This window comes from Megalobrama amblycephala, linkage group LG21 (assembly GCF_018812025.1).
Source record: "Megalobrama amblycephala isolate DHTTF-2021 linkage group LG21, ASM1881202v1, whole genome shotgun sequence".
In the NCBI taxonomy this organism is placed as follows: domain Eukaryota; kingdom Metazoa; phylum Chordata; class Actinopteri; order Cypriniformes; family Xenocyprididae; genus Megalobrama; species Megalobrama amblycephala.
In genome coordinates, this window is record NC_063064.1 from 25469149 (window position 1) to 25613327 (window position 144179).

The window sequence follows — 144179 nt, forward strand, 5'->3', positions numbered from 1 at the left end:
ATCAAAATGAACACGTTTACCTTACTCCACATAGTGTGCTAATGAAAGACAAAACACTAAAACTGTAAAGGGCAACAAAAATTAAACCACTGTTTTGAATGTATGCAATAACTTGCATACATTCAAACATATAAAAACTTGCCCCAACCTTTATGGAAATGACCAGTTAAATTACTTTTTGTTCGTTTCTGTTTCATTCAACAGCTATTACAAAAATATTATACTGGAATTTACATTTAAGGAGGTATAAATGCTAGTGAAAACACATTTGTATAATTTTGACTCAAAGCCTACCTTCTATCTATATATTACATTCAGTTATATTATGTATTATCAATTCAGCCACAACAAGAATTAAGTGTCATAGAAATGCCAGGGCAGGCCTTAAAATAGAGGCGATAGTTGTTTTAATAATCATATACACCGTATTGCCAAAAGTTTTGGGACGCCTGTCTTTACGTGCACATTAACTTTAATGACATCCCATTCTTAATCCGTAGGGTTTAATATGGCGTTGGCCCACGCTTTGCAGCTATAACAGCCTCAACTCTTCTGGGAAGGCTTTCCACAAGGTTTAGGAGTGTGTTTATGGGAATTTTTGACCATTCTTCTAGAAGCGCATTTGTGAGGTCAGGAAATGATGTTGGCGAGAAGGCCTGGCTCGCAGTCTCCGCTCTAATTCATCCCAAAGGTGTGGGATGAATTAGGCACAATGCAGTCAGCCAAGTCCCAATCTCCTGGCAACTACCAAACCCAGACTCGTCTATCAGATTCCCAGACAGAGAAGTGTGATTTGTCACTCCAGAGAACACGTCTCCACTGCTCTAGAGTCCAGTGGCGGTGTGCTTTACACCACTGCATCCGACGCATTGCACTTGGTGATGTAAGGCTTGGATGCAGCTGCTCGGCCATGGAAACCCATTCCATGAAGCTCTCTACACACTGTTCTTGAGCTAATCTGAAGGCCACACGATGTTTGGAGGTCTGTAGCTATTGACTCTGCAGAAAGTTGGCGACTTCTGCGCACTGTGCGCCTCAGCATGCGCTGACCCCGCTCTGTGATTTTACGTGGCCTACCACTTCGTGGCTGAGTTGCTGTTGTTCCCAATTGCTTCCACTTTGTTATGATACCACTAACAGTTGACCATGGAATATTTAGTAGTGAGGAAATTTCACGAACGGAACCACTGTATCACACTTGAATTCACTGAGCTCCTGAGAGTGACCCATTCTTTCACAAATGTTTGTAGAAGCAAAGATTTGGAGGGGTGTCCCAATACTTTTGGCAATATAGTATATAGTATATCAAACCAAAATTCATTCAGACAGCTTGAACATTTCATTCATTAATAGTTTTATTCACAATAGTTTCAAAAAATGGTAATAAAATGTCAAGATCTTAGAGTTAAACTGTGTCAGAAAAAAATTATCTTAATTATGACAAAAAAACACTTAAGCAAAACATGGTCAGGTCAAAGTGTCTGAATAATTTTTGGTCCCAATTTTTTTTTTTATCAGTTTTATTGGTAGTCCACTGTATGAAGAATTTTTGGGATTTTTTTTACTTTATTTTGCTATCCTCACTTACATAAATGAACTATAGTGTCCTGCACCCACTAGTAAAGAAATATAAAAAAATATATTCAGTGTCTGAATAATTTTTGGTTTGACTGTATATATAGTGTATATATAAAGGACATGCATTCATTTAAAACTACTGTGTGATAAAACAGTTTTGGTTGATTCACAAATAGAGAAATTAGAAGTCCTGCAACTCATGTTAGATTTCAAAACATTTTGTTTGGTCAATGTGATAAGTGTATTTGTCACATTGAAAAAATGTGAAGTCATATGTTGTAACAACTAAAATGGTTCAAGAAACTAAAATGGGGAAAAAAGGGGGGGGGGAAAGCCCAGAGAATGCACATATGCACGTTTGTTTGGAAACAGCTCCGCTCTGTGGTTATTTCGGAAACTGCAGTTCAAGCCACCTTGGAGTTAACAGCACAGAGAAACAGATGTGTTAATGCAAGATTTATTAACTCATGCAAATGCCAATGTTAGAACACAAATAAAGGAGCAATACAATAAATACCAGCAGATTTTTTTTTCAGAGATCAGATCTATTAATTAAAAGTAACAGAGGAAACAAATCTTGATAGCAGCGATGCATGTCTCTTCAATTAAAACAACTAACAGAACTAATTGCAAAACTCCCATTGACGCTTATTTGCAGGGCTCCTTAATAATCTGGTTCTGTTTTTTCACCAGTGTGGCTAACATAGACATGAAGTTTGTCTTCTGTACGGCAGGTTTTGTATCACCAGAGGCAGAGACTTTCTTCTTGTTCCCTCGTTTAATCTTAGGCTTCACGCTGAAGAGATCTGTGGGTGTCCTGAACCCATCCAAATCCTCAGACAACTTTTCCTGCTGCTCATTCTGGAAACCTTTCTGGGCTTCACAAATCTCTCCATGTTCATGCTGCTGCCGAGGGCTTTTCCTTTGTTCCGCAGTTTCCACAGCAACAGTTTCAGTCGTATCATCAAACTTCAGCACCCGCCGCGTTCCGTCTATGCCATCAGACACTTCCTGCTCGTTCAATTTGCCCCGGACATTAGTCCTCCTCTGTTTGCTGGAGGCATCTGAGTTTTGCTTGAGATCTGCATTTAATCCTGAAATCTTCTCATCTACAAGCAGTCTGTCCTCCTGTGTCACACTGACACTGAGGTTGAGTGGAGAAAGCTGCTGAGATAATGTGTCGTTTATGGAAGAAGACTTTCTTTTCACCGAAGAGTTCCACCCTCCAACGGGTGGCCAGACCACAGCTCGTGGCCTCTTACGATGCCGTGGCTTTGCTTTGGTAATAGACAGGTCAGTCTGAATGGAGTTTAGATACTTGCAGCGACGCAAACTCCTAAACATATGCACACAAAATGACTTTATTTACCACTGTTATCATGGTACTTGGGTATTTACATCTTCTTTGAATATTATCATTTTAAGTTACATTGTGCTCACATAAAAACAGAAAAAGTTCACTGTTTTTACTGTATGTTTGATCAAATAAATGCAATCTTGGTGAGTATAAGAGAAAAATAAAAATTAATTTTTATTAAAATTACAAAAAATAAATTAAATTACTTTTAATAAAAAATTCTAAATAATACTAATAATAATAAACAAAATCAACAACCATATATTATAAATATAATATTACAATAATATTTAAGCAGGCTGGGTTAGAAAAACACAAAATGAATGGAAAATAGTCCACCATCACTGAAGTGGACCACAATAGCTGGGTTTCTGTAAAGCGTAAAGCGAATCTTTTCAAAATTAAAAAAACAAAAACAAAAAAACAACAAACAAATGCGAATTAGGTGCGTTTCCATCAAGTTGTTTGAGTGGATGAGGGTAACATTGGTAACCTAGTAACCAACAGTAATTAAAACACCATCAGCAGAAACAGCCGATTAGTCACATGGGTTTAATGTTCGCTACGTCGGGATTTATTCGGCAAATGGATTTCCATCTTCCATTATTTGCATCAAGTTTTTTGCACAAGTCAAAAACCACCTCAAGCGAGCCTAAACTATTTTGCAAATTAAGGGATTTTTTTCTTTCAAAATATGGCGTTTCCATCCCTCGTTTCTGATCCGATACTTCAAAATGCGCATAACAACAGGGTGATGGAAACAGCTAAGGATATCTTAGCCCATTTTTAAAGGTGCCCAAGAATGCTTTTTCACAAGATGTAATATAAGTCTAAGGTGTCTTCTGAATGTGTCTGTGAAGTTTAAGCTCAAAATACCCCATAGATTTTTTTAAATTAATTTTTTTAATTTTGGGGCATCATTAACTATACACTGATTTTTTCAGTCGCCGCCCCTTTAAATCGCGTGCCCCCTGCCTCACGAGCTCTCGACTATATTACAGCGCATTTACAAAGTTCACACAGCTAATATAACCCTCAAATGAATCTTTACAAGATGTTCGTCATGCATGCTGTGTGCATACATCGAATCATGTGAGTAAAGTATTTATTTTGATGTTCACATTTGATTCTCTCTGAGTTTGAGGCTATGCTCTGTGGCTAAAGCTAACATTACACACTGTTGAAGAGATTTATAAAGAATGAAGTTGTGTTTATGAATTATACAGACTGCAAGTGTTTAAAAATGAAAATAGCGACGCTCTCTCGTCTCCGTGAATACAGTAATAAACGATGGTAACTTTAACCACATTTAACAGTACATTAGCAGCATGTTAACGAAACATTTAGAAAGACAGTTTACAAATATCACTAAAAATATCATGTTATCATGGATCATGTCAGTTATTATTGCTCCATCTGCCATTTTTCGCTATTGTTCTTGCTTGCTTACCTTGTCTGTGCACAGATCCAGACGTTAATACTGCCTTTCCTTGTCTAATGCTTGAACATGGGCTGGCATATATGCAAATATTGGGGGCGTACACCCCGACTGTTACGTAACAGTCGGTGTTATGTTGAGATCCGAGTGTTTTCCGGAAGTCTTTTAAACAAATGAGATTTACATAAGAAAGAGGAAGCAATGGGGTTTGAAACTCAATGTATGTCTTTTCCATGTACTGAACTCTTGTTATTCAACTATGCCAAGATAAATTCAATTTTTCATTCGAGGGCACCTTTAAGATCGGGGCAGTTTGTGTAAAGAAAAGTTTGGGTCTGAGTTTGTTTCTTTACAGGTTCCTGTTTGGAAGTGTGCTAATCTTGCAACACTTATCAGTTGATTCTGATAATAAATGACATATTGACTCACCTCTGCTGAAACACATGAGGTCTGGAGCAGTTCACTTGATTTCTGTTGATGGCTGCAGAATCTGAGCCTTGCGCTGACAGCTTCCTGATGCGAGTCAGGCTTGTCCACAATAATCTGAAGGTCAACATTCACACAATTCACATTCAATCTAATCAACTTAAACTTAACTTATTAAAAGGGGTAATTCACCACTGGCAAGATGGGCTTTTAATAAAACCTGGCTGTCTATGCAGCAGAAAGACGATCGATATGACTAGAGAAAACAGAAAAGGTGCTGTGGTGTTCTGCTTAGCCAAAAAGGTAGGGACACATCAACGATTTCGTCTTGTATGACAATGAATGACTTAGGACATTTCTCATCTATTCTTTATAATGTAAAGTCTTTAAAGGATTAGTTCACTTCAAAATTAAAGTTTCCTGATAATTTACTCACACCCATGTCATCCAAAATGTTCATGTCTTTCTTTCTTCAGTCAAAAAGAAATTAAAGTTTGAGGAAAACATTCAAGGATTTTTCTCCATATAGTGGACTTCAACAGTTACCAACGGGTTGAAGGTCGAAATTGCAGTTTCAATGCATGATCCCAGCCGAGAAGTAAGGGTCTTATCTAGCAACACGATCGGTCATTTTCGAAAAAATATATACATATACTTTTTAACCACAAATGCTCATCTTGCACTTATCTGCAATGCCCCACGCATTACGTAATCAGGAAAGGTCACACGTGACGTAGGCGGAAGTACCTAGCAAGTGTTTCAAAGTGAACATGCAAACACTAAGTCAAACGACCTTTACAAAAAAAAAAAAAGAAGGTAAAACAATGATATCGGACAATTTTGAAGTTGGAGGAGAAAATGAGATGGAGTTTTTCTAACTAATACGGTACTTCCGCCTACGTCACGCATGACATTTCCAATGTGATTACGTAATGTGTGGCACATTGCAGAGCTAGTGTAAAATGAGCATTCGTGGTTAAAACGTATATATATATATTTTTTTAGAAAATGACCAATTGTTCCGCTAGAAAAGACCCTTATTCCTCGTCTGGGATCGTGTAGAGCTCTTTGAAGCTGCATTGAAACTGCAATTTGGACCTTCAGCCCGTTGGTAACTGCTGAAGTCCACTATATGGAGAAAAATCCTGTAATGTTTTCCTCAAAAACCTTAATTTCTTTTCGACTGAAAAAAGAAAGACAAACATCTTGGAAGACATGGGGGTGAGTAAATAAGGAAATTTAAATTCTGAAGTGAACTAATCCTTTAACTGTCTGCTTGTTGAGTCTTTTAGATGTTAAAATCCCATAGACATTGTTGTGGGAAAATCCAAAACCGGGCTTTTTATAATAATAAACATTCCAATGTGATATTCATTTAAAACATAACATACCCCTTCTCCCGATGACGGCGTCTCTGAGGGTGCCACTTCTTAAGCAGAATCCACTCATCACAAGATAAAGATGCTGGATCTAACATACCAATAAAAAGCATTTTTTGGTAACACGATAACAGGCACTTTATATTACACAATCTAATTTCTATAAACGACACATCCGAAATGCTTACTCCTATCTCTGCTCTTTTTTTGGGGGGTTGGCTGTCTTCTCATCTTGGCGAAAAGACTCTCGCATTCTTTGCATCTTACGGTAACAACAGGACCACAGGGCGAGCTGGGACCCGATTCCACCATGAGATCAGTACTGGATTCATCCAATACAGACTCACCTCGAGACTCAACAGGGCTTCTAGGCCTCGGCTCGGAGTCAGAGGTGTTAGCCATCAACCTGAGTTTACCAAGAGTGTCCTCAGCCATTGCACCTGGAGCCAGGGAGATCTTCTGAACCGTTCCATATTGTGGTTCCACAATGGAAAGCAGCCTCTCATCTTCTTTACTCAATCGGCATGATGCACCAGTTCTACACTTCTTTATTGGACGCTTCATATCACGAAGAACAGACACATGGTCTTTTATGTCTTCAACACTGTCTGATTGGCTAGAGTCAGTGTCACTCAACACCACAGAGATGTTTTCGGAGACCTTATGTTCTCCCTGTTGCTGTCGACCTCTCTGGACTGTTTTGCCCCGCAGTATCATAGAGTCATCTTTACTCAATCGGCATGATGCACCAGCTCTACTCTTCTGTATTGGACGCTTCATATCATGAATAACAGATGCATGGTCTTTTATTTCTTCAACACTGTCTGACTGGCTAGAGTCAGTGTCACTCAACACCACAGAGATGCTCTTGGAGACCTTCACAGGTTCTCGCTGTTGCGGTCGAGCTCTCTGGACTGATTTGCGCCGCAGTTTCATAGAGACAGATTTGACAGTGACCTCACTGAGACCCAAGATATTCACCTGTGATATTAAAAAGTAAAATCAAATAACAGTTTAACAAACAACAACATATACTGGCATAATATACAAGTTACTAATATTAAACCTCTTCTAGATAATAGTTTCAGACTGGTTAGGGTGATTTCTACCTCACTGTAGCATCCTGACTCTTGTCTTTGAGGAAAGTTAGTGAGGTAGTAGTAGCATGCCCTGAAAACAATACTCATCAGTGACTAAAATACAATTTGTTTTATGACTAGTCACCAAAGTTCTGGCTGACTACAAATCCAGACAACATAAAAGTAGCACGTTTGATTGACTTTTGGATGGCCCTGTAGATTGTTGGGAAGCATCTTACTACACTGTGTACTGTACATACAGTAAAATGTGCTTAAAATATCTTAATTTACGTAATAATTTTAAGTGTAATCTTTAAATAAATCACAAAATCACCAGAGTCACCTCACAAATAAAATATTTACGCGGATCCACCCACCAAACTCTCAATAAAACATTTTATTTGTACTCTGTGTGTTCACGTTTTGGTTGACTTGATTGTCTCGTGAAGCTTTGGTGCTAGTTTAATAACGATAAGAATTACAATAAAAATCTAACATATTTCTTACTCTCTCTCGAAATGTTGATATTCCTTTTGTTCTAACATGTCCATCGCTTTAAAACCGAGTTCTGAGAGGATCCATCCGAAGCGAAAACGCAGTTTTTGTGTTTACCTCAGAACTGCAGGGCTGCCGCTGTTCGCGCGCGATCAGTTTTGAGCCTCGCGCGACCTGTCATCATCAACCGGAAACTGCAGTTCAACTAGTTTGGTCATAAGAGGGCGCTGCAGTCTATATTTAAATGATGTTGGCTTGCAAAATAAGGTATACTGCTTAGCTTTTTAACCCCTTCAGACCTGAATTATGTTCCACTGAGCACAATTTTTTTTATCCACTTGATATTTGCTCTTCTTTAATGTATTAATGAGTCTAAAAAAAAAAAAAAATTGTGCAAACTCATTTTTTTATTAGTTTTTTTTTTTTCATGTCCACTGGACATCAGGGCTCAAGCAACAAAAAAATTGTCATATTTTAACCATACAGTTCTTATGAGCTAGAGTTCAAACATAATATGTGAACTATAGCATTGAATATTTTGAAAAGAACACACACTGTAACAAAGAGCAATGCAATAAGAATGTAGAGAAAATGTAAGATGATAAGATGAATTCTCAAAAAAACTTGTTTTATTATTTTTGTTGTTTGCAGTGGGTGAATGGGAATATGTATGTATATGTCTGTGTGTGCTGTGTGTATTTGGTGTTTTTGATACATATATGATTGTGTGCATATAACATCAGGGCATCAGTGTGTGTGTGCGCGTATGTGTGTGTGTGTGTGTGTGTTGCAGTGTATGCACTCATTTCACATTTGCCATTTCTGTTTTTACTAATGAAAAACTGAATGACAGCTTATGATCACAACATAGAAGACAAAATGTTTGCAAAATCAGAAAAAAAAATTTAAAAAATTATTTGATTAAGGCCCAATGTCCATTGTGATGGACATCAAACTTCAAAAAAATCCTGTGTTCTTCAGCTCTGAAAGATTTTCAAATTAACTTTGAATATTATCACTTGATATTATTAATAGGTGCAAGCTGATGATGCCATGAACATAAATCTTCATATAAAGGTAAAAAAGGAGCTCCTCCTCCTCCTCCTGTCTAGTTGGTTAGCCATGCCTGTTTTTTGTGATGCCTGAAGCACAATCAGATTAAGTTCTGGGTCATTCTTTCATTGTGATTGGTAGATCAGGGACTAATCAGTGACCAGGCAGTACTTATATTATAAAAACATAAAATCTTATTGGTTTAAACCAAAATCCATGTGATGTCCATTCCAATGGACGCAGGGTCTGAAGGGGTTACGATAAGATTTTTAAAATAACTGTAAACGTTTACTCTTAACTTCGTAAATTCCTAATTACTTTAAAAAGTGTCCCACGATTCATTAGCATATACTTAAACATTATAACCAGAAAATCCACAACATACAGCCAGGAAAAGCCATGGTTAATTAGAAACAATTAGATTTTATTTGTCTGTGGTTATACAAATTCTTAATGGGGGTTAAAATACAGTACTTCCCTTCAAAAGTAGTAATTATACGTAAAGAGAAACAAAACAAAATGTAAAAATCAATTGGTCAAACACAAATATCTCAACTGTCAATATCCATGAAGAAGAATGCCCTTTTGCTTTTCAAATGTCACAGATCGGAACATACTACAAAACCTAAAACATTTTTCCATAATGTAATTGCTAAATCCATCATATTTATCTTAATTTTCTCTGTTAACTGCCCCCGATAAAATGAATGAAAATACATTTCTGATATCAACCTATGTATTAACCTGTTTTCTGCTCACTAAATAATAATTCAAATACCTTATTTGGCCGGTTACCTGTACAAAAAAAAAAAAAAAAAAAATCACAGCTTTGAATTGCACATGCTAGGCTTTACCATGAGTTATAAAAATGTTGCATTTTTCATGCAAAGTACAGACTATGATTTCATTTTTTCACAAGATTCTCAGAGGCATTACATTTTGTATTGCCTGTATGTTTACTGTATGTTTCTTTGAATAAGAAGCACCTGTTAAATAACACATTGCAGAGTAATTTTATAATGTAATAACAAGCTATAAGATATTGTTCATAGGAAAACACAAGTCTCAAAGCTTACAGTAATGCAACACAATGTTCTCTTTAACTAGAGTAAAGATCACCGGACCTTTAAGTGGCCTATATAGACATACAATTTAAGCTCCAATTTAAATAAAATAAAACACATTTCTACGAACATAAAATGATAAAATATTTAAAATGAGTTAGCCAACCAACCAACCCCCCCCCAAAAAAACTTAAAATAACATAAATTTTAAACCATCGGTTTAAATTAATTATTATTAATTATTTGCATTTTACAGTTTTTAAACAGAATTGTATACTTCAAACACAGAACAGCACAGTGGTCCATTAGCCGCAGTCTGTAAGCTTCACAACATATCCTGTGGCATTTTAGTGGCTTCCCTGTTGATGCTTGTCCTTTGCTACTGAACTGAGGTCAACTGTATTTTTTCACTGTTAGATTTAATGAAACTGGTCATAGATCAGTCCTGAAGGTCACAAATTTTCTGGGAACTGCAGTCGTTACTGCATTAGACAGCTGCTGCTTGGCAGGAAGTCTTGAACATATGTGACCACAGCCTTGGAAAGATAAGTCATCGTACCATAGCTGCCGCTAGGAGCACTGTCATAAAAGAAGTTGCAGATTCCTGTGGCAGGATCTTTCTCCAAGAAATACTCATTGGCCCCGTTGGATCTCTGCAATGAAAACACATATGCAACAGTGTCCAGACTGTGCAAAGCTGGAATCTAGACAAAAGAAGGCCACTTTGACCAAGCTAAATATAAGAGTTTTGATCTGTTTAATGTTTTTCATCAGTAAATAATTGCCATAATTCCATTTGGGTTATTTCACAGTTTTGATGACATTAAGTGACATTTTATTATTATTATTATTATTATTATTATTATTATTATTATTATTATATGCCCTTTTTTGAAGTCTTGATTTTGTTTTTGGGGTCTACTAGAATAGGTTTTTCATGCTTGAATGTTCCAAGCATATGAGCGGATATCCGTATATGAGTGACCAACGGTGAGAGGTTTAGATAAAGGTTTGAGTGGCTAATAATCAGTTTAACCTGATAAAAAATATTTATTTAATGTTATCCGTGCTATATTTCATCTGCAGTAACAATGTGGACTTTTATAAAGATCAATTTGGCCAACTTTTAAATGCATCACTATGCAATTAATATGAGGAGAGTTCTCTGCATGAAAGACCTGCAACTGCAGAACAACGTGCTACTGCAATCTCTCCGATACGGTAGGAAATTAAATGAAATGTGGAGGACTTAGTATGATTGACAGGCCAGTTTACAGTGACAGGATGCGACAGGGAGCAAAGACGCAATTGTATGACGTGATAGTATGTCCCAAAATTTGTCTACTCTTTTGCTACACACTCAACAGTATGTGCTTTTTCTTCACAAAAAGAGTACATACTTTTAGGGCGTAGTATAAGTAGGCGAACTGGGATGCAGTGCAAGAGTTTCAACACACTTCCAACTCAAACTGGCCTCGCCCCCTTTTTTTGCACATGCTTTGGGCGGGAATTATTTAAATGAGGAATATTGTGGCATGTACGTTCCCGGAAGATAACTCAAGACTCCTTTTGGAGTGACTTTATGCTTTGTAACTTTGCAGACCTTTTTCATGCACAAACAGCAACATTACACATACACACTAAAAAAGCCTAATAGGACCCCTTTAATATTTGCTATATTATAGAAAATAGTAATAATAAAGAACAGGCAGGTGTGTACATACATGTGAACACGTAATGAGCAACACGTAACAGCATATAAAAAAGCACGATAATACCTGATCCTGCTGAAAGAGATCATTGGCCATGTGGACAATGCGGTCGATGTGAATAATTCCACCAATACTGGGAATCTCCATGTCGGCCACAAGCATCAGCACCATAATGGCCTCCACCAGCAGCTGTCTGTACTCCGGCTGTGGGACATGATTCAGTACAGACTCCACATGCACTGCAAATTTAATCTCTCCCTCTGTCATCTACAATAATGCACACAGACAATGTACACGTTTATGGGTATTTAAATGAAAATTGCAGGTTCACCTTTCAATATAATATAGTACAGCAATATAAAACATAATACTTCAATATATAAATACCTTTCAAAGGTTTGGGGTTGGTTAGATTTTTTAATGTTTATGAAAGAAGTCTCTTACACTTACCAAATCTGCATTTATTTGATCACGTAAAAACGGTACATTATAGTGTGTATGTGTGCAGGAGGCGGATGTACCTCACTGGTGGTGGAGGAAGGCAAGACGTATCCGGCAATGGAGAGGCCGTGACATTTCTGGAGAATCTTCCAGACTTTCTGGTAGAAGCCCATGGGCACCCTGTTTATGGCCCCGTCTAATCTGCGTCTCCTCAGCCACTGGCCCTGGCGCTCCTCCCACTGCAGGTGTGAGTCGCCTGTACCGGTCGGAGACAGGATCCCACTGGGAGTGGAGGGACTGCTGCATCGCTACAGACATTCATACATTTGCATTGTCAGTATATCAAAAGATACAAAGGCAGAGCTAACATTGTGGGACGTCGGCTTTAAAGTGACAGCTCAAGTCAGCACATAAAACAGTTAAAAGCATGCTTCAGGTTTAGTAAGCAAGATCTAGGATAAACATAGCTAAAGATGTCATTATGTCAGCCCATGCTAAGTGAGTGAAATGAGCACAAGACAAGACTGAATTGTGACACATATTACAAATGTTATGGCTGCAAGTTTGTCCCATTTCAACTCAGAAAAATAATCTGAAGCACTGAAAAAAACTAAACTGAAAATTTGAGCAGAACACACCCCTCCAAGTTGGATTAACCTTTAGTCTTTTAAAATGACTGATGTAAAAAAAATAGTATTTGACATAGTGGAGAGCAGGGGTTAACTATGGAAGCTTGTTTTCACCACTGAATAAAAAATAAAAAAGGTAATTGTGACTTTTTATCTCACAATTCTGACCTTTTCTCGCTAATTGCGAGTTTACATCATACACATCTGACTTTTTTCTCAGAATTGCGTGATATAAAGTAGCAAATGTGAGATATAAAGGCAGAATTGTGAGATATAAATTCACAATTACGAGTTATAAAGTCAAAATTGCATGATATATAAATCACAATTGCGTTTTTCTCAGAATTGTGTTTATATCTCGCAATTCTGACTTTATAACTCGTGATTGCGACTATATCACACAATTCTGACTTTATAATGCAATTGAAACCTTATATCATGCAATTTTGACTTTATAACTCGCAATTGCCTGTTATAAAGTCAGAATTGTGAGGTATAAATTCGGACTTTATTTCTTGCAAATGCGAGTTTATATCACGCAATTCTTAGAAAAGAAGTAAGAACTCTGAGATAAAAAGTCGCAATTACCTTTTTAATTTTTTTATTCAGTGGCGGAAACAAGCTTCCATAGATAACAGAGGGTTTTGGTAGGTTTTTTGCGAGTTACCGTGGAACGAGGGGATGTGAAATTACTGCTGATGGAATGACTGCTGGTAAAGATCTATGAGGATAAAAGCAGAACATACAAACATTTAAAATGAACATAAGAATGGAAAGTATTTCAGACGAATGAACATTTGAGGCATCATACAGAGAGGCTTACAATCAAAAAGATGCTTCAAGATGTGTATGATACGGGCAAACTGAATATTACTCAGAAGTTTCATGATTCGACAAATGTGTTGTGACATCAAGCTACTCTAAAATATTAGCACAGCATGCCTGAAAAAAAAACAATTTTACAAACTCAACCCACGCTTATGGGTCTGGAGTCATCGAGCTGAAAACAAAATAATATAAATGTTATTTAATGTACACTAGTAAAGAAATCTGTTTATAACATCTTAAATGACACGGTAAATATATAATAATATATGAAATATAAAAACTCCACCTGTTTGATTTCAGTCTTGAGTTTTCTGATGCCTGTGCGCTCGGTCTTGGTGGCCCCCGTGTGTCCGAGCTCATGGATGGAGATGGCAGGACTGGTAGCTGAAGACTGAATCGGACGCACTTTCACACAACACAGGGAAATGATTAAAGACCATAACAGACCAGCAGAAACATTTGCTGGAGTAAATAGCATGAAAATTACAGTGGATTATTACTCACTGCTCCTCTCTACACCAAACTCTTTCCCGCTCAGGATGTGATGTAAGAGATTCTTCATGTCAAATGGACTGAGGCTCATCAGGCTCTCTGACGCCTCCTCACCTGTAGAGATCACACGGACAGATTCTTTGCAGTGAATGTAAGCGGATGAAAAGATTTGCATCGCCTGATTGGCTGTACCTGAGCAGTGTAGACTGCGAGCAAGTTCTGTAGCCATCACTTGCATGATGAGCCCGATGCGCAGACGCAGCATATCTCCGAATAGAGATGGCTGAGAGCGCACATACATGGCCAGATACACCATGATCTCCTGAATTCAGACGTTTAATAAGTGAATTGAGTAGATAAAGTTTACCAAATGTTGAGTGGAAAAAATAGGAAGATCACTTTAATGCTTAAAATTAGGACTACCTGTGTGAGCACTGCAATGCTGATGTCTTGTCCGCTGGCTTCATAGATCAGGCTAATCAGTTCCTCGGGTGGAAGAGGACTACAAATAAGAGAATTGGTTAAGTAATATGATAATATTAAAATTATTTAAAAAGGAACATCTAAAATGACTAGAGGCAACTAAAGTCACTCACACTGTGATGACCTTCTCTCTGGGCTCAGGAGGAAGACCCACTGTTAGCTGTTTATGATGGGAGATCAGATCTGTGCAGGCCTGTGTGTATACAAACAAACAAACAAACAAAATTATTAGAGGCAAAATTGTTGGTCATGGAAATAATGCAATTGATGGTCAAACTGATATGAAATATTTTTGGTTTTATTTATGTTTTATAATTCTAATAATTTATATTTTATGATGGATTTTCATAGTTTAGGATTAAAATTTGAGTCTGGAAAATGATTAATAAATGAAGGGAAAAGTTTCCAAGACAGTTTTAAAATCTGACATTCACATTCATTACTGTTCAAAAGTTTGGAATTAATATGATTTTTTTTAAAGGTGCCATCGAATGTTTTTTACAAGATGTAATATAAGTCTAAGGTGTTCCCTGAATGTGTCTGTGAAGTTTCAGCTCCAAATACCCCATAGATTTTTTTTATTAATTTTTTTAACTGCCTATTTTGAGGCATAATTAGAAATGCGCTGATTCAGGTTGCGGCCCCTTTAAATGCTCACGCTCCACGCCCACGGAGCTCGCGCTTGCCTTAAACAGTGCATAAACAAAGTTTACACAGCTAATATAACCCTCAAAATGGATCTTTACAAAGTGTTCGTCATGCAGACTGCATGCATGCGTCGGATTATGTGAGTATAGTATTTATTTGGATGTTTACATTTGATTCTGAATGAATTTGAGGCTGTGCTCCATGGCTAACGGCTAATGCTACACTGTTGGAGAGATTTATAAAGAATGAAGATGTGTTTATGCATTATACAGACTGCATGTGTTTAAAAAATGAAAATAACGACGGCTCTTGTCTCCGTGAATACAGTAAGAAACGATGGTAACTTTAACCACATTCAACAGTACATTAGCAACATGCTAACGAAACATTTAGAAAGACAGTTTACAAATAAAACTAAAAATATCATGTTATCATGGATCATGTCAGTTATTATTGCTCCATCTGCCATTTTTCGCTGTTGTCCTTGCTTGCTTACCTAGTCTGATGATTCAGCTGTGCACAGATCCAGACGTTAATACTGGCTTGTCTAATGCCTTGAACATGGGCTGGCATATGCAAATATTGGGGCGTACATATTAATAATTACGTAACAGTCGGTGTTATGTTGAAATTCGCCTGTTCTTCAGAGGTCTTTTAAACAAATGAGATTTATATAAGAAGGAGGAAACAATGGAGTTTGAGACTCATTGTATGTCATTTCCATGTACTGAACTCTTGTTATTTAACTATGCCATATATAAATTCAATTTTTCATTCTAGGGCATCTTTAAAGCAACAAAGTAATTAATACTTTCAACAAATTGTTCGAAAATGACAGTAAAGAAATTTATAATGTAATAAAAGATTTCTATTTCAATAAATGTAGTTCTTTTGAACTTTCTATTTATCAAATAAATAAATAAATTATATCATGATAATAAATATCATGCTTTCCAAAATTTTAAGCAGCACAACCATTTTCAACATTGATAATAATAAGAAATGTATCTTGAGCACCAAATCAGCATATTAGAATGATTTCTGAAGGATCATGTGACACTGAAGATTGGAGTAATGATGCTGAAAATTCAGCTTTGCCATAACAGGAATAAATCATATATAGTTGTAATAGTTGTAATAGTTAAAATAGTTGTAATAATATTTCAAAGTATTACTGTTTTTACTGTATTTTTTATCAGTTTTTACTGTATTTTTTATTTTTTTATAATTTTATTTATTTATTTATTTATTTTTATCAACCCGTGAAACATAATGTGATTGTAACTGATAAAAACGTATTAATTGACATGAGGTCTCACTTCAGCAAGGACTTCCACCCTCTTCTTCAGGATGCCTGAGATGTAGCGGATGAGGCCCCATTCCTTACACGCTCCCGCCCGAACATAAAGCTCCTCAAGAAGAGAGCGAACCGTCGCCTCACCTTGTCCTGACAGATTTACCACCCAATCCGGACCTCTAAACACACAAAAAAGACCAGGAAGAGAGCGCTTTAATGATTGATTTCAGTTAAAATGGCTGTGTTAAATAACAAAATATTAGAATGGATATGCGCAGATTATTTGTATGGATGGTCTCACTTCATAGCATAGAGGACATAGAGGATATCTGCCTGGTCCTGAAGGGTTGGACAATGCTTTAGCTGATCGACCAGATAAGCAAAGTCTGTGTTCCCATGAGAATCATGTGGCAAGTGCAGGTTAACACTATCAGCCTAGAGTTTTTGCAGACAAAACCGTTACCACACATATATCATACAAATGCATTCATTTTATTCTCCTCACTTTATGTTTGCTGGAGTGTGTGTACTTGCCTTGGTGTGATGAGTAACATTGTGCTGAGCAACATCCAGCAGGTTCAGAGACTTCCTGTGTTTGCTCATGATGGGGGCAACAGGCAAATACATGGAAGACTCTGAAAAGCACATCATATAATGAGATAGCCAGCCGTCCTCTAAAAGAAAGCATGAAATTAACTTAATAATTAAAGATCGACCTTGAAGGCTTACTGGGCATGTTGTGGCCCTGAACCTGGGCCATGAAAGAAAGGATGTCCCTGGTGGTGTGTTCAGCACTGAACACGTGGTGCTGCCCCCTCTGGATGGGAGGTAGATGGCATTTTGTGGCAGTGCTGTGCAACAGATCTGTGAGATACTGGTCAAACATGTCTCCTGAACCTCCTGCAAGAAATAAATTATAAATAAATTAATTAAATACTAAAAAATAAAAAAGTGCATTTAGCCATCACAACATTACAATGTACAGTATGGAAAATGGATATTCACTTTGAGATTTGCTAAAGATTACATTTATCAGTGTTAAATTCTTAAATTATTGTTAAATGTATTTATTTTTTTTAAAGATTAACTTTTGAGCTAACTTCTGATTATCTAAGTGAGCTTATGGGTAAACTGTAAAAATACATGTTTTAAAATGCTCTAAAGTCAGTAGATAACCAATATACAGTGTATTATTTAAATACTATTATAGTATTTATTGATATTTTGAATTAGCTTTTATTTAATAGTTTTATTTTAATTTTAGTTTATTTTTTTGTCATTTTTGTTATGTGCTTTTGTCATTTTTATTATTTTTTTTAATTTTAATAAAATATTAAAATATTAATATTTAATTTTAATTTTCTATTTAGCTTTTATTTATATTTATTAAAGTTGACATTTTATTCATTTAATTTGCCAAAGCAATAATTCAGATTTTTTAGAATTTTTTTAAGTTTAGGTTTTTCATGTAATATTATATTTTATTTTAGGTTACACTTTATTTTTAAGGTGAAGTAGTTACATTGTACTTACTCAGTTAAGCACTGGGCAAATGTAATTAACTACATGTACTTACTATAGCATAACAATTAGGAGTAGTGTTTGGTTTAGGTTAAGTTACTTGTAATTGTGCATAATTTAATGTTATTACTATAGTATATACATGTAGTAATGTGTAACTATGTGACCTTATGAAAGACCCAATGAAAGACCATCAGTTTGACCAGCACTAACCAGCAAAATCCAACCTTGATCCAACATCAATTAACTAATCTGGTCTTTTCAGCAAAGTACTGATATATTTTTGGGGGACAGACTATTTCCAAAGCAGCTGTGTGTGAGTCAGTAGGGATACCTGAGGGCCCAAAACTCTCTTCTTCCTCTTCCTCCTCATCCTCCTCTAGCAGATTCTCTTCAGAGTCTGCATCCAAGAAGCTGAGTTGGGTGTGGAAGGAGGTGGTGAGGAACGAGGAGAGGTTTGCCATCTGCACCCTAAACAGTAAAGGTATTTTGAAATTAACCACATTTGTGCCTTAAACATCATACAATACATATTTCTTTTTATTATTATTGTCACAAATTGTCTGACCTTGCACCCGCAAAGTAGCCATCTTGAAGCTTCCGCAAGGTGGACAGAATACAGGGGTCAATACTGTCACCATCTTCAACTGGACCAATAACAGAAACAAAGAGACTGTTAATATTATTTTTTGCAGATTGCCTCAATATGTTCTGAGGAGAAGCAAGAAGATGTTTTACCCAGCATGCTCTGCGTAATAGGGAACGTGAGGGTAGGTCTTCCAGTCATCCGCCAGCAGGAAGACAGGTAAGCAAGCTCTGTCCGCAACATCTCAACAATCATCTGGTTATCCAAGGCCAAATAGAAGTGATGCTGGTCAATGAACTATGAGAGGAAAAAAAACATAGTTATAATGATTTTATTAGACTTTACAGTATATGCATATATTTGCAGTCTAACTTCCTGCCATGTGAGATCATTTTTATTTACCTGTGGAGTGAATGTGTAAGTACCATTTCTGAGCTCATAAAACTTGGAAGTCCCCAGGACACCGATGTGCCTGTATGGTCGCCCGCTCAGATTCAGTTTTTTATAGTTACCTGTGCAATGGAGAAAGGAATTTAATTTTGTATCCTAGAACCTTAAAGACCTTCTTCTTAATGCAATTTTGCAGATGTAGCCATTTACTCCATCTAGCTTTGTCCTGTTAGTCAAATTTAGATCTGAACACTTACCTAATTTCACATAAATGTGGCTCAGGATGCGAGCTGGCATGACCCGGATGGGCAAAACATCAGAGACCGTCTGAACCTCAATCCCATGATCCCTCAGCAGCTGCTGGATCTGCACTGACTCAGCCACTACACTCACTAAACACAACAAATAGAGCTGCTAGCAAAAGGTCAATTTTCTCTGTTCAGCAAATTATAGTGTCAAGATTCAAATTCAAAATTGAGTTTCAAGTAATGAACTGAATCTACTTCAGCCCAAAGCAACCAGGTGGGTCCTTCCTACTATGTGGCAGATTCTCATATCCCCTAATATAAAATATTAAATATTAAGAAAATATTAAGCTCACATATTTTACTGATAGAAATCATATGATCATAACCATATTAGTGTATATTATATATGTTTAACATGAAAATCAACAGGCTAAACATATGTATTAGCAATGAGTTCGATGATAATTGTTTTGTCTCACTTAAACACAGTGATCATTGCTCAATTTGTTAGATATCATAGAAATCGGTATGATAATATCATCATTTAAAAAGTTAATTCATTCTCATATGAGCCGTCACTTCCTTACTGAGCAACTTTTGCCCTTTATCTCTTTATTTCCTTTATATCCTGTATCACTATATATCTTGTTAATTTTGTTGTAAAACTATTGTGTAATTAATCAAACTATACTGCAATTAAAAAAGCAAAAGTGCCTGAGCTTAACCAAAATATATTTCTAAAAACCTTGCATATACCATTCCCCTGAATTACAGATCAGATTAAAAGGTAATAACAGGTACAAAATTTAAGATATTGTACAAATAGGCCTGTGTCTTGCATTACTGTCTATATTCCTTATAAAATAGGAAATAATATTCACAAACCTTGCACAACAACATCTGGCTTGAATTCTTTAGAAAATCGCCTATTAAGAGGATCAATCTCTCCAGGGGCCAGAAATCCCTGATAAAAAGGAGTCATTTGTCAAATAATAGTAAAAGGAGCAGAACAGATAAAACATAAAGGACTGCACAAGAAACACTGAGATAAATATCTAGATGGCATAGACTGATAGATCCTTTACATGCAATCTGCAAGCTATCACACCACTACCACATGGCAAGCTGATTGACCTCTACTGATTCTGCAGCCAAATGAGATTGCTTGCTCAACATTCAAATAGTCTGGTTCAGTGTTTGATGTAAGCTGGTCCTGCAGCACGCTATCAGAGTTCCTCTGAAACCCTCCACCTCCCCCAGCTCCACCTGTCTAGATCTGCCTGGGAATTACATATGTCTATTCATGCAGCAGCATCATATCTTACATGCTCACAGCAGTGTATCTAATGTCAGTAGCAAGTCCATTATTGCTCTGCAGCAGCGGCATGCATAGCAGGTCTAGTCCGCAGAGACCAAATACATTAACATTGCCAAAACTGTCTCAGAGAGTTGTAATGACTGAACTCTATTTTGGCATTTCACATGTGCACTTAATCAACAAAGATACCAAAGGTAGCCCTTCAACATTTGACATGATATAACATTAATTTTCAGATTACATATAACGTGTTTAAGAAAGTAGATCCTGTCTTTCCAGGCTTCAGTACCTCAACCAGCAGACTGCCCAGGATATACAGTGACTGGCCCCACATATGCGGGAGCTGACCAGCGGCCACACGCTCCACAGAGCGAGGATTCCTGTACTCCTCCTCAACCTGAACAAGAAACAAACACACAGATGAGCAACAGATTAAAACATTTCACCCACAATTGCGTGTTGTCACAGTAACTGACCAAAGTGCAAACACTCATTCAACCTGAATTACTTCTCAGAACTGGCATACTTTGGTATAGATTTAATGTACAATTGCATCAGTATTTGACATAATAAATGTGTATGACAGCTCAGTATGATAAATGATAAATTGTTGCAGATGAAAATCAGACATTTATGAAATGTTCATGGTCCCGATCTGAGTAACTAAACTAGTTCTAAACAGTTTAAACTCACTTTATCAGCAGGTACAGCGTAGAGTTCAGGCACCAGACGAATCCCGTGTTTGCCCCTGATCAAAACTCCATCAAGAGCCTCTCTATATTCCTGCACCTATGAAGAATCACAAAGCCGTCAATCATTACTACATGCAGCCTCCATACTTCTCATTTGTTAGATTTACTACAGCTGCTTTCAGAATACAGGTGAGTATTACAGGATAGCCTGTTCATACCTGCTCATGGTCCTCATTGAAGATGCCATCAAGTATAAGGTATGTCCAAAACACTGGCCACTCACATTCAATGTTTTCAAAGAGCTTCAGCTCAGCTGGATCATAGTGAAGTCGAGTGGGGTCCTATAACAACCATAAAAATATAGAATGCATGCAGTCACATTATTAGAGAACTAGCCACAAAATACTTATTTTGTGAAAAATCTGCTTACCTCTTTTGGGGTCCTGTATCCATCTCGGATAAATCGACAACAGCCGTAACGTCCCTAAAATGATTAAAACATGCTTAAACTTGTAATAAATAAATAGCAACCACAGTTGAAAACTACAGAGCCAGAAACGTTTGTGTTCTCTCACAAAAGTATTGCGTTTTTTTTAATAATATGTGTGTGTGTCATGGGTAATTCCATCTCAAGTGGTCCTAAAATTGAAAAGTTGGTTGCTTGACCATTTTTAAAGGGATAGTTCACCCAAAAATGAAAATTTGATGTTTATCTGCTTACCCCCAGCGCATCCAAGATGTAGGTGACTTTGTTTCTTCAGTAGAACACAAATGATGATTTTTAACTCTTTTAACCATTGCCGTCTGTCAGTCTTATAATGTGAGTCAATGGTAACACAATTTATAAGAGTCAATAAACATGCACAGACAAATCCAAATTAAACCCTGCGGCTCGTGACGACGCATTGATGTCCTAAGACACGAAACGATCGGTTTGTGCGAGTAAACAAACAGTATTTATATTATTTTTACCTCTAATACGCCACTATGTCCAACTGCGTTCAGCACTCGGTTAGTGAGGTCTGATCGCGCTCTGACAATGGCAGTGATGTCTCGCGCATATACTTCAATGAGTGCTAGACATCACTGCCGTTGCCAGAGCGCAAAATCGATCGTTTCGTGTCTTAGGACATCAGTGTGTTGTCACGAGCCGCAGGGTTTAATTTGGTTTTGTCTGTGCATGTTTATTGACTCTTATAAATTGTGTTACCATTGACTCGCATTATAAGACTGACAGACGGCAACGGTTGGAGTTAAAAATCATCATTTGTGTTCTACTGAAGAAACAAAGTCACCTACATCTTGGATGCCCTGGGGGTAAGCAGATAAACATCAAATTTTCATTTTTGGGTGAACTATCCCTTTAAGTTTAAAGAATTCCCTCACACATTCTCGCCCCCATTAAAAAAATGAAGATATGTTTCAAATGTACAGGTAAAATGTTCTACATGTACATTATACTAACTAAGGTACCCCCCAGAAAAATCCTTAAATCCTTCCCATTATAAACTGAGCCTAAATGTGGAACCCTGAGCAATCTTCGATAAAAACTGTCCATTAGATCACTTAAGATGGATTGACCCGCATAGCCTTTTCCCTGACGCCACAGTACCTGCAGCTTGGTGATGATTTCACCCTTGGTGATGTTGGCCAGATCTGCATCCTCCACTGCAAATGCAGGAAAGGAGATCACAGAGAGCAGACCAGCATCTATCTCTTTAGAGGTGGAAGCTCGAGGCAGCATGGAGCACAAGATAGACTTGAAACACAATGAAAAACAAGATGTTTGACTTGGGAAATCTTATTGATTGGAGAAACAATTTTAAATGTGAATCATTCACTTAAATACTTAAGCATAAACCTGGGCTGCATCATAAACCTAAGTTGATCATAGGGTGTGTTCACACTTGTCATGTTTGGTGCGATTAAAAGGAACCCTGGTGCAATTGCTCTGTTAGTGCGGTTCATTTGAACATATGTGTGTCAGGGATCTGTGAGGGAGGACTCAAACGCAGGATGAGTTTTACAGGTTTATTGACAAACTGGGAATATAGAGGGTGTGGAGGTGAACACAGTCCATACAATAGGAAGGGGGTGCGACACAAAGACGAGCACGCTGAGGGAACGGCCACTGAGAACAGCCCAGGTAGTAAGCAGGCCGGTGAGCATTGGCAGGTGTGCAGTATGAGGCCCAAAGATGTAGTGGGAGCCAGACAGGATCAAACAGCTTAAGCAGTTAGAACCATCAGAAACGATCAGGCACTGAACCGGTCTTGCTGCTTGTCGGGGAGAAGGAGCAGCCACAGGGATCCTCAGTCTGTAGGACAGGACAGGGGGAGACCAGAGACACTACGAGGACTAGACGAGACAGGTGGTTAGATGGTCTGGAACAGGGAAGACAACAATGGCAAAAAGGGATACGAGAAACTCCAACACAAAACGCTAAGAGCTTAGGAGAACAAAAGACTAGAACACAGGCACGAAGCTTAACGAACTGGCAAAGACATGAGGGAAAGAGTGCACAATATAAATGAGGCAAAGAACATGAGGAACAGGTGACAACACTTAGACAAACGAGGACTCAACAAGAAAGGGAGCAGGGAACAGGTGAAAACACTAATAACAAACAAGGACTGAACAATGACTAGAACAGAGGGCGTGGTGACAAACAAGGAGGAGGGAACAGAGGAGCACATGGCAGACACAAACACAGACAAAGCCATGTGCTCAGACATAACATAAACATGGAGACATTAAACAAAGACAAAACAGACAGGGCTGTCAGGGCAGAACCCTGACAGTACCCCCCCTCCAATGGACGCCTCCAGGCGTCCACACAGGGCGAAGGGGTCCAAGGAGGTACCAACTGGGAGGGTGGGTGGGGAACAAAACTGGAGGATCCTAACTGGCCAGGGAACACAGAGGGTGGAAAGGGGCGGGTGGGAACGGAACTGGGCATAAAGTTCTTGGCTGACCAGGGTGGTGCTGGCTTAGGAGAGCCATAACAACCAGCAAATACAGAGGGAGGGGAGGGAGGGGTGAAAACTTGACTGGGAGCACTCTTGGAAACAGGGACTGGTCTCACTGGTCTGGACCTCCAACTGGGCTTGGAGACACTGGCAGGATCAGGGGCAATGGCTGAAGTGACAGGGAAGGTGAGCGTCTTGGAAATGGGTTTGGAAACAGACCTTAGGGTACCCTTAGAACTAGACTTAAAATTATCCTCAGGGGCAGGAGCCAAAATTGGATCAAGCTCAGGAGCTAGAGAAATCTCTGTGACCGTTCTCTCTGGAGCTGTAACGGGCACTGTGATCGCTCTCTCTGGAGCTGGGGCAGGCTCGGTGAACGCTCTCTCTTGAGTGGTCTGGGTGAACGCTCTCTCTGGGGCTGGAGCGGTCTGGGTGAACGCTCTCTCTGGGGCTGGAGCGGGCTCGGAGAATGCTCTTTCTGGAGCGAGAGCGGGCTCGGTGAACGCTCTCTCTGGAGCGGGCTCGGTGAACGCTCTCTCTGGAGCTGTAATGGGTACTGTGATTGCTCTCTCTGGAGCTGAAATGGGCACTGTGATTGCTCTCTCTGGAGCTGAAGCGGGCTCGGTGAATGCTCTCTCTGGAGCGGGCTCGGTGAATGCTCTCTCTGGAGCGGGCTCGGTGAACGCTCTCTCTGGAGCGGGCTCGGTGAACGCTCTCTCTGGAGCGGGCAACGCAGCGGGCTCAGGAACTGCTCTCATCTGAGCGGGCTCTGGGGCTGCTCTTTCTGGAGTGGGCTCTGGGACTGAATCTCCCTTGGGAGCGGACTCGTGAACAGCTTTCTCAGCACTGGGCTCAGGGACAGCCCTCTCTGCAGCGGGCTCAGGAACTGCTCTCATCTGAGCGGACTCTGGGGCTGCTCCTTCTGGAGTGGGCTCTGGGACTGAATCTCCCTTGGGAGCGGACTCGGGAACAGCTTTCTTAGCAGCGAGCTCAGGAAAAACCTCATCTGAAGCAGGCTGAGGAATTGCTCTCAACAGAGCGGGCGTTGGGACTGCTCTCTCAGGAGCAGACTCAGGAATTCCTCCTGGAATTTCATCCTTTGTGGATACAACAGGAATCTTTACTGTGGACACAACAGGAATCTTTACTGTGGACACAACAGGAATCTTTACTGTGGACACAACAGGAATCTTTACTGTGGACACAACAGGAATCTTTACTGTGGACACAACAGGAATCTTTACTGTGGACACAACAGGAATCTTTACTGTGGACACAACAGGAATCTTTACTGTGGACACAACAGGAATCTTTACTGTGGACACAACAGGAATCTTTACTGTGGACACAACAGGAATCTTTACTGTGGACACAACAGGAATCTTTACTGTGGACACAACAGGAATCTTTACTGTGGACACAACAGGAATCTTTACTGTGGACACAACAGGAATCTTTACTATGGACATGAGACTTGTAAGACATTCAGAAAAAGCCTCTGCAGCAATGACTACAGGCAATTTGGGAATGGCTTCCTTGGACATAATAGCAGACATTGACTGACAAGGGACCTCTGTTAACATGACTGCACTGGTAGAAACGGTCTTGGAGGGCATGAATTGACTGACAGGTGGCTTAGAAAAAGTCACTGGACCTGATACCTCAGGGACCACCGGATCTGAGACCATCATAATAGGGTCCTCCAGGACCTCACGGTTCTGGGCACTCAGACTTGGGTATTCTCGGACCACTGGACTTGAGGCTTGAGATTGGGGGATAGTAGACTGCCTTGCATGGGTCTTTCTCTTCCGTTTGCGACGGGTCGATGGTGTGTGCCTGATCGCCTCTGTAGTATCTGCAGTTAACTTGGCTACCTCAGGCAAAACAGCAGTGACCTCTGTAGACTCAGCAGTGAATGAAGCTGACTCAGCAAACTCAGTAAGAGCAGGCTTAATTGACTGAGGGACAACACTTGATTTGACAGGCTCAGGAAAAACAGAAAAACTCTTGGCAGATACAGGGAAATCAGTGGTTAGTTCGGCAGATTCAGGAGTGGCTGATTTAGTACCCTGAGAAAAGACAGTTGATTTGACTGGCTTTGGAGTCACACAAGGGAAGTTCCTGGACAGGTCATGTCTGGCTAGAACACCCACTTCCGGTGTGACAGGAATGCCAAGCGGTCTTGAAATTGATTCCACTGGACTAGATGCTTCAGAAACTGCTGTGTTTGGGGCTTTAGAAGGAAGGGTATTAGACTGAATAACTATGGCCTCTCCGCTCCTCAGCTCTTGAGGGGTCAATGTTATGTGCTTGACCGCCTCTGTAGTATCTGTAACTGACTCGGCCAACACAGACGGCATAGTAGTTAACCCCATAGACTCAGCAATGACAAAAGCGGGTACAGCAGGATCAGAAATGACAGAAACAAATCTTGACTGATAGATGGCAGTGGTAGACTTCTCTGGCTCTTGGGCAGCAGAAGTAGACATTACAGTTTCTTGAATAGGGGTTGACTCAGATTGGGGAGATACTGGAACTGACCTGATGTATTGAGAGATGACGGTGCTTGTCTTGACTGGCTCCTGAATAACGGAAGCGGATGTGACTGATTCAGGAATGGTAGAATCGGATCTAGTTAACTCAGAAATGACTGGAACAGACTTGATTGCTTGGGGGATGACAGTGGTAGACTTGACTGGCCCTTGGGCAGCAGAAGTAGACGTTACCGTTTCTTGAACAGGGGTTGACTCAGATTGGGGAGATACTGGAACTGACCTGATGTATTGAGAGATGACGGTGCTTGTCTTGACTGGCTCCTGAATAACAGAAGCGGATGTGACTGATTCAGGAATGGTAGAATCGGATCTAGTTAACTCAGAAATGACTGGAACAGACTTGATTGCTTGAGGAAAGACTGTGGTAGACTTGACTGGCTCAGAGGTTATTGGAAGTGTCTCTGAGGTGGATGTGGTGGACTCAGTCACCCTCTTTCTGAACCTTAGCTTCTTGGTAGAAGTCAGAGGAGGATCAAAGACTTGACGTGACAGACGAGGAAGGGCAGGAGAATTGCTGCAGGCAGATACTAAACGACTAGACACTCTCCGTGGGCTGCGATGACGAAGATAGTTGATGAAACCCCAGAAATCTAGAACTCTGAGAGAATCCATCTCCCACGCAGGTAGGGGATCATCTAAGCAGGCGTTAAAGATGTCTTTGAGAGCCGCGTCATTGTAATCTAGCCCCCTAGACATAGTCCAGAATGTCTGGGCGAAGCATCCTATCTCCCAACCTTGTTGGCGAAGACGAGTCAAACCTTGATGACGAGCCACTCTCTCCCGGGCGTTAGCAGGTGGTCGGACTCTGATGCTCATCCTGCTGAGTCTTATACTGGCCAGTTCGTTCTGTCAGGGATCTGTGAGGGAGGACTCAAACGCAGGATGAGTTTTACAGGTTTATTGACAAACTGGGAATATAGAGGGTGTGGAGGTGAACACAGTCCATACAATAGGAAGGGGGTGCGACACAAAGACGAGCACGCTGAGGGAACGGCCACTGAGAACAGCCCAGGTAGTAAGCAGGCCGGTGAGCATTGGCAGGTGTGCAGTATGAGGCCCAAAGATGTAGTGGGAGCCAGACAGGATCAAACAGCTTAAGCAGTTAGAACCATCAGAAACGATCAGGCACTGAACCGGTCTTGCTGCTTGTCGGGGAGAAGGAGCAGCCACAGGGATCCTCAGTCTGTAGGACAGGACAGGGGGAGACCAGAGACACTACGAGGACTAGACGAGACAGGTGGTTAGATGGTCTGGAACAGGGAAGACAACAATGGCAAAAAGGGATACGAGAAACTCCAACACAAAACGCTAAGAGCTTAGGAGAACAAAAGACTAGAACACAGGCACGAAGCTTAACGAACTGGCAAAGACATGAGGGAAAGAGTGCACAATATAAAGGAGGCAAAGAACATGAGGAACAGGTGACAACACTTAGACAAACGAGGACTCAACAAGAAAGGGAGCAGGGAACAGGTGAAAACACTAATAACAAACAAGGACTGAACAATGACTAGAACAGAGGGCGTGGTGACAAACAAGGAGGAGGGAACAGAGGAGCACATGGCAGACACAAACACAGACAAAGCCATGTGCTCAGACATAACATAAACATGGAGACATTAAACAAAGACAAAACAGACAGGGCTGTCAGGGCAGAACCCTGACAATGTGAATGCTGTCATCCAAACCCTGGTGCGCACCAATCAAGCGGGCCAAGACTGCTGAAAAGATGGGTCTTGGTCAGCTTCCAAAACGAACTCTGGTGCGATTCGAATGATATATAAACACAACACAGACCAAAGACATGTAAATGAACCAAAAACAGAAAGATGAGACCCTAAAAAGACAGAATCCTCACGCATATCAGTTTTTCTCATCATAGTTGCGAGTTTGCCCATCACAGGCATAAAATCTGACCAATCAGGTTGTGAAAGTATCCCTATGCCTTTTGGTTCGGTATCTTTTGGTTCAATGATAAAATTGCCAATCTGAAAGCTAATCGGACCAGGACTAAATGTTTTTTTGTTTTCTTTTTTGGTCCGGACTAAGCGAACTGAACTACAAGTGTGAAAGCACCCATAGAGATCATTAGTGCCAATGGTTTCTATGATCTACTTAGACATAACGGCGCTCTTGGGAGACGCAGCCCTGGTCTGTACAAACTCTGATTAATTTACCTGACAATGTTCTACTTCATCTGGGAGAACATGAATGACTGATTTTGGGCCTCCGTGAGCTCCGAACAAGTCAAGCTCATCAATAGCCTCCAAAGCTGCCTAAAAACATGAATATCAAAATCAACTTCTGAAAGAGCAGACAGACTAAACGAGAACAGATAGCTCTCCTACCTTAGCCATTCCAACAGAGCTGCCGTTTAGTTCAGGAATTCCCTGATTCGTCTTGTCTCCTCTCTCCCACATCCCATAATCCTGCAGGGGAAAAAATGAACAGGACTGTGATGCCAGTTTGGCTCTGGTATATAACCTCTTGATAAACCAATGAGAACTCACAGCCACTTTGTAAGCTGCCTCAATGTAGAACACCAGGTTCTGGATAAACGCCACCTCGTCCAAGTTAGATATGATACGTAGACCTGCGATATGATTTCAACAACAATGAAATAAGAAATCCTACAGCACAACAAAAAGTACAACCATCAAAAGCTAAATTTAAGTCCCCATGGAATCAAAGCATTTTGTGCATGTGTGTTAGCTTTTAGGCATTTCTATACAGAATCTGTGGACTAGTTTTACATTTTCTGCTTTAGTTTTGGGGGAAATCTGCAGAATTCTGTGGAATGGATTTGCTAATCTCTGCTAACTGTGCTTTGCAGCTTAAAACATTTTAAATGTACCAAAGTAATTACTAATATTAATTATTTTGGTACATTTAAAAGTGTTTTCAGCTGCAAAGCATAGGTAGCACAGATTAATAAACAAAGGTGTAAAAGATGTGGAAAATTTGTCATTTCTGCACGTACAGATTCTTTGAGGGCCTAGCTACTCCTAAAAGTGTACAAAATTAGTATTTACCACTTTTACAAGTTTAACATTTACAGCCATTTCTCAAGAAAATTGACAATTTGATTACTATACAGTACATATTTTTGTCAAATCAAATGTTCTCTAGAAAGAAAATGCCTCTAAATATATGCATGTGACATGCAAAACCAAGTAGCAAATACAGTGATACATTTCATCTGGATGTCAACACAGGAAAGGCTGGTTTAAAAGCATTGTCCATCTAAAAATGAAAATTCTGTCATCATTTACTCACCCATGTCGTTCCAAACCTCAATGTCAAGAAAGAACATATTTTGAGGAATATTGGAAACCAAGCAGTTTTGGTGACTATTGACTTCCATTGTATTGACAAAAAAACCCACAAAACATCTTCTTTTATGTTCCACAGATGAAAGAAAATTATACAGGTTTGGAATGAGGGTGAGTAAATGTTTGAATGAATGAATATTCATTTTTGAGTGAACTATCTTTTTAAGGATCAATTGTTCTTCTCACCTGAAGCGGTCATCTGAGCCAGGATGAGCAGGTACAGAGATGTGGCATCGACTTGAAGGTGCCCCCACTGATCATCTCCAACCACAGTGGCACAGGTGGGTGTGTGATATTTGGCATGCAGGCAGTCCTTTGTGCTCTGTGTGTGTTTGAACTTCTCTACCTTTTCCACCTGCAGTAATATGAACATGCTTAGAGAGCTGATCGGATGTGTGCAGACATGAGCTCAATAAAGAATCAATGAACTAATGTATAAAATAAAGAATAAAAACTTTTATAGTTCAAATGGACAGGTTAAGTTAAATGCCGTACCTGTCTCATCATACACTGCAGCAGCCCCTGCATTAGCTTAACCACGCTCTGAAAAAACAAAATGTTATTAATAATGCGAGTAGTGATTTTATCGAGAAGGAGTGAGCAGCACAATATTTTGGATTTATTTATATTTACATATTTTACACAATATATTATTACAAATGAATACTTTTATTCAGCAAGGGAATATTAAATTGATAAAAAAGACAGTAAAACTATTTACAAAATGTTGCAAATTATTTCTATGCCAAATAAATGCTGTTCTTTTATCCTTTCTATTCATCAAAAAATTCTGAAAAATGTATCTTGGTTCCCACAAGCATACAGGTGCTGGTCATATAATTAGAATATCATCAAAAAGTTAATTTTTTTATTGTAAATTATTTTTAAAAATTGATTCCCTACATGTAAAGTAAAACATTTCAAAAACATTTTTTTTTTTTAATTTTGATGATTAGAGTGTACAGCTCATGAAAGTCCAAAATCCAGTATCTCAAAATATTAGAATATTTCCTAAGATCAATCAAAAAATGGATTTTCAAAACAGAAAAGTTCAAGCTCTTTAAAGTATGTTCATTTGTGCACTCAATACTTGGTCGGCAGCACATATTACAGCAAATGACTTGCTCCTAGCACAAATTACAGCATCATTGAAGTGTGGCATGGAAGTGATCAGCCTGTGGCACTGCTGAGGCACTATTGAGCCTTCAGATCATCTGTATATTGTTGGATCGACTGTTTCTCATCTTTCTCTTGATAATATCCCATAGATTCAGGTCAGGCATGTTGGCTGGCCAATAAAGCACAGTAATATCATGGTCAGCAAACCACTTGGAAGTGCTTTTTGCACTGTGGGCAGGTGCTAAAGTCCTGCTGGAAAAGGAAATCAGCATCTCCATAAAGCTTGTCAGCAGATGGAAGCATAAAGTGCTCCAAAATCTCCTGGAAGATGGCTGCATTGACTTTGCACTTGATAAAACACAATGGACCAACACCAGCAGACGTCACGGCCCCCCCCAAATCATTACTGACTTCAGAAACTTCCCACTAGACTTCAAGCAGCTTGGATTCTGTGCCTCTCCAGTCTTCCTTCAGACTCTGGGACCATGATTTCAACATGAAATGCAAAATTTACTTTTATCTGAAAAGAGGATTTTCGACCACTGTTCACTGTCCAGTTCTTTTTCTCCTTAGCCCAGGTAAGATGCTTCTGACGTTGTTTCTGTTTCAGAAGTGGCTTGGTAGCCCTTTTCCTGAAGATGTCCGAGTGTGGTGACTCTTGATGCGCTGACTCCGGCTTCATTTGACTCATTGTGAAGCTCTCCCAAGTGTTTGAATCGGCTTTACTTGACAGTATTCTCAAGCTTGCGGTCATCCCTGTTGCTTGTGCACCTTTGCCTACCCAATTTCTTCCTTCTAGTCAACTTTGCATTCAATATGCTTTGATACATCACCTTCTGTCACTTACTCTCTTTGGGGAGGGTGTCAATGATTGTCTCCTGGACCATTGCCAAGTCAGCAGTCTTCCCCATTAGTGTGGTTTCAAAGAACAAGAGATACCCGGAATTTATACTGTAGGGATGGTCATTTAATGAAACTCAAATGTAAATATTCTAATATTTTGAGATACTGGATTTTGGACTTTCATTAGCTGTACGCTCTAATCAACAAATTAAAAAAAAAAAAAAAAAAAAACTTTTGAAATGTTTTACTTTACATGTAGGGAATCTAGAATATATGAAAGTTTCATTTTTAAAAATAATTTACAATAAAAAAGTTTTTACGATATTCTAATTATATGACCAGCACCTGTATTAAGCAGCACATCTGTTTTCAAAATTGATAATAAGAATAAATGTTTCTTGAGCAATTCCTTGATGTTTTTAGAAATCAGCATATTAGAATGACTTCTGAAGGATCGTGTGACTGGAGTAATTGCATCACAGAAATAAATTACATTTTAAAATATATTAAAATAGAACACATTTATCTAAAATAGTAATAATATTTATCTGTTTTACTTCTTTGGAAAACATTGAACAAATGTTTGGCTTCCTTGTAAACATTAAAAAATCTTACCAACCCCAAACTTTTGAACATGAGTCAATCATAAGACTTTAAGACCACATAATAAGGTGTTACAGTGTTTGGTATGTGGAAGCAATCATCCAACAACATGTTATACACCACTCAACGACAATCTACTATTAAACAATGATGCAACAGATGGTCATGTATTGAAGTTCTAGTCACCTGTTCGAGCTCGTAGGCTTTGGCTTTGTCCTCATCGCGGTCTGCATTCTTGCGATAAGCCATGCCAAGGCCCCACACTGCCAAGATGCTGTAAACATTATCTCTGACCCAGGCATCCTTCTGCTGCTCACTAGCTGGCAGTAGACCAGTCACTGGATTCTATATGGAGAGGTAAAACCCATCTTTATTAGTTCAAATATATAATAGTTCAAATAATGAAATACTAGCTTGATCTGTTTGTTATGCTAATTCTTGGAGCATTGTATATATTATACTGAACAAAATTATAATATAAATTATAAACGCAACACTTTTGTTTTTGCCCCCATTTTTCATGAGCTGAACTCAAAGATCTAAGACTTTTTCTATGTACACAAAAGGCCTATTTCTCTCAAATATTGTTCATAAATCTGTCTAAATCCGTGTTCGTGAGCACTTCTTCTTTGCCGAGATAATCTATCCACCTCACAGGTGTGGCATATCAAGATGCTGATTAGACAGCATGAATATTGCACAGGTGTGCCTTAGGCTGGCCACAATAAAAGGCCACTTTAAAATGTGCAGTTTTACTGTATTGGGGGAGGTTCGAAAACCAGTCAGTATCTGGTGTGACCACCATTTGCCTCACGCAATGCAATACATCTCCTTCGCATAGAGTTGATCAGGTTGTTGATTGTGGCCTGTGCAATGTTGGTCCACTCCTCTTCAATGGCTGTGCGAAGTTGCTGGATATTGGCAGGAACTGGAACACACTGTCGTATACGCCGATCCAGAGCATCCCAAACATGCTCAATGGGTGACATGTCCGGTGAGTATGCTGGCCATGCAAGAACTGGGATGTTTTCAGCTTCCAGGAATTGTGTACAGATCCTTGCAACATGGGGCCGTGCATTATCATGCTGCAACGTGAGGTGATGTTCGTGGATGAATGGCACAACAATGGGCCTCATGATCTCGTCACGGTATCTCTGTGCATTCAAAATGCCATCAATAAAATGCACCTGTGTTCGTTGTCCATAACATACGCCTGCCCATACCATAACCCCACCGCCACCACGGGCCACTCGATCCACAACGCTGACATCAGCAAACTGCTCACTCACACAAAGCCATACACGCTGTCTGCCATCTGCCCTGTACAGTGAAAACCGGGATTCATCCGTGAAGAGAACACCAGATGCCACTGAATCTGAGTATTTGCCCACTCAAGTCGGTTACGACAACGAACTGCAATCGGGTCAAGACCCCGATGAGGACGACAAGCATGCAGATGAGCTTCCCTGAGACAGTTTCTGACAGTTTGTTCAGAAATTCTTTGGTTATGCAAACTGATTGTTGCAGCAGCTGTCCGGGTGGCTGGTCTCAGATGATCTTGGAGGTGAAGATGCTGGATGTGGAGGTCCTGGGCTGGTGTGGTTACACGTGGTCTGTGGTTGTGAGGCCGGTTGGATGTACTGCCAAATTCTCTGAAACGCCTTTGGAGACGGCTTATGTTAGAAAAATGAACATTAAATTCACGGGCAACAGCTCTGGTGGACATTCCTGCAGTCAGCATGCCAATTGCATGCTACCTCAAAATGTGCGACATCTGTGGCGTTGTGCTGTGTGATAAAACTGCACATTTTAGAGTGCCCTTTTATTGTGGCCAGCCTAAGGCACACCTGTGCAATAATCATGCTGTCTAATCAGCATCTTGATATGCCACACCTGTGAGGTGGATGGATTATCTCGGCAAAGGAGAAGTGCTCACTAACACAGATTTAGACAGATTTGTGAACAATATTTGAGAGAAATATGCCTTTTGTGTACATAGAAAAAGTCTTAGATCTTTGAGTTCAGCTCATGAAAAATGGGGGCGAAAACAAAAGTGTTGCATTTATAATTTTGTTCAGTGTATAGTGTTTTAAATATTAGATACCTCCTGAGAAAATGTAAAATCATATAATATATAATAAAAATAATCCAATATAGTTATGGTGATGACTTATTACTACTACTATTGATCCTACTACTACAGTTTCTTGTGTTGTGCATAAATCATCAGCTCTGCTTTTAACAGAATTCACATGCTGCAGATAATACAAATATTTCCCTCACTCACAGGTTATTTAAAGGTGACCTTTGTTCAAGCCTTATTTATTTTTAGATTCCTCCAAACAAAATGGCCCCAATGGTATAGAAGAATCTCAACCAGAAGATACTAGAAAGGCCTATGTTTTTATTTGAGCTGGATTTTTATTTTCACAATAAAGTGTTTCACCAGTCTCTTTTAATAATTCAGGTTAACATAACAAACAATATAGATCAGAGTACTGCAGAATAGAATATAATAAATATGCATAATATAGATTAGAACAGTAAAGTCAAACAGAATAGTACAGAATATAGCAAAATAATACAAAACAGAATAGAACAGCATGATATAATACACTACAGTAAAACAGAATAAGATGCAGACGAATAGAATAGAATAGAATAGAATAGAATAGAATAGAATAGAATAGAATAGAATTCTCAATCATGTTTTGAACAAACCTGGTGACATAATATTGTTTCGTGGACAAGTCTGGCAAATCCATCCAACCTCACTCCTGAATTACTGCGGCTCCTCATGCTGTCATCTATTTATGATCTTGACATGGAATTTAAGAAGATATGAAAGAGAAAACCTTCCGCTTCCCAGTCGATTACAGGAGGAGGAGAGCATGCAACCAGATCTTGTTACTGTATTAGTGATTCATGACTAGCCAAGTCATGTCCGCAATGTTGTCCATCCATTTACTTCACAATAAAAACGATTAAAATAATCAGGTTCACCACATGAACAGGCTTTTCAAAGTCATTAAACGCCCTTTTACCATTTTTAAGGATGTGTATTAAAGCTCTGTATGTTTGTTAAGTATTGTGCATCCCGCATGAATGTTGACAGCAAACCTGAGCCCGCCCACATGATGACGTACGGCAGTTTGAGTGACAGGAAAACAGGGAAGTTTAATACTCCTCTCGCCAGCATCCAGTGACGGACGGAAGATTTATAGTTATTTAAAACAAACATTCCAGTTCGTAAGAGCCTGTTTAAATTGTCAGTGTCATTTCTAATCATCCACACCTATTCCTCGTGATAAGCGCTACCAAACCGTTAATTAAAATCGTCATGTTTTGGGGTTTATAACGGTACAGTCCGTTTAGGTTCTCCTTTTGACATTGAGCTCTGGCTACGGTATGCGCTCTGGACCAAACGCGATTTGTTTTCATGAAGCTCGTCTTCTGATTGGTTCGCGATGAGTGAACGAAAATACATCGAGTGCATTGACACTGAAAGCCAACAATAGTTTCACTCTAGTTTTGCGAGTGTGATCTTATGCTGTGCCATACTATAGTAATTTAACCATACTTTGTTTTTTAACCATACTATAGTAAAGTACTTGAATTAATTTGTTGTGGTAATTACTTTACCCAATACTGTACTAAGTTTTCTACAACTTTAGTAGGGTATATCATACTACAATATACTACAGTTTCCTGTAGTAAAAACTAAAGTATACTACAGTATTTATTACAGTTTATCAGTTCACTATAGTTAATATTACAGTATGCTGTAGCATTCATTATCAAAGTGTTGTAAATACTATAATATATACAGTATACTACAAGTCACTATAATATGGTTCAAAAACACTATAGTATTTACTATAGTATTTTTTTTCATGATGGACATTTCAGATCTGTATATTTTCTCCAACTTTCAGAGACTTTGTAAACCAATGAACAGATTGACCTTAAATTGAATTATTACTTGGACAAATCCAAAGTCCAAAAAACGAAGTGTTTTTAGTGACGATAAGTCCCTCAGCTCGATTTCTCAATCTGTTGTTCAGTAAAAACAAAAACTACAGAATGCTGCTTCTACAGGTGCTGGTCATATAATTAGAATATCGTGAAAAAGTTCATTTTTTTATTGTAAATTATTTTAAAAAATGAAACTTTCATTTATACTAGATTCCCTACATGTAAAGTAAAACATTTCAAAAGTTTTTTTTTTTTTAATTTGTTGATTAGAGAGTACAGCTAATGAAAGTCCAAAATCCAGTATCTCAAAATATTAGAATATTTACATTTGAGTTTCATTAAATGACCATCCCTACAGTATAAATTCCGGGTATCTCTTGTTCTTTGAAACCACACTAATGGGGAAGACTGCTGACTTGGCAATGGTCCAGGAGACAATCATTGACACCCTCCACAAAGAGAGTAAGTCACAGAAGGTCATTACTGAATGGGGTGGCTGTTTACAGAGTGTGTATCAAAGCATATTAAATGCAAAGTTGACTAGAAGGAAGAAATTGGGTAGGCAAAGGTGCACAAGCAACAGGGATGACCGCAAGCTTGAGAATACTGTCAAGTAAAGCCGATTCAGACACTTGGGAGAGCTTCACAATGAGTCAAATGAAGCCGGAGTCAGCGCATCAAGAGTCACCACACTCAGACATCTTCAGGAAAAGGACTACCAAGCATCTTACCTGGGCTAAGGAGAAAAAGAACTGGACAGTGAACAGTGGTCGAAAGTCCTCTTTTCAGATAAAAGTAAATTTTGCATTTCATGTTGAAATCATGGTCCCAGAGTCTGAAGGAAGACTGGAGAGGCACAGAATCCAAGCTGCTTGAAGTCTAGTGTGAAGTTTCTGAAGTCAGTAATGATTTGGGGGGCCATGACATCTGCTGGTGTTGGTCCATTGTGTTTTATCAAGTGCAAAGTCAATGCAGCCGTCTTCCAGGAGATTTTGGAGCACTTTATGCTTCCATCTGCTGACAAGCTTTATGGAGATGCTGATTTCCTTTTCCAGCAGGACTTTAGCACCTGCCCACAGTGCAAAAACCACTTCCAAGTGGTTTGCTGACCATGATATTACTGTGTTTTATTGGACAGCCAACATGCCTGACAAAGCCTCATGCCTGAGAAAGATGAGAAACAGTCGATCCAACAATATACAGATGATCTGAAGGCTCAATAGTGCCTCAGCAGTGCCACAGGCTGATCACTTCCATGCCACACTTCACTGATGCTGTAATTTGTGCTAGGAGCAAGTCATTTGCTGTAATATGTGCTGCCGACCAAGTATTGAGTGCACAAATGAACATACTTTAAAGAACTTGAACTTTTCTGTCTTGAAAATCAATTTTTTGATTGATCTTTGGAAATATTCTAATATTTTGAGATACTGGATTTTGGACTTTCATGAGCTGTACGCTCTAATCATCAAAATTTTAAAAAAAAAACAAACTTTTGAAATGTTTTACTTTACATGTAGGGAATCTACAATATATGAAAGTTTCATTTTTAAAAATAATTTACAATAAAAAAAAATGATCATGATATTCTAATTATATGACCAGCACTTGTATATTACATAATATAGAACATATAATAGAACAGACATTGAAATAATTTTGTATCTTGAACAAAAACCACAGAGACCTCAGTTGTGTTACCACAGCTTGATTTATTGTACTAAAATTTAAGTTTGACAGCAACAATGGAAATAATCATTTAAGTGTTCAACAGCATGTCAAATATTCAGATGTTCCTTTATGGTTCTTCGAATTAAATGACTGTTTGCAGTGCTAATAATAGTCTAATAATTATTCTTTGCATTAAAATGTAGGTGAAGAAACCTATATTTCACTATAAGTAAATGTTTAATCTGAAACACTGGACTCCTAAGCATGTGTTGGATCAAGATTGCATGTGCTGTGGAAGGTGAAATAGATTTATTTTAGCTACTGCAAGCCCTTTTTAAGTCAATGGCTTAAACAATGTTTTTAGATATAAAGGTATCCTAAGTGACACAGAATGAATGTGGCAAGTGTATTTGTCGAATTCTTGTACCCCTGAATTAGTGCACTTTTTTACCAATGTGCATCTGATAATGATATGCAGGAAAAACTCCAGTCTTACTCTGGTTTAGCACCTTGTGTAGAAGAATATATAAAACACAAATTCAGTTAGAGGCCTTTCAGCAAAAAAAAAAATAAAAAAAATACAGAAATAAAAAACTACAATTGCAACTTTGTCAAAATACACATTCAGTACATATTATTTGGAGTGTTACTAGTTACTTGACTTCTTGGTTTTAATGCAGTGTCTTCCTGTACCCACAACCCATTTCCACTGGTGCATCATTGAGTTCAGGCTAATGACAGAGTTGCATTCTTTCTAAGGTCTTCCTAAGTTGTCATTTCAGTTATGATATGCATAACAAACCATTTTTACCTCTTTTGCCACAATATAAGTGCTTGAATTGCATAAATTTAGATCCATTCTACTCTAACCATTATACTGAACCCAATCCCCCTCTTTACTAAAAACCCACCCAACCCCTCAGCAGATCCACTGAACAAATCGATCAAAGAAGCTGTCTTTGTTTAAATGGGCAAAATCCTGACCCCTGAAAATGGCCGTCTGGTCTCCTAGCGAAAGCTTCGCCAGGATTTCCTTGTCGACGTCGCTGCCCATGGCAATCACTGTGGGAACGCCCTCTGCCCTGCGCATCGCGCTAATGCCTTCCTCCAGGTTCTTGTTGCTGGTGACACCATCAGTGATGAAGACAATCGACAGCTCTGCATTTCGTCTGGCCAGTCGGGTGCCTCTGGCAGTGACAATGTTGTCGATGGCGTAGATGATACCACTTCCCACATTGGAAGTAGAATCCAAGTACCTCATCCTGGCCAGGCCGTCAGAGATGACGGTGGAGTTGCTGGTAAGTGCGAAAGCCAGTTGGTGTTGGTTTTCATCGCCATACTGCAGAAGAGCCATCCTGGCATTACGTTCATCATCATTTCCCTGGCCTAGGGTCAGATTCTTAGCGACTTTCTCCACGAACTCGCGTGCATAGCGGAAATTCTCCTGACCCATGCGCTCCGAGCCATCCAGCATAAAGATGACATCAACAGGCCTCTGGATGCAGTTGGCTACGGCTGGCTCTATAAAATACAAAAACAACAATGATTAATGGTTGCCATGCTTTGGATTTAGATGGTACTTCGAGCTTGAATTGAACCAATAAAAAATTCCTAAGGCATCCGAAATCGAATACTTCCCTATTATACACTATGTGAAAAACAGTACGGCGAAAAGTACCCAGATGACCTACTACTTCGGCTGAGATTGTGAAGTACACATTCGATCGATGGACACTTTACTATCCCATGAGGCCACGGGAGAGGATTTATGAATTGCAGTGAAGCGACGCAACTGACGCTGGTAGGTCATGTGACAATAACAAAATGGCGGATGTAATTTCATTCATACTATCCATATTTATACTATAGAATGTACTTTAAATAGAATGTAGTAATGGTTGCAAAGTAAATTCAAATGTAGTACGAACTCAGTATGCAATTTCGGATGCACCGATTTTTTTATTATTATTATTACTAATTGTACAAAATAAAATGTGTTAAATTGAGATGATAAAGTTAATTTAAGAGTAAGTAAACCTAACAAGAATTTCATTGCTAAAGATATTTATTTGTTACAAATAATTCAAGTTGCATTTCTTGCAGTCCGAGAGCTTGCCATTTTTTCATTGCACATTTCTGATATACAGTGTCATATATATATAATACTTGCTACTAAATATACATAATTTTGTATCACCAAGAAAAATCTCATTATTTACCATAATGGCAGACTGAAAAAAAATATTCTCACTGAATTGTGCATAGTCCATATATCTCAGACATCTTTTTTTTTTTTTCACTCACAGATGACTAATTCACATTCATATGCATTTCACAAAAAAAAAAAATAACTGAGATAATCATCAATCATGCAATATATGTCACATAAATGGCCATTAACATTTATATAAGGAGCCTACAAAAAAGTATGACTGAACTGCCATTGCACATACATGCTTTAAGAATTATATACTCTCTAAAGTTACCTGTTGCCTAAAAATCAGATTAATTCTAGGGGCAATTATTTAGGAAATATACTTAATAAATTTAAAAATAAACATTGTTGAAATACTTTTTGAAACCTGAATGCTATAACAGTGGTAAAGCAATTTTCTCAATTGATTCATCATACAAATTATTTGTCTAAAATGTAATGGGCATTTGAAGGTCGACAATGGTAAAGCAGCACTAAAAATCTTCCAACCTATGAGAATCTACATGGCTTGAAAACTCAGTCTTATTGTGCAAAGTGCAAAACTGATATGAATATTATCAAAATTAATTGTACAGATGCTTTAAAGGAATAGATCAACCAAAAATGAACATTCTGTCATCATTGCATGTTATTCCAAACCTGTATGACTTTCTTTCCATGTACTAATTTTAAGACACTTTTACGGAGTTATTTTCCTTTCAGGAGCTTGACAGCCCTTGGTCACTATATGTTTTTATTGTATTGAAAAGCTTACTTTTTAATTCATTTCCTTTTGTTTTCCATAGTAGAAAGTAATTCATATAGGTTTGGAACAACAAGAGGATGAGTAAATTATTTTTTCCACATTTTTTTGTGTTAAAAATCATTCAAAAAATCTCTTCAAATCCTAGAAACCCTGAGGATTCAAATTTCAAATTAGGGTAAGCTAATGATAGCATGCTATGCAAGCAAAGTGTTGAAAAATTCTCTTCATTTGCAGATTTGAATGCAAACAATTAATACAGAGCAGCAGGCGTCGATGTCAAGAGGCAAAGTTTGCCATTTCACATTTTTGTAGCAGGGAATTGCTTTTAGCAGAGGTTAGCAAAGAATTATAAGTGGTTGTTAACTAGCCATGACGCTAACATGCTAGTTTCGTGCAAATTGCATCTTTAAGAGAGGTATTAGCAACTGCATTCGATTATTATTAACGCAAAAACTACATTCATGCATAGACCAGCTAGCTTTTTACTTAACTGTCCTTATTAAGCACAATTCTACAGCGAGGCCAAGTGCTTCCTACTATATCCTTTTAGTCAAGCTATCAATTACATTTTTTTGGAAATGCCCAATCCCATGCTTTCTAACACAAGCCAAGAGCTTTGTTTGGATCTCCCATCTCAGAATAGATTAATCTAAATGAGTCAATGAACAGATCAGTCCATCTCTGTTTGTCAGGTTCAGGGGACAGTTTAGCCATCTGAGCTGCGTAAGCCAATGTAGCTACAGCCTTGGTGTAGATATCAGGGTGTTTGGCCTCTTGTAGATTGTTCATTAAGTCTGAGATGCTTAGTACAGTGGTTGGGATGGGACTGTCCTTCCACTCCTCTGCAAGGGCATCATCTGCAAGTGAGTGTTGAAACAATAGTTTTAGGGGCCTCCTAGCAACTGGCTCCCTTTAGATGCTGTTTTGATTGATTTGAGATTTTATTTTGATCACTTTTGCGCTGATTATTGTGCGATTAGCTGGCATGCTCAAAAGGAAATGTCACTCAATGACTGTTTACACTCCACTAAAATCTTCAGATGACTTTTTTCCCTCAGTTCGGTGGATTCCTGCAGCCTCTGTTATCCTTTAATGTATTTTCACATGATTTGTTGATGTTTTCCATAAGAAATTATTTTAATATTGATTTCATATATGATTTTAGTAGCTTGGTAGTAGTTTGATACTGTACAAATGTGTATGCCATTCATAGAATACATAACTGTAGAATCCAAAAAAAAAAAAAAAAAAATCCAAATTAACTGGTCAAACTGCTTATTTACTATACAGTAAATGAATCTGGCTATAGTAGGTATTGAACATTTGTACTTGTAATATATTACGTAATATAAAGTACATAATATATTATGTACTTTTAATATATTTTAAAATGTAACTTATTCCTGTGATGACAAAGCATCATTAATCCAGTCTTCAGTGTCACATGATCCTTCAGAAATCATTCTAATATGATGATTTGCGGCTCAAGAAACATTTCTTACTGTTATCAGTGTTGAAAACATTTGTGTGTTTAATATTTTTGTGAAAACCATGATTTCTGAGGATTCTTTGATTAACAGAACGTTAAAAAAGAACAGCATTTATTTGAAATAGAAATCTTTTGTAACTTTATAAATGTCTTTACTGTCACTTTTGATCAATTTAATGCACCCTTACTGAATAAAAGTACTTTTTTTAAAAAAAGAAAAGAAAAAAGAACTTTATAACCACAAATTTTTGAGCATTTGTACAACAGCAACTTTGTACTTAACATTCTTTATAGAATCGAAAGAAGGTGAAAAAGTTTCCAATGCAATTTTTAGTTTCTGCAAACGGCGCTACAGTGACATTTCCCTTGTGAGACTGGGCTGGTCATCACACATAACAAATGTATGCTTAACATTCATTACATATACATTTGAGATGCATAACCTAACAAATGTATAACATTTGTTATGTGCACTAAATTGTTAATGTATAAAAATGACCTTCATGAATATGATGATCATTTACTCTGCAAATCTGGACAGTTCTGTGCATTTTATTATTTTGCAGAGAAAACGTCATTAATATGGCTTCAATTTTATATATATATATATATATATATATATATATATATATATATATATAATGGCTGACACAGAACCTATTAATGTCATCCAATAATTGGCCATGAATAATATTGTATGCAGTGTTGTTATTGGTAACTAAAACTATTAATTGTTTTTTGGTAAATATAAAATTTATAAAATAAAATAAAATAAAATAAAATAAAATAAAATAAAATAAAATAAAATAAAATAAAATAAAATATTAGATGACAAAATTATATAAATAAATATAAATAAAATAATAAATGTTATAAAATATTAGATGACAAACTGAAACAAATACATTTTTTAAAGTACTAAAAAATACAAAATCTGAAACTGAAAAAAAAATTAAATCTAAATAGAAATATTTAAAAAACTAATAAAAATGGTGATAGCACAACAAAATTAAAAAAAAAAACTAATAAAAATGGTGATAGCACAACAAAATTACTAAAACTGAAATAAAACCTGAAAATATAAAAACAAAAACTAATTTAAAATATGAATAAATACTATAACAGTACAATAATACTAAAATAACACTGATTGTATGCATAGAGTGCATAGCTTCTATTTAAACCCATTCAAACCCTGTGAAAAAGGAAATTTAAAAACAAGAAGGTAAAGAAGAAAATAATAAGATGTAGGTATATTTGGGCTACACTGACTTGGCTGAAACAAAAACATTTAGAATGTATTTTTTAAGAATTAGGAACCTTAATCTTTTGTGTACGGACCACTGATCTATTTGAAAGACTGGATTGCCCCATTGCGTTCATTTATATATATATCAGTGGTAAGGACAGATTAGGAAAGAACACTCACCACTTTTACATGGAAGATCTGGGCAAACGATCACTGGATCTAAAACATATAAACAAAAGTAATGAAAAGAAAGCTCTATTTTTATCATTTTGGATATCAAGACAGCATGCTAAAAACATTGTAAAGTCAGGCCAGGTCACATGACTCACCTGGGCAGAGTACGGTCTCAATCCTATCGATGAAATCCTCTGCAACCAGGTCGGCGAAACGCCTCATGCCCATGACCCTTCCATCTTTTCTGCAAGCGATGGACTTCAGGCTTTCATTCTCTTCCGGCTGGTCGAACATGTCACCAATACCGATGGCATTCACGTCAATGCTGGTGTCCGTGCAGAGGTAATTGAGCAGTTTGTCGTCATCACGGGGGTCATACCGGCCGTCTGTGATCACAACCACCGTGACGTTAGCCTTCGCACGACGGCTGTCACGAATCAGGTTATCGTAGGCGAACTTCAGGGCAGAAGGTGTCCACGTTCCTCCAGCGATCCACTCGAGCTTCTTCACAGCATCTTTGAAGGCGGACAGAGAGTCGATCTTGGAGTCGTTGAGGCGAATTGCCTGGAATGTTCCGTTGTGACTGTACTGGACAACGCCGACTCGAGTTCCTGAGAAATTTAGCAAATACAGATTTTGTTAGATTAAATTAAACCACCTCTACATTGCTGCTAAGTGTATTTAAAAGCTAATTTTACCTGTTTCAGAACTGGGATCTTTTGCTAGTGAGCCCAGTCTGTTGATGGTATTGATCACGAAGTTCTTCTCCAGGGTGAAGTTGGTCAACCCTACACTCTCAGAGCTGTCAATCACAAACACAATATCCAGGGCACCGCATCTCTTTTCACAATCTGAAACGAACAAGAAAATTGTGTAACAAAAGCAAATATACTGTAGCAATCAATTAATTTCTTCTGAAAAGTTATAAGAATCTTACCACAGCATCCACAGGTCTCTCTGATGTAGTTCATGACATCACATTCCTGAAAAAATGTATTCAACATTCATCCCTGATGTAGTTATGTGCTATTTAATTACAAAAACTGAATTTTAATGCTTACAGTAAGGCCAGGGTCTCCCTCTGGTCCAGGCTCACCCTGTTAAGGACAAAATTTAAAATCATTTAATACTAAGTTCACATAAATTGCACTGATGTTGCCATTTACTGTTGTTTAAGCTCTTTTCTGTGACTGAAAAGATAAAATATCCCATCCTTTATATGCACTAAAAATTAAGCCTACATCTCTTCCTTTATCTCCTATAGTCCCCCTTCGTCCAGGCTCTCCTGGGGGTCCGGGCTCTCCCTGAAACACAATGAAGAAATATTATATATATATATATATATATATATATGATGGAAGTAAAATGGTATTTCATGTTGACTTTAAAGTCACCATGAAAACAAAATTGACATTTTTTTTTTATTAATGGAATATTGCAGTTTTTATTATAAAGGATTTATCTAATCTTTAATCAAAATAACTTCTCTTCTCTGATGACGTTTATACTGGAGTGAGGTGGGACAACCTGTCACTCACTTCAAATCGACCAATAGCAAACCACAACCATCCAATCATCTAATCAATTCTCGATGGACGAAACAAAAATCAAGTCCCGTCCTACATTTTGTCTTGTTCGGGAAGTAGTTTAAAGGATTAGTTCACTTTAAAAATGAAAATTACCCCAAGATTTACTCACTCTCAAGCCATCCTATGTGTACATGACTTTCTTCATTCGGATGAACACAATCTGAGTTATATTAATAAATATCCTGACGCGTCCAGAGTTTATAATGCTAGTGAACGGGACCAACAAGTATGAATCTCAAGAAAGTGCATCCATCCATCATAAACGTACTCCACACGGCTCAGGGGGCTAATAACGGCCTTCTGAAGTGAAGTGATGCGTTTGTGTAAGAAAAACATCCATATTTAACAAGTTATGAAGTAAAATATCTAGCTTCCGTATTCGACTTACAAAGAAAGTGTAACGCCTCTCGCAGTTCAAAAAGCTTATGCTATGCCTTACGCCTTCCGTATTCAAAAAGCTTGGGGTTATTTTCATTTTAAAGTGAACTAATCCTTTAACTCGCATATACATCACAATAGAGAATAAAAGACTATCACAACTTCTGTTTCATGCTGACTTTTGAGAAAATTTCTGAATAGCTAACGTGCAGCTAAAATGAGTCAATTTGCTCACCGGCTCTCCTGAAGTTCCCTTTAGACCTGGGTCGCCCTTTGGTCCGCAGTCTCCTCTACTTCCTCTCGGTCCAGGTGTACCTTTATCACCCCTGTCACCCTGTAGAACAAATACATATTATATAATACATAAACATATGGCAGAAATAATTAGATATTTTGTAAATGGCTTTTGAGGGACAATATTTGCCCCCTAAATTGATTTTCCAGTGCATACTTTTACCTTTATGAATTGTGTTTTATGTTGAATATGTTTTAAATAAAAATGTTAAATAGAGAAATATGCAATGTTGGTAAAATTAAGTAAAACGTTTAAATATTAAACTAAAACCGCCAGTAGGTGGCACCAAGTCACTGTTTTTATGAGTGAGTCATCGAGTCATTCATTCAGTAACAAAGCAAGTGGCTGTGAATGAATCATTGAATCATTGACTCTCTCGATTCGTTCAAAGCCGCAGAATTGTTCGTGAAACACAGACGTATGTTGTAGTTCTGCTGTGGTTTTCGTTAGAACTATTATTTCATTTCAAAATAGAGTAAATATGACAGTAGCCTACTGTGTTTAAAATGTACGTTTTATTTTTTGACCTGTTGTATAATGTCACGTTTGCAGTCATGTGGATATTTGGGAACAATTGCGTTCTTGCTCCTTATCATCATTAAATACAAGAACTCACACAAGGTATGTTTTTGTATCGGAGAAAGTTTGAGTCGAAATTAATCCATTGTCTGTGTCTGTATTTGCGAGTAAGTGCTAAATTCCCCACTTTTACAAAGGTGCATTGTCGAGAACGACAGTAATTTAGCGCGATTTAAGGCAGCGTGCAGTCTATTTTTGACTGCAAATGATGAGGTAATCTGATTAAATGTACTAGATTTACGACATTTTGGCAGTTAGATATACATGCTCGATTTTAATATTATTTTAAGGTAAAATTAGATGAACTACTCATTTTGTTCGCGTACCCCCTTTTGTCACGTCACGTACCCCAGTTTGGGAACCACTGCCCCATACTAAAGTGCTACCACAAATTTAACTAATTACAGTACCGTAGGTCCTCTTGGTCCAGGATAGCTGAACCCAGGTCTGCCAGAATCACCCTATGGCAAGAGAAACAACATCTTGTTTTTATAATAGACAAGCATTGTAAAATCAAAATTAAAAAACCATTAGATTTTTTTTGTGTGTGTGATGTACCTTTGGTCCTGGGGGACCGGGATCACCTCTAGGGCCAGAATCACCTGGGTCACCTTGGGAACCCTATAATGGAGATAATACGTTCATTACCATTTCTAGCTAAATAAGTTCATCATATGACTGGGCAATGATACAAGAAGGCAGCTGCCTTTGGTTTTCGGTCACTTTCAGCCAATGTGTACTGTGAGACAGCTGGCAAATATGACTTGACATTTTTTTTATTTAACAAGAGAAAATTATGTATTTTTTTACATTTCTGCCTGGTTCTCCAGGAGCTCCTGGTGGGCCTCTTGGTCCTGGAAGTCCGTTATCACCCTAAAAGTTAAAAACAACAGCCACAATGTTTTTTGTTTTTTTTTAACTACGTCCACCTTAAAATCAATAAAAATTCATATTTTTTCAGTTTTTAAGCAACCAGATCACAAAATCACCAAATTACCTTGGTTCCTTTGCTGCCAACTTCTCCTGCAAGACCCCTGGGTCCCTCAGGACCTGGTTCACCCTGTGAAACATTATAAATATTTCAATTAATCATCTAGGACATCCAGGACTTTAATATTTATAACATTAAAGTCTCCCCTCATGCAATCTGAGTTTACAAAAGAAAAAGAGCTATTTAACACCTTTTTTAATAATTTTCAGTGAACCAAAACACTGACCTTGTCTCCTTTTGGCCCATTAGGTCCAGTGCTGCCTTTAGGTCCAAAGTCTCCTCTTCTTCCCTAAAAATGCAATGGTAAATATTACAAGTCTGACACAGGTCAACCTATTATAGTTTTACATGTCCAAAAACTATTCCTCACAGGGTCGCCTTTAGGTCCAAGTCCTCCAGCTGTCCCCTATAAAATAAAGCAAAATTTTCTATAACATCAAATCAAAACTGATTTAGAGTGTTAAAATGAAAATAACAACATTACAGTAAGGCCAAGACAAATACATACAGGAGATCCTTTCTGGCCAGGAAGTCCAGGAGATCCAGGGCTTCCTCTCTCTCCCTGTAGGGGGTGTCAGTGCTACATTACAATACATTACAAAATGATGGATAGGCAATATTAATGTAATCTCTGTGGTTGTGAGATCTTACTTTGGGTCCAGGATCTCCAGCTGGGCCGAGTGGACCTGGTCTTCCTGGACGACCTGGATCACCCTGAGAACAAAGTGAGAAACCATGACACCTGAAACTAATATGCTTAATTAATGGCTTTTAAAGGTAGGGTAGGCAATTTGTTATACTGGTTGAAACCCTCTTCACATCCTGATAGCAATCAATAATAGAAGTGGTCTAAATATTAAAATATGTACATATATCTTCTGTGGAAGTCACAGGACCAAAAAAAATTTTCATCCAATCACTGAATTCGGTCCGAATGCAATGATAGGATGCATAGGCGCCGATCCCGTGAGTGCTCGGGGGCTGGAGCACCCACGGAAATGGTCGAGCACCCACGGAAAAATACGAGATATTCTCCATTGATTTTAACCAATAGAAAATCAATTGTAGCTTTCAGACACGATCTTCACCCTTTTTATAGTTTATTTAAGGCCGTTTCTATGGCGATATTTTAACGGCAAACGTCGAGAGCGCATCCAAGTGATGCGCGAGCACAAATGGCTCTGCTCTCGATCAGATACATGCGCGCGCTCCAACTCAAACTTTCCTTGCATCAGATGTCAGCGAGAGCATGACTCGCGACAACACTCGTGAAAAGAATGTGCTTTTGGGTCGAAATTGTCATATTGCTGCACGGATATAATGCAAATAAAACATTAAGTTGACGTTGATTTGAGTTAAATAAGAAGCGAATTAGCGCTGAAACGTGTTCTTTTTGAAATCATGCGTTGTGGCAAGGTTGTGGCTCGTTTAAGTTAGTCTTCTGACATACGCGTCAATCTTTCGCTTGACTCTTCTTTCCAGGGAAATCACTAACAAAATGCACACAGACATGTCCCTGCTCTTGATATACAAATATTAATTAACTTCTTTGAACTTTAGGAGGGAAAAAAACGATATGAGGGCAGATTCGAACCACTGATAATTAGAGCACGGCTGGAACTCTGATTCTATTAACAAAAATTCTACCACTAGACTATTAGGGAACGCAAAAATTAAGCATGAATTTATCTGTAATATAATGAATGTAATGGGGGGGTGATGTGGGGCACTAGGCACCCACCGGCAGAACCATAAATCGGCGCCTATGATAAGATGTCCTACCTGCCCGTCAATATATGTTTTTCCATACCTCCGCACACCCTGCTCGTGCAGACATCACATGTCATCAGCGCAAGGCTATGCAAAAGAAACAGCATCCAGCTTTTACAGTTCCTCCTCAATCTTAAAACAACAAGCTTATAGACCCCTTAAAAGTTTGTAAACATTGCAACGTTTCCTGGTGGGCGGGGCTTAGCTGGAGGCAAAAAGAGACGCTGGACTCAATGTTGACAAGCGTAAGCTAGCATGTTTTAGGAGGGATTTATTAAACATAGATGCAGAAGAAGGTTCAGAACTGTCCGAATATGTAGAGTCACTGACTCTGCGGGACCGTGACAGCTATTTTTGTAAATTAACTTAAGTTTTGGATATTTCCTAGACAACATATGAATTACTTTCGGGTGGTTCAGGGAATTTTGTCAAGGCTTATTGTCTAATGTAACCTAACGCTGGGCTAACTATGATTATGGCTAGCAATGTGGATTATTTTAAGAGACCATTCAAAGGATGGCACACACATCTATCGCTGTATGTTTGTTTAACATTTAAGCTAGCTAGTGCGCTGAAAGTTGGCGACATTTCACCTATAAAACAGAAACTTGCTGATTTGTACTAAATAAAACCAACACACCATTACATATGCATCAATTATTTTACCTGATATGAAGTGTGCACTGCAAACACGAGTATTATTTATGATCGTCTCTGTCCAGTCTGTACGCCGTATTGCTTTCAACCACAATTATCTTTTTGATTTCTGTGAAGGAATGTCTGCCGGGATCTGGTAAAACTTTAGTTTTGAACCAAAAGTCCTGTTCCTTCTATTTTGGCAGCCAAAAACACAACAAGACGACATTTTAAAGTCAAAACCTCAAACTTTTAGCGCGCCCGCTATTAGTTCTTATTTATGTTTTGCCTCCAGCTAGAGCGGTGACGTAGGCGATTAAGGGGTCTATACTCCGTTCACATCATGTTGTAACCGTGCTATAGAGACAGCAACCTGTCACCTTCTACCCAGAACTGTTCACGTTCTCAGACTCAGATTTATGTTTCTAGTATATCAATACTGTCAACGGCGAAATAAATCTGCAGCAGTCAGGTGGTACAACAAGAGGTCTGTAAGTTGTTTACGTTTTATTTATTATTATAATGATATGTACTTTGAGACGTGAGGTAATTTAACATCGTCTCTCGTCTCATGACACTTTGCAGACACTGCTGTGTGCGTTCCTGTGTTTTGAAGGAGGCGTGGCTTTGGAGAACACTCTGAAGGGTGGGAGGGTGTGATCTTATGCTTTCAAAGCTAGCTTGCTATTGCTAGCCTGTCCAAAATTGCCTACCCTACCTTTAAATGTCAAGTTTTTATTTTTTCTCTAATTTATCAGGTACCTTTTCTCCCATAGTCCCTGGAAGACCAGATTCTCCAACATCTCCAGGATAGCCATTAGGACCCTGTGAAAGGCACATTCATTAATTGACATTAATTGACTTGTATAACTCAAGTAATAGATATTCAAAAGAATAGACTCACATACCTTGTCACCTGGGTCACCTTTGCAGCCAGGAGCACCGATCCTGCCGATTTTGCCCTGTTAAAAAACAGACATTTGTATTTTATTTTTTATTTTTTTATTATTTATTTCAATGTATATTTTGACAGTCTAATGATGTGTTATCCAAACTTCACTTTGAGTCTACCCAGTGGCGTAGCGCACATCTGCGGGCCTCCACGTGAACCTCAAGTCCGTGGCTCCGCTCGGTAGAAATCGTGTTCCGTGGTTCCGGTAGTAATCGCGTTCCGGAGAGGGGGGGTGTGTGTGTGGTGTGGGGGGTTGGTTGTTGGTCCCCCTCAGGTAGAAATCACGTTCGGATATAACAACACGCGGGGCCCCCCCGCAGTGCGTGCCCGTACGCTACGCCACTGAGTCTACCCCACTTTTACCATAACTAACCTTCTGCCCATCAGTTCCATTGCGGCCAGCTATTCCTGCAACACCCTGTTAGAATAAAAATGTATTATAATTATTTAAAAATACATGCAGCATGTAAGATTCTGTATTCAGAGAAAATATAAAGTGAAAAGTAAATGTTATGAGGAACTTACCTTTTTCCCTTGTGCTCCGATTTCTCCCTAAAAAAAAAAAAAAAATTATTTCCATATAAGTTTTTGGTGCATTATCAATATGCCAACTGTATTTATCAGATATTTATTAGAAAAGTCATACCTTTTCTCCTTTGATACCAGGCTCTCCCTAAACAAGAAAAAGAAACAGTACGGTGGTTACAACTAGTAAATTGGACATTTCGAGCGTTATAAGGCTGACGTATACACAATTTAATGTAATGACAGCTAATTAGATGTTCACAAAATTTAAAATGAAACACTGAACTGAGAATTTAACAGAATGTTTACTTAAAAACCACTAAAAATAAATGACATATTGTCAAGGCTGTCTGAGCCTTCCTTTCTGGTAATCAGTTAAGCAAATATAGTTACCATTTAATGCCAATAATGTCAAAATATGTGCAGATTAATTGGTCTGACTGATATATATTGGTCTATGACTAGACATTTTATTGCACATGAGGAATGTGAAGAACTTACTTTAGGTCCAGGATGTCCAATGGGTCCTTCAATACCTGGATCTCCCTGTAGGTTTTGACATGAGTTAATACAAATAGCACTGGTGTAAGAGCTTCACTGAATACAAATAAGATTTAGTATAGTCTTTGGTTGAAATGCAGTATTTTACCAAATGCTTTCATGGGAACTGTTTTGTACTCACAGGACGTCCTCTTTGACCTTTAGGGCCAGGGTCACCGTTATCTCCTTTAGCTCCCTGTAATAATCAAGGCACCAGATCAAGTGTTAAACAGTAGTAAAATTAGTTGTTAGTAAAGATTTCAGTCAGAGATTCAGTCATTTGAGATTTTGAGACTCACTTTCTGTCCCCTGTGTCCTGATGGACCTGGAGGTCCTGGAGTCTCCAAACATTTTGTAGAGTAGCACTGGAACATTATAATGAAATTGAGTAAGAAATCATAATACAATGTAAGATATTTTCCATTTTTTTAGATGTTTCCTCACTTATTTGATGAAGCTATAAGGAGGACAATAAAGTCCAAATGCTTTAAACTTAGATTTTTCTGGGAGAAAGACAGAAATCCTTTGTAGACTTATCAGACATTGGCATTGATGGTACCATGAAGATCCTTTAACATTCATGGAACCTTTCCATTGCACAAAAGGTTCTATTTAGTGGGAAAAAGCTGAAAAATATGGTTCTTTGAAGAACTGTTCACTGAAAGGTTCTTTGTGGAACCCAAAAATGGCTCTTCTATTTTTAAGAATGTAGTGACAGCGCTGAGGAAAGTGATTCAACATGTTGGCACCCAATGAAAAAAAAAAAGAAAATCAATGGATGTCAGTACAGTGATATGGATCTCACCTCTTGATAAGCCAGATGAAGCTGTAAGAGAGAACAAGACCAAAGAAAAATGAATAAAATACTAAATCATGTCTAAAACTTCTGTTGTCTTAAAATGATCCAGAGTTTTCATATCAGATTATTATGCCACTGAGTACTCAAAAGAAAGGTATAAAAGGCATTGCACTACCATTGTGTTATAAATGCGGTCAATTGTTGATGTCACTATGACTGGCCGCGCTCCCGTGAGATCAACCGCCATGAATTTATCACGAAAAACTCCAGCGGGAGAGTTAGCAATCTCCCTGAGTCCCGTCTCCTCCAGGTTCCTGGACGATGCGACGGCGAAGATCTTAATTAACTCATCCCGTGCTCGTTCCGCCGCCACTTTTATCCCACCACATGGGTTTCCTGTCACATGGCCATCGGTGATGACCACCGCGAAGCGCTTGGCATTGGGTTTGGATGGAAAGCGGACGAGTTGTTGGGTCATGTTGGTGATGGCGCAGTCAATATAAGTGCCCTTGCCCAAGTATAAGATCGGTTGGAGCCTCCTGATGAATTCATCTTTATTGGTGATTGCGCTGATGATCTCCTGCTTCTGGGAGAAGTGAAGGCCTCCTACAGACCAGCTGATCTGAACCGAACCTCTGTAATTAACGTCTTCTAGTTTCCTAGCAAAGACAGTGGTAAACCTTTTGATGCTCTCTACCAAGCTGCCCGGTGGGTTCTCCTGCAGCGCTATGGTCTCAGATGTGTCGATGACAAAGTACAAGTCGATTGGGCATTCGATCGGTTCTGGAGGGACAGAACATACGTAGCAACATATGTTACTAAAACGACATATATTTGTTAATATAATACACTGCTATTTTTTTTTATTTTAGAAATTAATACTTTTATTCAGCAAGCATGCTTTACACATGTAAGATGATGTTGCAAAGTATTCATATTACAAATAAATGCTGTTTTTTTTTTTACTTTCTATTAGTCAAAGATTTTTTTTAAAGAAATTAATACTTTTATTCAGCAATGATCCAGAAATTATTCACAAGTGACAGTAAAGACATTTTTAATATGGCAGGATTTTTAATGTTTTTGAAATAAGATTCTTATGCTCACCAAGGCTGCATTTATTTGATCACAAATACTGTAAAAACGGTAATATTGTGAAATATTATTACAATTTAAAATAACTGTTATCTGTTTAAATATACTGTCGAATTTATTTTATTATTGTTATGCAGAGCTGAATTTTCAGCATCATTACTCCAGTCTTCAATGTCCTTTAGAAATTATTCTAATATGCTGATTTGAAATATTTCTTCTTATTATTAATGATGTAAACAGTTAGCTTAATAGCTTTTTTGTGGAACCCGTCATACGCTTCTATTCTTTGACGAAATTCTGATGTTCAAAAGAACATTTATTTGAAAACATTTTTTGGAATCACTATAAATGTCACTTTTGATCAATTTAATCTGTCTATCCATATTGTTAAATAAAACATGTATGTATTAAATTGATCAAAAGTGTAATGAGCATAAAAAATAATGCATTCAAAGAATACTCACTTGTGCAAGAAGAGCTGACTGGAACCTGGCCCAGTGTGTGATCGCCCACAAACAAAAGGAGGAGGATAGATAGTCTCATCATCCTCATTCTCCTTCCTAAACAGACAAGTAAACAGGATGTGTTGACCATGATCACAACACAACATTCTCAGACACCCCATCTGTGGACATCTGTTATCTTCTAGCAGGACCTTTTATAAAGCATAAGGACTTTTACAAGAGGGTAAAATATGTCTCTGCAGTGCCAGAAATTGGGGAATGTGACTGTTTTACCACTTTAAATGAAAGTAATCTGATGCACATTCATGAAATTATGAACTAACAATCTATATAAATTCAGTTTCACATAATGTATCTTTTGCATCAGCATTATCCACCAGTACTAGAGGCATACAAACAGCTAGCTTAACTGGTCAAACAATCAATATTTAATTTATTAATAAATTATTAAAGGATTAGTTTTAAAATGAAAATTACCCCATGATTTACTCACCCTCGATCCATCCTAGGTGTATATGACGTTCTTCTTTCAGACAAATACAATCAGAGCTATATTAAAAAGTTTTGCGTAAGATACACTTTAGAATCCGTATGGCAGTTTGGCCAGAAGCTAATTATTTTACTTTATAATGTGTTAAATATGGGTATTTTTTCTTACACAAATCCCCCGGAGCCACGTGGAGTACGTTTATGATGGATAGATGCATTATCTTGAGTTTCAAACTCGTGCCCCTGTTCACAGCGTCGGGGTGTTTATTAACATAAATCTGACTGTATTCGGCTGAAACAAGAAAGTCATATACACCTTGGATGGCTTGAGGGTGAGTAAAGCTTGGGGTAATTTTCATTTTAAAGTGAACTGATTCTTTAAGAGATTTTTTTTTTTTTTGTGATTTGTGATTTGTGTCAAATATATTATAGAAATGCCATTATAAATGCTCAGAGTTAAGTGACAAATGGAAAAAGTAATTAGCCACACCCATATGAAATTTTGAAAATTGAAAGACAGGAAAATGCCAATGGCATTCTGGGAAATGAAATGTTCTTCCACAACATTCAAAGTTTGTCTTCTTGACAAACTTTCATTTTTCTTGTTAAAAATGACTTGTATTGTTGGCGCCGATAGCCTCGTGGGCAGCACACCAACATATAGCGCCATTGCGCTTCGGGGGTTACTGTCCTATCATAATAAAGGCAAAATCGACAAAAAATTAGCCTTGAAATTTTACGAATTTATTTTTATTATTATTATTATCTACTTGCATGAATTCGAATTTTAGTTCTAGTTCCTGTTTGCTTCCTCAATAATGTTGTCAAATGACAATAGATCTGTTCAGTTTGTATTCCTAAACTCCAGAAGAGAATTAATTAGCATTTCAAGGCATAACATTTCAAATGGGTTTTTCCAATGGAGTTTTAAGTTAGGATCAAAATAGTGTCATGATTAACATTACCTGAAGAGACCTTCGTGTTTTATTCTACGACATGTTTCACAAAGTTCACACCAGTTTTGAATAGTTTTTAAAATGGAAGTTGCTAACAAGTTGCTAAATAATGATATATTGCAATATTGATTCTATATATAATCAACATCTTTAAATGAATAGTTCTATATTTCTGTTGTTTTTAATTCGACTATGCCATTTGCAATGCTTCATGGGATTGTAGTTCTTTCTCTTATTAAAGCCATACTCAGTCCTGTACCTTTTTTTTTTTTTTTTGCTGATTGGCTTGGTTCATGGCTCATAATTCTTTAACAGAGACTATATCAAAATCCCTATAGGAAAAATGAATCAAAAAAAAAAATTCCAGAACCACCGCCACTGAAAAGGGGGGCGGGGCAAGGACTGTTGCACTCTATTAGCTTTAAATAAGGGCGTGGCTTAGCTGACCGGAAGTTGTTTCTAATTGTCTCCATAGACTCCATAATAATTATCCTAGGTTATTTGAACTTTTCACTGTTTTTTCAATGGAACGGTTAATAAAGTTTCTCAGTGTCATTATTCACATGTGAATTATTGTCCAGGCTGCTGCTGAAGCTCCAAACAGACGGCCTGTTACTTTTACAGGGTCTTTGCAATTACTGTATAAAGATTAAATAAAAATATAAATTTTATATAGATTTCTGTGGTGGATTTTCATCCGCATGTCAGATATAAATCACTAGAATTAATAGATTCAAACAATTGTACAGTTTAGTACATCAAATGTCTCCAATTTTAAAAAAGAAAATGACTCAACGTGACTTTCTGAGCCTCTATTCATCCCCTGAAGTCACGCAATCACATTACTTGCTAGCTTTCTGAATAGAATCTGTTGAAAACTAATCTGAGGTCATATTCTCTCTGGACCTTATTTGTCAGATGCCAATTCAGACTAACTACTAAAAGCTTCTTCCATTAAAACAGCTGATTAATATGAGGGTTTAGTGAATAAAAATTCCACAATTAGTAAAGTTTTACTCACATTTGTTATTTGGAAACCATTATCTCATCTAGGCCTTCGCATTTATTCACATGAGCCAATCTGCTATATGCATAGTTTAATATATATATATGGCCTCTGCCTCTAGACACAGTGTTATTCCTGCTTACATCCAAATAGCACAGGTGATCCAATGACATGATGAATTATCAAGTATTTATATAATATTTATAATGCATATATTGTTGCAAATATTATATATGCATTGCACAAAAGTGTTATTTTTTTCATTTTTGTTTTTATTTTACATTTAATTAAATTTACATTTAATTTTCAAGGTCTGTCTGTTAATCATACTGATTACACCATAACCAGGTATATTGAGGTATTTTTTTATATTATGACTGTAGTCATAATATAAACAGAAGAACAGCAGACGATCTACGACATTAAATAGCATGAATAAGTACATGCAACACAGTTATAAAAAACACTAATAATACAGCATGCAAAAATCTATTCTTTTCACTGTTTTTCAGCAAATACAAGAAGCAGGTGAGAATGTACAGTTAACTGAATAACTGGACAATATGCAACAAAGTGATAGCATAAGTGCCTGAGCATTTCCACACTTCCACTCATCAGAGACAGAAACGCACTGTCAAAGTTACATAAAAGTTAGCCTTCACTTACCCACCAAAGATCAGAAAATCTGAAGAACTTTACGAACGCTGATTTATGTTTAGGGTTATCAAGCATACATTCCAAACTGGGTAAAGCAGAAATCAGATTAGTCCAAAATAAGGGAGTGAGTGAGAAGAAAAGCTGCAGGAGAAGTTTCCTCTGCGCTTCTCCCAGCTTGAACAGAAGTCTGGTCCCTCCTTCATCAGCGAAAGAGGATCGAGCATCTGTGCAGAGTCTATTCTGTCCGCATGGCGGCGCTGTGCATCCACACTGATGGACTACACACCCACTCCTCGCGATTTTTGATGGATGTCTGGTGATAAGGTGGAGGGTTTGTGGATCACCCACACATGTTCACAAAGACCGGAGCGACGACATCTTATTGAATTATATTTATTTATTTGTTTGGTAAAAAAGTATGCGTTGTATTAATCGCAGGAACTCTCAAATGGCCTTTCTTCTGTGGAAGTGCATTAATGAAACGCACATGGGTATCTGTCGACAGCTCATTTTCAAAGGAAACAGGCGTTATGGCAAATCTTTTGAGTTCTATTTGCAGTTTTCTTGCATTGGAAAAGCACTGCCAGATGTTATATAAAATTTTGTTGACTACATAGCGACATTAAATCCGTATACTTTAACATGTAAAAGTTAACGTGAAAACGTGAATGTTTACCATGTGAATTATATATCGCCATTTTTTAATAATACAGGAATTAATTATTTATTTATTTTGGTTATTTTAGGAAGAAATTTGACCTCATCTCTTGAGAGTCTTCATGAGCTTCGCCAAGTATTTTTCCTTCAGTCATTATGTGACCATGGTTACAGCTGTAGTCATTTCCTTTGCCAGTTGCATAGCATAACAAGGTATTTCCAATTGTAGGCATCTGACAGAGCATGTGCAAGTCCACTGAGTCACATAAACCAAAAGATATCAACATAACATCCATATTCCAGTAAACTTTCCCATAAACATGAGTAAGTGCACGCCCAGCAAATGCACAACTCGCTCCTGTTCAATGCGTTTAAACAGAACTGCTTATACTACAAAAAAAAGCATAAAAAACTACTATAATCCTCAAAAGCATACATTCATATGACACCACATGAGAGGAGGAAATTACTGATCATCATGCTGCCTGTATGCCATGTGTCCTGTAATGTTGGGTTGGGGAGAGGGGGGTGGCGGATTTGGGATTTCCCCTGTGTGGAGAGAGAAAGGTGAACAAGAGCATGAGAGAGAAAACAAGATCTTCAACATCCTTTCCAAATTTCCACAGAATTTCATATCACTTGCACAAATATCCCCTTGAACCCAGGTTATGTAAGATAGTAAAGCAGCACAGAAAGCTCTTTATATGTGGGAGGAAGAGAGAGGGAAACTAATGCTCTATAATATAAACATGAAACGAAAATGTGAGTGGTACTACTTGCTCATGCAAATCTCTCCATCATAATGCTAGTGGTTGAGTGGTTGCTGGGATGTCAAAGGGTTAGATATATCCTAGATATAGCTTGCTTCCAGCCTTCAGTGTTAGTCACATTAAAGGTGCCCTAGAATTAAAAATTGAATTTATCTTGGCATAGTTGAATAACAAGAGTTCAGTACATGGAAATGACATACAGTGAGTCTCAAACTCCATTGTTTCCTCCTTCTTATATAAATCTCATTTTTTTAAAAGACCTCCAAAGAACTCAACATAACACCAACTGTTACGTAACAGTCGGGGTGTACGCCCCCAATATTTGCATATGCCAGCCCATGATCAATGCATTAGACAAGGGCAGCCAGTATTAACGTCTGGATGTGCACAGCTGAATCATCAGACTAGGTAAGCAAGCAAGAACAATAGCGAAAAATGGCAGATGGAGCAATAATAACTGACATGATCCATGATTACATGATATTTTTAGTGATATTTGTGAATTGTCTTTCTAAATGTTTCATTAGCATGTTGCTAATGTACTGTTAGATGTGGTTAAAGTTACCATCGTTTCTTACTGTATTCACGGAGACAAGAGCGGTCGTTATTTTCATTATTAAACACTTGCAATCTGTATAATTCATAAACACAACTTCATTCTTTATAAATCTCTCCAACAGTGTAGCATTGCACGGAGCATAGCCTCAAACTCATTCAGAATCAAATGTAAACATCCAAATAAATATGCATATGCATGCAGCATGCATGACGAACACTTTGTAAAGATCCATTTTGAGGGTTATATTAGCTGTGTGAACTTTGTTTATGCTGTTAAAGGCAAGCGCGAGCACCGTGGGCGGGGGAGCGCGAGATTTAAAGGGGCCGCAGCCTAAATCGGCTCGTATTTAATGATGCCCCAAAATAGGCAGTTAAAAAAATTTATACAAAAAAATCTATGGGGTATTTTGAGCTGAAACTTCACAGACACATTCAGGGGACACCTTAGACTTATATTACATCTTGTAAAAAAAAAAAAACGTTCGATGGCACCTTTAAGAATTGTATTTTACCTCTTTTCAAGAAGCGGCATGATTTGTGGCATCATTTGATGCAGGATGAGTTACATTGAAGTTTGTTCCAATTCTTGTCACTTATCTTAAAAATAAAGTTCCAAAGGCAAGTTTTCAAAGCAAATCCATAAAAGAACCATTGTTTTGTTCCCCAAAGAACCTTTTAACAATCTAAAGAACCTTTTTCCACTACACAGAAACTTTTGTGCAATGAAAAGATTCCATGAATGTTAAAGTTTCTTTATGGAACCATCGATGCCATTTATTTTTAAACAGTTAGTTCACCCAGACGCATTGCAGAGCTTCTGCGTTGTCAGAACTCAGTATTGGCTGGCTCCTGCGTAAGCGTTACACGAATGTGTCTTGGTGCTCACGTGAACAGCGTCGGCCAATACTGGGCCAGCGTTCGGACGTAAACACGGAAGCGCTGCACTACATTCACTACATCAGCTGCGTAAGAGAATGACAGGGTAGAGAATAAATTGTTGAATAAAGTCGTTATTTTTGTTTTATTTTTGAGCACAAAAAGTTTTCTCGTCGCTTCATAACATTAAGGTTGGAGTCACATGGACTATTTTAACGATGTCTTTATTACTTCTCTGGACCTTGAATGTAGTAATTTCATTGCTTTCTATAGGAGATTAAAAAAACACTTGGATTTCATCAACAAATATCTTAATTTGTGTTCTGAAGATGGTTATATTACAAAGGTGCAATATTTAAGTCACATATCTCGTCATATGTGAAAGTATGTATATTATGATTGTTTTATGGTGGAAAAACTAAAATTATAATCATAAATGTATTTTTTTTCCAAATTTTGTTCATAATTTACATAATGTGTGTCAAAAGCAAATGTACAAAGATGATTCCTTTTGTGTTGTTTGTGTGGAATAAAACAGGGCCATTTAAACCAATTCAAATGGAGCTGTTTTATAAGGCATTTAAGCAAAATAACAGGAAACTGATGCCAGGAGTGAGAGAAGGATTGGACTGATTCTAACTTAGTAGTTCTGCTATTTATTACCATAACAAAGGCTCAAACAGTAACACATTCAATTCATACACACACAGGTTTGCTTTGCTATCAAAGTGAGGACTCTCCATGGGCATAATGGTTTTTATACTGTACATTCTCTCCCCTTACACTACCCCATACCCCTAAACCTACCCATCACAGAAAACATTCTGCATTTTTACATTTTTAATAAAACATAGCTTAGTATGTTTTTAAAGCTATTTTAAATATGAGGACTCATGAAATGTCCTCATGAAACATGTTTACATCAGTGTAATATCCATCATTATATTAATTTGTGTCCTCATAAATCATGAAATCAAGCACACGCACACACACATTTCCGTGGTCACACTCATAAACTCACAGATGTGCATGCACTCTCTTTCTCACACCCACCCACCCATACACACACACACACACACACACACAAGAATGACAACAACTTCCAGCTGGATTTTATCCTTTTTTGCTACCCTTTCACTTTTAAACACTTCGTGTGTGGCATGTTTGTATGCATGCATACATGCACTGTATCTCAAGTTCAAACAGACAAAAAAAATGTACATACATAGATCTGTTTCAGAGTCACCTGACCTTGAGCTCTACATGTACTTCATACAGACGACTAGCAGATGAAAGCAGTTAGGACTTTAATCACCTCTTTTTTTCTTAATTTAATGTCTGTGTCTGGATATAACCACCTTGTATCCAAACAACAAACTTCCATGTTCTATGTGAATGTTTCTCAATTCTACACATTTTAGCTGTTGCATGTTTAACTAAAAGCATGTACTTTGCTAATAATCGGAAAGTACTTTTCAGTCATCCAGCTAGCTGGGAACATTCTCAGAATTTTGGCTATAATGTACGGTGGCCCAGTAGTGCACAACACAACGAAATGAAAAAAGCAAACATAAGTTCACAACACAACGAAAACGAGCCACAACACAACGAAATAAAGCCACAACACAACGGAAATGCTCCCGACCACTAGGGGGCTCTCAGAGCTCATTAATATTAGTATTCCTTGCCAATGTTCTATAAAGTCGACAGTCTTACAAAGATATCAATACCATGATTCGTTTTATGTATGTAAACGTTGTATATCGACATGAAATATTAATTCAAAATCACCTGAGTGCACAATAGCTTCATATTTGTACCTGTGAATGATTTGACGCGCTACCACGGATGAAGGGAACGTCTGACAATTCCACCAAGTGGTTAAAACGTATAATTTGTATTCATTACAATGACTTTGTTTAACATTTACAAACAGACATGTTCAAATTCCAAAGCTTGTTACTTCCTGTTGGTAAGACTGACAAGCTTTGTAATTTGAACATGTCTGTCTAAATGTTAAAGTAATTTTAATGAATACAAATTATACGTTTTAACCACTTGGTGGAATTGTTAGACGTTCCCTTCATCATTCGCCGTGGTAGCGCGTCAAATCATTCACAGGTATAAATATGAAGCTATTGTGCACTCAAGTGATTTTTAATTAATATTTCATGTCGATATACAGTGGTTATATACTGTTGAAACTAACCGTGGTATTCATATCACTGCCGACTCTATAAAACATTGGCAAGGAATACTAACAATACCGAGCTCTGAGAGCCCCCTAGTGGTCGGGAGCATTTCCGTTGTGTTGTGGCTTGATTCCGTTGTGTTGTGAACTTATGTTTGCTTTTTTATTTTCGTTGTGTTGTGCACTACTGGGCCACCGTAATAATGTTCTGACAAGGTTCTCTCAAAGTTATGAACAGTAACGTTAATAGAACGTTAGAAAGTTATCTGGTCTTTAATAATGTTCTTGAAACATTACCATAAAAACATTATTTATACATGATGTTAATGGAATGGTTTTTCTGAAATGTTTTAGTTGCTTCAACTAGTTTCAGAATGTTCAGAACATTCAAAAGTAACTTTCTCATAATTTTAGCAAAATGATAAAATATAATGTTCCTTTAACGTTCATATAACCATGAAAAAAAAACAGAGAACATCCAGAAATAATGTTTTCATAACTTTAGCATAACTTTTAGAACATATTTTTGTTAGCTGGAAAGGTATGTTGGTGCAGATAAATATTTCTAACAGATTCAGCTGCACCTTCCTTGTTACTTTTCTCTACCTAAATAAATAAAAAAATAACCGTCAATAATTATTTTCCTGATAGTTAAAGCTGCAGTCTCTGGAGAATGTCATCTGAACAAGTAAGTAACAAATCTGCAACTTTTATTCTGACCAACTGAGAAAAAGAAAGCATTACAATAAATCGTGCTGCCAATGGTGATTAAATCTAACGATTGCTTAGCTCATATCGTGTCAAACCATGCAAATTGTTTTTATTGTTATACTTGGTTCTCAAATTGTTAATGTTAACAAATAATTCAGCATTGCGTGACTACGTGTATTTAGTATTAGTGTTATCTGTAGATTTCAATTTCTGTACAGTCTAATCTATAAAGTTAATTTTTCATACCATACAATCCGCCATCAAAATGGCGTGGAAAACCTACCAGTACCATTCTAATAAGAAAACTTTATTACAAGCTTACCGTTGTGAATCGGGCTAAGGTAAGGAGATAGTTTCATTGCTGTATCATAGTATAAAAAATAGCATTCTATAGATAGATAGATTAGCATTCATAAGTCTATCTCAAATAGTATATATTTAAGACTTTCAGCTTTCTGTTTTAATGTAATATGATTTAGGTAGCACTAACTAAAATCTTGCACACTGTTTACGATGGATAGTATATGCAAATTGGCATGCAGAGTCTTCATTCTGACAAACACATTTTAAATCACGTGCATTAGATTAGCCTGAAATTTAAAATGCACAGCTGGAGCAAGATTGATGAACAGATTTGTGAGACAGCCAGGACTCTGGACTTTATCTGATTAGATGAAATGTTTCTCTGGAAAAATTCTGATGTCAAGCACCTGTGTGAAGAGACATGCACTGTGGAGTTAGCAGAGAGGAAACATCATTTCAGCTCAACTTCTGCAGAATAATCAGGCAGTGCTTGTGAAACAGTGATGGTTTGTATTTTTTCCATGTTTCTTGGCGACGCTTGCATATTTCCTTAAAAAGGAGAGAAAGGAACCGAGGGGGGAAAAAAGGGATTGAAGGGGTCTAAATGAGGGGGACTGAGTCTGTTTTGTCTCAGAGGCACTGGATGACTAACACTGCAAGAATGATTCCACACTTCCCTCCAGTTACAAGCTCACAAATGAAAAACTACATCAAGACCTCGCTGAACAACTCTGCTACAGAATAACATATACGTGATCACATTTCTATACTGTTTTGTAAATCATCGGCTATTTATGGTAGCGCAATCATGACACATAAGAAAAAATATATGCTTTAAGTTAAAGTCATCATTATGAGATAGAATGTTAACATTTTTGACATATTAAGCCACAATTATGAGATAAAAAAGTAAATAATGGAATGAAATAATGAATAATGAAATAAAAAGTCATAATTATGACACAGAAGTCAAATGGTCAAAAAACTATTATAAAAATTATGAGATAAAAAGTAAAAAATTATGACATACTAAGTCATAATTATGAGATAAAAAGTTGAAATAAAAAAGTAAAAAATTATGACATGCTAATTATGAGATAAAAAGTCCAAATTAAAAAGTAAAAAATTCTGACATACTAAGTCATAATTATGAGATAAAAAGTTGAAATTATGAGATGTCATGATAAAAGTCAGAATTATTTCAAAAGTTCGAAATGATGAGATAAAAAGTAAAAAATTATGACATATTAAGTCATAATTATGAGATAAAAGAAATTATGACATAAGTTATGATAAAAGCCAAAATTATTACAAAAAGTTTGAAATTATGAAAGGTCAATTATGACAATATTATATTTTGATTTTGACTATTTATCTCATAATTATAACTTAGTATGGTCATAATTTTGACTTTTTATTATATACATATACATAATAAAAAGTCAAAATTATGACCATACTAAGTTATAATTATGAGATAAATAGTCAAAATAAAAATATAATATTATGAATTATAAAAATTATATATATATATATATATATATATATATATACAGTACAGTCCAAAAGTTTGGAACCACTAAGATTTTTAATGTTTTTAAAAGAAGTTTCGTCTGCTTACCAAGGCTACATTTATTTAATTAAAAATACAGTAAAAAACAGTAATATTGTGAAATATTATTACAATTTAAAATAACTGTTTTCTATTTGAATATATTTCACAAAGTAATTTATTCCTGTGATGGCAAAGCTGAATTTTCAGCATCATTACTCCAGTCTTCAGTGTCACATGATCCTTCAGAAATCATTCTAATATGCTGATCTGCTGCTCAAGAAACATTTAATGTGTACAATTGTACAAAATATTTGTGTACAATATTTTTTTTCAGGATTATTTGATGAATAGAAAGTTCAAAAGAACAGTGTTTATCTGAAATCTAATCTTTTGTAACATTATAAATGTCTTTACTGCCACTTTTGATTGATTTAATGCATCCTTGCTGAATAAAAGTATTCATTTCTTTAATTTCTTTAAAAAAAAATAAAAATAAAAATTCTTACTGACCCCAAACTTTTGAACGGTAGTGTATAATGCTACAGAAGCTTTGTATTTCAGATAAATGCTGTTCTTTTGAACTTTCTATTCATCAAGGAATCCTGAAAAAAAAAGTACACCACTGTTTTCAACATTGAAAATAATCATAAATGTTTATTGAGCAGCAAATCAGCATATTAGAATGATTTCTGAAGGATCATGTGACACTGAAGACTGGAGTAACGATGCTGAAAATTCAGCTTTGCATCACAGGAATAAATTACTTTGTCAAATATATTTAAATAGTACACAGTTATTTTAAATTGTAATAATATTTCACAATATTACTGTTTTTTACTGTATTTTTAATTAAATAAATGTAGCCTTGGTGAGCAGACGAAACTTCTTTTAAAAACATTAAAAATCTTAGTGGTTCCAAACTTTTGGACTGTACTGTATGTATATATATATATATATATATATATATATATATATATATATATATATATATATATATAAAAAAAGTCAAAATTATGACCATACTAAGTCATAATTATGAGATAAAAAGTCAAAATAAAAATATAATATTATGAATTATAAAAATTACTTTATGAAGTCATAATTATGGCACAAAGCACAAAAAGTCATAATTATGACTTAAAGAATAAATTATTAGATAAAAAGTCATAATTATGACATAAAAAGTAAAAATCGACAATGATACAAAGACAAAAACAATTTATCATAATTATGACTTTTTGTCATAATTTTTATGTTTTATCTTACAATTATGCTTATATGTCATGATTTACAAAAGCTTTTTTTTTTTGGTCCATACAACTCCATATGTGATTAAACAGAAAACAGGCCCCGTGTCTGTCATTCTGAAGAACTCACAAGAACTCTTTCTTCTGAAATTTGAAGTTCCTGCTTGTGTACATCTGAAAAATAAGACGTTAAATAAAAAAAAGTCATGTTCGTGCAACTGATGAAACTTCAGAATATGTGTGCGTGCCATCGGTCCTGTCGTCTCAGAATCATGGAGCCCTGTGTTTGAATCCAGAGCTCCTCTGAAATCTTGGAATTAGCCGCAGAACCAATTTCCTTATTCAAACGAAACCACAGGTTTAGAAAAACAGAAGCACAACAAAAAAAGCATATCGTCATTTTAGTGCACCCACACTATCCAGCTCTGTTTTAAATAAAAGCAATCATAGTTTACTATGACATTTAGCTTGTGATAACATTTAGTCTGCAATATTGCAATTGGCATACAGGCAGCGTTATTCACAATAATTCCAAGTTTTTAGTCATTACATAACGCTCTCTCCTTCTCACTAACCAATGACTCGTGCTGGACGGAGCTTCAGAACAGTGGATCCCTTTGAGAACACTGACTTGCCCTCAACAGGGAAAGATTGCCTCAATGGGAACATAACGTAAAACATATTCACAGAATATCCTTATTTAAGTGTGCAGTGTGTGTTGACGGTTCCATTGAGTCATCTACTTTTTGTACAACTGTGTATTGTAAACGCAGTGTGGTTTGTTAGTCAGTTGGGCTGTGCTCACATCAGGTCCAGGTTAAACAGAGGTGGGTCGAATTTGTAATTCGTCATTTGATGAGGCGTTATAACTGATATTTTGGCTGATGGAGGTGCAAATCTGAGGAAGACATGTTCATTTTTCATTTTATGACGTTTAGCTGGATGATTGTCAGTCGCAACCTTCAATTACATACTGAAGTCTTTGGAGATTCAAAGGGAGTCAGTGCAAACACTCACATTTCTCAGTGGGTGGCCTTTGTGGTGGGTGACCTACTTCTCACACTGAAGAACAAGATTGTCCTGCTCAGATCTGATATTACACATATAAAAGCTGCTGACTATATCTATGGTTATTGTGTCGCCAATAGAGTGGTGCAAAATTCTCAAGTGTGAATTTAAATTTAATTCAATTCATTTTCTTCATAAGTAAATTGATTTTGAATGATAACTTATAAACCTTTAAAGACAGACCGACTGTGAGCTATGAGGTTGGAATAATTGTGTTGAACAGTGGAATTACTGGTGAAAAACTACATTACCCATGATGCACAAAGACAATTTTAAAATCCCTGTGGGAAAAAATGAATGAAAAAAATACTTCCAGAGTCAGACAGGGCTAATTTTTTTTTTTTTGCCACACCTGCCATGGCCGGTTACTTTACCTGCCAAAAAATTTTTTTTTTACCAGCCATGACACAAAATCAGGCAGTTATGACACCAAAATTTTAGATTGTCCATTGTTGTTTGGTTAACATTAAAAACGCAGACAGTAGCAGGGTTATTAGGATACTGTCACTTTAAGACCGAATGCACACACGGATTATGCATTTTGTGTTTGTTTCATTTAACCGAATATGTTCACTAGTCCACTACTATGGATTTTTTTTTTTTTTTTTTTACATAATTGATAATTTCTTTTCGCAGCGCTTGAACATTGGAAAGGCTGAAACTTTCGTGCTGATGAAGCACTGAACCGTCAACTGTACAGAGCGTGGTTCACGTTTCTTCACGTTCATGTTGTCGCAATATTGCATTGTTAGAATAAGAAAAATAAAATTAAAAAAATGTTTCTGGCCAACTTGCGACTTACACAGTTTCATACTTTTATATGAAATACTCCAGAACAAGTGCGGCTGAAAAAGGTGGTGGGCACTCTAGGGACTTAAAAATTTCTTTGTTAACGAATTATAATCCATAAACAATACCAACAAGCTACAAACTGATTTACAACACGAATTTGAATTGAAACAACAACAAAAAAGTCGGGGTTCTTTTGGTGCGATTCTCTGATTTGTGGAGATTTCTTTGTAGAATCATGGGCAGGGGTGCCGTTAGGGGGTGCAGAGTATGCCAGGCATATGGGCCCAGGACACTAGGGGGCCCCAAATCACGACTTTGGATTTGGATCAGGATTTTTTTTTTGTGTGTGTGTATGTGATTTTCTTTTACATACACGAACACGTTAACAAATAATATTGTAGTAAAATACAATTTAAATCTGTGAACTATAGAATGTAAGTGAATGTGAGCACGCTCTCTCGTCACTTAAAAATACAGCGCATGACGTGTTAACCGCAAAAAGAACATAACGGATGGAAAGAAGCGTCTATCAGGAACAAGCGAAAATTTTCCTTTACGTAATTGGCCTTTAAATAAACTAAATATTGGAGATGATTGTTGGTCGCGAATGTGTCGAAAGACCTTAAAGAAGTCTATAGTGCAAGCGGTCTTCTGTGTGGCTGCAAAACAGAATTTGGTTGTGTTGACTGGGGAACTTGACTTGTCTCTATATTCTACACAGCAAAATCTCCAGAGTTAAATCAACTCTATTTAGAGAGGGACCATATGTACTCTGAGCAGTGTTAAAATAACACTGAAGCACAGTTAAATTAAATGAGATAAGTGATGATTGTGCATTAGTGATGAACACCTGCTGTTAACAAGCAGAATCACTGAAGAAAAGAGAAACACAAGAACTACAACTGACTTCAGTCACAGCCTTATTAATTGTTTAATTATCTCATTAACTTTAACTCTGCTTCAGTGTTATTTTAACACTATTTAGAGAGGGACCATATGTACTCTGAGCAGAGTTGATTTAACTCTGGGGATTTTTATTGTGTATGGGCTCTATAGGCTATTGTAGCCACCAGCGTGAGATATTAAAAACATTTATTTACTTATTTTAGAAAGTATTAATTAATTGACAATGCATCATTAGAGAAACCATCGCTCATTTTCAGTTTTAACTGTAAATGCTCATCTTGAACTAGCTCTCTTCTTCTTCTCTATTTGAATTCCGGCAGTGTGGACACTTAGCAGTGTCTACACTGCCGGAATTCAAATAGAGAAGAAGAAGAGAGCTAGTATTACTGCCCTCCACAGGTCAAAGTTTGAACTAAATTGTGATATACAATAGGCTAGTGCAAGTTTATAACAATTAGTTCAAACTTTGACCTGTGGAGGGCAGTAATACACTTAGCAGTGTCTACACTGCTGGAATTCTAATAGAGAAGAAGAAGAGAGCTAGTTCAAGATGAGCATTTATTGTTAAAACTAATATATATTATTTATTTATTTATTTATTTATTTTTAAGAAAATGAGCGATGGTTTCTCTAGATAAGACCCTTATTCCTCGTCTGGGATCGTGTAGAACGCTTTGAAGCTGCACTGAAACTGTAATTTTGACCTTCAACCATTTGGGCTCCATTGAAGTCCACTATAAGGAGAAAAATCCTGGAATGTTTTCATCAAAAACTTTAATTTCTTTTCGACTGAAGAAAGAAAGACATGAACATCTTGGATGACATGGGGGTGAGTAAATTATCAGGAATTTTTCATTTGAAAGTGAACTAATCCTTTAATTGCGCCCCTGATCATGGGAAATGTAGATTTTCACAAAAATGTAAAAATAATTTGAAATAATGACTATGGCTTCAACAAAAGCATGTAACCAACAATTTAACCTCATAGCTCAAAGTATGTCCGTCTTTTAATGTTTATAAATTGTTTAAAGTTAAATAATTCTTCTATGGAGAAAATGAATGGGATTTGTTTGGTTCAAAATTGACTTATTGGGGTTATATGAATTTTTTTTAATTTTAACTTTAGTTCCTGTTCCTAGTACTTCAGGATATGAATTGGAATTTAAAAAGCATTCTTATTTCAATTCAGAATGGCAAACAGCCCTTGTTGCCAGCCTTGCTGTCTTATCAGGCACTGACTTTGCAGGCAGCGTTTGCACACATAGGTAGCCTACCTCACGAAACTGATTTCGGACTCTGAGGCAGCGTAACGCTTTAATGATCTACACCAAAATAAAATGAGCTTTGGTAATAACTATTAATTTCTCACCAGTAATAATTTCAAAAGTGGAAAAAGATGGTCAGAAATATACATGTACACATCGCCAACTGCAATCTTCAGATGCCATCTTTATTTTTTATTTGAAGCTCAACTGTCATGGAAAGGAACGCACAGGATTGTGGGATATCAAAGTCAGCGAAGGATACAGCTGCTGCCTTTAAAAATCAATCAGATGCGGGTATCCGAGAAGTGAAGATAACATTGGATTCGGACGTGCCTTGATGCCTTGCCTTGAATGCATTCTCCGAAGGCAGCATTTTTTCGTTTTTGGATGCAGCCAACCTGTTTTTCTGGGATTCACCTTCGCTTAAATAACTAAGCAAAGACACATTTCATTGAATTACTCCATGCAAGTTACTCATGAATAACATCTTAATTCAATCCAGCAATTCCATCATTAACCAGTAAGGCCTAGGCTGATTTCCCAGTGTAAAGTTCAGTTGGTTAAATGATTAATTATTCAGAAAAGTGTAATGACTCCATTATGTTAGTGATGATCCATAATAATATGAAGTATTTAGTTTCAAGTGGGTTTTCCCTCCCCCTAATTTAAGCCTGTGATTCAGCTTCTCCTACAAGCTGTAACAAGATTGCGTGTGTCATTTGACTAAGTGTTTAACCGTGGTTTTGGTATCCCGGTCCTGTGGTTCACTATTGGCTGGAGTTTGTTTAAACTAAACTAAACTCCCACTATGGAGCTCTCACAGCTCTCATTGCTCAAGCAAATTACAGTGCATTGTGGGATTACCCTGCTACGCCATTCAAGCCAATTCTTTCCTTCCCCTCTCCCACCATTTTTCTCTTTTCTCTACTCCTCCATCTTCCCAAAGTTTCCTTCAATCTGCATTCATGCCCACGTCTTTGAACCAAACTTAAACAAAACATAAGTTTCAATTTCCTCCCATTTTTTTTTTTTACACATATTTCCTCTTTTGTTTTCTTTCTGCCATCTTTACCTCACCTCATAGCTTTTTTTTTTTTTTTTGCATCCTTTAACCGAGATATTTCTGTGACCACATGCCTCCAGATGTTGGCCCTCCGTGTTCAAAGTCAGCTGGGAGTCATTAGCTGGGCACATTGTACCAAACCTCCCCGCCTACTCTCTTTAAACCCCTCCCACACCTCCATACACTCAGTTTCCATGGCCACAGTGCTTGTCTGTGGGATTTCAAACAAGGAAGATTTGGTGTATGGGTTTGGCGAATGTATGTGGTGCTCCAGGCAAGATCTGGCAGAATATTGAACTAGTAACATTACTAAACTTTATATCATTGGGAAGCTCTTGTAACAAGAAGTGCACTGTAACACCAAATCTGGCAACATAAAGAATTAAACATGTTGAAATCAGTCAAAAGTTTGTTCATTTTAAGGCTGAATGTCTTTGTGTTATGAAACGGAAGGTTTGCTAACAATAAAAAGCTGATCTGGTTCAGTCAAATATTAAGGTGCTTGCCGAGTTAAGGAAGAATTTTAAAAGTAGGTTGAATTTGCCTGATGGGAAAAAAGTTGAATTTGGACAGGGTTTGGATGTTTTAGCAGCTGCAGAGTTTTTCCGAGTAAGACTCCAATTTGGAAGGCTTGTTCTTAGGAAAGAGGTCACTATTTAAAAGAAATTATCGAAAACTGGATTAAAAAAATGAAATAAGAAATAAAAAAAGAAGGGCTTGTGAATGAAACCAAATAGTACTGTTCAAAAGTTTGGGGTTGATAGGATTTTTTAAATGTTTTTTAAAAGTCCCTGCATTTATTTGATCAAAAATACAGTAAAAGCAGTAATATTGAGAAATAATATTACAATTTGAAATCAATTTTTGCTATTTTACTATATTTAAAAAAAAATGTGATTTATTATTGTTAAAGTATTAGTTCACTTCTGAATGAAAATTTCCTGATAATTTACTCACCTCCATGTCATCCAAGATGTTCATGTCTTTCTTTCTTCAGTCGAAAAGAAATGAAGGTTTTTGATTAATTTGATGATTATTCTCCTTATAGTGGACTTCAATGGACTCCAAACAGTTGAAGGTCAAAATTAGTTTCAGTGCAGCTTCAAAGGGCTTTAAACGACACCAGATGAGGAATAAGGGTCCTATCTAGTAAAACGATCGGCCATTTTCTAAAAAAAAAAAAATACAAATGTATATGCTTTATAAACACAAATGATCGCCTTGCGAGTGCTTCCGCTTTCCGTATTCTTCAAAACGCTTACGCTGTATGTCGTACGCCTTCCCTATTCTACTTACGGAAAAAACGGAACTTACGTTCCGTAAGTTGAATAGGGAAGGCGTAGGACATACAGTGCAAGCTTTTTGAAGAATACGGAAAGCGGAAGCACTCGCAAGGCGATCATTTGTGTTTATAAATCATATATATTTGTATTTTTTTAGAAAATGATGACTGTTTCGCTAGATAAGACCCTTATTCCTCATCTGGTGTCGTTTAAAGCCCTTTGAAGCTGCACTGAAACTGTAATTTTGACCTTCAACCGTTTGGAGGCCATTGAGGTCCACTATAAGGAGAATAATCCTGGAATGTTTTCATCAAAAACCTTCATTTCTTTTCAACTGAAGAAAGAAAGACATGAACATCTTGGATGACATGGAGGTGAGTAAATTATCAGGAAAATTTTATTTGAAAGTGGACTAATCCTTTAAGCAAAGCTGAATTTTCAGCATCATTGCTCCAGTCTTCAGTGTCACATGATCCTTCAGAAATATGCTGATTTGCTGCTCAAGAAACATTTCTCATTATCAATGATGAAAACAGTTGCGCTTCTTAAAATTTTTGTCAGGATTTTTTGATGAATAGTAAGTTCAAAAGAACAGCGTTTATTTGAAAGAGAAATCTATTGAAACATGATACATGTCTTTACTGTCACTTTTGATCTATTTAATGCATTGTGGCTGAATATGATCTCTGCCAGGAAAACAGAAACAGACTCCTTGTTGTAAATTCAAAGTTGTAGTCATGACTGACTATGAGATAAAATTTAAAAAAATGTTTGATAGTAGTTTAATGGTTGCTGCACTCTTAGCCCGGATTTTATATTTACTTAAAAATATAATTACAATATACTTAAAATATTTAAGTTTGGTTGCATTACTTATAAAATATAAGTATATTCTACTAATTTGTGGGTGTATTTGAATGTGTTAATAAATGTAAGTTAAATGCACTTAAATTATGAAGTTTTTCTCCTGACCACGCCTCCTACACACTGGTTTGAGGCAGGTAATGACGCCATTTTGTCGTGGTGTGTGTGAATTCAAGGAGCTGTTGATGAGCAGTTGGAACATTTGTTTTGGCTGTTCTACAGACATTTTTTCCAAACATTTACCTTTTTATAGTTTTTCACCAAAGGAGAAAGTTACCATCATCGAGGTCAGGGTTTGTTTTAGTTGAGCTCTTGACCCTTGACTTTTTAATATTAGATTTTGTTTGGGCAATTTCAACTGCATTAAAACCAACCAGACAAGCAAAGTTAAAAGATGATCAGGTGGTGTTGATTATGTTTTCACATAATCATTATTTGATCTGAATCACTGAACTCATTTAGAGCCCAATCTCTGAGTTAGATTTACATTATTGATTACAGCAGCACTGTGATTCTACAGCGGAAGATCAACTTTTACAATACAATTTTTTTTTTAAAAGTTGTCCTTATCACAAAAAAAAAAAAATTATTTTAGGCACACACAGACATCAAGAATCAGCGTATGAATCTCAACAACGGTGACATATTCTGATAAACAGATCAACTCTGAACATTAGAAAACAAGCTACTAAAAAGTCACAGAAAAACAGCAAAATTTAAATAGTGAGAATAAAGAAAATTACTAAAACAATTCAGCTCATAATTTATTCATGCAGCAATGCATGATGGGAGGCATGGATGAATTTTGAATGGTGGCAAGTTAACTTGCTTACATTGAACTTAAATATACTAGGTGTAATAACTACAAAGTAATTAATATTACAAAACATTTTAAGTTAAATGAACTCGAATTATTAAGTTAACATTACATAATTTTTTTAGGGCAACCAGTTTCCTCAAATTTCTTTAAGTAAATTCAACTTATCCGGGCTAACAGTGTGTGGTTCTGCTCCCTAGAGTTTGGAAAGGAAACGGATGGCATGGCAAAACCTCAACAGATGAAGGTGAGATTACACCGCTGCTACTGAATGCCTGACCGCAGATGACCTCGTACTAGGTTTAACAACCACTTGCTGTGAAGGTGGCCACACTAGCTGCACACATCATGTAGAAGGGACTTCATATGGTGCTTCTGAGAGATATGAGAAACATGGTATTGGTAATTAGTAATAGATAAACTTGAAGGCCGTCGAAAGATGCAATCCAAATTGGTAACAGATTCTGGAGGGAGAAAAAAATCAGACCCTCATAGATGTTTATGAAATGTTTGTTATCTTAAAGTATTGGTTCATTACCATCTAACAGATGCTAATGATGTACTAAAAGCAGGATGGATGAATGAAGGGACAGGGTGCCAGACATCAAGCAACACTTGCCAATGCAAATGTTAAGTGTTTTGTTTACCTGAAAGGAATCCAGTAAGACTATTATTTTAATGTATCACAGTTGTTCTTCAATGTCTTTTCTAGGGAAAATTAGCATTAAAGCGTACAATGGCTAAAACGAATCCACGTGTGAACCGTTTACAGATGATGTGAAGCACACTAGAGCTTCCTCTCATGCTTTCTCATCTCGATACTAAATAAACCGATTCAGGAGTTCATTAATATTATAAGTTAATAAAAATAATATTTTTATTCAGCAAGGATGCATTAAAATCACGTGACACTAAAGAATGATGTAGGGCTTCCATCACAGGAATAAATTGCATTTTAAAATATATTTAAAAAGAAATTGAAATTGTGATAATTTCAGCAGAAATTATTTGCATTTGTCAGCAGAAATGTGTATCCTTTATCATGAGGCTGGCAAGTGCATTTCTGCCCTGTTTCATGTCACTTCACTAAACAATAATTGTATAGATACACTGTAAAAAAAATCCCAGTAAAATTTACGGTAAAAAACCGGCAGCTGTGGTTGCCAGAACTTTACCGTAAAAAATACAGTAGCAACGTAAAATTTTTTTGTTAAATTTACGGTAAAATAACGTATTTCATTAACTGATATAATGTTTATTTACCAACCTAATGAAGTACTAATATCTGTTTTGTACCTTTATAATACACTGACAGTCACCAAACACGGTGGTGATAAGAGTCACATGATGAATCAAAGTTCATCACAAGCAGATTTTCCACAAGCTGAGAAGGACAACACTAACATATAGAAGGTGCACACAGTGTCATTCACACACACACACTAAACACCATCATGGTAACATGCATGAAATTTTAAAAATGCAGTAAACATTAATTTAACAACATTAGATGTAACATAAAACCCTAATGTACATATCTGATTAGAAAAAAATGAGAAAAACTAAGAAGAAACAGAGTTATTTCAACGAAAATATATCAAATGTGAAGTGTCACGCAGGGAATTGTGGGAATGTCAATGTACGTTTTTTCACTGTAAATTTTACAATGAATTGTTATTTTTCACTTCCAAAAACTGTGAATTTAACGGTATTTTACCGCAAAATTACATTAAATGTACCGTTAGATCTATTACAGTTATTCACCGTATATAGTACGGAAACTTAGTGTAAACCAATTAACAGTTTTTCACCGCAGCATTTTTACAGTCTTTTACTGTTAAAATCACGGTCATTTTTTAGTGTGTAGGTTTAAATGGCCTTGTCAGATGATATCAGTTCTTAGCTGATTTGGGTTGAGGAAAGCATTATGCCTCATAGAAAAAGCACAGCCAGATCTCTAATGACATATTGCATGTTGTCAGGGAGTTGTGGTTGTTAACTGGATGTTTTCCATGTGGAGAATTTGCATTGTCAAGTTGCCATTGTGCAAATGTACAGGCAATCCCATTCTCTGTTCAACAAGTGAACAAGCAACAAGTGTTCATCCTCTCCAGGATTTATTCCTTATGGGATAAACAGTGTATCTCAAATCGTTTTTCAACACTAATAATCTAAGGGACGCAAAATACAGACTGCAAAAAAAAAAAATAAATGTCCTGATTTATTACTGCATAACAGATTTTCAAATGTACAGCAGCCATAAATTAATGACAGATGAATGAATGGTTTCATGAAGATTTTTGTGGCATATGCAAGAAGATAAATTACTAAGACAAGCAATTCAAGACATTCTCCTATAATAAACTAAATTGACCCTGATCATCCACAGCATCTTTTGGTGGATTGTGAAATTTGTGCATGCAGCAGTTTTTTAATAAAGATGGACAAATGACAGAGGCGTTAGTAGTGGGGTGTAGCATCCTTTATTTCAATCCTTTTACAATAGCCCCGAGGCTGGTCTCAAATACATTTCCGACATTAGGAAACCTATTGGTAAACTCTTTGGCTAAAGGCATTAAAGAACCATTTTGAAGAAACCTGCATTTGAATAACTAAAGGAGTTAGTGTAGTGTTTACATCGGTAGCACCAAATATATCTTCAAGTTTTACTTGTAATGCTAATAATTAAGTGTACCACAGACAAATGCAAATAAAGAACTTGTGGACTTGTTGCAAGCAGGGTCCAAAATAAATGAGATTCAAAGATAGATAGATAGATAGATAGATAGATAGATAGATAGATAGATAGATAGATAGATAGATAGATAGAAAGAATGTGTTTATTTTGGACTCTAGTTGCTAGATATGTGTTTCATTGCATTTTAATGATACTGATAATGATAATGATACTCCTTATATTTATAAAAAGTCTGTATCATCATAGAGATTTCAGCTCCTGACCACTGAAATGATGAATTTTCTGTGCCCTCAATATTACTTAATGCCAATTTCTGGCAGTTATGGACAGCAAACTTTAATACAGTCATATAGTCAAAGCACTTGAACTCACTCAAACAATTGGCATAAACTTTGAAATGAATCGATTAATCCCTATACTTCACAAAGACTAAGTGACATAAAAAATAGGCATTATTTTTAAGAATTCTGACACAATCATTTACTGTCTTTTACGAAATGAACTGACTATGAAAAAACTTTTATGTTCAGATATATCATTCACATGAAAAACAGACAAAAAACTGAAACAATCAAAGCTTGTGCTATACTGCCGCCCACCCCCTTCGTTCCTGGACCCCTCCCTCTACCCAGTCACCGTCGAATCCGCTCCAATCCTCGCATTCGACTCCAGGGAAATCTTGCGGGAGACAGTTTGGTAAAAGACCCCAGTGACCATCGAGCGGTAGTCGGGTACTTTGAAAAGGTGGCGGTAGGCGTACGTGTTGTCATACGGCCGGCCACGGCTCACCAGGGTACGCAGGTGGGCCTCGTTCACCTGATTTCCCACGGCCAGCACGTACAGCTCAATGCCTGCGTTTCTCACCCGCTCCACGGCTTTCTCGATCTGGATGGTGTTTACGCCTTGGGAACGACCATCTGAAAACACCAGCAGCTTCTTCCTCCTTGTCCTGCCACCCATGAAGCGCTCGATGGCGAAGGTGAGAGCGTTTGTTACCTGTGTACCTGCATTCTGGAACTTGGCTTCTGCGATTTGAGCGACCACCTGGGTGTCGTTTGTGGAAAATTCAGCCTCCAAGTTGGCATTGTTGCTGTACTGGCCAACGGCAACCCGGACCTGGAAGCCTCCGTTTTCTGCTAACAGAAAGCGCTTAGCCAACATCTTTGAGAAGTCCTTGGTCATCTCGAAGTTCTTGGAGCCCACGCTGGCTGAGCTGTCCATCATGATGAGGACATCGGTGTAGTCAGTAAATGAAACTGGAGAAGAGGAAAAGGGTGTAACCATTATTATCTAATGGTCAAAATGCTGACAAATCTGCTCTCAAATAAATACTTACTTGGACAAGTATAAGTGGGACACTTCTTGTCTGTGAAAAAAGGACAATATAGTGAATAACTGTTTCTCAAAATCAGATCCAGAACTCACAAAGCACCCTAAGGCCCAGTTTACACCTGGTATTAAGATGCGTTTTGGTCAATTTGATCACAAGTAGATGAGGGAGACACGCTCCCGTTTACACCTGGTGTTTTAATCTCTCTTCTGTCCACTTTCAACCACTTCTGTCCTGATTTCTTCAAAGAGAGGGTCTATGCTTGGGTAAATGTATGGGCTTTTTAAGATCTTTCGATCTAATGGACAAAATAAACTCACACAATTTACTTATGAACGCAACGAGGACGACGAAAAAACACATTGAGAGCAGCAGCTTTCTGCTCTGATAACTACAAGACCACAGCAAACGCTGTTAGTGTTAGAAATCAGGATTGTCGAGAGAACATTGTGCTTGGTACATTTTTCGTCTTCAAACCAAACTTGGGTCTTCAGCCGACAAAATTTAACTAGGGAGCTTCCCATAATGTTTACGTGTTAGGTCAGTAGGCGGAAAGTAGCTGTTCAAATGCATGAGCGTCTACAGTACGAAAGCAATCCGGTCAAATGCGTTTTTGACTACCTCTGGAAGTGGTCGAAAGTGGACAAGCTCAAAACGTTTTAGACCCCGTTTACAACTGTATTTAGCGCCATCCACTTGTGATCCGATTGACCGAACCACATCTTAATACGAGGTGTGAACAGGGTCTAAATCTGCTGCAGATACTGTATTTAATCTACCTTCACAGATTCTCTCAGTCAGGTTTTGCAGGAAGCCGTCATCCAGAAGAAGACCAAAGTTGTTCAGGACAAATGAGAAACCTTGTCTGGGATCATCTTTACACACAAGCTCATCAAGCTGTTCTGGATTGGGCTGCCTTTCTGCATAATCCGTGACTCCAACACCACCAACCTGCCAGAAACCAGAAGTGAGTTGAGACTAATCCTTGCTGGTTGTGAATTTCATTTAACCTCAGTTCATACTTGGATCCCAATAACATGAAATGTCACTGGATCACAAGTTCTTCCTAACTAAACACCATGACATTACATCTGCAGTATATTAGATTAATATAATTGAATAATGAATTTCTGTGGAAAAAGTTTCTGTACACTTCCATACAAAAAGTTAGCTCCAAATTCAAGCCAGGCTCATTGGAAAAACGTGCCTGTTGCGAAATTTCTGCAAATTGATATTAAACATCGCTTCTTGCATATTTCATGGCAGTTAAATATCCAATGTGTGGCATGAACAGCTAGTTCATTTTTATCTGAAACAGATCAAATCTGGACACGGTATCACGGTCAGCAACAAAATGTCCATGTTGTGTTTGAAAATAACGTATCACCCACACTAAATCCTACCTTAAACCTAACTGATAGTGTTAAAAAAAGCAAATGTGACATTAAAAAATTGGCAACCATGCCATTTTATCTCGCAAGTCTTTGAGCTATTTTATCATGACTCTGGTTTCACAGGACTCGTACCTGAGCATTCTCCATCATAAGTGCAACGTTGTATCAGGTGAGGTACCAAGCAAGTTTACTATGACCAAAATGCAAATGCATGTGATGCAAATGTCAAAATGTATTAGTTTACAAATCATGCACTGTGGTAAATGTTTTGAAGTCATATACTATTGTTTATTAATCAATAAAAATTGTTGGTGTTTTACTCCCACTAGGTATGATTTGGAGTTTTACAAAAATCTAGATCTAGAGGCACATTTTTCCTAAAAGCCTACTGTAGGTTGTCCAAATTCATTAGGTTTACCTTCAGACCCTTGCCACACAGCACGTTTAGGGGCACTGTGTCCCTCTTGGTGTCAGAGCGTCCATCAGTTAGGACAATGACCACACTCCTCTCCGTCACTAGCTTGCTAATCATGTTTCTTAGAGAGTACTGCAGAGCTTCTCCTGTGTACGTGGCTTCAGCTATCCAGCGCAAGTCTTTCACAGCTCTGAAGTGAATGACAAAGATCATTTTTCTTTATTTCTTCAGGCACAATGCCAGACATGACCACAAAATACAAGCTCATCTGATACGGAAACTAATTTCTTAGTTGCTTGAAGTCATTGCCATATCGTGTGCAGATTGTGGCTTCTAACAAGAGAAAATCAATATTTCATACTGTTTTAGGTCTGTCAGGGTCTTAATGTTGGGGTCACCAAGCTGTACGACCTCCTGAGCACTAGCACCGCTGTACTGCACCACGCCAATACGAGACTCATTGGCACCAAACTGCAAAAAAGAAACAGGAAACTCAACTTAAATGCATCTACTGTATTTTCATTATAATGTGGAATTCATTCAGAAGAGCCCATGCATCTAGCATGTAACCACCACATCTTCAAGATTAAAGGGGACCAAATGTAACAATTTAAGAATCGACCATTGAAACCCACATCGGTCGACCACTAATATGAATAAGATGGGGAATGAGTCTTTCTTAGTGTCTATCATGATTACAGCCCAAATGAATCAAAGCTGACAGTTAACTGAAGTGTTAATGAGTCCCATGGACATCTAAAACAAAAACATACCTGTCTTAACTTGAGTCTGTCCATTACAGTCACAATGAAGTCTTTAGCAATGGCAAAGTTAGAAGCTCCAATACTCTCAGAGCTGTCCACAATAAAGGCAATGTCCAGGGGTCCGCATGTGCATTCTTAAACAAAGCATGCATATAAAGAAGACGGCATTGCAAAACACCAAATGAAACAGTTTGAAATAATTCTCATATACTTCAAAGTCTTGGGACTTACCACAGCAAGCTGAAAGAAAGTAAAAACACATTACATTTGCATCAAATCTCACAACATTAGGCAGATCAGAAACGCATGTTCTATCAAAACATTCACAGTAAGGGATCCACAATTATTTTACAATTTTACAGATGAAAGAAACAATAAGTGTTCATAAAAGTTTATTCATTCAGCTTTGAACTAATTATCCTGACTGTTTTTTTCTCTTACTTTTGAATTTGTAACACCATATTGTGGTGGCAATGAGCAGAACAAAAGCCATATAAAATACACAGTAAAATAACCAGAGTTAAATCAACTCTGCTCACAGTACATATGGTCTCTCCCTAAATAGTGTTAAAGTAACACTGAAGCAGAGTTAAAGTTAATGAGATAATTAAGTAATTAATAAGGCTGTGACTGAAGTCAGTTGTAGTTCTTGTGTTTCTCTTTTCTTCAGTGATTCTGCTTGTTAACAGCAGGTGTTCATCACTAATGCACAATCATCACTTAATTAATTGCTTAATTATCTCATTAACTTTAACTCTGCTTTAGTGTTATTTTAACTCTATTTAGAGAGGGACCATATGTACTCTGCGCAGAGTTGATTTAACTCTGGAGATTTTGCTGTGTACCGACCCGAATGGCAAAAGTCTGGACAGTACTAGGCATAAGTAATATTATGTTTGGGAGGAAAAATAAATGGTAAAACTTGAATTAACACAAAGCAGCCTAATCTCAAGTGAATGGCTGGACCTATTTGTCTTGTTGGCTGAAACGGATATTTTTTATGCTTTTTCTCTGGCCCCTGGGGTCTCATTCATAATACAGCACACGGATTTAACTCTTACATTAAAAATGTAATTTATAAAATTAAATACTGACACAACAACACAGTCAAGACTTTTTATTACAAAAGCAACTCAAGATGAATGCACAGGGCTGAAGCCCAAGGGCCGTACAGGGAGGACAACCTTCATTACCCAAAGAAATTGGGCCATATGAAGTAAAACAGCAGCCCACGAAACATTATTCGCATCTGATTGGTTAATACTGTCGAATCCTTTTCTTTCAAACTGATGTGTACTTTCACACTGAACTTTTACACACTTCTGTTCAAAGAATCAGTGTTTTCTCTCCAACTGGATTGTGTCCTATTTTCACATGCCCAGAAGGCAATATTAAATATCTTAATAGCTTCCAAAACTAATATTTATGATAAACGTGCACAATATGAGCATTTAAATGAATCCATTCTGGGCTATGGCTCCAGCAAGAGTTATAAAACAAAATAATGAATATCCTTTCAAAAACAATAAACGGATGATTCTGTGGCATAATTTGAATAATTATAAATCTGCATAATAGCTTGTGCAACTTAAGTGGACCTACATATGACATATTTTACATAGGAATGCATGATTTCTAACAGTGTTTTGAGAAAAAAAAGAAAAAAAAAAGCACATTCTCTCTCTCTCTCACACACACACACACACACACAGAGAGACATACAGTATATTGAAATCTACTTGGCTCAAAAATCTGAATGTATTGTGTAAGGTTTTGTAGAAGGTCTAAGATATTCCTCAAGTTGCAAATGCTGAATAGTGGTTAGTATTTTACTTAGTGGCAGAGTATCTCAGTGTTTTCTCATTTCTTTTACTCCTTGCTAATATTTTTTTGCATGTCCTCTACTGGCCTGCAAAGTTTTGTGAACACTGAGCTGGTGAGGTGGATTGCTGTATCATCACTTCATGGCACGAGTCGACACTATGGTGTTAAATCAGTGTGGGCGACAGGCAGGTCGCCATTTATGGAGGCAGTGAAACTGAGCAGTGAGTCATGGGTAAATACAAAAACAGGTCTACTCACAGCACATCTTCATGATGATATCCAGAATCTCACATTCCTACAAAGAGAGAGAGAGACAGTAAGAGAAAGAGACTGCTGCCTCTGCAACTGATTTTCTCTGTCGCCATTTTGTATCACAAAATGGAGCCACAAGTTCATGTTGTTTTAATTACAGGAAATTCTGCACTTTCTGCACAACGCTCCCCAGAGACTCACAATTACTGCAAAGACTTTTTAAAAGTGTATTTCCTCTTGTGAAGGATGAAAACACATACTATCAACACCAAGAGTCCTGAAATAGGGGTCATGAAGAATCTAATTTTCCATGATCTTTTGATGAAAAAAAAAAACAAAAAACATTGTACTGTTCAAATTAATAATATGCAAATCTTTCTCGCCAGGAAAAATAAAATAAAAATTAAACTAAGTTTAAAAATCCCTGGCTCAGAGTCAGACATACTATGGACACATGCCACATTTATTGCGACACATATTTTCAGATTCAGAAACTTCAGAAACTCACAGTAATAAAGTAATATTATAATACTAATATAATAAGTAATATATATTACACCACAATAACTAATTTTAAAATGTAGGAGCACCTACAGCTCTGCAGATCCTTCTGAAGGAAACTATATCAGTCTGATCTTAACAGTTAATGCACCACATTTCAACATAGATTGCTTAGTGAGCCTTTACGGGTGTGTTTACACTTGGTTTGGTCTAAATGCGCTTGTTGTATGTGCGTAGCCTACATATGATGGTATTTTGCTGAGTCGAGAACTCGTGAAGAGCTTATAAAATGTGTAAAGGAGTCAAAAGAGTGGCAGTAATCCCTTCATCATCAAAGACTTTATATATAGAAAGACGGTGCACTCGTATATGAATGAGAGAAAGTGCAATGCCCCGCCTTCTAAATAAGAGCCAATCGCTGACCGGTAAAGTCATTGCATCACTGCAGTGGCCGTTAGAAGCTCTGGTTCCTATAGAAACAGTCAGACGCGCGCTTCCTATAGAGACGTGCACTTAGGACTGCGCATTAGCTTGATCCAGCCTGAAAAATGCCATTTTTGTCATGATTCAAGCATTTGGAATATTTATGAGACAGTTGTTGTCAGATTTCATTGGTGATTTCAAAGATGAAATTTAATCGAAAGCTTGGCGAACAGCTTCGGAGAATTTGATGTTTCACATTCAAAGAGATAGGAGCTGCACTTGCATGCCCAAGAGGCATTTTAAAGATGGCCGCCGAGTGAAATTACTTGTCTTAAAGGGACTTTGGTTTTAATCGAACCAATCATGCCAAGTGTGAACACACCCTAAAATTACACTGGACTCGTATCTAATTTCAAAATTCATTCACAAAATTTTAGCCTGTTTAATTCTATAATGGAGAAAATGGTTAAATGGTCACTAAATAATGAATGTTATGGGAAAAAAACTTTACATTACACATTACAAGTAGCCCTGCACATCTATAGTGTCATGCATTCATTTCTTTGCAGATGCAATTGGAACAAGCCAGCTGTCGTGTGCTATTAAAGGGTGCTTTTATTCCACAAAAAGACTAGTCTGGTATGTGCTTAGGCCTTGGCTACTGATTACCATAGCTACTGGCTGTCAGCAATGTGGAATTAATCAAAATAATGTGAATTGTGGAATGTCCAGGATCATTTATTATCAAGAGCACTGTCACCCTCTTTGTCTCCATACAGGAAACTGTACTGGAACATTTGCATTTGGCTATATCCAATAATGTGTGCTTTCTTTGATTTGTACATTCAGTAAAAGCCAGTTTAATCAGATCAAACTCACTCACATCTGCTCCTTGAGGCCCAGGTGGTCCTGGTGGTCCCTGTGCATGAATACAAGACAGATGAAATATACAATGTGCACACGAAGGCACACACTTTACTTCTGTAGTATCGAACAACATAAACAGGACTGTGAAAGGGTCACTCTCTGTTTTGTTACATGCTACACAGATGTAATTCTGCCAGAGCAATGAAGCTGAATCGCTTTCCAAATAAGAGCATTTTTGAGACTGACAAGTCTCCTCCTCTCTGGATGTCATCCAGTGGTGTAGAGGAACATCACAAAATTGCAGGCTGAGAGAAATTTCCCTTCCCACACACCCATAACTCATAGCTGTTTAACGCCGTTCTACATTTGTACACTTAAAACTTCTTTTGGCTCTTCTAGACAGTGTAAGAGCCTTGTTGTTTACTTCTGAAAATATAATAACGCCAGTCACCTTCTAAATGTATCTGATGAGATTGTTTGTTTAACCAAGTTCAGGTCCAGGTTTTCTGGCATGCTTTAGGTTAAGTGAGCATGTCAACCTGTGGCCAGTAGTATTTTTGATACTATATCAAGCAAACAATAAAACTTGTTTTTCTAACTTTTATTTGACCAAAATTTTGGGGTTAGATTTGTTGATCACATTCCACTGAATTGCTCAAAAAAAGATTGAACTTTCTTGTGCCTTTGGATCTCAGGCATTCAATCCAACAGCAGATCGGCATGTCTAGGTTTCACTGATTCAGAATACAGATACATTATTTAAAGTGTGTCAGGATGATGACATAAGCACAAGGTACGCAGAATATCATGCTCATATGAACCTTCATTGGAGAACTAGAATCAAAATATGAACATATATGACCATTTTTATCATTAAACCCTTAAAGGTGCCCTAGAATCAAAAATTGAATTTATCTTGGCATAGTTGAATAACAAGAGTTCAGTACATGGAAATGACATACAGTGAGTCTCAAACACCATTGTTTCCTCATTCTTGTGTAAATCTCATTTGTTTAAAAGACCTCCGAAAAACAGGCGAATCTCAACATAACACCGACTGTTATGTTGAGCCCCCAATATTTGCATATGCCAGCCCATGTTCAAGGCATTACACAAGGGCAGCCAGTATTAACGTCTGGATGTGCACAGCTGAATCATCAGACTAGGTAAGCAAGCAAGAACAACAGCGAAAAATGGCAGATGGAGCGATAATAACTGACATGATCCATGATATCATGATATTTTTAGTGATATTTGTAAATTGTCTTTATAAATGTTTCGTTAGCATGTTGCTAATGTACTGTTAAATGTGGTTAAAGTTACCATCATTTATTACTGTATTCACGCAGACAAGGGAGCGGTCGCTATTTTCATTTTTAAACACTTGCAGTCTGTATAATGCATAAACACAACTTCATTCTTTATAAATCTCTCCAACAGTGTGTAATGTTAGCTTTAGCCACGAAGCACTATCAAACTCATTCAGAATCGAATGTAAACATCCAAATAAATACAATACTCACATGATCCGATGCATACATGCAGTATGCATGGCGAACATCTTGTAAAGATCCATTTGAGGGTTATATTAGCTGTGTGAACTTTGTAAATGCACTGTATTATAGTCGAGAGCTCGGGGGGCAGGGAGCGCGAGATTTAAAGGGGCCGCAGCCTGAATCGGTGCATAGTTAATGATGCCCCAAAATAGGCAGTTAAAAAAATTTATTAAAAAAAAATCTATGGGGTATTTTGAGCTGAAACTTCACAGACACATTCAGGGGACACCTTAGACTTATATTACATCTTGTAAAAACTGGTTCTAGGGCACCTTTAATAAACATCAGTATGGAAAAATGCAGGAAACATGCTGAAAACATGGTGCATTCACACTCACAGGATTTCCTTCAGGTCCCCTGTGACCTTTGGCTCCTTTAGGCCCAGGTGGTCCTGGCCTGTCATTCTGTGGAAAACAAGATATGAACATTTAGCTTGGAAAATACAGTGTTATAAGTGGATGTACCATTTTAACTCATTGACAGAATTTTTCATCATTTATAACAATGCTTTCCCACAAGACTCTTAATCCCAGCCTCATTCTTTCAGACCTCACAATGTAATATCAATATGACCATTGCAATCAGCTGTTCAAAACCCTCCTACACAACTATCTCCCTCCATATAAACAATTGAAATGGTCTCCATTAATTCAGCTGTCTCTGCACAGTTTTGCCTCCAGCCCAGCAGATACGTTCACCCCTTCATTTCTGTCTCGTGCCAGATCACGCTCAGGCGGTGAGATAATACTAACCACCTGTCCTTATTACAAGCCGTCTCTCCCATGCTGCTTCAATTACCTTCAAATTCCTCACTTCAAAGTCCACAACTGTGACACACGTTCTCCTAGCAGGCTCACAGTAGGGACGAGGTTAAATGATGCCGTCATGCCAATATTGTTATGGCTCATTGTGATTACCTTGACAGATACTAGACCAAATGTGGGCCTCCCGGGTTTGGGAGAGGCCGGAGAAGCCCAATCAATTGTTTACAAGCACAGAAAAACATTTCCAAACAGTCTTGACCAGCAGAAAGATAAGGCCAAACACAAGGAAGAAGAGCACCTTCATGGCTCATATGGAGCAGATGTGAGGCCCTGAATAATAATGTATACAAAATAACGTGCATATATATATACACACCATTAAATCAAACACTTAAACATAATAAATACATCAATTTGTCTAAGTAAGAACATGTTAACCTAGAAAAATAAATGTATATCACTGCTAATATGTATAATCAACAGAATGCTAATGCTCCAAAAAAATGCAGCTAAAGCTACTACATCACCTAACAGTTATACTAGGAGAAAGTAAAGTAAATAAATATTCATTTTCCACAAAAAGTAGATCAGGCTTCAAACTGGTTGCTATAAGGTATTATTTGTTTCAGCCACAGTTCAGTTTGGTTCTATGTAACGAACAAACAAACTAGATTGCTAGCATGCTACTGTATGCTAGTGTTGAGTGCTTCATAGCATGTTGCTATGCAGGGTGTTCTGGTGGTGGTTATCATGCTAAACCGATCAGAAAAGTATTAATAAAAAGAACACTTGATGAGTTTCACCTTATTTACAACCCTAAGTATGAGAAATAGTAATATTGATTGACTTAGCACTATTAACAGAAGTCTTCAGAAACTGTGTATATAAGATCACTGTGTAAACAGTTTAAACATCCGAAACACAAATGCTACAAAATGTTCATATATCATGTAAACATTGCATTTGATTAATAAAGGCCTTTCTGTAGCCCAAACATTCAAGTGTGTATTCAATCACAGCAGTTTAACTTTACTTTAAATCAGTGTTTGTTTTAGCTTGTTAAAATGTTCTTCCTTCTGAGTTATTGGGGATATTATTCCGTCCAGACCTGATAGTTATTATGAAGAGCCTCTGGCCATTCTTTAAGATTCAGCTGTAAAACACATGGTAAACATTTTAATTTATGGCCACTGCAATTCTGCTAATGATTACGTTTGGAATTATAGTCAGTTGGCTTCTTTTTGATCTTTGCGCAACCAAATGCATTTTCCATTGTAAACGGATTGTAAATGCATTCTAAATGAATCTTAGTACGGTAAACTAGTCAACACTTTTACGGAGGGTCTTTAGGTTTTTGTGAGCAGTTGAAGAAAGTTACAGAGAGGTGATAAACAGTAAGTTTCTAATTATCGTAAAGTGTATGTGTGGTTGAACTTTGAGTACGTCTGTCTAAAGCCATTGCCTTTTCATGTTTTAGGCTCAAAACATGCTGTAAGTCAGGGGCGTCCAAGCTCGGTCCTGGAGGGCTACTGTCCTGAGTTTAGCTCCAACTTGCCTCAACACACCTGCCTGAAAGTTTCTAGTATGCCTAATTAGACCTTGATTAGCTGGTTCAGGTGTGTTTGAAGCTGGGGTTGGAGCTAAACTCTGCAGGACAGGAGTTTGGACACCCCTGCTCTAAGTGAACTCTTCTAGCTAAACAAGTTTGTTGTTTTCTGAAATGTGTCCGAACACAATTCATTACACCATGCAAGTGCATTTTCAACCTTGTCACAAGTGGCAGTTATAGAGGATATTTAACATAAAAATCCAAGAAGAAACCACTGGGTGCTATACAGAAACGTCTTTGGTTACTAAATGTAACCTCGGTTCCCCGAGATGAGGGAGCAAGACATTGCGTTTTCTCAGAACCTTGTTATATTAAGGCCAATTAAAAGAACGTTGGGAACTTTGTAACTCTGTCTATGGGTTTTGCAAATATTTAACCAATGAAAAGCATTTAAAATGCTTGTGACTAAACCTTGTAACGTCACTAGATCCTCACACTGTTGATAAAGCCTCATAACACAGTAAGGGAACTTTTGTTACACAGTGTAAGAAATAGTAATAGTGATGCTTTTCTTAGCAAACACCGCTGATATCAGAAGTCTGCAGACAGGGTATACTGTATGTCTTCAACAGAAAGATCATCATGTGTAAACAGTTTACACACATCTGCTGCAAAATGTGTGTGGCTTGTAAACATCCCGTATGATTTATGTGGCCCAAACATTCAAGCGTGCATTCAATCACAGCTCAACAAACAAACAAAAATCTCTCTCTCTTTCCTCTCAATGTAGGAGAGTCTTCAACCATTTTAAAATTAGAACGTCATTTCCAAAGAAAGAACTATGAACAGCAGACAGATGAAAAACAATTCTTCACATATGTTTGTCTCCACCACTTCCTTGAAGGTTTTGGTTTTGCATGGACAAAGACAAACACAATGATGAATAGTGAAGCTGTCTGGGCGTTAGATCACCAAAAATCGACTCCAGATGACAGAAGATGAAAGCTTGTGAGCATATGTATTTGTTGCTATTTTGTGTCGGGTTGTACAACCACAATAAAGTGACTCGAGTGTTTTGATGTAAAAATTAAACATGAGCTCAGAGATTTGATATAAGCATGTGTGATATGTTTACAGCCGACATTCACCTTGTTACTCGATTTACATCCCAGACAAGGGTGGGTGCTATGAACAAAACCTCATATCATGGTTATTTTATTATATATGGGATAATCCACAGCTAGGTGTGCTTTACATGATTTAATGTACAACGTGGAGGCAAAGAATCACTCACCTCGAAACGGAGGCGAAGTGCATTAAAATTGTGTAAAGCACACCTAGCTGTGTATTATCCGGCTTATACCATGGTCATTTACCAACCGTAACCGCGTTTCCATTACCCTTTAAACTGCGCAAATTGAAATTGCGCAAAAACTCCCATATATCGCAAAAATGTTTTTACGCTTGCATGAAGTGGTTTCTCAAGCTATTCGAAAAATTTTGCAAAACTGCAATGGAAACAGTTTTTTCGCATTTACAGGTCACCTGCCATATGTAAAAGTCGATCATTCTTTAAAGATGGCGCGGTATGTTTGGACAGAAGATGAGAGTTCTTCATTAAACTCATAAAAGACAGAAGTATTATGGGACTACTGGATTCTAAACAACAAAGAAATGCCACAATTTGAATTTATCAAGACCTTGAAGCAGGTAGGAGGGAGAAACACCCAGAAACACCTCATACGTGGCAGCTTCCAAGTATAAGGGGCTTTCCTCCTTTCCTACATGTACGTCTCCTTTGATTAAAAATATAATCAAATATAATATATAGTAATATAATATAATCTTAGAAATATATAAACCTACCAACATCCATTGCCATGGTTTTTGGAATGACTTATCGCGAGAGGAAAAAAAGACGTTTTACGCTGTCTTCACATGCTATCGAATTATCGTGAATAGAAGTTTTCAAGGTAAAAATTGCACATGAACACCCTCCCATTTTGAAACTTGAATGCAATGAGCTCGTAATCGCGACTTCAAAAGTGGGAATTATCAAATTTCTAATTTATCGATATTTAGAAAATAAAGTGACAAGATGAAGCAGTTATTGTTTGCAGCACAAAATTTGACTGGAAAGGTTAAAATGACAGTTATTTTCGTTTTGAACTTAATGGGTGCAAACAAAAGATCAATTGAACAATCTCACATTGTCTCATATAACATAAAACATACAAACAATAAAAAGACTCAAAACAATAAAACAAATCCTATAAAATGGATAGTCCTAACTTTAAAAATTGGCTTGATTAGTCTGTATTCATGCACCAATTATTAAAAAATATAAACTCAAAATAAATTTAACCTATATTGAAATATTTCTACCGTCACACAATATATAGCAACCTATTGTCCTGTCCTACCACAAATATGTTCCAGATGTAAGGAAGTGACATACTGAAATGGAATTTATGGTGTGATATTACAAAGTCTGCAGTCCATGCTTTTGTCCTGCCCATTTGGAAGTTTGGATTCTTGGATAACAAAACAAAGAGTTCAAAATCTACCCGCTGATTAGATCAAGTAACAACTGAGCGCTAAAGGAAAACGCTGCAATCAAATTTCCTACAGATGTACAAAATGGCCAGAACAATCAAAGAACCAAACGTGCGGGACATTTCCTCAAACATATCTGCTGAGGAAGTGCACAGCTAGACAACATAAACAATAATAGGAGAAGCAATTAGTCAGCGGAGACAGCGGTAGCGCATAAGTGTTTGCTTAATACCTTGTTTCTGTTGTTCACATTAATATTTGCTGCTAGGAAGGATTCAGTCGTTTACTGCTTATTTCTATTTTTTACTGTCATTATAATTTCTGTATTTTGATTGCACATTAGAATATTAGCTGTCAGCTAAGAAGAAGGCTATTTGTTATTTGTATTGCTGGGGGAGGTATCCAAAGCACATACATTGGTCAAGGCGGTACCTCAAGGATCGGTTCTTGGACCCCTCCTCTTTTCCATATACACTATATTACTGGGACCCATCATACAGGCACATGGTTTCTTCTACCAGTGCTATGCTGATGACACACAGCTCTACTGTTCAGTTTCAGTTTCAGTTTCAGTTTAATTTATTTATATAGCACATTTAATAACGACAAAGTCGACCAAAGTGCTGCACAGAGAAATAAAATTATACTATTATCAAAAACAAAAGAGGGTATACAACACTAAAAACACACGCTGAATACAGTAGTTACTCGAGTCCATAAGCCTTTTTAAAAAGATTTAAAAACTGGTACAGAAGTGGCAGATCTCAAGATAAGAGGCAAGTTATTCCACAACTGGGGTGCAGCCACCGAAAATCGATCCCCCTTAAAGGATTAGTTCACTTTTAAATAAACTTTTCCTGATAATTTACTCACCCCCATGTCATCCAGGATGTCCATGTCTTTCTTTCTTCAGTCGAAAAGAAATTAAAGTTTTTGATGAAAACATTCCAGGATTTTTCTCCTTATAGTAGACTTCAATGGGCACCAAACAGTTGAAGGTCATAATTAGTTTCACTGCAGCTTCAAATTGTTCAACACGATCCCAGATGAGAAATAAGGGTCTTATCTAGTGAAACCATCGCTCATTTTCTTAAAAAAATTTAAAATTATATAAGTTTTAACCTTAAATGCTCATCTTGAACTAGCTCTCTTCTTCTTCTCTATTTGAATTCCAGCAGTGTAGACGCTGCTAAGCGTATTACTGCCCTCCACAGGTCAAAGTTTGAACTAATTTTTATATGGAATATGCTAGTTCAATAGTATATAACAATTATTTCAAGCTTTGGCCTGTGGAGGGCAGTAATGCGCTTAGCAGCGTCTACTCTGCTGAAATTCAAATAGAGAAGAAGAAGAAGAGAGCTAGTTCAAGATTAGCATTTAAGGTTAATACTTATATAATTTTAAATTTTTTTCAGAAAATGAGCGATGGTTTCACTAGATAAGACCATTATTTCTCATCTGGGATTGTGTAGAACAATTTGAAGCTGCATTGAAACTAATTTTGACCTTCAACCGTTTGGTGCCCATTGAAGTCTACTGTAAGGAGAAAAATCCTGGAATTTTTTCATCAAAAACTTTAATTTCTTTTCGACTGAAGAAAGAAAGACATGGACATCTTGGATGACATGGGGTTGAGTAAATTATCAGGAAAAGTTTATTTAAAAGTGAACTAATCCTTTAAGCTTTAAGCGCGTTTTGGGACTGACAGCAACAGTGTGTTTGATGACCTTAAAGGCCTACTGGTCTGGTGGTAGGACAAAAGGTAGGCCAAGCCATTCAGGGACTTATAGACAAACAATAATACCTTGAACTGGATTCTATCCTCAATGGGGATATATGTTCCCTCTTCCTTGTCCCCGTTAAAAATTTTGCTGCAGCATTTTGAACCAGCTGCAGGCGAGACAAGCACGATTGAGTGACCCCCAAATATAGTGAGTTGCAGTAATCCAGTCTTGATGAAATGAATGCGTGGATAACTGTTTCTAAGTCCCTGAATGAAAGAAAAGATTTTATTTTGGCAATCACCCTGAGCTGGAAAAATGCTGATTTGACAACTGAGTTTATTTGTTTGTCAAACTTAAGTTCATTTCAACCAAATGATCCAACAGTAGCTGCAGAGATCTCAGACTTCCTGGCAGACATCTCAGCAAAAATGAAAGAACAAAAAATCTGATTTATGAGCAATACTAGCAATCTCCACTAATAAACTTGTACTAAAAATGGATCCAACTAATCCAGGAAAGATTAGGTATTGGGTAGGATTAAAGGATCCAAAAATCCAGCTAAATGGATGTAGCAATGTTGAAAAAATGGATGTAGCATCCTCCCAAAAATAAGAGATGTTATTGCAGTGGCTAAATTAAGCATCTTGAACATTTTCATTTGATAAAAAAGATGCAAGAATTGTACCAATAACACCTCTACTGCAACAACTGTTCCATTAGCTGTTCTAAACCACATATCAACACTGAACCGCACAGCAGGAGTCCTCACTTAATTGTCCAAATTCAAACCTCTTCACCACAACTTCCACCATTTATATCAATCATCGGATACAGAAAACAGCACTGTGTCGAAACCTGTGACTCTTCTACAGCACATGTTGTTTTGTGCGAGTGGAGACCCATCTGTTGGACTGAAAGTGTGTGGGGACTGTTTAAGAATGTAAACCAGCTGAGGAGTCTGGCTTTAGAAAAGTCTAAAACATGAACTTCCAACAAATTTCTGCTCTTAAGCATTCTTGTTTATCAAAACTGATATTTCATTTATATATCAAAACTGATATTTAATTTATATTAGACATCTCTAAAAATGTTTTGTTTATTAATGCATGCATTCAACAGTGACAAAGAAAAAAAAAATTGGCTCTGACGGGATTTTCTCACAAAAGAAATCTGGCAAAATCAAGTATTTTAAGACTCCCTTTCAAGCTGGTGGAAACTAAGGTAAATAAAGATACAAACTCTTGAACTTTGCTTCCTTGAATCCATGACAACAAGATATACACTGCTGCCTAATCTCATCCCTAGAGACAGCGACCAAAACGCTGAAAGCCTCCAGGATTCTCCAGGAGAGCAAGAGAGACTTGACACATATTAAAGGAACGTTCCAAGTTAATACAAATCATATTTTCCTCTTTAAATTTCAGAAATGCATAGTTCATTTTGTGAAATTATGTTTATTTTGTATGGAGTCATGGAGCGGCCATGTTGAAATCACATGGCCAAATCAAATACAGCTAACTTTATTTTGTTTTATTTGTTATTGGACATTTTCTTTTGCAGAATAAATGAGCTATTGCTGACTGAGATTAAATGTTTGCATTTGCAAATTTATTTTGCTAAGTATTTTAACCAAGACAAGTGTTGCACATTTCAGATTTTAAACACTTGATAATAGTGCTTTCGATAGTGCTTAACTTGTATTGAACCCAAAACATTCCTTTAAAAGAGAAAAATTTCATGAACAACAGGGGAAGGAAAACAGGAGAAAAGTGGTATGCGCGCTATGGAAACTTTTGACTACTCTTAGAGAGAGGAAAAAATGATAAAGAAGCTAAACAAGAGGTGGAAAAAGAAAAAAGGGTGATACAGTGTGATGAGCAAAAGTGAATTTAAAATGACTCACATCTAATCCAGGGTCACCTGGCTCTCCATCATCTCCCTTGGGTCCAGGGGTTCCTTTTCCACCCTTGAAAGTGAGAAGATAAAGAAAGTGCAAGTAAGTATGAGGGATACTAGGTCAGAGGAATTATCTTTGCTGTGTCAGCTCATCAACCGTCTCCTCTTTACGTCTGGACTCGGTCTAGACAATTTACATCTGCTGAGGATGAGCAGATTCAGCTGTTGTGTGTCTATTGCGATACACAATCCCTGCTGTGAGACACATATGCACTAAACCCAGATGAATCAAGACTATGTGAATCAACAGTTAGGCATGCTAATAAAACCACTAATAAATCATATGAATCATTCTCAGTACTAACATCATCTTACATATGGAGGCTATCTTTTAATGGCTTAATAATTTTGAATTTCATGATAACCACAGACGTGAATTATATGCTCGTTGTGGAGTACAGGATTTTTCCAATTCATTTTCTGATGTGCATAAGCATGTATTTTAAAGTTTCATGCAAAATATTCAGTAACACTTTATTTTACAATGCCGTAGTTACACGTTACTACATGTACTTACTATAGTAATAACAGTAAATTATGCATAGTTACAAGTAACTAACCCTAAACCAAACCCTAACCCTAACTGTAACTCTATAGTAAGTACATGTAGTTAATTAATAGTACTCAGTACTTATTTGCGTAATTACAATGTAAATACAGCACTGTAAAATAAAGTGTAATCAAATATTCAAACATGCACAAATAGTTTGAGAGTGCAGGGAGATCTGATTACATAATTCACAATGATTTATAAGAGTAGGAGGTTCCTACTACAGTATCTTGCTAATGGATCGTTCTTCAGGATTATGGTTCTTAGTAGCAATGTCAGTTTCTCAGTGCAGAAAATGAATGGGGATTTTTACTTCTGGAACACTAGTTCAGGATACTCACAGGTACTCCTGAATCTCCCCTGGGACCAGGATAACCCTAAAATGATACGAAACATGCACATAAACACTATAGATACTCCACTGGATATGATTTTTGAGGGCAAGATGTTTAACCAATTGAGAGGTACTCTACCTGGAAACCGTGGCAACCCTCAGTTCCATTTCCTGGTGGTCCGTCGTCACCCTGAGCAGGTAAAAAACTTTGTTACAGACACGGATAACTGCCTTTGGTTAGTTAAAACTAGATCTGAAGATCAACAAATCTAACTCACCCTCTCTCCTATTAGGCCTCTGTCTCCTGGGGCCCCTTTGATTCCTCTGACCCCTTTAGATCCCTAAAGCACAGAAATCCAACATAGGAAATCAGTCGTAGATGCAACGTTAGGTCAGGGTGAAAGGAAATTAAGACTGGTTAACATTACCCACCTCTGGCCCAGCAGGACCCTCGTCACCACGATAACCTGGTGCCCCTGCCCTTCCTGGCTCACCCTGTTGGAAATGGGAAATTATATTCCTGAAGACATTTGAATATATTAGCATCCCACTGTTGGGAAAAAACAAAAAACAAAACACTTAAACCAGCCTAAACTAGTTTTCTGGTTTTGGTTACATGGTCTCCCAGCTTGGTCAATTCTCCTAGTTTTACCAGCTGAAAAGCAACCAACAAAACTGACCAAAACTAATTTTCAAATTTAATGTGAAATTATAATTGAGTGAAGAAAGAGACCACAGAAGAGACATGACATTATTACCAATTCTCAGATATATGAATATATATTGAGAGTCTGATTCTCACTATTAACTAGCTGCTTATTAGCATACATATTACTAGGATATTGGCTGTTTATTAGTACTAAAGTGTGACCATATATATATATATATATATATATATATATATATATATATATATATATATATATATATATATATATATATATGGGTGGTTCTGCAACTACGGGCACTTTTAAGTCCCAGTAGTGAAATTTAAGGTTTATGTTCAAATTTTTCATCTAAAGCTTCATAATTATAAACACAGTGTCATTACACACCTTGACTTAAAAAATAATGACTGAATAATATGATTTAATGAAAACTTATGAAGCATTTAAAGGTCAAACGCAAATTTTTGCTCATGTCCCACACCTGTGGTTTCAATGCTGAGATGTGTAAAATTAGCTAATTCTTTTACAATATGACATTATTTCAAATGAATTAGTTTAAAATAAATGTTACTTTACACCATCTTAAAAATCTTTTTTTGTTTACTAATCATTTATATGATTTTTTAAAAATCTAAATACACCTGTCCCACACTTTTGAGTCCTTACCGCAACACTGAAAAAAAGACTCTTAATATGACATTTGTTCAAAGCCAAACAAATCTAGTTTCTATGGAAACAGAAATTAGCATGTGAGCACATGGCTTACAGATTAGGCCACGCCTATTAGTTCACTCACAAAATCCAGAAAACTAAGATAAAGATCATCTTTTCTTCATAAATATTTATTATGTGTCCTTACCATTCAGCTTAGTAACTGAATTTATATTACTGTTTAATACATGTACTGTATATATATATATATATATATGCCATTACTGACCTATCGGAAATATATTCCAAAAGCTGTGTAATAACAAACTGTAGTAACATTCGGTAGTCTCATTCAAAGGAGGAGAATAAAAGTCACCTAAGAGTCAAGGGTGTAGACACTGAAGACAGAGAGCCATTCATGACAACATAACCACATATTGGAATCATACAGTTATCTAATGTTTAGCTTTTTTCTGGCCTTGGAGATCTGAGTCATCAACTAAAAATATACTTTTGGTAAATGACTCAGTAAAAAATTGGTTATTTTTTTTTATATACCGTAGCATTACATTTCCAAACGCGGAATCTGGCACATGGTCGAATTAAATCAGTAAAAAAGCAGGCTTTGAGAAGGCAGTGGCTCATGACTTCAGAAACCCATCCAGATTTCCACCTATTTGAACACTTGGTTCTTTCCCATCCCACCCACTCAACTCTACTGGAAAATAACTCTGCCAGGACAAAACCAATAAAAAAGGAAAAACTAAAACTCATGATTCGCTGGTAAGCGCAAAAGCTGCGCATCTGGGATAGTGGCGGTTCTCGCTATTTGCTAATGAAGTCTATGTGAGAGCGTAAAGGGCTTGTACAAATGGCTGTTTTTGAGAAACAACAGATGACTTTGAGAAAACCATGAACGTGAGGAACCATTTTGCACGCACATGCTCTAAACACTGTCATGTAAACCGCACAGGAAATTTAGAGTCCTGAGAGGCATCGGAAATTTGTTGTTCTGCTCGCAGTTGGCCTGGCAGTTTACAAGTGCTTTAGAGAGAAATCAAGTGCTGACAGAACTAGTATGCATGGAGCTCTGTGGTGCAGCTGGTGATGTTGTAAGCCTCAAGAATCCAAGGTCGAAATCTCAGCAGATTAGCTTGTTTCAGCTGGGAAATCTTGAGTCAGGTCTGGCATGTATTGTATGTATCACTCACAATGTCCTTCTTAAACCATCCAAGCCATTTGTTTGAGACAAAAATGTAGCTGTTTATTATTAATTTATCGGAGCAGGAGATGCATTAAATAAAATAGAAAATATTATACCACCAAACTCTTTATTTCTGGCCAAATTTGCCCATTGGCCTCTGTCAATCATGGCCTTCTAACCATCCCCATACACTGATTGTCTTCATCACTCTGTCTTCTCTCCACCAAAAAGCTGCTGTGTGATGGGCGTTCTGGTGCAATATGGCTGCCGTCGCAGCATCCAAGTGGATGCTGCATATTGGTGGTGGTTGAGGAGTGTCATGTCATGTTTTGTTTTGGTTTTGTTTCATGTTCACGGTTTTTGGTTTGTTTTCATAGTTATGCTTTGTTTGTTTTGCCATGTGTTGTATCATGTGATTCCATTGCCCTCATGTGTTCATGTCATGTGCTTCCCCTGTCTCATGTGTCATGATCTGATTGGTTGTCATTGTCATGTGATTTCAGTTCTGTCTTGCCATTGGTCCTCTGTCTTCATTGTTCACAGGTGTTCCTTGTTTTGTCATTAGTCTCCCTGTATAAATAGCCCTCATGTTCCGTTGTAATCTTGTCTAGCTTTGTTTATATGTAACCCACGTTTGGTCAAGTTTGGTCAAGTTTGGTCAAGTTTGGTCAAGTTTGGTCAAGTTTGGTCAAGTTTGGTCAAGTCTGATTGGATTATTGTTATTAAATACTGCACTTGGGTTCAAAACTACGCTCGCCTCCAGTGGACTCCCTCCTCCGTTACAAGGAGATTCCCCCTTCCATATGTAAATTGCTTTGAGTACCCAGAAAAGCACTATATAAATGTAACAAATTATTATTCTGTTTGGTTGAAAAATGTCTTGAGATAAACACAATATACACATGTGGTCCCTGCTTAAAAAAAAACCTACTTCAACTGGTATCACTGACTGGCCAAGTTAGTGGTTAAACTGTATAGCTAGCTCATTTCACAGCTGAAAAGTGCTTAAAAACTTTCCAAAATCAGCCAAAAGTCTGGCCAAGCTGGTTAAGACCAGCTACGACCACCAAAAGAGTTTTTTTGTGAAGTACCTATGATATTAGTGAAATAGCTGGCACTTTTTTTTCAATAAATAAAGTAATTTAATTCAAATTAATTCTATTTATTTATTTAATAAGTGGTGTGCTAAGTTGCATAATTAACAGTCAGACAGGCATTATTGCAAAATAATTTAGAGTAATTTTTTTTTTTTTTTTTTTTTTAAGTAATGGGCTTCTAAAGAGTCTTATATTATTGGTTATGTGTACTATGAACATGTCACATTCTCAGTCACCTTCTGTTTGTTTTGGTTTTCATCTGTCACATGTGCTCCTTTGTTCCGTTTTCACGCCACAATCTATCACCATGGACATTAACTAGATCATTCACAGCTGTATTTCATTTTAGTTAATCATCTGTGTATTTAAGTTCCTGTCTTCCCTGCGTTCATTGTTTGGTCTCATATGCCTTGTGTTGTGTTGCGTTCCGTTCCTGCCTGTACCTGTTGGATTTCCTAAGTAAAGACGTATTTGACCTTAATCTTCTTCGTCGTGTGTTCCTGCGCGAGCAACACCTTACAGAACATGTATTCCATTGCTTTTCTAAACTCTTTATAATTTACAAGAGGACACATACAACTATCACTAGTGCTCTTTAATTTAAAATAATCTATGTTGTTTTATGTGATTATGGCCTGGATGGAGGAACTTAATGAGTTTCAGTCACTCAGTCGACCATACATCCTAAAATGACATCATCTTTTACTACATATAGTGTAAGATATTTCTGTCAGGGAAGAACATTTGTTTGTGTTTGAGTATTGAAATACATCTGTTGAACTGTATCTGCTGCTCAGGTTTGAACTCGCCTGGTCGTTCTAACAACGTCCATCTGGAGTCCATCTGACCTTGAGAACTTATATATCTTTTGTTCCTTCTCCTCCCACTGCCAAAACCATCACAAATGGCGGAACCACTGGACGTATGTCTTTGCTCCTCAAGTTACTTTCTAACACAGCCCAGAGGTCCAATGATCTCAGAGATTTCAGAGGGCCTCTCAGAATGCCTGTGTCCTGAGGTCATAAGCTTTCATCCTTGTTCAGGTTTTAGTGTAAGGTCTTATGTCTTACATACTACACAATTCTGCAATGTATAATTCTGGACTAACATTTAAAGGAAGTGGATAAATGTATAAAGATGATAAAATGATCGAGATTTGAACTCCTGCAATGTCTCAGTTCAGCCAGGGTACTGCTAAAGGACTTTACACAATCTTACATACTCAAAATCTGCTATAAACTACTCATGATGGTTTTTGTCACTCACCGGGTCTCCATTTGGCCCTGATGATCCCTCACGTCCTTGCTCACCCCGGGGCCCAGGTTCACCCTGTCAGAGTTAAAAATCCACTTTAACTTCAATTGTATCAATCTTTTTTTATAGTTGAATGAGTTTGTTTCATAACTGATGAACTTTGCAACATTGACATTGTTATTGAGCTAAACAATGAACCAAATGATGACACCATTATCTTCTGTATAGCTGCTTTACAGCTAAAATTGTATTTGTTTCATAATTGAAGAACTTTTCAATATTGCCACACATTTTTTTCTGGTTATTAATGTGAAGCTGGCTGCTTCGAAACAATCTGTACTGCAAAGCGCTATATAAATAAAGGTGACTTGACGCTATTTTTGCACTATATAAATAAAGGTGATTATTTTCTTTTTGGTTGCATAAACGCTAAAGGCTTCAGTTGTCAAAGTAATTTACAGAACAGAACATGCACAATTAATATGTAATGAATTAGCTTGAAAGAGAAATGATGTACATCTGTGCATATATTATATGTCAGATATGTTTAACATATGAAAATGTGTATTTGGTTAACAAGAGAGTCACCAGAGCCATTTCACTCATTATTTAAATGAAATAAAAACTGTGAAAAGATGTCTTTCAACATTGCCTTTTTCACTTGGAAATCCACATAATTATTGTTTTTAACTCTTTCCCACCAGTGTTTTGTTTTTTTTAGTCGCTAGCCAGTGGCAGCATTTTTTTTGTAATTATTTTCACAAAACTTTCATGGGCCCCAGAATATTTTGTTGTATGGATATCTGAACATAGTACTTTCATGCAGTCTATTTTATCACATTTGAATGTGGGTAAGTTTGACAAAAAAATGTTTTTGTCAAAGAATACACCCCTCCAGTTCTACTCACCCCGCTTTGAGCAGGATTCGAACCAGCGCTTCTGGTATGGGAGTGGCCACTAGCAAGGACGCTAAAGGCTGCAGCCTCTAGCCGCAGTCACTAGTGCGCCTCTTGAGGCCAGGGGAGTGAGGTTTACACAGCTGTTATTAGCTGGCCCAGTTACACTCACCCCCCTAAACCTCGCTCCCATCCGGGTCACGGCACCAATGTAACCCCTTCGGTTCTACTCGCCCTGCTCCAAGCGGGATTCGAACATTTTCTATGCTTCTTCTTCACTTGTTTTTGGATCCGGAGATTCTGTACTCTTTCAGAAGATGCATAATAGTGCCCCTTATCGCATAACGGTGAAAACTTGGATTGCCGGGAAAAACTCATCAATGGCAGGGGGAGCGTTGAGTGAAAGATGATGGAAAATCTAGTCAATGATGAGGAAAGAGTTAAGTAAAATGGTTTGCGAATGTTGTTATGGGGGTTATTATGAGGGTTTTAACATTGTGTTTGGAAAGGATGCATTGTGGGATATTTTTCCGGTATTGTATCCGCCTTATTTCACGATGCGAAAGTAAGCTATTTTCTGTGCATGTGCGAGGTTACCAATTCATTAACGGTAAAACTATGTTAACTACAAACCAGCGTGTTCATGAATATGACAATAAATTAAAATAATATTATAAGAAATACCAGTTTGCAATATCAGGCAGCATAACGAACTGTTTTTGTACAGTTAAAATAACTGGAAGTGGCCATCCCTGTTCTTACATTAAAAATAAGGTGGATACTCACAGGCTCGCCTCTGGGCCCTCGGTTACCACGGGAACCTTGTTCACCTTTCTCACCAGGTGTCCCCTGCAACAGAAAAACACATCCGTTCAGACCACCAGCATATCTTTACTCTCACATGCAAAAATGCAAAAAGACCCACATTTGCAAAGTGCGTAAAACACAACCATTCACATTACAAGCTACAAGAAGAGAAGTAAATATAAATGTTTGATTACTCTGTCTCCTCTTGGGCCATCTGGTCCTGGTGGTCCCTGAAAACGGAAATGGAAGAAACCATTATATAAGACAATTCAGGTTTGTCACGCATAAATACACTGCATGTGTAGAATACCAGTCTTTTAAAAAGTGAAAAAAGCACTTACATCGTCTCCTCTTTCGCCTTTATCACCATTGGCACCACGAGGACCCCTGTCTCCCTAAAACAACAAGCACTGGGATTGTAGATAGGCCAATGACTTTTGAAAACTAGTTATACTGCAAAGACCCATATTGTATAAAGTCAAACACCACCAGTAGTGAAACAGAACTAACCTATATTGTTACATTTACCAACTAAATAAAAATTATGACATAAAAAACATCAAAATGTTCCTTAATACCTTGGTCCCTGAAGGTCCGTAGTTTCCAGGTCTTCCTGGTTCACCATCTCTGCCAGGATCTCCCTGAAACAAACCCAGCATATATGTTTCTAAGTTTAATTATGTTTTACTGCTGGAAATTACTCATAAGAAGCAAATATCACAAATTATATCTCTCTAAGACCGAACTGAGGATAAATGGAGAGCAAACGCAGAGTTTTTGCTCAAGTCTCCATCTTCTCAGATGTTTCTACTGCGAAAAAGATCCGATAATTTCACGTCTCCTGAGATCATTTCTCAAACTGTGCACAGATTAGCCAAAATAAAGTCTGCAATCAAAAGTCAGAGATCTCAGTATGAAGCCTATATTCTTCATGAAATGCTCCCAAGGCAAGATTTTTTAAACTTTTATTCAGCAGGAATGCATTAAATTGATCAAAAGTCACAGTGAAGACTTGTATTGAACTTTCTATTCATCAAAGAATTCTGAAAAAATAAAAAATGGATAATGGTTTCCACAAAAACTGCAAAGATGTTTTCAATTATGCTAATAATAAGAAATGTTTCTTGAGCACCAAATCAGCATATTAGAATGATTTCTGAAGGATCATGTGACACCGGAGACTGGAGTAATGATGCTGAAAATTCAGCTTTTCCAACACAGGAATAAATTACATTTTAAAATATATTGAAATTAAAACAGTTATTTTGAATTGTAAAAATATTTCACAATATTACTGTTAAGATATTTAAAATATCTGTGATTAATTATACATTTACATACTGAGAGCTCATTGCTGTCTGATCATGCTCTAAATTTTGAATCAACATTTTATGAAATGCAGACTCATTTTCATCCCTTACTCTTTCTCCTTTGAGTCCATATTGGCCGGGGTCTCCTTTAGGACCTTGTTCTCCTTGGAAGCCCTAAAATATGAAATAAAAAGGCTTATTTATGAATAAAGAAGAAGAATATACAACCATATATATCCTAGTTTTCGTTTAATATATTCTTTACTACAAAATGTAAACAAAGTACAAACACTCTGCGAGTTCTGAGAGCAGCTTGGATGTCAAATATGGTAAATGTTTGGCAGCTCAAGAGGCAAACATCCCCTGTTCTGGTCTCCAGATGCAGGCTGAGAGGAAACAGCTGCTCATAAAACTGACTGACACATCAAGCAGCCAATGAGCATTGCTCAAAGGGGCGGAAACATCTGAGGTGTCCTACTGAGGTGATGTTTTATAGGAGAATGATGTCCATCTTCTCATCCAATTAGATTCTGATATCTAAACATGTGGATCTATATCTTGGGACAATCTCAAATTCATCTGGATCAAAGTAATATGATGTGAACATGCAAACATGATAGCTGATATACAGTCCATAAACAAGCAAAACCCCTGTAAACACTTAACAGTCTCAAGTAAGAAACCTGATTTATAAACATACATATGCCAGTGTAAATCCCCACCCTATGTGCTTGCCAAAATAACCATATATGGCGCTTACAATGTGTGTTTTTATTAAGCGTGACCTCATCTCCATATGCATACTGCCATCAACAAACGTGACACTAATGCATTTAACGGTACAAGAAACAAGAAAAATAGAGGATAATACAGATTGTACATGTTTATTATTATATTTCAAAGCATTTAACTTAGTTACCAGAATATTAAACTTAATTTAACATGTAAGTAAATGTGGTCTATTAACCAGTCATTCTGTACTGATCATTACTTGACATCTTTTTGAGAGGCAACGGTTATACTTACATGTGGCCCCGGTGACCCTTTGCAGCCTGGAAGGCCAGAAAATCCCGGCTCACCCTATGAAATATAATATAAACACACAAAACATAAACACTCTTCTTCATGGTGGAAGCAAATCACCTCAAAGTGCATTTAATTATCTCGAGGGTGACATCACATGAAGAAATACCAAGCAAAAAGATATTTCAAAACAAGTCTGCATGTAATATAGAGCCTGAAAATAACAACAGAAAGAGATGCATGTCATAAATCACACCATGATAAAGTTTTACTGAGTTGAGATGTATTATGTGCAGATGGGGGAATGAAGTGAAGGGACAGTGATTTGTTGAGTGGAAAATACCCTGGAAAAAGTCACAGTACATGCTGAGAACTAATTGAGGATCAAAACAACCCAAAGATGAGGACAAAGTTAAGTCAAGAGTCAGAGACAAGACTAGGCTGTTTTCCCCAAGGGCAGGCACACTTACGTAAAAAGAGCACACGAAGCAGAAATGGAATTAAACTGTCAGACAAACAAGACAGATAGCCATGCAATGTTTTATTATGTTCACATACTGTTAACCTGAAAAGGATGCCAGAGAAAGCAGCACAGGAAGATGGAAGAAAAATAATGTCAAATCTAAAATCAGTGTATCAAAAACAAACTGCAATTTTAAAAGTATTACTTTAGGAGTATTTCACCCAAAAATATTACGGATGCACGACATATCGGCCATCATATCGGTATTGATTGATATATGTTCATTTTTAGTGTTATCGTTATCAGCCTGATAAGAACATTTGGCCGATATATTAAAGCCGATAAATAATGAATTATTTCCTTCAGCTGAGACACTTCAGATGTGCACTGTGCTCCATTATGGTTTTGACTTGCTTGAAATATGATTGAAATCACTTCAAGTTAAGTGCAATGTCAGTGCAACTTCAAGTCTGTCATTAAGGCTACATTATAATATAATGAGAACATTATAATTGCGTGTTTGGGGCTTTTAATGGTGAGACTTTTGTTTTTGTAATCAGGCTCTCAAAAATTATATAAAAATTTGATTTAGATTTATCAGCCAATATATTGGTTATCAGCTTTCAAATATAAAGAATTATGAGTTATCGGTATCATTCAAAATGTTCATATCGGTGCATCCCTAAAAATATTTAATTCATTTATTCACCCTCATGTCATTTCAAACCTGATTAATTTTTATATTTTTATGGAACACAAAAGGAGATAGTTTGCAGAACATTCATGCTGCCCTTTTCTGCACAATGACAGTGATTTTAGACAAAAGAGAAAATATATGATATACCATACAATTTCTGCACTGTGTATTCTAAGTCTTCTAACAGTCATGTGATAGCTTTGTATAAAGAACAGAGCAAAATGTAAAGCTTTAGTTTATTTTCTCAAAAAAATCCCTAAAAATCTCATTTGTATTCAGATACATTATAGTTTGACATCAGTAACATGAAAAACGCATGTCTTGTGATCAATCGCCACTGATGTCAGACCAGGCGAGTGAATATAAATGAACACGAATAACAAAACTATGGCGAATTTTCAGACTTAACCAAATTTTCAGTCTTGTCTCTTTAAAATTTAGTCATACGCTCTTAAAAATTAAGGTTCCTTATTCACTTAGAACCTCCATCCATGGAAACTTTCCTTTGCACAAAAGGTTCTTTATAGTGCAAAAAGTTTCTTTGGCTTTTGACATTTTTCTCACACTAAGGAAAAAAATGGGGTCACACTTTATTTTGAATAGAGTATTAGTAGCATTTTTGTCACACTTTTATGGTGTGTTTTAATAATTTTTAGAGCTTGACAGTTCTAAAATCCATTCGTTCTCAATATAAAGAAAACAGCAGCAAACATTGTGCAAAAATTCTCTTTTCGTGTTCCATGGAGGAAGAAAAATGATACAGGTTTGATAAATGTTGACAGAACTCCACCTTTAAAATTATGTTTTGTGTCATATAAGAATAGGACACCTACCTTACGTCCATCGATGCCATCAAGACCATGGGCACCTTTGTCTCCCTAAATGTAAGATTGGGAGTCAATTAAACATGATACACAAATGGTAAGACATACATAATTAAAGATAATGATATATAAGCTCACCTTGAAGCCTTTATGACCTCTATCTCCCTGCAGAACAAATAAGAGTGTATCAGTGACATTTTGCAGTTCAAAAATTAATTATGAGATAAAATATGGAATGTGCTTTTAATAAAAATTTCCATTGAATCAGCAAGGAAGCTCTGTCTCTTTTACCTTATCGCCTCTTATTCCTTGATCTCCCTGGAAGGAAAGGAAAACAGTATAGATTATTATTTCCGCAAGAGTGTACAAATCAACTTTAATATAAACAGAATGTAAATATTTGTGAGAGAGAGCGGAAGACAGACCTTCATTCCTTGGTAACCGACTGGACCGGGATCACCAGCATTTCCCTAATAGGAGAAGTAGAGGAAAGAAACATCAAAGAGAATGCCAAAAAGAGTTTTGCAATGTGGTTGTGGTATAAAAAACGAATACAGACATTTGTTAAAATGGCCGCCCCCTCGACCCCTATTAGGATCACTCCTAGTGACAATATTAACTAGCCTGAAGTAAGAATAAACAAGGATAAAGGTGGGATAAAGTCATCAAGATAGTATCTTTAAGAAAACAATTCCTAAAGGGCCTTTTAGAGTCAACTGTATGCTGTAATTATTGTTTTGTCTACAAAATCAACATTTGCGGTACAATGCTGTTTAATAGCTTAGCTGTATGTTTTGGATTGTGTGTGGCTGTTTTATGATCCTTGTAAGGGACAAAATATCCAAAAACATCCTTACAAACACAGTAAAACTGCACATGTGGCAGACAGGAAGCCCACCAACAAATTCAGAGAAAAATCTAATTTTGACAGGTCATTGAAATTGTAACAGCTGTAGAAGATGAAAGACGCTGGACTTCGGGGTCAGTCGAGGGTTTTGCTTTGATTGGATTATCAACAGAGAGATCCGGGGACACATGGAAACTTTATTAGACACAATGATCTCATAGCCATGTGAAAAATATTAATCAAGCACCTTAATAGGCACAAACGATTGACTTGTTAAACGATTGACTGTATATTTTAACTTAAGGTGTGATCACATTTACTGTTCTTTAGCGAATTTACGCAGGCGAAATCCTGTCATTTCCATAGCGTTTGAATCCACATGATCAGGAATTTGGTGTGAGGGCGAAAGATTTCCCCTATGAAGATTTCACAACGGGTTCAAGTTGGTCACACAGATTCGATGTGTTGACTGAAAGTGGTTCTGTGTGAGCTGTGCTTCATCGCTACACTGGCAATGGACCTTCTTGGCAGTGAAATTTTGCTAATATGACTGCACCTATAAGGCCAGCTTGCATCAACACAAACCCTCCTTTAGTGCTAAAAACTACTGTCAGGATTGACTAAGGACATGCAGTGAAAGTTTAGCGATAAAAAGGAATGGATACAGTTATTTTTTGCAGCTGACCTTTTGCACTTTTGTAGGAGTTTCTTTTTCAGAAATTTATGGGAGGAGGGTATTTAAAGGCGCAGAATCATTGAACACTGATGATATTTGAATTCAACCCAAACAAACACACCCCTTCCTTCAATGCTCAGCTCCCAAAATGCATGAAACACGCAATGCAAGAGTGCATGTCTCTTTATAATAGTTGAAGCTAAGCAAAATAAAGCTTCTTGAAAAATAAAATGAAGATGGCGAACGAGTATATACAAGCAAGAGTTCGTCGTAAAGGCTGATTTATACTTCTGCGTCGGACCTATGCTGGAGCCTCTGCACCGTAGGCTATGCGTCTGTTTTCATTTATACTTCTGCGTCATTGTCCGCGTCGACATGCATGCAGACCACTAGTAGGCAGTGTCCGTGGTCATGTTGAGTATCAAAACAAAAGCCGAAGAAGAAGCAGCTTGTCATGTACGTTGTCAGAGAAGCTTAAATAAAGAAACGGCAGAGAAGCGGCAAACAGGTAACGACTTTTGTTGCAGTTTGACTGCATGTGTCCCCTGAAACAGAGTGTTTTTCATCCCTATGGAAGTTAAAAGCACTCGCTCTTCTCCGTGGTACTCCGTGGTACGTGGTAGGTTACGTGTGGTACAAACAGCCTACGCCGTAGCTAAGGCATACACTTGACGCAGGAGTATAAATCAGCCTTAAGTTGGCAGCAGCACACACTCACGTAAGGAGCAGAAACAACGCAACCTCGGCATCCGTTTTCAGGCCTTCTCCCTCAGGTCTCTCTAGCGCTGGAAAGCTTTTCTAATATTAACACAGGTCCTACAGCTCTTGCCTGATCATATCCCATCTTTTTCCAGTGATACTCTTCTGACCTTTTCTCTTTTGTAATGTCTCTCAGCCATCTCTCTTTCAACAGTCTTTCTTCAATTCTCCCTCTTGCTCACTTCTTCCCCATCATGAGTGGACACGCCCCCTACTGCTGATTGGCTATAAGTTTGTTGTGGTGCTCGGTCCAACAGAGTTTTTCAGAAATCACTTACTGCACCTTTAAATGAATCTTGCAATGCTATTTACTAAGGTAAGTAAATTTACCTTTATTTAACATCAAAAAAAGCATGTCTTTGTCATGAGCCAGGTTTGAGTGTGTCTGTGTTTTCGGGTCTTTTTCCCTTCACTGCTCATCTTTGATTCATTTCAGCTGGTCCTCGTTGCCGCTCGCGTTCACGCTCTTGCGTTCGCACCTGTTCTGTGTATGTGTTGACTGCGCTGCCTACTTCTCCCTGTTTGTGGCGAGCAGGGCGGGCGAGAGCCGTGAGGGAATGGCGCGAGGCCGGTGACGCGAGAGTTAACGAGCTCCAACTGTGAGGCGCACCGGCCTTGAGTCTCTCATGGAGGAGCTCCGGGAGCATAAAAGGAGGAGCGACAGTGAAGGACGAGAGAGGACCAGGCCTGGATATTATTTTATGTTTTATTATGTTTGTGTGGCCGGCAGATGTCCGCGAGGGTCCCGCCTCCTTCTTCCCATACATACGAACTGTGTTACATTGGTGCTGAAACCCAGGAGGAAGGAGGGACATGCTGTCGGAGAGCCCTCGCTGCTGAGAGGGATTGCGGTGCTGCGGAGATTGGGCAGTGCGGGAGTGAAGTCCGCGAGAGGCTGCCTGAGGTGGTGGTGTTGGAGCCTTGTGACAGGTGGGACTGAGACCCCGATGCCATGCTCCTGGGACGAGGTGGGGTGGCTGCCGTCCAGGAGGGAGCGGAGGAGTTGCCGTTGTCCGCCATGGGCCGGAGCCTGCTACCGTCCTCCATGAAGGGGAGGAGCAGGGGACAGCAGACTCGCTGCCGGCTGCCCTCAGCCGGAGGAGCCATCGCCGGACGCCAGGAGGCGTCCACCGAGCGTCCAGTGCCATCGCATGGCACCGCGGGGAAGAGCCTCTCGGCTGGCTGAGGCTGAATTTTTTTCCCCTCTTTTTCTTCTCTTCCCTCTCTCATTCTGTCGCTTCCCTTGCTTCCGTCTCCTTTCTCTCGTCTCGTCTGTCCTTACCCCCAGGTGCTGTGGCTGCCGAGACAGGCCCCGGGGGGGAGAAGAGCGCAGTCTCGGGAGTACCCCCCCGGCCTGCAAGGGGCGATGGGGGTATGTGGCCAGCAGGGCGGGCGAGAGCCGTGAGGGAATGGTGCGAGGCCGGTGACGTGAGAGTTAACGAGCTCCACCTGGGAGGCACACCGGCCTTGAGTCTCTCACGGAGGAGCTCCGGGAGCATAAAAGGAGGAGCGACGACAGTGAAGGATGACAGAGGACCAGGCCTGGATATTATTTTATGTTTTATTATGTTTGTGTGGCCGGCAGACGTCCACGAGGGTCTGCCGGCATTACTTTTGTTTTGTATCTGTTTATTTTGGAATTAAAGTTGTTGAAAGTTCACCGGTTCCCGCCTCCTTCTTCCCGTACATATGAACTGTGTTAAATTGGTTCCGAAACCCGGGAGGAAGGAGGGACATGCTGTTGGAGAGCCCTCGCTGCTGAGGGGGATCGCGGTGCTGCGGAGTTTGGGCAGCGCGGGAGTGAAGTCCGCGAGAGGCTGCGCGAGGCGGTGGCGCTGGAGCCTTGTGACAGATGGGACTGAGACCCGGATGCCGTGCTCCTGGGACGAGGTGGGGTGGCTGCCGTCCAGGAGGGAGCAGAGGAGTTGCCGTTGTCCGCCATGGGCTGGAGCCTGCTACCGTCCGCCATGAAGGGGAGGAGCAGGGGACGGCGGACTCGCTGCCGGCTGCCCTCAGCCGGAGGAGCCATTGCCGGCCGCCAGGAGGCGGTCGAGGATCGGGCCGTCCACTGAGCGTCCAGTGCCATCGCATGACACCGCGAGGAAGAGCCTCTCGGCTGGCTGAGGACCGAGCGGCAGTGTGTCCGGGAACCGGACCAAGAATTTTTTTTCCTCTTTTTCCTCTCTTCCCTCTCTCGTTCTGTCGCTTCCCTTGCTTCTGTCTCCTTTCTCTCGTCTCGTCTGTCCTTACCCCCAGGTGCTGCGGCTGCCGAGACAGGCCCCGGGGGGGAGTAGAGCGCAGTCTCGGGAGTACTCCCCCAGCCTGCAAGGGGCGATGGGGGTATGTGGCCAGCAGGGCGGGCGAGAGCCGTGAGGGAACGGTGCGAGGCCGGTGACGTGAGAGTTAACGAGCTCCATCTGGGAGGCACACCGGCCTTGAGTCTCTCACGGAGGAGCTCCGGGAGCATAAAAGGAGGAGCGACGACAGTGAAGGACGAGAGAGGACCAGGCCTGGATATTATTTTATGTTTTATTATGTTTGTGTGGCCGGCAGATGTCCGCGAGAGTCTGCCGGCATTACTTTCGTTTTGTATCTGTTTATTTTGGAATTAAAGTTGTTGAAAGTTCCCGCCTCCTTCTTCCCGTACATACGAACTGTGTTACACTGTTCTTTGTTCATGTCTGTGTCGGGTAATTGTCTATTGTTGGTGTGACAAGCTATCGCAGTTGCTTTTGTTGTAACGCTCTTCGTATGTGTGTTAGCAGTCCCAGTCCCAGAGCCTTCATCTGTTCCTGCATTCGTGGTCCGTCTGTTAGAGACTCCTTTCAGCAGGCCTGCTTTCGTCCATCTACCAGCCTAGGTCGTCTCCACCAGCCATCTGAGACACTCCAGCAGGACCACTGAGCTACAGTTGATCTGGGACTTATTTCGGGAAGCTTAAGTCTAAACTCCTTAGTTCTTCAGCTGCAGAGTGCTGTTGATCTATGCATGGCAGACTGCTTTTGTTCTGTTTTGTTTTGAGACTCAGTAAATACTGTGAACATTCTCTTTTGCCTCTGGGTCTTCTGCAGTCGCACGACAGTCTTAACACATTTTGAGTTTGACATGATTGCGTCTCTTCTTTAATTTGTGCATTGTCAGTAGATCGTTTGCAGAATTTCACCTCCAATCGGTGCTTTCATGGGATAGCGGTCTCATGCTAATTTGCCATTTAGTAAGTCTGGTCTTTAGTATACTGATAGATGTGAGTTATGACATCTAACTTCGGACATCTAACAAAATCTCACGACCCCTTAACTATTATTATAAAGCTTGGAAGAGCCAGGATATATTTTAATTTACATCTGATTGTGTTTGTCTGAAAGAATATAGTCACAGACACCTAGGATGTCTTGAGGGTGAGTAAATCATGGGAAAATTTTAAGATTAATCAGAGTATATTTTATGTATATGTTTAGTTACGAATACCTTTTTTTAAAGTAATATATATTTGTTATATGAAAAACCATGGTCTTGTAAAGCATAACATCTAGTTCTTTTGTATGTCTCTACATATAGCAGAATGACAATAAAGCTCAATTTTGCCCTTCGCCGGGAGTTTGATTGACAAGCGATCTAACCAATCATAATGCCGGATCTGCTATTTTGTCTGACAAAGCAGTCAGGAGTTAGATGATTAACCTCGGTGGACTTGAACTTGAAAAATGGTGTGTACTGACGTCTTTCCAGGTTTGAAACAACATTCATTCTCATGTTCATTCATGTTTATATGATGCTATAAATTAACTAGTAGGAAGAGATGATTGGTTCACGAGCCGCTTGAGATGAGGCGCTACAGCGATCTGTCACGACATATTAAAGAGCCACAAAACAGTTTGTATTGTTCGCATTTCTTAAAAAATTACACAATTTGAAAGCTAGGACTTTGTTTCATATCATAAGTAACCTGCTCTGTCTTGCCTGTCGACGTGTTGTCAGTGTCCTCTTTGCTCCGTGATGTATTTTTCACTCTGTGTGGCGTGACAGCGCCATGGCTTGTCGGAAAAAGCAACAGTAACTAAGGGGGCGGGTCTGTGCGAAGGGTCAATTGACTTAACTTGACACCCACAAACACCCACTATCATTTCTGAAAGGGCATTTATCTAGCAAAAACAGATAGCAGATGCTTACCGGAGAGCCAACATCTCCTTTCTCTCCTGGCATGCCTGGTCTTCCGGTCTCTCCCTGCAAGAAAAGGAAAGGTTAGGGCACAGACCGTGCTGAGAGTGAATTAAACATGAACATATGTGGATGGATGGAGGGGCAACATAAAGACTTATTTTATTTTATTAATACTCACTCTTTGTCCTGGGTCTCCAGGGGGTCCCTGAGGGCCTCCAGGGGCCTGTGAAAATGTTGCATGAAACAGTTAGAAACAGAAAATATCCATACCGATCTGTTTAAATGAGTTAGACAAGTAATATTACTTACGTTGCAGTCAAAGGAGCAGCACTGAAGGAAAGATTTATAAGACAAAATTAATTTCTTAATGTACAGTATAAAAAAAGTATTGTATATAAATAAGCAAAAGCTATGGGAAAGCAACATACCACATCCTTTGTTTCGTTTGTCTAGAATGAAAAGAAAAAAAGGGAAGAGGACAACATTAGAAAAATCACACATACAATTGGGATGAGCTCAAATGTTACAATGGCTGACGCACAGATAAAGAAAGTTCAGTGGGTTGGATATCATGTGTTTAAAGAAATCTGTATTAATTAATAAGTAATTAAATGCATTTAGCCTATATACTAGAAATGATTTCAGCACTATACACTACTGTTCAAACACTGTGGGTCGGTACAATTTTTTATGTTTTTGAAAAAAGTATCTTATGCTCACCAAGGCTGCATTTATTTGATCAAAAACACAGAAAAAAGCGTAATATAATAATAATTCATTCCTGTGATGGCAAAAATGATTTTTCAGCAGCCATTACTCCAGTCACATGATCCTTCAGAAAACATTTTAATGACTCTTTGTTCGATAGAATGTTCAAAACAACAGCATTAATTTGAAACTGATATATTTTGTAACGTTATAATTGTCTTTACTGTTACGTTTGATCAATTTAATGCATCTTTACTGAATAAATGTATTAATTTTAAAAATTTACAAAACATTACTGACCCCAAACTTTGAACAATATAGTGTATATAGCTCAAGGTACACGAGGTACACACAGGTCTATGCCAAAGTAATTTTTTTCCCAAATAAATATTTTATCATGCAATTCCAAGCAGTTTCTTAATTTTTTTTCTTTGGGTAAATCAATTCTGTATGTGTTTGGGCCAGTCTGACTCATAAATCCACAGGAAAACCATGTAAACATCCTTGTTGTGGTGAGTTTGTGTTACGACACTCACAATCATGTTGATGATGGAGCGTATAGTGCCCAGCTGTGTGGAGCGGGAGGTGTCTGCAGCGGTGAAGTTCTGTCTGTAGTTCGGATTTGTGGCAATGACAGACAGTCTGGTGTCCTGGGAAGAAAACAGATGAAAGAAAATGATACATTATGGCTAGTCCAAAAACATCTGCATGATAAAAAAATGTCTCTTTCTCACAAAAAGCATCACATTTTGTGTAAGTCTGGCCAGACTTTTGACCAACGGCATAAAGTCTACTCTACACTGCTGCTTATTATGGGTGCACACTTACACAGGAAAAATACATATGATTTACTGCTAAGTGGTGATTTTTATATTGTTTACTTGCTATTAAGTGTTTGAAATAAAAATCTTGGCAACACTTAGCCCACTTAGACATTATACTAGCTATAAGTAACATTATTAGTAGTCTGGCTGTATAATATTTTGATGGTCCCCCAACAGACATTCTACTGACTATAAGCAACTTTGTAAGTACATGTCAACTTTTTGTAATTCTACCAAGCCAAACCCTAACCAAACAGTCTAATAATACTCTAATAAGAGTATTATACTCTAATTAGCTGACATGTAGTAGCACAGTTACTTAAAAGTTAGTATAATATCTAAAGTGGACTATATTTAAAATCTTAAATATCTTTCAAACTATCTTGCAAACTATTGGCAAAAATGGTATTCTAAGCACATATTATAGGAACTATGAATGAAATGCAAACCTTTTATATGTAATAAAACATTTTATATGTTTAAGTGAAGTGCACATTCATTCCCTGAAATTGTAAAGCCAGCCAATCAGATTGAAGCACTTGTCTGTTTTGAGTATAATATACATCAGGCAGTTTGGAGGAAGAGTTTATATTTCATGCAAAATGGTCTCCAATCATACAGTATCTACTTAAAAAGTCTTTATATGCATCAATTATATGCATGTCAGAAAACATAATGCACTGCACTTCCGATCCAAGTAGCAGTACCTCCTGGTCAGGTGAGACGGCCACAGCGAACACTTTGATGGCGTGTTGTCGTGCTTCATTGGCCGCCTCCTGGATCCCACCACATGGCTCTTTGTAGCCGGTCACAGGGTGACCATCCGTAACCACCACAATGTATTTATTCTCATGATAGTGAGAGCCACTGCAAGTAGATGTATTATATGCTATGTTACATGTAATAGCTATTTATAAAATCTCCTATTTTAAAAATTTCAAATAATGGCAAAATTAACATACGCTCGGAGCAGCTCAGAGATACCCTCCTTGATGGCGCAGTCGGTGTACGTTCCTTTGCCTATGTATTTGATTTTGTCTATGGCAGCCTTCAGGTCGATGCGTTTTGTGTTGAGGTCAACTAATTCCATCACCAGCTCGATGTCGTCACTGTAGTGCAGCGCTCCTGAGTTCCACGTCACATCACGATCGCAAGGTTGTCGCCTGGCAACAACATAATCAAATTACATTTGTAGCAAAGCACTGAAGTAAAAATGTATGTTGTTAAAGGTGCACACAATTCGAAAAAATACTTATCATCATTGACAATGCACTTAAAAAAAGTAAATAATATAATTTGACCTGGTCATGTGATCTCAATATGGCAGCCAGAGGGATCTACCCATGTGTAAAATAAATCTGCATTGTCTAGACCTGGTATACTCTGTGTGCCTTTAAAGGGTTAGTTCACCAAAAAATGAAAAATCTGTCATTAATTTCTCACCCTCATGTTGTTCCAAACCCACAAGGCTTCCATTCATTTTCTGAGCACAAATGAAGATCTTTTTGATGAAATCTAAGCAACGGCTACGCAACTGAAACTTTGACGCTTCAAAAAGTTCATAAAGAGATCGTAAAACTAAATCCATATGAATTGAGCAATTTAGTCCAAATTTTCTGTAGGGACTCGATCACTTTATATGATGAACAGATTCAATTGAGGCTTTTATTCACATAAACATTCATCAACTCACACATCAGTTGTGGTAAACAGAAGCTCAAGTATGTTCGCTTGACGTGTACGAACCAATGAGGTTCCTTCTCGTGTGTTACGCAGCACGTTTGAGCTTTTGCAAGAGGTTTGTTTTTGTGCTTCAAGCAGGTTCGGGTGAGCTTCTGTCAATGTTGCTGATCAAAAGCCTAAATTTAATCTGTTCATCATATAAAGTGATCGAGTCTCTTCAGAAAATTTGGACTAAACCACTCAATTCATATTGATTAGTTTTACGATCTTTTTATGAACTTTTTGAAGTGTCAAATTTTCAGTTGCATAGCTGTCAATGGAGGGACAGAAAGCTCTCAGACTTCATCAAAAAGATCTTTATTTGCATTCCAAAGATGAACGAAAGTCTAACGGGTTTGGAACGACATGAGGATGAGTAATTAATGGCGGAATTTTCTTTTTTGGGTGAACTAACCCTTTAAAAGGGACCTATTATGCCACTTTATTAAGCCCCTCCTTCCGAAAAACACAATTTGCTCTGATAGGTTGGCTGATAGGTGTGTTGTCAATCGCTTAAAGCATAGAGACAGAGTGACAGGCGTCATAATCTGAAAACCACGTCCACCGGGGAGGAAAACAATCCAACGGTCTCCATTGACTTTGTATTGCGTGAGGCTGCCTCCTTGTCATTTCTGACTTATAACAGAAAACAGAACAATGTCTAAAAGCTGCTATGTGACAAGGTGTACAGAAAACAAGCTAAAAAAAGCTGTCGACCTAAAAAACGAGCGTTTAAGGACTAAAAAGTGGATACAGGCGATTGAGACAGAGCGTGACATGTCATATTACTATGAGAACTACGCCCAGTGGAGGGTAATCTAATCAGCGACAGGAAATAAAATATATATAAAAGTGACATTTGGATATTTGACTTAACAGTGACTAAATGTTTACTGCACACATAGGCTTACTGAGGCATACTGAGTGTCAGGATCCCAAAATTTACACATTCTTCCTGCTGATGCTTCACGTCTTATTGCCTGTATCCACTTTTGTCTCCTTAAAGGCTGGCTTTTACGGTTCGGTAGCTTATAAAAACTTAGTTCTGGGTTTTTTAGCTTGTTTTCTGTACACCTTGTCACACAGCAGCTTTAAGGCATTGTTCTTATTTTTGTTATAATTCAGAAATGACTAGGAGGCAGCCTCACGCAATACAAAGTCAAAGGAGACGGCTGGATCCTTTTCCCCACGGTGTGGGCGTGGCCTAAATGCGCTCTGTCTCTATGTTTCTGAAATGTCACTCCCCTTACCTTAACCGAGAGTTTCAACACACTACAAACACAACTCAACCAGGCCTCGCCCCCTTTATTTTGGTATGCCTTGGTCAGGAATGATTTAAATTAGGAATATTGCAACATGTACATTCCAGGAAGAAAACTCAAGACTACAATCAAGGTGTTTGATAGAGTTTACAAACAGTGTTTACTGATGGTGAATAACTCCCTTTGAAATAGAATTTGTGCTCTGTAACTTTGCAGACTTTTTTCATGCTCAAACAGCAACATTACACACTAAATAAATGTCGAAAATATAAAAATGCATAACAGGACCCCTTTAAAAGACATTGTCGAGACTATGTCATTTAAAGATAGCGTACATGTCTTGCAGCTCATCGATGAAGTTCTTAGTGAAGGCCTTGAGCTGGTTGATGTAGAACTCTGGAGGTTTGGCTCTGAGGGCCACACTTTCAGATGTGTCCAACACAAAGAACAAATCCACAGGACACTCTGCAGGAAGACAGAAGCAGAATCACAACATCATCTGTGGTTCAAAAGTCAATGCTCTTACAGTATGTGCTTTACGGTTCTAGTCTATCAAGTTTACAGTCATGACTTCAGGAAAAGTATCAAATATGAGTTTGCATGAAAATGTTTTTTAAATGCATTATCATGTTCATTATGCTATATGTATTGTGAGGTAAAATAAAGTACATAAAACATTATGTTATAAAATGGGTGTAACATCATATTAACTTGCAATGTTTACTGACTTTTATCTCTACTTCCTAATCTTGATTATGGTCAGTTTGGAAAATAATGAACTCCCCCTATAGGTGGATGATAAACTTGGTGCTACAAATTTGCATCACCTGACCTAAATCCTGCAGTCATGTGACATCACAGGTAATTTGAATACTTTTTTTTTTTTTTAATTGCAGAACTTATACATACATACAATAACAGGGAAATGAAGCATGGTTGTATCACATTGAACAATCATAACGACGAAAACATAATATAAAAATATGGAATTATATGCACAGACAAAAAAACAAAAAAAAAAAACAATAATAAGGTTAAGTAATTTGAATATGGTAGTGTCTAAGATACTGTATACAGGTATATACAGATGTATCCAGATGTATGGTGTGTGTGGCTTCACCGATGCCATGGTAAACTACCTAATCAAATCTTCAAACTTTAAAATCCATCTCCTTGGGACAGTCTTATCAGATTAATTCCATTAAAATAATAATTTCACATTACTTTTATCAAATGAAGCCCAGGTTATATAAGAAGAATCCACAAATGTGGCCTAAACCAAGGCCTTTCATGCTTAGAGGCACAAGATTTCTTCAAAAACATAAGTTGCATCTCAACAAATCATCAATTCCAGAGCATCTGTTGGATCTTAACTCACTTTCTGCACAATTTTGTTGATATATGATGCATTAAAGCATAATAATCTCCTGCATATACTGTAAAACAAGCAGCATCCCAACTCAAACATCATCATGTATCTTTGGATGGATGGATATGTAATTTTGCAAGGGATAAAATAATGTTATTGCTATTATATAGTGTAACTTATTAACTCTCTACAGCACTATACTACAACGTCCTATACCATCCTATTCAATACCTTTCTATGATTCCATGATATAACTCACTACTATAGCCTAGTGCACAATACTATATAGCCAACTTTCATTTGATATAACTCTATACAAACTATAACAACTTTGCTATTATAGCAAAAGATCAAACGTTAACTGCGTTAAGAATCCATATAGCGCAGTGTGTTGTATGTTCAGCGTTTATTTGCAGCTGGATTCAATGGCAGCAGTAATACCGAACATGCAAAACACATTTATCCATTTTAAATAAGAATTAATCAATACAACAATATTTACCTCTGAAGGAGGGTCTTTGGACATCCTGAGCGAAGATCCCTGCCCAAAGTGCGCACAGAGCGGTCAATATATATCCATTAAGCGCCATAGATCCTGATTTCACTGCACGTTAACCGTGCAAACTGACCTTGAAAAACACACAGAACTGAAGGAGTGATATGATTGCGGATGAAATATGAAAACAGGTTCGGGTGAGATGAAGTAGCGGACAGCGGCACGGTGGCGCGTCCCCTCAGAGCGCACAGCAGAATGAAACGCCTTACAGCAGGAGAGAGGAGGAGGAGGAGTTCGGTCCACTCATGTCTCCTTCAGTGCTTCATCTATGCTGCTATATAGCGATGTTAGGCCCTGAAACACTTTAACATAATAGCTATATTTATTGATAAATAATCAACGTTTACCTGATGAACATGATTATGTTTAATGCGTCCAATTGTGAGTGATGCAAATGTTGTTGTGCGCCTTTTAAAGATGCGTAACGACACCACTATTATAGAACACAAAAATAAGAAAATAACTTAAAAGACGCATGGCGTTTTAACAAGCGTGCTTCGTGGCTAATATATGCATTATTAATGGCCCTAGTAATAATATTTGCATATATTCATTTATTTATTTTTTTTACTTCCATTAATACATTATTACATACATTAATTACAAGCATTATTACATGATATAGGCCTACTGTAATACAGTCCAATAGTCAGAAATATCATGAAACAACTTCATGTCTTCATATTTGAATGTATATAAAATCTTTATATAATGTTTGCGAAATCTTAATGGAAAATTACAAAAACAACACTTTTTTTCTTGCACTTAAAAAAAAACTCCTCAGTTTCTATTATTGTTTCCATTGCAAAAGCATAATATATTAAATTGGAACCATTTTTAATTAGCTGCTTCAGGATCTTTTTTATTTTATTCATTTAAATTTATTTTTTATTATTTAATTTTTAATTATTTATTCAATGATGAGTGCAAATACCAACTTCCCAGGTTTATTCCTGCAATAATTTTTTTTTTTTTTTTTTTTTTTTTTTTTGCAGAAAGTTTAGTTACCTTGGAAACTAAGTGGGTAACATTTTTGTGAGTAAATGTGCATGTCACATGGAGCACTGCGGTTTGGTTGGGCAGAAGCAGAAAGACGCTCTTTGTGGAGTTTTACTATGGGAACAACATGCAGGGAGAGAATGAGACATTCTAATGAGGTTTTGCAGCAAAGAGCCGTGTTTGTGTGTGTGTGTGTGTGTGTGTGAGAGAGAGAGAGAGAGAGAGAGAGAGAGACTCAAATGTAAACAGTTGTCAAGAGCTGAGAGATGAAAGTTTGAGTGAGAGAGAATAAACGAGACATCTGACAATGTTTTTTTCTCTTCCAGAGGGGGAGGGTAAATCTCTTTTCACATCTGCATCTCATCTACATGTAGACCAATTGACAAGGCGAGAGAGAGAAAGAAAGAAAGAAAGAATGAAGAGGAACATATGAAAGCCAAAAAAGAACGCCACTCCCTCATGCATGTTTGTGTCTTTGAAAGAGAAACAGCGCCACCCATGTGCAGATTTTGGTGTAGAACATGTGACCAGGCTCACTATTTGCTCACTTACAACTTAATTAGGACACTCATCAACTAATCCCATAACTAATCACAGTCATGAGTTTTCATACTTCTGTATAACAGAATGCAATTCGTTCCTTCTACAAAATGTTGGCCAATTGTGTGGCTCATATACATGCTACCGTTCAAACGTTTGAGGTCACTAAGATTTTCTTTAATGAAAGATTAATACTTTTATTCACCAAAGACATTAAATTGATCAAAGAGAGAGTAAAGACATTTATAATGTTACAAAAGATTTCGATTTCAAACAAATGCTGTTCTTTTGAACTTTCATCATGGTTTCCACATAAATATTAAGCAGCACAACTGTTTTCAACGCTGATAATGATAAGAAATGTTTCTTGAGCAGCAAATCAGAATGATTTCTGAAGGATCATGTGTCACTAAAGACTGGAGTATTGGAACAAATGTCGCTTTGCCATCACGTGAATGAATTACATTTTAAAGTTATTTTAAATTGTAATAATATTTCACAATATTACTGTTTATACTTTATTTTTTGACCATTAGATAAAATCTTACAGACCCCAAACTTTTGAATGATAGTGTATGTAACTTTTGTACGGTGAAAACTGATAAGTGGATATTTGTAATATCAACATTAGTTGTTGACCTTGTTAGTGAAGGTTTAAAAAAGGCATAGAACGGCTCTCCTATAATGTGTGGCATTTGAGGGCTGAAAATGAATGAAAAAGGCTGGTTACACATGTATTACTTAAACAATTAGCTGCTAAAAAAACATATTGGTCGACCACTAATCCGAATATTGGGTGAGATAAGAGTCTCAAAGTCTATTGTGGTTACAGGCCTAACGCAGTCAAACAGCCTCTGGTTTGAGACCCATAACATGAAGCTGCTGTAAATCAATTATACATAATCATACATTTTTCTGTAGAATAATACTTCACTTGGGACGGTGAATATCTGGAGTTAATGAACAATGCTTTGTGTCTGGGTTAATGTCTCCCATTAGCACTACAGTAAATTCAAGATGACGCTTTTCAACCTCATCAGTCATTCGTGTACACAACAACAGACTCGCATGACTATGTGAGGGGACGAAAAAACATTCATTTCTTTTGAAAAAGTCCAAGCGAGAGCAGCTACATTTTGAATGGGAAAGAATGACGGTAAAATGGGTAAAGTGAAGACACTACATTCATTGTACATCCAGCAGTGCTGCGTAGAGTAGAGGGAAAAAAGCAGTATGGTCCACCAAAAGAGGAATATTTTTTTCCTCTTTCGGTCTGTGATGAACATGGCATGAGCTGGAACATCACAGAGATGCAGAGGGGGAGATCAGGGTGGTCCCTAGTCATGGTTCTTCACAAAAGAAAATAAATAAATAAAAATACTGTGGTGGTACCATGGTAATACATGATGTTTACATGGTACTCTAAGGTACTATATGGTAATATCATGATACATGATTATGCTTCGGAGAGATTCATGGTGAAATTGTGAAATGGGATGTTTATGTTTTGGATCAAAATAGTTGCCTGGTGGCAACTGAAGGGAAATGGGTGTGTTTTCCCCCTGAAGAAAGGATTCATTTCTGCTTGAAAATTCTATTACAAGAGACCAATGTTTGGCCAGAGCTCAGCGAGCTTTTTCCACTGATCTCATTCGCTTTTCTTTTTTCTTCCATGGAAGACAGAAAAAATCATTTTGCACCCTAAGACTGAGGGAAAAGGGGGGAAAGCATCTGGTAATAATCAGGATTTAATAGTGGAGGCTTACTGTAAATCTGCGAAGAATCTGACAGCTGCGCTGGTTCGTTCGGCCTGGGCAGCAGGATGGGGACTTCATCGAGGTGAATGACATCAGGAATATTCGCTATTATGTGCGAGAGAGAAGCATACTGTGAGAATACAGAGCAAAAATCAGCAGTAATAATATATGGGAGATTTAAGAGCTTTTGCTGAACAGACGAGAAGAAAGTTCAAAGTACGAGGCAGACTGACAGGTCAAAGGGCACAGCCCCTAAAATAAATGCTATGCTAAACGTGGGGGTGAGGATGGGGTTAAATTTGACCTTTGGTTGCCTGGGGAGCCTCAAAAGTTTAGATTACAATCACAAAACAGCAGGTAACATAAACACCCCAAACACTATCCAATATGTACAGTGGCATGAAAAAGTATGTAAACCCCTTGCAGAATCTGTGAAACTGAGAATTATTTTAATAAAATAAGAGGGATAATAAAAAATGCAGGTTATTTTTTTGTTTAGTAAGTAAGATATTTTACATAAAAGATGTTTGCATTTAGTTCACAAGACAAAACAATAGCTGAATTTATTAAAATAACCCCATTCATAAGTATGTGAACCATTGATTCTCAATACTGTGTGTGGTTACCTGATGATCCACGACTGTTTTTTTGTTTTGTGATGGTTGTTCATGAGTCTCTTGTTTGTCCTGAGCAGTTAAACTGAGCTCTGTTCTTCAGAAAAATCCTCCAGCTCCTGCAGATTCATCAGTTTTCAAGCATTTTTGCATATTTGAACCCTTTCCAGCAGTGACTATAGGATTTTGAGATGGGATTTTAGGATTTCACTGATGCTCCAGAAGGAAACACGATGCATTAAGAGCTGGGGGGTGAAAACTTTTGAACAGGATGAAGATGTCACAATTTTTCTTATTTTGTTTAAATATCATTGTTTTTTATTTAGTGCTGCCCTTCGGAACCAACAGAAGATACTTGCATGTTTCCCGGCAGAAAAATTAAGTACAGTTTACCTTGATATTTGAATTCAAAAGTTTTCACCCCTCGGCTCTTAATGCATCGTGTTTCCTTCTGGAGCATCAGTGAATGTTTGAACCTTTATTAATAGTTGAGTTTGAGTCCCTCAATTGTCCTCAGTGTGAAAGGATGAATCTCAAAATCATACAGTCACTGCTGGAAAGGGTTCAAATATGCAAAAATGCTTGAAAACTGATGAATCTGCAGGACCTGGAGGAATTTTCTGAAGAACAGAGCTCAGGACAAACAAGAGACTCATGAAGAACCATCACAAAACAAAAAAACAGTCGTAGATCATCAGGTAACCACACACAGTATTGAGAATCAATGGTTCACATACTTATGAATGGGGTTATTTTAATAAATTCAACTATTGTTTTGTCTTCTGAACTAAATGCAAACATCTTTTATGTAAAATATCTTACTCAGGACAGTACTAAACAAAAAATAACATGCATTTTTTATTATCCCTCTTATTTTATTAAAATAATTCTCATTTTCACAGATTCTGCAAGGGGTTCACATACTTTTTCATGCCACTGTGTGTGTATATATATATATATATATATATATACAGTCAAAGCAAAATTTATTCAGACACCTTGGACATTTCATTCATTAATACAGTTTATTCACTATAATTAAAAAAAATTATAATTAAAATATGACAAAAAAAAAAAAAAAATCTGAAAAAATTAATTTTAATTATGTCAGATTACACTTAAGCAAAACATGGTCAGGTAAAAGTGTCTGAATAATTTTTGGTTCCAAATTTTTATCAATTTTACTGGTTGTCCACTGTATGAAGAATTTTTGGGTATAATATGTCACAGTTTACTTTATTTTGCTATCCTAACTTACATAACTGAACTATAGTGTCCTGCACACACTAGTAAAAATATATCAAAAATATCAAAATTGTCTGAATAATTTTTGGTTTGACTACCGTTACATGTACATATAAAATCAAGATGGTATTTTTAAATAAAAAACAACAAAACCTGTAATATTCAATAAATATTCAATAAGTTATATATAGTAAATATTACAATTTAAAATAACTTTAAATAACTTTCTACATTAATATATTTTAAAATGTAATTTATTCCTGTGTATTTTTTGTAAAACCTTTTATAACATTATGTCTTTACTGTCACTTTTAATCAACTTAACGCAAATAAATAAATTATTTTTTATATTTTATATATAATACAAATATTATACATATGTTTGCAGCATTCCAATGGTTCATGTGCCTTTAGGGACACAATTTAAATGAATTTTTATTGCACTTTATGTTATTTATGCATATGACATCATTTTTCCAGCTCTGTAGATATGGCGAGACGGACTCTGGAATTCTGGGAGGTTTTGTCTATAGTAAGGGAGAGACAGACGAAAGCATTGATCTGCAAAAGACAATAATCCATGTGTTTGACCTTCTGCTTGTGAATAATTCATCACTGAAGGATTTTGTCGGAGCTTTGGGAAAAATCCCAACTTTTTATCAAATGAATACCCTGGCCTTCCTTACCAGATCCTATCCAAATAGGAAAGCCTGGGAGATTTCCATGGGATGAGATCATAAGCTCTTGAGAACTGCTGCAAGCACATTTGAATACAGATGCCAATTTCATTAGAAGTACGAAAACTTTTATAGCATGTGCATGAAACAGAATGATAAAGGAGCCTCATTATGCAATATAATCCAAAGTAATCTGTGTGGATAAGATCATTATTTATGTTGCAGAAGAATAATTCTGCTCCATTTCCTCTAGCGATTTAAAGACTTTGAGATGGCGAACAGATGTTGTCACATGGTTTTGCAGACATTAGATTGCCTTTCTCATGTTGTGGGGGCAAGGATAGGTTAATTCAGGTGATATGTGGCCATATTAATGAGAAAATAAACTGATCCCAGACTGCACAGACGCATACTAGTGTTATTCTCCTGTTTTATGCTTCAGCAAAACCATGATGAAACCGTTCTCAGCTTTTCTAAATCATGTGATCATGTGACAGAACGAGGCAGGCACACAATTACAGCGCTGTAAAGTCTGGAAAACACATTAGTACAAAAACACCTGTGAGGAGAGGATAAGCACAGGCATTACATAGAGAACAACTTTAAATAAAATGAAATTATTAAAAACTACTATTACTAATATGGGGTGTGCACAGACTACTAGCCATAAACGTCAGCACATAACTCTTCCCTCCCTGTTTGTGTTCTGGACATGAAATGCAGCTCAGATCATGTGATGGTGTGTCATAGGCTTACATTATAAAAGGGACTGATGAAGACCAGAATATTATGGAGATTTGGGGAGGACTCTTGTTTCCTTTAGCCATAAGTAACACCCTAGCAACCACACAGAACATCTTAGCAACCACAGAAGTTAAAAACATGAGCAAACAGTTTTTTTTTTCCAGGGATATACTGTATACAATATTGTTTAAAGTGGAGTTGATACGATTTGTTTTATATATTTTTGAAAGAAGTCTCTTATGCTCACCATGGCTACATTTATTTGATCAAAAATACAGTAAAAACAGTAATATTAATAGAGCTTAAAATGTAATTGAAACATTTATTATTATCAATGTTGAAAACCATTGTGCAGCTTAATAGGTTTGTGGAAGCTGTTCATTCTTTGATGACTAGAAAGAACAGCATTTATTTGAGAAATATGTTTTGTAACAATATAAAAGTCTTTATTTTGATAAATTTAATGTATCCCTGATGAATAAGTTTTAATTTCTTTCAAGAAAAAAATAAAATCCTACTGACCCCAAACTTTTGATCAGGCATAACATTATGACTACTGACAGGTGAATAACACTGATTATCTCTTCATCACGGCACCTGTTAGTGACTGGGATATATTAGGCAGCAAGTGAACATTTTGTCCTCAAAGTTGATGTATTAGAAGCAGGAAAAATGGGCAAGCGTAAGGATTTGAGCGAGTTTGACAAGAGCCAATTTGTGATGGCTAGACAACTGGCTAGACGATGCTGGGTCAGAGCATCTCCAAAACTGCAGCTCTTGTGGGGTGTTCCCAGTCTGCAGTGGTCACTATCTATCAAAAGTGGTCCAAGGAAGGAACAGTGTTGAACTGGCAACAGGGTCATGGGCGGCCAAGGCTCATTGATGCACGTGGGGAGCGAAGGCTGGCCCGTGTGGTCCGATCCAACAGACGAGCTACTGTAGCTCAAATTACTCAAGAAGTTAATGCTGGTTCTGATAGAAAGGTGTCAGAATACACAGTGCATCGCAGTTTGTTGCGTATGGGGCTGCATAGCCGCAAACCAGTCAGCGTGCCCATGCTGACCCCTGTCCACCGCCGAAAGCACCAACAGTGAGCATCAGAACTGAACCACCGAGCGATGGAAGAAAGTGGCCTGGTCTGATGAATTACGTTTTCTTTTACATCACATGGATGGCAGTGTGATGCTTTGGGCAATGTTCTGCTGGGAAACCTTGGGTCCTGCCATCCATGTGGATGTTACTTTGACACGTACCACCTACCTAAGCATTGTCGCAGACCATGAACACCCTTTCATGGAAACGGTATTCGCTGGTGGCTGTGGCCTCTTTCAGCAGGATAATGCGCCCTGCCACAAAGCAAAAGTGGTTCAGGAATGGTTTGAGGAGCACAACAACGAGTTTGAGGTGTTGACTTGGCCTCCGAATTCCCCAGATCTCAATCCAGTCGAGCATCTGTGGGATGTGCTGAACAAACAAGACCGATCCATGGAGGCTCCACAACTTACAGGACTTAAAGGATCTTCTGGTAACATCTTAGTGCAGATACCACAGCACACCTTCAGGGGTCTAGTGGAGTCCATGCCTCAATGGGTCAGGGCTGTTTTGGCAGCAAAAGGGGGACCAAAACAATATTAGGAAGGTGGTTATAATGTTATGCCTGATCGGTGTGTATATATATATATATATATATATATATATATATTATTTATTTTTTTTTTTTTTTTTTTTTACGTATATTCCTGTGATGCTGCTTTGAAACAATGTCTGTCTTGTACGGAAGAGGATTAGGGCCAAGCAATAATAAAAAAATAAAACCATCTCGAGATTAAAGTTGTTAAATTTCAAGAAAAAACTTATTAAATTATGAGAAAAAAACTCGTTAAATTTCGAGAAAAAAGTCGAGATAAAATGTTGAGAATAAAGTCATTAAATTACGAGAACCAATTCGTAAAATTATGAGAAAAATGTTGTTAAATTTTGAGAAAAAAGTCGAGATAAAATGTTGAGAATAAACTGATTAAATTATGAGAAAAAAGTCGTTAAATTACGAGAACAAATAATTTAACGACTTTATTCTCATAACTTAATGACTTTATTCTCAACATTTTATCTCGACTTTTTCTCGAAATTTAACGAGTTTATTCTCAACATTTTATTTCGACTTTTTTCTCGAAATTTAACGAGTTTTTTCTCGAAATTTAACAACTTTAATCTCAAGATGGTTTTATTTTTTTATTATTGCTTGGCCCTAATCCTCTTCCGTAGTTTTGAAAAGTGCTGCTTAAATAAATTTGAATTACCTATAGACCCATAAAGCTTTGCATGATCTGTATTCCAAAATAAAGCATATATATTATCCCATCATATGTAAATTGATAATATAATGATCATTTTAAAAGTGTAAAATAGGCCTACATAAAATATGATGCAATACAACAAAATGGAGGAATGTGTACAATCAGTGCTAAATTTCAACAGAATCAAGTCAGGACTCAATTGAACAAATGAATCTTAGCTTGTCAGTATTAGTTCTTTAGTGTTCTGGCATGAATATTAGTGGGTTGAGGGAGAATAAACTGTGAGCACTGCAATTTTGGTACAGTATATCCTATAAAAAGAGACGGCATGTTGAATAGGATGTTTTTCGGTGCCCAATCTGTGAGTGTTTGTCTAGAGTGTGTCATGGAAAAATGAACAGTGCTTAGATGAATCTGCACTTAATTAAATCACCTCCTAAGGGGTAATTGTACTGAAAGAGAGAATGAGAATAAAATTCTCACCACAAGAGGCTAATCACTCTACAAATACCTCTTCAAGGATCAATTTGAACCAGTCTCACGCTTAAAGGGCCGCAGCTAATTAAACACAGGCCTGAGCTGTACTCAAAAAGCTGTGCGCGCAGTGACACTGCCATTAATCTTAAAGTGCTGTCTGCCAACCAGATGGAGAAATCTAGTGGAGTAACTTTTGCTCTCGTTCCTCTCCCAAACCACGGGACATTAGAGCACAATGTTTACCGAACATGATTTGATCCGAGAGGGGCTGCATTTACCAAAAAAAGCAACATGTATTGAGACTTCCACAGAAATGTTGTGCAGCGGAATCACTTCAGCTTCTCCAGAGAAGACACTGGATGGCCAAAATCTACAAAGACAATGAATACACCACAGCGCACGATGACAGATTAATGATAACATCCCGAACTACCTTCCACAGAAACATTTATATTTCACAAGAAACATTTAGACAGCTAAATTTCTGATGAATTACACTGGCATTGAGCAAGTTTTCTTAACACCATCGCTCCTCTGCATGTCGCCACAGCTGTGAGCTCTGTCTGTATGTTTCTGTTTCCCTTAGTGGTCCAGCTCTGGTGTTGACAGCTTTTGATTGGAGATAACAGCAGGAAATACCTGTAGGAGGGGAACAATCAACTGTGATACTAAGGGGGACTAATTGGATATCTCAAATGAGACTGATTTCCTGAGCTGGAGTCCAACCCAGTCAAAATATGTCTCCTACTAATTATAGGCAGTTATAAACATGATTTAAAAAGCTGTTTTCCTTCCCCAAAGCTTACAACAGAAGATAAAACAAAACGACCTCTCAATTTACTGTTGGATACATTCTGCCCTCTAGTGGACAACTGAAACATGGTCTGTAATTTGAAAGTGAAACTTTCTGCCATTGAGATGACTACTATGTCCCAATCAACTGTACACACACACACACACACACATATACATAAATACATTATATATATATATACATATATATATATATATATATATATATATATATATATATATATATATATAGCTCCATCCATCCATCTCACTCTAAAAAACACTGGGTTAAAAACAACCCAAGGGATGAGTAAATATAGGACAGAACACATGTTGAGTTAATTTAACCCAGCATAATGGTTTAATTCATTTTACTATAGCCTAATACTAGCTATAACTATACTTTTTTTTTTACTTTATACGTGATTTAATGTTAATCCTAAATCTTAATATTAATCTTAAATCCTCTAAACTATTTTTAAATACTACCACTGGTTTGCATGATAATTCCTTCATTTTCGATCATACTTTGTATAGCATATTTTATATTGTTTTTTAATACATATTGCCTACATTTAAGCTCGTTTAACGAATATTATAATTAAAAATTAAACATTTAGAAGTACTTCAAGTGAAATCGACCAGTCTCTGTTGTCCTGGTTCCACCGTAAAGTCGTTGGATCTCGTGCCGGAGATGGATCGCGTTCGGCGGGGGAACTGCTAGCTTCAGACCGCCGCCCAGACAGCCGAAAAATGCTGTGACTAATTCCATAACCTGGCCATTAATAGTCAGAGTACAATTCTGAGAACATATTTTAACATCCTAAGTATTTATTTAATAAAAGCATAAAATCTTATGCAAAGTAGGCTATCAGGCGTTTCCATTCCATCACGCGAAAAGACCGACGCCGACACTCGTTTAGGTGAAAATTTAACGATATACAGAACAGTAACGAATTTTTCGATAAAAAATAAAACTTAGGCCTACACAAACCTGTATTTTGCCGAAGACAAGCACCAATTTGATGGAACTAACGTTACACTGCTCTCTCCTGAAGAAAAGCCCGCGATAAATAATTCAACCCCTGGGTTGTTATGTCTGACCCAGGATCTGGGTGTTAAAGGTGCTAAAGAGGATGTTTTGTTTTATACATTTTTGCAATATTACTTGAAACTGTCTTTACTAACTGATAAAAGACTAGGTGCACTGAAAGGAATAATATTAATATACATCATCTGTGCACGAGGTAGGGCCTTAAAAACATCAGCCAATCGATTGGCCCTCTGGCTTGTCAATCACTGCCATAGAGTGGATGACGCATTTTTGTAGGCAAAACCCGGAAGCGAGTTAGCATTTTAGGACTTCCGGTTCCAACGCCGTAAAGTCTATGGTTTTTTTAAATGGGTTTTTGCTAAATCGCCTGAAATAAGGTCTGTGGTGAACAAAGCCTCTAAATACTTTCACGTTTTGATCTATGACATAAAACACACCAGTTATAACCCACTTGTGATTTTTTAAACTTTTACTGTGTCTTAAAATCGGCGGTTGCTAACAAATTGCTAAAAGGGACTACTTCCTTTGGCGGGGACTTTAGACGTCATCATGATAAACAGGACATTTGGACAGCATTTCTCATGAAAAAGTGGATAAGTATTCATACACAGCGCAGATCATAATCAGTGAGCATGTTTTTAAATAGAGTTGTTTTCTAAATAAAGTTTGAGGAAGCTTGGTGACGACGTTGATCCGCGACCAGGGTGTGCTGTAGTCCGTTTATAGCCTACTGTTAGCCTTTTATATCTGACGACTTTATTTAGGCTTCAAAATCTATAAATGTTGTGTTAACTTGTAAAGATTATCTTGATAGAAAAAACGTGTAAGTGTCATAACCCTTTGTTAAACACAGAGCTTATTATCTGCGATTTTCCAAAAGTCTATGGGAAAAATTAATAGGCTTTCAGTCGAGGGAACCCGTGCGCCGCTAACTTCTGGGTGGCCTACAAAAACGCGTCATCCCTGGGGCACTCTATAACGTTCCTTGTGAAAGACGTGCGTGGATTGGCCCTCTGGCTTGTCAATCACTGCCATGACGTTCCTTGTACTGCGTGCTCCAGTAACTTTCCACACTCTACAGGCGCCGCATGCAATGTTTTTGTCAGGAGACAGGAGTAACAACTGCAGATTATGAGTTACCTGCGGTGAGTCCGACATAATGAATCCACTAACACGACACAGCGAATGCCGGTGGTAAACACTCTTGTTCCAATATCGTGCACGAGTTTTGGGAGGCGTTCCCTCGAAATGAGCTGTGAAGGAGGGGGGTTGTTCTTACGCATGCGCTCATTTCAAAAACTCACTAACGGTCTTTGGATTCTCAGTCGACGAAAAGATCCTCTTTAGCACCTTTAAGTCTTCATGTAGACAAGAAGCACAAAACTGTGTATTCCTCTTAGGAAACTTTAATAACTAATATGAACAAGCAGGATAACATGCATGCACATGCTCAGCATTCTTTCTCACTCTTCTCACTTACTTCCTATGTATATATCTAACTCAAGAAGCTCACGTGCCATCTAGTGGTGCATTAAAGGTACAATATGTAATAATTTTGTCCGCTAAAGGTCGCTAGAAGCCTATTCAAAACAGAGGCGTAGCTTGATGACGTCAAGTTTTAGAGCGGAATCTTGGGACATATGGTCTCCACCTCAACGGACGGTGCAAAAGAATAGGGATTGGAGTCGGGAAGAAATCATATTCATGGATGCGATTATTAACTTTACTGTAGTATGAAGCAGAGCAGGACCGAGTGTTGTGGGAGCTGAACGAGGCCGCTGGAGCAATTGCGATGGCGTTGATAAATGGCATGCAATTAATTTTAAAACTTATTGTATGATGGAGAAAATGCTATTGTTAATAAAAATAAAAATAAAGCTGCATCTGATTATTCTATGTTAGCTATTTGACAAAATAGTGTTTTTATCTGAGGCATGGTAAAGCATGGTACTCGCAAAAAATCAAGAAAATTTATTTAAACAATAAGACTAAACGTGTTGAGCTATATAACAAAAAATAGTTTTCTGTCTATAAATATATGAAAACAGTTGTTCCCTTTTCTGTTAAAACGTGTAATATATTAAAGCGTCTTTGGTGTTTCCATGGTTTCTACAAAATAAAACCGGAAAACAAGGGTAACGCAGGTATGACACAATTGACAGGCGACTCCTCACACGTCCCGGAGCCTTGGTTAAAATTGCAATTTTCTCACGATTTACAAATAGTTGGAAACATTTGGGATATTGTAAGTACTCAAGTGACCAAAATATATAACACTGGCCTAGTGGTTTTTGGATATTTTACTGCAAAAATATTACATATTGCACCTTTAATGTAAGGACATCACACTGGGTAACACAAAAACTACACAAACACTGGAAAAATAACCCAAAAGGCTCAACTGTCATTCTATCTATGAATTGGAAAAGCCCTTTCCAAATAAATAAAACATATAGGGCCTACAATAAGATAATTATGTACTACACTATGTATAAATTTATAGCATTCTATAAAAGAATATAGTATGCTACATTTGCTCTTTTTAACAGACCTAATGACTGTGCACTTCTGTTATTTTCTATGCAAACACTCCATCAGCAGGTTCATGCCCTCTGTACATCTGATGTGGACAGTGCAGTTAATTTTTGAACAGAACTCACATGTTGTTTCCCTTCTACATATTACACACATCATTGTATATGGCCACACAACTCACACAAGCTTTGAGACAAAGTGTACTACAGGTTAACTGAATGATCTTGAAAGTTTGTGAATGAACCCTAAAGAAGATGTCATATACATAAACAAATAGTCAACTAATCGATTGTGCCTTTAGACTGTTCAGTAAAAAAATATCACTCTGGGATGCGTTTCCCAAAGCGAACTATGGTCACAAGATCCGTCGTTACCAGTAGAGTTCATGGGACTTACGACCATACGTTTCTTATGGGAAACGCACCCCTGGTTGAGAGTAAATTTTAGGAAAGAATTCATAACCAAATTCATTCTCTCATATATAATATAAGCTTGAAATTGTAGACATTTAGCAGTTCATTTATGACAAGTGGCAATAATAAAAAATACAAAAATGTGCCTTGAACGAAAATAGTTGTCAAATGTGTTTTTAGATACTATATCCAGTGTTTTTAAGATACTATGTCCAACATTTACACTTTAACCTTTTAGAGGATTTACAGTCATGTCTATTTGTCTTGGATGACTAACTAGACATGACAGCAGTAAATCAGTTTAGGGTGGGTACAGGTCAGGGTCAAAGTATTTATCATGAGAGAGAATCTTACAGAATCTTACAAACTTACAAGTTACAATAACCCAGATATTTATAGTTTTATACTTCTTTTTAATGAAACACAAAACAATATAACACTTTACAATATGTCCTCATTTGTTACCATTAGTTAATGCATCGACTAAAAATGAGGAATATATTTTAAAACAATTTATAAATCTGTTTTAATTAATGTTTGTTCATGTTAGTTCACAGTGAATGTTAACATACAACTTTTAATTTTAAAAAAAATGTATTAGCATTAGTATTTATATTCATATGAATAAATTCTGTTCAGTGTTGTTTCATGCTAACTAATGTAGATAGCTAATTTTAATCAATTAAAACGTACCGTTAGGGTTATATTTTTAGGCATATAAGAAGATTTTAGGAAAAAAAAGTACTTTTTGCATATTTTCACTCATTTGGAGCAGTTCATTTGTTTATTAAGAAGTCAAGGTGGCCCCCAGTTCAAAGCATTAGATTAATGTGACCGCGGTCACACAAATATTTACCAACAGAAGCCGGTGAACTGGGTCAGAGCAAATTCTGGAAAGAATTTAGTCTTTATTTTACAAGTCGTGATGAAAATTAAGATTTGCTTATTAATATACAGTATCTTCACTTAAAACTTCAGGATAAAGTTCAGTATAGTCCAAATGACATTCCATATAATTGTCAAAATACATAACATATATTTACAAATGATCAGACAATATGTATCATTCAAAAATAACTTTTTCGTGGTACAAAAGGCTATTTTTTACATAAATGTTTAAAATATAAATAGTATATACAAGATTTCTTGATTTTTTTTGTATATACACAATTACTTCATCATTAAACTTTCTTTACATCATCTGTAGAGAAGCTTCTAGTTCTTCGTTATCTTAGTAAATCACAATGATGGAGCAAAAAGCACAAACTTTGGCTGATCGATACAGAGTACTTGGCAATATTCTTGAGTTCCTGGACATTTGACATTCCATGTTTCATTTCATCAGCATGGACAAACAAGTCTGATCTCTCTAATCTGAATCCTCACTGCTGCATGAATTGTACGAGCTGTCGTACCACTCGGCCATGTAGGGGAACTTATGGACGTTTGGGTTCAGTTTGGGCACCCATGCACGAGGTACCAGGAATGTCGCCAGGTTGAACAAATCCACAAACACTTTGTAACGGTCACTGAAAGATGAGAGAACGAGGCATCATTGGTTTATGGCAAACCTTCATATTGTGGTCACTCTTATAAGCACTTTTCTGAGGTTAAAGTGTTACTGTTTATCACAGATTTTTATCACCGCATGAAGCCTTCTATCTGCTTCAAACACTTGTGAACCTTATCAGTAGAGATAAGTGGATCATAACTTGAAAAAATTACAAGTAAATGAGTTGTATGAGTAATATTATGACCAAATCAACACAAAACCCCACAGGAAGTGACTTTCACATTGGCACAGAAAAAAAAGCAAAACAAATTTGTGAGACACGCACCTGACAGTGGAGCGCAGGTAATGGTACCCTGAAGATCCACCTGTCCCTGCTTTGCTGCCAATCATTCTGTGCACCATACAGACATGGTTATCTGGAGAGAAAGGTTTGTGATGTTAAATGTGGGATTTGGCTGTTCCTGAATGAGAGCTGAGAATCAAGAACTTACATCTCCACTTGGTCATAAGCGTATCGATCTCCATCAGCGCAGTCAGGAGCTGGAAGGGCACCTGGAAGCGAGGCTCTTCCCTGGAAGGGGAAAAATTAAGGATTAAGCTTTGTCTCCACTGTATAATGCACAAAATAATATTTATATGAATATAGTGGATATTGTATGAACTGCATACCTATAGAAATTGATCATCAGAGCTCCTTGAAGGGCCTTGTAAGAAAGTCTACGTTCACCTTTTGGAAAAAGATTCAAATCTGATTGTTTATTATTGTTTGCATGTATTTACCATATTTATGCACCATGGTAATGAAATGGTACTATACGGTGATGGTAGTGTCCGAAACATGTGGTTACCATCATTTTGCTTTTATATGGGTGAATGAGTCCAGATTAGGCCCTGCCCAAAACGGCACCAGTACCAGTGTTTAGTATTGTTTGTATACTATTTTAGTTTTTATCATTTTAAATTAGCTAATATGTTTATATTTTAATTTCATATTCATTTTTAGTTTTGTTACGCATTTATATTCATTTTTATTATTATATATATTACTATTTAGGTATAATTTACTTTTTGTTTTATTTTTTATTTATTTTTACTTAGTAATTTTAACTTAAATGAAAATTAGAAATGTTGCTTTGGGAACTTACTGCAGTAAGTTTATGTTTTTCATGTAATATTAATATATGATATGATTTTATTTTATTTCAGCTTTATTTTAATTAACAAAAAATGATTTTAATGGACCTTTATCACGTTTCCGGGGTTCTCAGAAATGGAAGTCATCATAGATGGGTAAACTTCTATAGTGGTGAATGGGAAACGGCAATATATATATATTATATATGTGTGTATATATATATATATATATATATATATATATATATATATATATGTGTGTGTGTGTGTGTATATATATATATGTGTATATATTTGCATTCCAATTTGCTCCGATATCAAACGAAAAAAAAAAAAAACATGATAGTGTTTTCACGACTTTCCAAAAAATATACAGAGATTGATTACATAGGTCAGAAGAGAGAACGATATAAAATTTGCCATCACTCCCTCAGCCGTTGTATTAGAAACGCCCTCTTTTTTTGGTCATTTATTGCCAAGGTAATATAACACAAATTATAGCATTATTAATGTGTTAGTTTTTGAAAATTGAAAGATTTGCAATGTTGGTAACCGTTGGAATGTCTCATCACAATCTGTAAAAAGTGTTACAGATTGTTATTATCATTAACTAAAACTATTAACATGATAATAACCCTATTATTAGTCTACACTACCTTAGCGGTTACCGGTGTGGACCAGTCCTCACCTTTGCTTAAAAGATGCTCATGGCGTTTTGGGTCAAATAGGGAAGTGAAGACCTCAGACCGTTTGTTTAGATCCTCTAGAAGCTCCTGCTTTACCTCAGAATCTTCCATTTTCTATCAGTCAAAACAAACCTTCAGCTCAGTAACATAACTGGACAAAACGAATTGGAAAAAAATCGTTGTGATTAAAAATGAGAGCAGAACGAACTTCCAGTTTGTGCTTCTCCATCTTAAGACCCTCTTCGATGTTTGATTGCAGTTTTCCCCAGAAATTGAATCCATCTCTTTCAAGTCCAGGAGTCCTCTCCAGCCATTGCTACGAAACACATAATAGCAGTAATTATGTAAAAATAGTGCCAACAGAATATCCTGAATGGGTCTTTGAAAGAGTTGTGTGTCTTCTGAACCTGAAGATGAGAGGTTTTACCTCCACCAGCTGAAGGAGAGAGGGTTCCTGCTCTGAACTCAGCAGCGTCTCACTCTCATGTTCGTGGAAGTTATCTCTGTAGTGTCGTCGGTTGTAGGGGACTCTCAAATGATCCGCCACACCAATCTTACTCTCCAGAAGACGAAATTGAAGACTCTGGAAGCCCGAGGCCGGGGACAGATACTCCCTACAACACGTACACAACACGGTCAGATTTGTGAATGAATCACTCAAGTGATTCACTGAAAAGATTCAGCTCATTAGATTCACACACAAAATTCGCTCACAAATTATCTTCAGTGATTTCTTTCAACATAAATGTGGATTTTCAATTTCAATTTTTTTGTTTTGCTTTTGAGGCCTGTTGTTTGAGCTGAGGAAACCCGAGCTCATGAGAAAACAAGTATTTTATGAGGTGCCGATTTTGTATGTTGACGGAGACTGTTACCTGAAGTCAAAGAAGTCCAAAGCAGTCATGGTCTCCAAGACAGCAAACTGTTCCACCAGCAGTTTGAAGATCATGGTGATCCTCTGGATCCTGCTCACCACCTTCAGCATGTTTCTCTCATCACGAACCTATGGACAAAGTCCACATTTCTTCATTTTTAATTTCATCATAGAAAAATACATCAACATAAAGTAATAATGATTCAGGTAAAGCCAACACTTTTCTTTAAAGTCACACTTATTTTAGTCAATATTCACTTTGTTAGTTTAACTCACATGGTTTTTAACGAACAGGTCCCGAACTGAATCAAGCTCCCACAATATCTGCTTAAACCACAACTCGTATGCTAAAAGAGAAAACAGCATGACACAGTCAGGATTTGTGGAAATGGAACCTTAAACTGCTAAATATTTTTTGATGTTATATGAGAGCTGAATACATATAGATTACCTTGGTGGGTAACGATGAAGAGATGCTCATCATGGATTTTGTTACCTTTCAATTGACTCTGCAAAACTTGAGCGCTCAGCACCTTGTCAAGCTAACAGCAAACAGATTGACACTATTACACTTTAATGCATTTTCAGCTTTTCTTGCCGTGATTAAATCATTTGCAGCAAAACAGGCTGAAATGTTAGATATGAATAATTAATATTTGGATCAGTACAGATGTCTATAAAGGCTGATGACTTTAAGTTAATTACCTGTAGGTATTCTCCATAGACGATTCCTCCTTTAGTGGCTTTGTTGATGCCCTTTTGGGATTCATCCTCTTCCTCTGCCTGACTGGGCTTACTGGTAAACAATCTAAATTTGAGATTAAAATATATAGATATATATTTTAAAGTTTTTTTTCAGGTAAAAATAAATAAATAAATAAATAAAACATTTTATTTTGACAATTTATTTAATTGAATTCTGACAGGAAATAAGAACATTTAGTTAAAAACAAATTCTAAAACAATAAAAAAACGCACTGATGCTTTCTTCCCAAATACGGACATCCACTCATGTTTTTCCTCAAAATGTCCGAAAGTAATTGATCTTATCAACGTTTACTGAAGGTTATCACAAGGTTCTGGATGTTTCACAGCAAAGTGAAGCATTTAAAGGTTTGCAGTGTCCAATCAAATACTGGATTGCCAAACCCTGCCTATCCAAGCAGATGCACAGGCATGTGAGTCTGTGTGTATGTGTGTGTGTGTGTGTGTGTGTACAGTTTACAGTGATTGTTTTGGATTTTTTTTTTAAATCGAGCCATTTAGACCAGGATTATTATAGTTAATTAAACCTACAACCAAAAAATATAGTTAGTTAAAAAAATTTATAACTGAAATAAAATATAAAATCTTACTTATTTTATTTCAGCTAGCTAAAGCAACATTTCTCATTTTAATTTAATTTAAAATAAAGATGTATAAAACTATATAGACATATTTAAAAATCTAGAATAATGTCAAAACTACAAAAATTAAACCTTTAAAATGAAAAATTATATATACACACACACACACACACACACACACACTCACACATACATGCACACTGTATATAAAGGTAAAAAAAGAATTCAAAATATGAATAAAAACTATAATAGTATCTCAATGATACTAAAATTTAGACCACTTGACAATGCTGTTCAGAGATGTTTTCAAAGCCTGCCTTTTTAAAATGTAAACATTACATTTAAACATATATGTATATATGTATATGTATATATATGTGTGTGTGTGTACTTATATAAATGTACTTGCATTTTGATTTTTTTTTACTTTAGTTTCTACACTAATGGCAGCATACGTTTATGGACAGGTAAATATTTACAAGTCCATATGGTCTTACTCTCTTAAAATTTAACACAAACAGCCAATGGCAGCGCACGACGGTCAGGGGGCTTATCACAACAAGGTCATGTGGGGTTAACACATTTCAGTGTAGAAACTTATGTGGAGGGAATCTAAACACAAGCACATTTTGAAAATGAGACGGCATAAAGTCACAAGCACCTTATCAAATGAAGAACATTTAGATGTAATTCATTTTCAAGACTGTATTAAATGGTCAAAGGTAACTGGACACCAAATTAAATATTCAAGCACATTTGCTGTGTTTGGGACGGGGATTCAACTTTTGGCATCATTGACAGTCGCTTAAAGGCATTTTTATCTGTAATCAAACCTTTTAAGTCACTTAACCTTATTGAGAGAGGTCCTTTTATACCAAGATTGTCCGTTATATAAGAGATGAATTTTGCAGTCGCATTTGTTCCTGTGGAACCATCATCCTCAAACAGTCACAGAACATTACTTGGAGCCTGACCTAAAAACTAAATCAATATCTCAGAGACAGAGCACACAAGCAAATGCAGTTGGTGCTCAAACAAATCGACCTTGACACTGCTCGGGTCACATGGTCTGCCCGACAAAGAGTTAAAGTTTCTACGAACTCTTACACATAAAATTACTCGGACACATGAGGTAGCCAATCACAACACACCTTTTGGATCCCAGCAGATGAAGAAATATCCCTCTAGTCACGTGGCATTATTGTTAAAAATGTGGTTGAAAACAGTGGAAGATCCTGGTATACTGCTGAACACAAAGGAAGATATTTTTTTTGAAGAATGTGGGAAACTGAACAGTTCTGGGGCACCATTGACTTCCATAGTATTTTTTTTTCTACTATGGAAGTCAATGGTGCCCCAAAGCAGCCTAGTTACAAACTTTCTTCAAAATATCTTAATTTGTGTTCAACAGAACAAAGAAATTTATACAGGTTTGGAACAACTTGAGGGTGAGCAATTGATGACACGATTATCATTTTTGGGTGAACTATCCCTTTAAAGTGTACATTTTCTTTTTGTAGTTTTCAGTGTGAACGCACTACTCACACTATTTATACTTAAAAACGTCATAGAATAGTGCACAAGTACGCGAATTGGGAGGCACCTGTTAATTTATGCTAACAGTGTATTAATACATGCTAGCAAAGTGTTAAATCATGTTAGCAATGTGCTAAACATGCCAAATTCATGTTAATAACGTGTTAAAATAAGCTATCAACATGTTAAAGGGTTAGTTCACCCAAAAATGAAAATTCAGTCATTTATTACTTACCCTCATGCCGTTCCACACTCGTAAGACCTTCGTTAATCTTCAGAACACAAATTAAGATATTTTAGTTGAAATCCGATGGCTCCGTGAGGCCTCCATAGGGAGCAATGGACACTTCCTCTCTCAAGATCCATAAAGGTACTAAAAACATATTTAAATCAGTTCATGTGAGTACAGTGGTTCAATATTAATATTATAAAGCGACGAGAATATTTTTGGAGCGCCAAAAAAACAAAATAACGACTTATTTAGTGATGGCCGATTTCAAAACACTGCTTCAGGAAGATTCGGAGCACAAATGAATCAGTGTATCGAATCATGATTCAGATCGCGTGTCAAACTGCCAACGGCTGAAATCGCGTGACTTTGGCGCTCCGAACAGCAGATTCGACATGCTAATTAATTTGTGCTCTGATGCTTCCTGAAGCAGTGTTTTGAAATCGGCCATCACTATATAAGTCGTTATTTAGTTTTTTTTTTTTGGCGCTCCAAAAATATTCTCGTCACTTTATAATATTAATATTGAACCACTGTACTCACATGAACTGATTTAAATAATTTCTCACCAAAATCTAACAAATGAATGTAATTCAGTAAAATCGCAGACATAGAACATCATACTCTAAGTCAGCGGTTCCCAAACTGGGGTACGCGTACCCCTGGGGGTACGTGAGGTGACAAAAGGGGGTACGCAAACAAAATGCTGAGTAGTTCATTTAATTCTACCTTAAAATTACTTCATCATTTGCAGTCAAAAATGAATGTATCCACAGAAGCAGCATGGATATGATAGATTGCGTGCCGAATCTGCTGCCTTAAATCGCGCTAAATTACTACCGTTCTCGACAATGCACCTTTGTAAAAGTGGGGATTTAACACTTATTCGCATAAAGGACAAATATAAACACAGATAGTGGATTGATATCGATTTAAGGCTCGAACTTTCTTCGATACAAAAACATACCTTGTGTGAGTTCTTGTATTTAATATTGATAACGAGCAAGAATGCAACTGTTCCCAAATATCCACATGACTGCAAAGGTGACATTATTATACAACAGGTCAAAAAATATAACGTACATTTTAAACACAGTAGTAGACTATTTACTGTATTTTGCAATGAAATAATAACGAAAACCACAGCAGAACTACAACACACGTCTGTGTTTCGCGAACAATTCTGCGGCTTTGAACGAATCGTGAGAGTCAATGATTCAGTGATTCATTCACAGCCACTTGCTTCGTTACTGAATGAATGACTCGATGACTCACTCATAAAAACAGTGACTTGCTGCCACCTGCTGGCGGTTTTAGTTTAATATTTAAAAGCTTTACTTAGTTTTACCATCGTTGCATATTTCTCTATTGAACATTTTTTTTGTTTAAAACATTATTTATTTTATAAAATTATTCATAAAGGTAAAAAAAAATGCACTGGAAAATCAATTTAGAGGGCAAATATTGTCCCTTAATGGTAAAGGTGTGACTGCAGTTGAAATGGAAGAGAGGGGGTATGCAGAAGGATGGTGATCCCTTCAGGGGGTACTCCAAGTAAAAAAGTTTGGGAACCACTGCTCTAAGTGATAGTCACACAAGACCAATTCAGTGTCATTTTCCAAATTAGATTTTGTTAACTCTGCTATTTCTTGTACATTTTAGCATTATCGTTGAAAAGATTTGTGTAAGATTTGTTTTCATAGAAAGAAAATACTTTTATTTAGCAAGGACACATTAAATAGATCAAAGATTGCCATTTCAAAAAACACTCTTCTTTTGAAATTTTCATCAAAGAATCCTGAAAAAAGCAGGAGGAATATTTTCAATGAGAAATCTTCAAATTACGCAAATCAGAGTGATTTCTGAAGGATCATGCAACACTGAAGACTGGAGTAATGATGCTGAAAATTCAGTTGCCATCACGGGAATAAATTACATTTTAAAAATATATTAAAACAGGAAAAATAGGACTTTATATTGTAATAATTTTCATATTTTATTAATTACATATAGTATAGCAGATAAATAAAATAATGTTAAGAAAAATTAAACCGTCAAAGTCTATTTGCACTAGATGTGCTGGTTTCAGCCTCATCAGCGGCTGCAGTCATGACCTAAAATTTAAACACCTGCGATCACAAACTACCTGCTAATGCACTCGCATTCATGTAAAGTAGCCTTGTTGACAGGTTTGGGTGAGTTAAGGCAAAACACACAATATATAGTACCTTCAATGGCCTTAGATGGCGATATCGCTTCTTTATATCAGAAACTGCTGCAGAAAAAGTTAGGTGCCATGCAAAATGTAATTGCATTACACATCACAAATGTATTGGATTAAAAAGTACATTTACTTGCTCAAAAATGTAGTCAAGAGAGTAAAAGTTGCCAATATCTTCGATATTCAGTACAACTACAAAGAAGCCAATAAGATACTTAAGAACAGTAACTAATTACATTTACTCAAATACTTTACACCTCTGTATAAATGCAGCATTGGTGAGCATAAGAGACTTTTTGACATCACAAAACAAAAAAGGTAATGGAAAAAAAAGGTAATCGTTTATGATAATTTATTTTCAATATGAAGACACCAGTCACACCAGTGAAATTGCCCCTGTATTGAAAATGAATGACAAATTATCAATTAAAAAGTGAACCCAAAGTCAAAAGATACTGCTTATTTGCATAAAGTTGATACGAGAACCAATTTAGTTTGGTTTCCATTGGGAGATTGATTGA

The 144179-nt window shown here is 37.3% G+C and overlaps 6 protein-coding genes and 1 long non-coding RNA gene across 14 annotated transcripts in view; all 7 read right to left on the minus strand.

Annotated features, from left to right (window-relative positions):
• nxph2b (neurexophilin 2b) overlaps nucleotides 1-507 on the minus strand; it is a 6737-nt gene extending 6230 nt beyond the window's left edge. Inside the window, exon 1 of the mRNA XM_048172550.1 lies at nucleotides 1-507. This exon is cut by the window's left edge and continues 838 nt beyond it. The gene's annotated coding sequence lies outside the window, so the exon portion shown is untranslated.
• Nucleotides 508-2117: 1610 nt separating this feature from the next.
• si:ch211-227n13.3 lies at nucleotides 2118-7958 on the minus strand. 4 transcript variants are annotated; one of them, XM_048173326.1, is made up of 6 exons: nucleotides 7765-7920; nucleotides 7288-7348; nucleotides 6367-7159; nucleotides 6191-6269; nucleotides 4803-4916; nucleotides 2118-2914 (listed from the first exon to the last, which is right to left on the minus strand). In XM_048173326.1, the coding sequence occupies exons 1-6, from the start codon at nucleotides 7806-7808 to the stop codon at nucleotides 2227-2229; spliced, it is 1779 nt and encodes a 592-aa protein (XP_048029283.1). In that variant the 5' UTR covers nucleotides 7809-7920; the 3' UTR covers nucleotides 2118-2226. The 4 variants fall into 4 exon arrangements, with proteins under 4 accessions (XP_048029283.1, XP_048029285.1, XP_048029286.1 ...); XM_048173328.1 differs by having other exon boundaries at nucleotides 7870-7913; XM_048173329.1 differs by lacking the exon at nucleotides 7288-7348 and having other exon boundaries at nucleotides 7870-7958.
• A 1250-nt stretch (nucleotides 7959-9208) lies between these two features.
• On the minus strand, nucleotides 9209-35995 carry phka2 (phosphorylase kinase, alpha 2 (liver)). Of its 3 annotated transcripts, XM_048172493.1 has the most exons (32): nucleotides 35297-35995; nucleotides 32762-32920; nucleotides 30506-30553; nucleotides 30197-30365; nucleotides 29189-29271; nucleotides 29027-29107; nucleotides 28856-28954; nucleotides 22767-22913; nucleotides 21585-21638; nucleotides 21373-21495; nucleotides 21156-21251; nucleotides 20752-20859; nucleotides 20030-20108; nucleotides 19154-19288; nucleotides 18909-19018; nucleotides 18659-18803; nucleotides 18489-18567; nucleotides 18255-18391; nucleotides 17129-17299; nucleotides 16934-17034; nucleotides 16701-16834; nucleotides 16422-16578; nucleotides 14568-14647; nucleotides 14395-14473; nucleotides 14164-14293; nucleotides 13984-14085; nucleotides 13766-13884; nucleotides 13628-13651; nucleotides 13319-13372; nucleotides 12103-12330; nucleotides 11648-11848; nucleotides 9209-10522 (listed from the first exon to the last, which is right to left on the minus strand). In XM_048172493.1, the coding sequence occupies exons 1-32, from the start codon at nucleotides 35372-35374 to the stop codon at nucleotides 10349-10351; spliced, it is 3684 nt and encodes a 1227-aa protein (XP_048028450.1). In that variant the 5' UTR covers nucleotides 35375-35995; the 3' UTR covers nucleotides 9209-10348. The 3 variants fall into 3 exon arrangements, with proteins under 3 accessions (XP_048028450.1, XP_048028451.1, XP_048028452.1); XM_048172494.1 differs by lacking the exon at nucleotides 13628-13651; XM_048172495.1 differs by lacking the exon at nucleotides 13319-13372.
• A 2247-nt stretch (nucleotides 35996-38242) lies between these two features.
• Nucleotides 38243-58895, minus strand: col6a2 (collagen, type VI, alpha 2). 2 transcript variants are annotated; one of them, XM_048172351.1, is made up of 28 exons: nucleotides 57828-58895; nucleotides 54707-54802; nucleotides 53323-53930; nucleotides 53154-53174; nucleotides 52648-52713; nucleotides 52491-52544; nucleotides 52310-52354; nucleotides 51930-51956; nucleotides 51809-51835; nucleotides 51657-51701; nucleotides 51240-51293; nucleotides 51094-51156; nucleotides 48577-48639; nucleotides 48434-48487; nucleotides 48296-48331; nucleotides 48152-48214; nucleotides 47932-47994; nucleotides 47745-47807; nucleotides 47493-47555; nucleotides 47345-47395; nucleotides 46296-46394; nucleotides 45335-45397; nucleotides 45155-45190; nucleotides 45031-45076; nucleotides 44792-44944; nucleotides 44249-44704; nucleotides 44100-44138; nucleotides 38243-39742 (listed from the first exon to the last, which is right to left on the minus strand). In XM_048172351.1, the coding sequence occupies exons 2-28, from the start codon at nucleotides 54792-54794 to the stop codon at nucleotides 39141-39143; spliced, it is 3048 nt and encodes a 1015-aa protein (XP_048028308.1). In that variant the 5' UTR covers nucleotides 54795-54802; nucleotides 57828-58895; the 3' UTR covers nucleotides 38243-39140. The 2 variants fall into 2 exon arrangements, with proteins under 2 accessions (XP_048028308.1, XP_048028307.1); XM_048172350.1 differs by having other exon boundaries at nucleotides 57824-58894.
• An 18312-nt stretch (nucleotides 58896-77207) lies between these two features.
• On the minus strand, nucleotides 77208-120182 carry col6a1 (collagen, type VI, alpha 1). Its single transcript, XM_048172055.1, has 35 exons — nucleotides 119922-120182; nucleotides 118386-118515; nucleotides 116029-116229; nucleotides 115774-115933; nucleotides 114779-114892; nucleotides 113963-113983; nucleotides 113844-113864; nucleotides 113713-113757; nucleotides 113544-113597; nucleotides 107517-107561; nucleotides 107383-107409; nucleotides 107230-107256; nucleotides 107101-107145; nucleotides 105111-105164; nucleotides 104196-104258; nucleotides 103353-103415; nucleotides 103116-103169; nucleotides 102969-103004; nucleotides 102754-102816; nucleotides 101084-101146; nucleotides 96630-96692; nucleotides 96476-96538; nucleotides 96337-96387; nucleotides 96205-96240; nucleotides 95261-95323; nucleotides 87103-87168; nucleotides 85225-85260; nucleotides 83424-83460; nucleotides 81573-81581; nucleotides 81351-81475; nucleotides 80939-81048; nucleotides 80581-80767; nucleotides 79548-79719; nucleotides 78775-78804; nucleotides 77208-78694 (listed from the first exon to the last, which is right to left on the minus strand). Exons 1-35 carry the CDS (start codon nucleotides 120007-120009, stop codon nucleotides 78063-78065), a joined length of 3054 nt encoding a protein of 1017 aa, XP_048028012.1. The 5' UTR covers nucleotides 120010-120182; the 3' UTR covers nucleotides 77208-78062.
• Nucleotides 120183-123268: 3086 nt separating this feature from the next.
• Nucleotides 123269-131211, minus strand: LOC125257012. 2 transcript variants are annotated; one of them, XR_007182229.1, is made up of 5 exons: nucleotides 131112-131211; nucleotides 130744-130892; nucleotides 129822-129964; nucleotides 129604-129695; nucleotides 123269-123376 (listed from the first exon to the last, which is right to left on the minus strand). It is a non-coding gene; the product is annotated as an uncharacterized LOC125257012 (long non-coding RNA). The 2 variants fall into 2 exon arrangements; XR_007182228.1 differs by lacking the exon at nucleotides 130744-130892.
• A 3673-nt stretch (nucleotides 131212-134884) lies between these two features.
• Nucleotides 134885-139461, minus strand: tdo2b (tryptophan 2,3-dioxygenase b). Its single transcript, XM_048173355.1, has 12 exons — nucleotides 139305-139461; nucleotides 139032-139134; nucleotides 138778-138868; nucleotides 138603-138673; nucleotides 138328-138455; nucleotides 137880-138066; nucleotides 137661-137768; nucleotides 137455-137566; nucleotides 136302-136359; nucleotides 136124-136203; nucleotides 135958-136048; nucleotides 134885-135648 (listed from the first exon to the last, which is right to left on the minus strand). The coding sequence occupies exons 1-12, from the start codon at nucleotides 139337-139339 to the stop codon at nucleotides 135489-135491; spliced, it is 1224 nt and encodes a 407-aa protein (XP_048029312.1). The 5' UTR covers nucleotides 139340-139461; the 3' UTR covers nucleotides 134885-135488.
• Between the last annotated feature and the right edge of the window lie 4718 nt (nucleotides 139462-144179).

Coding starts and splice junctions, on each gene's coding strand:
- si:ch211-227n13.3 (XM_048173326.1), bottom strand. CDS start 7,808: ATGGACATGTTAGAACAAAAGGAATATCAACATTTCGAGAGAGA. Junction 6,270..6,366: donor AAAAAAGAGCAGAGATAGGA/GTAAGCATTTCG, acceptor TTGGTATGTTAG/ATCCAGCATCTTTATCTTGT. Junction 4,917..6,190: donor CGCCGTCATCGGGAGAAGGG/GTATGTTATGTT, acceptor GTTGACCTTCAG/ATTATTGTGGACAAGCCTGA.
- phka2 (XM_048172493.1), bottom strand. CDS start 35,374: ATGAGGAGCCGCAGTAATTCAGGAGTGAGGTTGGATGGATTTGCCAGA. Junction 28,955..29,026: donor GCTCTGTTGGAATGGCTAAG/GTAGGAGAGCTA, acceptor TCATGTTTTTAG/GCAGCTTTGGAGGCTATTGA. Junction 18,804..18,908: donor CTTACACATTCACTCCACAG/GTAAATAAAAAT, acceptor TTCCTCTCATAG/TTCATTGACCAGCATCACTT.
- col6a2 (XM_048172351.1), bottom strand. CDS start 54,794: ATGAGGATGATGAGACTATCTATCCTCCTCCTTTTGTTTGTGGGCGAT. Junction 51,294..51,656: donor ATGGAACTGATGGGCAGAAG/GTTAGTTATGGT, acceptor GTTTTTTAACAG/GGCAAAATCGGCAGGATCGG. Junction 45,077..45,154: donor AGGGAGACCCTGGCCTTACT/GTAAGCATTAAA, acceptor ACATTTTTTCAG/GAATGTGATGTCATGAACTA.
- col6a1 (XM_048172055.1), bottom strand. CDS start 120,009: ATGGCGCTTAATGGATATATATTGACCGCTCTGTGCGCACTTTGGGCA. Junction 113,984..114,778: donor GCTCCATCATCAACATGATT/GTGAGTGTCGTA, acceptor TTTTCATTCTAG/ACAAACGAAACAAAGGATGT. Junction 113,758..113,843: donor GCTGCTCCTTTGACTGCAAC/GTAAGTAATATT, acceptor ACATTTTCACAG/GCCCCTGGAGGCCCTCAGGG.
- tdo2b (XM_048173355.1), bottom strand. CDS start 139,339: ATGAGTGGATGTCCGTATTTGGGAAGAAAGCATCA. Junction 138,456..138,602: donor ACCTGTTCGTTAAAAACCAT/GTGAGTTAAACT, acceptor CTTTGTCCATAG/GTTCGTGATGAGAGAAACAT. Junction 136,204..136,301: donor CTGATGATCAATTTCTATAG/GTATGCAGTTCA, acceptor TTCCCCTTCCAG/GGAAGAGCCTCGCTTCCAGG.